Source organism: Diadema antillarum, unplaced genomic scaffold (genome assembly GCF_040938485.1).
Source record: "Diadema antillarum isolate AM-2024a unplaced genomic scaffold, OU_Dant_1.0 seq00000386_RagTag, whole genome shotgun sequence".
Lineage (NCBI taxonomy): Eukaryota > Metazoa > Echinodermata > Echinoidea > Diadematoida > Diadematidae > Diadema > Diadema antillarum.
Genome location: NW_027271384.1, coordinates 1,981,961 through 2,126,139, shown reverse-complemented (window position 1 = coordinate 2,126,139; position 144,179 = coordinate 1,981,961). Strand labels below are relative to the sequence as shown.

Below are 144,179 nucleotides of genomic sequence, written 5' to 3'. Positions count from 1 at the left end.
TTTTGCGGAGAAATAAAGAAGAAGAAGAAGAAGAACAAAGAATCAGTACAGATACAGAAGGTGATCCGAGAGGATTCTCGGATCACCTAATTAGTAGCTTGGAAAATGAATGTGTCAAACTTCACTCAGCTGTAAACTGACAGCAGCAAGTATACACTGGCATATAAATATTTCATTTTGTATAAAAATTTTTATATTATATATAATATATATCACATACTCTAAAATCAGGCGTGGACAAATATATACAGTAGGCTATACATAGATAAATATAAAAGTTAAGACGCAATGTTCATTTGCATATTTAGAATAGACGGATGAAAGACTGCCCTCCTCTTGTCTTACATAAATTTCTCATAAAAACGAAAAAAATGATGAGTTTGATGTGTGTCCTTAGGTTTCTGAGGGAATGAGAAGAATGCAGATTACAGAAAAACTATGCAACCAGGCTGATGACAATTACTAGAAGGAAATGGCCCCCCAAAAAAAAGGCCTTAGAAGTGAAACTGGAGTGCAGATGGGTGTCGCTTGCAGAGAAGGAGTACTGTTTTGTATTGACTTGTCAGTTCGTTGGATATGGTAAACACGACCACATTGGCAATGTTGGTTTCAAATGTGCTCAGACTGCAAACCACCAATGCTAAGTGTATTTGCAAAGCACATCTGACTGTTCATATACCTTTGGTGTTGCCCACCTCCAATATCACCCTTGGTCTCGCCTCTCCTACTGCACAACATCTCCATTTCCACACTCTATATGTGACCCGCCACGTCAAAAGGATCCGAAAGTCGCTGATGGCTGAGCCGAGAAAATCAAGTTTGAAGTCAGATCATCAAAATTGGGCAAAACCATCGACATTCTGTTTCTGACAAAATTTTGTAGTCTAATGTTTCATCTGTCATCTGCCGAAATTTAGAAGGTAAATGATCAAAGGAAAGGGAAGAAATTAGCGTTTTTCTAGGCCATAATTTTCCGAGTTTAAACGGAGCAGAAACATGTCCGAAGATTTGGATTTAGCGCCGCAGATAGACTCTGCCCCTGGCAACGAGGGAGTGATCTTATTGGTGAGTGTGTGGCATCCTGGTTACTGATTGGTTGTGCATAGACCGCTGGCGCTAAGCTTGAATGAACATCACAGAGGTTGCTAGGGACATATCTTCTATTGTCAACAGGTGAAAACTGTCTTACATCCCCTTGATCACGATTGCGTCAGAAGGAAAACTTTGAAGGCGGTTTTCTCAATATGCCGATTTCCTAGACCACTCGACATGCCCCCTTAAAATCATAGATATCTCCGTGCCCGAGTACAACTTTTATGAGTCGTGTTACGTATACAATGAAAGCGGAAGAGTATGGGAATAATGACATATCATTTTCAGAAAGTCGACCTCCCCCAACTTTCCGATCCTTTTGTTGTAGCAGGTCACATGCTATAAACACTTGACCAGATCAGCTGAATAAACAACGCCAGTTCCATGATTCAATTACCAGGCATGCACTTCTTATTCTGCTGTTTGGTTGCACATGGTGTACTCTTATTTCTTCCCTATTATAGGACCGAGGTGATGGAAGGGTAATATGCACTTTTTTCATTGCATCTTACGCAGTGTAGCATTATGACACTAGTGCACTACATCAGTTAGAACTTGAACAGCTTTGAGAACAAGTTTCCTCTTACCTGATCATCACACAATGAAATGCATACAAATTTTTACTAAGACTATCAAAGTGACCGGTAGTATACTTCCCTATCTACCCTATTGTCAAGCAACAAATGTCTCATATTTTTGTTTCGGGAAATTTTACCTTCATGATTGACTTTGATTAGCGTCACTACCACTATCATCAGAACTACCATGCCTCCTTCACAGTAGCTTCATCTAAACTGTTCAAAAAGGAGCCGCTGTACCATGCTTATATCTTTTCGGGCATTGCCAAGTTCAATTCAATCACAAGAACAGTGGTCAAAGAAAGTGAAGACGGAATCAGTGTAACTCACCATAGCCTCACATTATATACTCAGCAAAAAAAGGCTACTATATCAAGGGTTGTTTTGCTTTGCCAGATGGTCTATTCTCAAATGAGGAATATCAAAGACTCCACAGTAGATTAAACATCCTTTTTCCCGGAAGCGATCATTCAGTCCCACACTGGGTTAAATCCTGATCCCGAGGGTGGCATGAAGGGGGTGTCCTGGGTTATTGCACGCTGGCTCCTGGGAATAGCGCCCTCCCCCTCTACAAGGGCAGTATAGATGCCCGGGTCGTCGTCCACCCCAGTCAGAGCCATATTCCGGAGGTTGGGCATCTCGGCGAATGGCAAGTAGTCCTGGCCTGTTGGTAACGCAAAGAATAGACAGTTTGCAATCTTGCATATCAGGGCATTCCATGACAGATGGCAGAAGATGGACAGGGCTATAATACTGGTATACGGTCCCCCTCCCTTATTTTCATGCAACAGTTGTAACAATATGGCATGAAAAAAGTAAATTTTTAGGAGGCAATACAAAACATCACCATGACTTAGGGTATACCTTCTCCCATAGTCAAGGTCAACCATTATCTAGCTATGAAAATTCCACTCAATGTGAGCACTGCACATACATGGCCACATTTCACAAAAAGTTGTCAGCACTGACAAGTTGTCAGTCTCTGACAATCACCAAGGTAACAGTCAGTGATCAGAGCATCTCAGCCAATCAAAACCAAGGATTTTGCTGAAATTGTCAGAGACTGACAACTTGTCAGCGCTGACTAAATTGATAAAACACCCCCCCCCCCGAACATAATGCAAAAAACAAACAAAAAAACAAACAAACAAATCAAATCAAATAATATCACATCTCGTTTCTTACCACAGGGGATGTTTTTCTTCATCCTCTCTGTCTCCGTCTCAAACACAGTCTCGTGGTCCTCCCAGTGTCTGTCACACGCTGCACACAGGAAGTTGGAGTTGAACGCTCCACAGCCGCACCCTACCACAAACAAAATCAAAAGATGGCAGCCATGAAAAGGTGTTATTCCTGATCTTTTCTTGTTCCGCTGGTGTCATGTACCGCATACCTGTGTTGACAAAACTACTGATGCAGCTAAACTTAATTGTTGTTTTTCTTTACTCTCTTTGTCACTAATCTGTTCTTCTTGCTTTCTACAATGTGTACTCTCCTTTATTTCTCATGCAGTTACATCCACAAATACTTCTCCCATTCTCCAGGCGATGCTTGGATAAGATGGCACCCTCATAACTTTTCTCTCACTTTTTCTATGTGCAATCTGTCCAGTGTGCTAGATCGTTCAGTCAAAATGCTAATGATAGTTGTAAAAATATGGTACCAAAAATAAAGAGGTTCATCTATTCAATATTATATATGTCACATATTAATAACAAAGAAAGGAAAACAATACTTCCACAGCAATACTCCTCAAATTTCCTCTATCTCAGTTTCTTGTTGTTGAATTAAGTGGTATAGCAAAAGATACTTAATTCTAAATCACAGGGTGACTGGTGGAATGGAACCCAAAACACATTCGTTCACACCTTCACACTGATTAACAAAGGCCATCTTTGTGAAGAAACTGACATACCTCTTGCCCTGCATCTCCTAAGGCCAGTCACATCGTGCTGCTCGTGGGTGTGTTTACACCTGCACTTGGCCCGCCACGTGGAGGGGTCAAAGTTCCTTCGGCGCTGGAACCAGAATTCTCCAATGTCCTCCGGCCTGCCTGGAATGAATGCGAACGCAGGGCAGCGACAGCCGCTCTGCGCACAAGGAACTTTCACGCTCCGTCCTAATGAAGTAAAGAAACAAAAAACAAAGAAAATACTGCTTCATCACTCACATGTGAGACAACTATTTAATAATGCTTGCCTGCATAATCTGTTGATTCTTCTCTGACCCTAATCTTGACAGAATTCAAGTCTCACCATTCGTGACAGTGTTAAACATGGTACTCTTTAAGAATTCACGTTTTGTCGGTCCACATGGGCTGATGGTTTAATTGGAAAATTCCTGACACAAAGAATTTTGCTTCCCATGAGTTGATATTGAAATCAACAACAAAGATATTATGAATTAATATCCCAATATTGATAACGCTTGCAACACTATGTTTGCTTCACCCAGCAAAGTTTGACAAGGATGATTAGTCATTTATTTTAGATATCACAGCATCCAGTAGCAGGTCGAGAAACCAAACCATCCCAAGCAGTACAACTGTAGCTGTGAAATCATACAAAATCAACAGCAACAACAAATATGTATACTATACTAGGTAATGAGTGGCGGATCCAGAGGGGGGCACAACCAGCGCATTCCCTCTCCTTTATTTTTTGTTAAAAACAAAAGAAATAAAACGGGAAAAAAAAAGGAAATGAAACACGGAAGTGGCACCAGAAATATTAGTTGCCCCCCCACCCCCTTAAAAGAATTCCTGGATCTGCCCCTAATTTACAATTAATAACAATAACTTTTGAGCGTGCTGCATTGTTTATTCACAAAAATGGAAGAGCTGGTGATGCTGTAAATGATATGATACAAATAGAAGTACATTGACATTATAAAAAAAAATTGACATGATGTAATGCATCATCATTGCATTTTGTTAAAAAGTTTATAGTAGTCTAGCCATTCAACAAACCGTAGTTGATGCAAGGTATCTGAATGTATGGAAAGATCCAAATACTCAATTTGCAAAGAGCGTGACTCACCATTGTAAGGTGCATGTTCCTGCAAGAGGTGTCCACAGAAACATCTGGACAGACGCCCCACCCTGATGCAATCCCACGTGAATTCTGGACAGCGCCAACCGATGTACACACCTACACCAGAGAGTGGCCAGAAGAATTATGGTGCATAAGAATAAACCTGTCATGCTTTTGTAGACCAAGCTAACACAGATCAAGACAATTAGACTGTGTTTACTACAACATAATGCAGTACACATCTCTATTGTTTGGCTCTCTCTTAGAGCCATAGTTTAATCTACTGTTGTCCTACCTTTGCTTTTTTTTTTTCAGTGCAAACTATGAGAGTTCAGTGACAGAAGTTATATTTTGTTTTCTTCCTCGCTCCATTTATCAATGCCATTATATTCAATCACTACACAGTCACTCAGAGGCAATCATATCAAACATACCTTATTTTCTGTTACCAAAAAAGTGATGTCTAGCTATGTTCTTGTCAAAAAATGAAATAAAAAATTGAATGGAATTGAATTATGCCTGCTACATTTTGTATCTGTATTTCACTACAAGAGACCAAACTGTGATAAATCAACAGTCGCTCTGCTTTCATCTTTTAATGAATGAGAAAATTACAATTTTTTTCCACCTATTGAAGGTGATGAAAATTAAAATATTCTTACAGCCTAAGCCAACATTGTCTTCCCTTTATTAATGAAGTAAAATACACTGTACAGCTGTACAAATGTGATGTCAAATATATACTGATTACCGACAGTGGATAATTGATTATACAAAGACAAAATGACATGTGATGACTGATGCACACACCTGACTTGATGGCTTCTGTGGCTGCCTGAGTCTCTGGGTCAAAGAGCTTCTTGACTCGGGGCCCAAACTCCTCGCGGTTCATCGCCCTAGCAACATCGATGAGTTCCGCCTTCTTGGCAGGAATGATGGGGCGCAGAGTGTAACCTGGAATGGTGATCAGACAACCAATTTCAATTGAAAGCTTTCAAAGCTGTCTATGCGTGAATTAGTTTCTGCTCAAATTTATTGCATTTTCAGGAAAAAGTACAAACTGTAGGATCCATTTTGCACATATGACACAATATGCTTTCTACAGGCAAAAGAGCAATAACTTCTGCACTGCCCTTTGTACTTATTGGCACTCTTTTACCTTTGTGGGTAACTGTGGAAAACTGTGATGCTCTATTTTGCTCTGTCGTTGCTCTCTGGCTGTAAAACCTCAAATGGATCTGTGCTTGACTATTTGTTTGGATATTCCATTTCACTACTGGTAGATACTACTTTGTAAATAACTTTCTATTCTCTATAATCTGGGCTTTCACTGGCTTGCCCTGAAGGTTCACTGATTTTGGCCCTTACAGAAATTGGAATAATCCATCCCTGCAAATACTACCACCAGTATAGCAGGTAAAATTATCAAATAAGAAAGATGGGTATGAAATACTTGCAGTCATAGTGACAAAGTGTATGAGTATCTGTTTTGATTAGTGATACCAAAACAGTCATGATGAGATATGTACATGTACCTATGCATGTTTCCATTGTATTAACAATTTAGTGCACAGCAATCATTGTTCATTACCAGTCAGTACAGACAATGGAACTATCAATTTCTGTTACTTGTGAAACAACAAACATACATACAAACCAGAGAAATACAATGCAGATGTAAAGTTTGCACAATGTACAGTATGTGACTCTGTTTTTAACAACCCCCCCCCCCCCAATCTAAATACTAGGTCAGACTCATAAATAAGACAGCTCAAAATAAATGATTTGCTACCTTTTGGAAAGTACATGCCATCTTTCTTAACTATTGGCATGGCCTCCTGAGCAGTCTTCAGGGCAGCTAGTGTTCCTGCCGACTTTGGCACCACGGCCTTAGACCCAGCCTTCTGCCTCGGAGATGTCTGCTTTGCTGATTTCTTCTTGGACGCCGGCGGCGTAACTGGGGGGAGCCTTGCTCTGTTGCTACCTTGCAAGCTGCTTGGGGAGATTCTGTCGAAAGTGGTTGGGGATCCAGCCTCAAGATTGAGAGGAGTCACTCTGCCATAGATTTGTGGGGCGGGAGAAGTTCTAGTAAATGGCTGGCCACCATGGGGAACGGCTGATAAATTTCGAGGAGACAGGTGACTACTGCCAGCACTTCGTGGAGAGGTACTGGTACTAGATACACGAGCCCTGTTGGATGATGGCCTCCCCATCAGTGGCTTTGGTTGTGCTCCTGACCCTGGTGCACCTTCATCCATGGTCAGTTCTACATAACAGAGACAATGAAATCCATGGAATTGCAGGTTATCATTACACCTAGAATTTTAGGTTCTAGAATTAGCATACTTCTAACTGGTTAGCCTGGTAGACTAGACCTTGACCTCTTTTAGTTTTGGAAAGACTTTGGAAAAGGTCCACATCAACCACATTTGAAAACTCGCCAATTTTCATCCACTCTCTGTATACACAGTGCCCATATTTACTGGATAGGCGAATTTGACATGCATTAAGGGCCCTCATCTATGATGATCTCCCTCTCAGACTGGAGAAACCCCTCTCTGTTTGGATCTTGTTGGATGAGTAGACATCCCAAACATCTCCTGTGGAGTTTTAACTGGAGTTTCATAATCTATCTCTGAGCTTTCGTCTTGACATACATACAGTACATGTAGATTCTACATACCCAATCGTACAACTGTATAACTTGTACTAGGACTAGGTTCTACTGTTCATTGTATTCTGTAAATCCTGTGACCTCATCTACCTAGCTAGTTAGAGGGTCGGGTCTAGCCTAGCTCTAGGGCTATTCATTCATTTTTTTTTTTTAATCAAAGGACAAGTTCACCTTCATATACATGTGGATTGAGTGAATGCAGCAACATTAGTAGAATACAGCAGTGGAAGTTTGGGGAAAATCAGACAATCCGTTCAAAAGTTATGAATTTTTAAAGTATCTGCGCAATCACTGCTGGATGAGAAGACTACTACTTACTAGTACCGGTAGTACTAGTACATGTAGATCTAGTACTACAGTGTGTGATGTCACATGTGTAATGTACAACAATATAAAGGGAAATAAAAAGAGTATTTCACAAAACTTTACTTTTTGAATGAAGTGCACATTTCTTGGACTTGTTACTGATGTATGTTAAGGATAATATTATTCCCCTTGTCTTCTGAAAGAGAGAAGTCGTGTGCTCTTTTGTTATGCAAGAAAAGTGAAAATAAGTTGAATTTTCTTTATACTTCCTTTATACCGTTGTACACATGTGACATCACAAGGCATAATAGTAGTCTTCTCATCCAGCCTTGACTGAGCAGAAACTTTAAAAATTCATAACTTTTGAACGGATTGTCCGATTTTCCTCAAACTCTCACTGATGTGTTCTAACAGTTAACTAGTTACCGTACTAATATTGTTGCATTCACTCAACACTCTCAACCCACATGACATGTCTGGACTATGGCGATGAGGGTGAACTTGTCCTTTACAGTTTAATTCACAATCACAATGATTCTCTAGAAGCAATGAGATCTGTGCGTGTATACAATTCTGCAACTCTAGCAGTTCTCCTGACTGGAAGAATTCAAGCAAAGAAGAAGATGTTCTTAGCCAAAAATCTGTTTCAGTCCTTGGATTGGCGAGATAGTCGTCGCCAACTTCATTTTAAGTACGTGGGGCTCACATAACTTTTGAACACTGTCTTACGAAACTTTCGACATGTGAATGTGCAATCAAACACCGAAGACGGTCATTTTTACTTACTAATTCACAATCATAATGATTCTCTAGAAGCAATGAGAGCTTTGTGCGTGAACATACCTTGACAATATCATGTAAAAAACAGAAATTCTCATGCATGTTTCAGGTATCTAAGTACGCCATTCTCGTTGCCATAGAGCGCCATCAGCGTTCAATGCTGGACAGGTGCCTTCGCCACAGCGCTACCCTGACGTGAGCTGGCGCTCTCACCAATTTCTTGACTGATTCTATGCACAGCATCGCAGCTCTTTCACACGGGAGTTGAACTTCATGTCAGACTGTAATGCAATATACAAAGGCGGATCCAAGAATTCCGTAAAAAAAAAAAAAGGGGGGGGGGGCATAAAAATATTTCTGGTGCCACTTTCGGGTTTACTCAGCTGACAAGCTAAAACATGTGCTCCCGCACATGTTTTCCCACTGCTGGGTTTCATCGGCCGGAAAGGAAAAAAAAAAAAAAAAAAAAGGCTTCAGAGCAATTTTCTGGTGCGACTATTTTTTTCTTTTTCTTTCTTTTATTCTAAGAGAAATTAAAGGGGTTCCCCCCTCCCCACCCCCCACCCCCCCCCCCCCCAATCCGCCACTGAATAAAGTGTCTCATTGATACATTCGAAACAAATTCTGGTACTAGTACAGTGTATTTCAAAACTAACCGACTGACCGCATAACCACCTGGCCACACTCCCTACTAATTTTTTTTTTTTTCATGAGAAATCAGTTACAGCACTAACCTTAATAGTTTTCTACTAAACTCGTGTTTCCTAATCCTTTTTTTTTCTGACAAAGATAGAGAGAAGGTGACTCCAGGACGATTAAAAGATGTTTCCAAATATGGTGAACATTCATGGGCGTCACCAGGGGGGGTGCGTTGGGTGCGAACGCACCCCCCTTCAGACCCTAAAAAAAAAAAAAAAAAAAAGAAAAAATAAAAAACTTCAGTCTGCGAGCGACCTCAACGCCGGACACTAAATGATTATTATTTTTTATCTATTTATTTTTTTTGTTGAAATTTTGCATCGGGGACAAAAATTTAAAAAAGAAAAAATCGTGGGCAAAAGTAATTCGCACCCCTGGTTCTGGCAGCACTGATTTTATACATAATTATCTACTAGTACAAGTGTATTCTATACAGTGTTGACTATATACATAGATTTTGGACATCCTTCCCATACTTGGTCACTTCGACGCCACCTCGCTGGTCATACCTCCCCCAGTCATGAACTTAAACCGACACCCTTGACTACCAGTGGCGGATCCAGGGGGAGGGGCGCACCGGGCGTCCCGCCCCCTCTTAATTTTCAAAGCGAAAAAGTATAGCTACAAACGGCAGTTTTTGGACTGTAAAATGTCAAAATTTTCAAGCTCGCTCGCTGGCATTTAGTCGTAATGCCATTATCCTGAAGTTGCTGCCAGTAATTGCCGGCAGTTTCACCCGGTGCGCCCCCCCCCCCCCCTTACTGCAAAAAATATAGCTACAAACGGCAGTTTTGGTACTGTAAAATGTCACAATTTTCAAGCTCGCTCGCTCCGCTCGCTCGTATTTAAATTCTCCTAATATTGCTGCCAGTAATTGCCAGCAGTCGCGCCCGGTGCGCCCCCTCAATTTCGAAAGCAAAAAAAGATATAGCATCAAACGGCAGTTTGGGGACTGTAAAATGTCAAAATTTTCAAGCTCGCTCGCATTTAATCTTTCCCCTGATGTTACTGCCAGTAATTGTCTGCAGTTGCGCCCGGTTTGCCCCCCCCCCCCCTTAATTTTCAAAGCAAAAAAAAAAAAATATATAGCTACTAACGGCAGTTTTTCTACTGTAAAATGTCAAAATTTTCAAGCTCGCTCTCTTCGCTCGCTCGCATTGAATCGTTAAGCAATTCACCTGATGTTGCTGCCAGTAATTGCCAGCAGCTGCGCCCGGTGGCATGCGCTCCACCCCCCCCCCCCTTAATTTCCAAAGCAAAAAAATATGGCTAAGAACGGCAGTTTTTGGACTGGAAAATGTGAAATTTTCAGGCTCGCTCGCATTTAATCGTTATGCAATTCACCTGATGTTGCTGCCAGTAATTGCCAGCAGTTCCGCCCGGTGCGCCCCCTCCCTTGATTTCCAAACCGAAAAAAATATGGCTAAGAAGGGCAGTTTTTGGACTGTAAAATGTAAAATTTTCAAGCTCGCTCTCTTCGCTCGCTCGCATTTAATCTTTATGCAATTCCCCTGATGTTACTGCTAGTAATTGTCTGCAGTTGCGCCCGGTGCGCCTCCCCCCTTAATTTCCAAAGCGAAAAAAATATAGCTACAAACGGCAGTTTTTCTACTGTAAAATGTCAAAATTTTCAAGCTCGCTCTCTTCGCTCGCTCGGATTGAATCGTTAAGCAATTCACCTGATGTTGCTGCCAGTAATTGCCAGCAGCTGCGCCCGGTGGCATGCGCTCCACACCCCCCTTAATTTCCAAAGCAAAAAAATATGGCTAAGAACGGCAGTTTTGGGGCTGTAAAATGTAAAATTTTCAAGCTCGCTCGCATTTAATCTTTATGCAATTCCCCTGATGTTACTGCCAGTAATAATCTGCAGTTGCGCCCGGTGCGCCCCCCCCCCCCTTAATTTCCAAAGCAAAAAAAAAATATAGCTACTAACGGCAGTTTTTCTACTGTAAAATGTCAAATTTTCAAGCTCGCTCTCTTCGCTCGCTCGCATTGAATCGTTATGCAATTCACCTGATGTTGCTGCCAGTAATTGCCAGCAGCTGCGCCCGGTGGCATGCGCTCCACCCCCCCCCCCTTAATTTCCAAAGCAAAAAAATATGGCTAAGAACGGCAGTTTTTGGACTGGAAAATGTAAAATTTTCAGGCTCGCTCGCATTTAATCGTTATGAAATTCACCTGATGTTGCTGCCAGTAATTGCCAGCAGTTTCGCCCGGTGCGCCCCTCCCCCTTAATTTCCAAAGCGAAAAAATATAGCTACAAACGGCAGTTTTTCTACTGTAAAATGTCAAAATTTTCAAGCTCGCTCTCTTCGCTCGCTCGCATTTAATCGTTATACAATTCACCTGATGTTGCTTCCAGTAATTGCCAGCAGTTCCGCCCGGTGCGCCCCCCTCCCTTGATTTCCAAAGCGAGAAAATATGGCTAAGAACGGCAGCTTTTGGACTGTAAAATGTAACATTTTCAAGCTCGCTCGCATTTAATCGTTATGCAATTCACCTGATGTTGCTGCCAGTAATTGCCAGCAGTTCCGCCCGGTGCGCCCCTCCCTTTATTTCCAAAGCGAAAAAATATAGCAACAAACGGCTGGGTTTTTTTTTTACTGTAAAATGTCAAAATATTCAAGCTCGCTCGCTCCGCTCGCTCGCATTTAATTGTTATACCTTTCTCCTGATGTTGCTGCCAGTAATTGCCGGCAGTTGCGCGCGGTGCGCCATTCCCCCTTTATTTCCAAAGCGAAAAAATATAGCTCCAGATGGTAGTTTTTTTACTGTAAAAGATGAAATCCTAGCTACGCCGGTGCCCTTTCCCCGCTTGGTTTCCCTCAACAACAGTAAAAGTTTTGGGATTGAGAGCTTCCTATATTCCAAATGTCTGTCCAAAAAATAAAAAAAATAAAAAAATAAATCTCGTTACATTAGGGTCAAAACGCACCCCCCTTGAAAAAAAGCTGGTGACGCCCCTGACATTTTATTTGGGATTCGGGAAGGGGGGGGGGGGTCCAAGGCAGGGAAAGCCTGTGAAAAGCCTGGGGGTTATAGATATTTTGGCAGTCCAGAGCTAGAAGGATGCTTTCAAAGGGAGGGAATAAACATAATCTACGTGTACCCTATGTAACATCATCATTTTTTTTTTTTTGGGGGGGGGGGTTGGGGTGAGGTACATGTACATATTATATTACCTTATAGTCTAGTGTTACACTAGTTGGCTTTAGTGATCATATACCTCTTGTCATGTATACCCAGCTTGCATGGACATGTTTTGGCCGATATACTCCAGATGAGCAACAGCTCCGCAATCCAATTATTGCCATGCCAATCCAGACCAACATGTAGCATTTCCCTTTTCTTATTGTCCTGTGACATGCTTTTGTGTAACATATCTGTATTATAATTGATTTTTGTACTACTGTACTGTATTGTCTGCTTGTCAACTACACAATGATGGTAACTCCTGGGCCCCATTTCATAAAAGGTGTTAGGATGGCAACTCTTGCTGGAATGGCAACTTCAAATATAGCAACAGCCAATTAATCAGGGAGCTGGATTCTTGTCGTTGTCATGACAATATTAACATTCCAGCAAGAGTTGTTATCATATCAACTTTCTATGAAGCGGGCCCTGATCTGTGCTACATCTCTGTGTATGCAGTCTCCATGCCTCTTCTCATGTGTCAATATTGCAACATATGACTAATTTTGTTCAACGTGATAAAACCTAAAATTGGCTTATAAATGCTTCATCCTGCCAGGGAAGGCAGGGAAAATGATTTTTGTTGTTGTTGTTGTTAAATAACTATGGTTCAAGTAAGGCAAGGTTAGGAGAATAATAATAATAAAAGACATTTATATCGCGCAGCTACTACAAGTACTCTACTGCGCATGCCAACAAAATCAAATGACTCTGAAAGATCAAGTCTATGCCATAGACAGAAGTAGTTGCATCACAATGTATTGACATGTTCAGTGTTTCATACATGCACGAACAGTGATCAATTAAAGGAGAGTTAAGCACTGAAGATAGATAGATAGATAGATAGATAGATAGATAGATAGATAGATAGATAGATAGATAGATAGATAGAGATTATTGATAGATAGATATAGATAGATAGATAGTATAGACAGATGGACAGATTGATAAGATAGATAGATAGATATATAGAAATAGATAGATAGATAGATAGATAGATAGATAGTACAGATAGACAGATGGATAGATAGATAGTATAGATAGATAAATAAATAAATAGATAGTAGAGATAAATAGATATATAGCATAGATAGATAAATAGTATAGATAGTATAGATAGATAGATAGATAGATAGATAGATAGATAGATAAATAGACAGACAGATAGATAGATAGATAGATAGATAGACAGATAGATAGATGATAGACAGTATAGATAGATGGATAGAGAGGGAGAGAGGAAGGGAGAGAACGAAGGAGAAACCCACTGCTGGTAGAGGTATTACACTCTGCTGTAGATATCATATTAGATTAGTAGATACTGCAGGATCATTAACCTCTTCTCTACTCATTTCTAAAATCTTCATGGACTTGCCACAACACCCATAAAGTTGCCAGAAGCAACAGGTAAATGAGAATCAGGTCATTGCAGTCTTTGTTATGCGTTGTGGTGTTTTTTATATTATGTGGAACAAAATATTGAAGGAATCACATCGTATACTTCAGTATCATTTTCTGTCATACTTCAGGAAAGGAGCCGAAAAAAACCCCCAAACATCATGGCTCATCACATATGTATACTTGTATTACTGCAAAGGTTTATCACATGTATATCATGCACAAAATTAGCTGTAAGGAAGAAATGTGCTAAAGATCTGGGGCCCGTTGCATAAAAGTTACAATTATGGTAACTTTGCCATCCAATGGTAACTACCATGGAATTCTTGATTTTGATTGGCTGTTGAGTATTGTTGTCATGGTAGTTACCATTGGATGGCAAAGTTACCATAATGATGACTTTTATGCAACAGGCCCCAGATTATTACAATCACCATTACCCATGGCACCACTGGAATAACGCACTGGGCTGTACAACCGAAAATGGAACATAATCTTACCTGCCTTGCCTGCACCAATGTTGATTTGAAGATCTGCACTTTACTGCATGAAACCAAGCATGAATTACAGAATAAATGAAGGATCAGTCTATTTGCATTTAATATGCACGATTACAGTTTTATTTCACTGTCATCTTTTATGCACAAACAAGACATCCATATAATGTGATCGATACATCAACGCACCTCATACATACATCAGGGTGCACCCTCTATTTGGGCTCAAATTCTTTGACCTCAAATATGAGGATACAAATTAACATCTTTTGGATAAATGTATGGTCTCCACAATATAATAACACCTTATACAACATTGCATCCTGTAAAGGCATGGTATAACCAATGATCACACAATTAAAGTTCCGTGGTTGATATACAGGAAAATTTCATAGCTGTCTTACATAATTATCATACATTATTCACAAGGGTACTAGGATTGTTTTTACCTTTTTTGAGGGAATATACCACACAACAGTATTAGGAGGCTGCAATTTGCATTTTGAATTGTTACCATTCATATGTAGTAGTTTTATGACTACTGTGATTCCATGGACATACACTTCCTTTATTCATACACATTCAGTCTATTAGAGCAAGATACAATGAGGGCATCTGTGATCACTTAGGCAAATAAAAAAAAAATAGTACAAAATGAATAATTATGTAAACATGCATGTTCTAACAGACACAAAGCAAAGTTTCTTGAAAGATTTAATCTTCAACGCAACTCTGATAAACTCTCTTGCGACTTGTGAAGATCTTTAAATTGACGTTTACGAACGCTGAGCAATTCCGTTTGCATAGCAGCATTCTGGTAAGGAAGGAAAAGCTTAGTACCAGTTGAAAGATTGCAATTAAGGCAAATGGTACTTTCTAACGTCACAGCTTTCATAATTCTAACTTGTTCTACCTTCTCAACAGAGAAGGAAGAGAAACACAAATAAAGTGTTATCCATGTGATTAATCGATATAATAGGGTTTCATTTACTAGAGCTTCTAGTCTTCTCAATTCGCTACAATATAAAGAAAATAAAAAAGATAAAAACAGTCCCTTCTTGATTATTCGGCTATGGTGGGACCGGTAACCATCCCAAATAGACCTACACGTGTAAGTGCCGTAGCCAGAGTGAGAAACACTCAAGCACGCCACCGTCTATGAAGTTGACTTCATGGTATACGCAAGCAATTTTTAATTTACTATTAACATAATCATTCACATGATATTTTCATGTTTTATCGCTCACACAATGTGGAAATGACATGAAACATGAGTAAATATACCCTTTCTTGGAATTTGCTGACAAGCAAAGACATTTCAAAGCTGGGAGGTCTGTCTCCCACCCTTCTCCCTGATCAGACCACCCATGGGGCTGCATACTTTTTCTTCTAGTAACAGCATTGTGGGTGGTATGGATAATACACCATATCACGGTAACAGACATTTATGATGATAGACACTTGTAAAGTGAATTGCTAGTGTAAGTGTGTTTTTTTTTTCTTTTGTGTGTGTAAAATTTTGCACTGAAAACACACATCCATGTGCAGATAATAGAAAGTCAGGAAAAGTGACGGCCTGTTAAAAGAGGTTAGACTTTTACACAATTATTTCCATTACCACTGTAGAAAACATTAAAATGCAAGCATGCCTAACATGGGTGCCACATCTGTTGACAATGAAAAAAAAAAGAGAGAATGATTCACGGTATGCCACATCTTGATGACAACAGCAAAGTCAGAACAGCCTTCTACATTGGTTTAGACTATATCCTGTACTTACAACTTTATGCAATACAACAATGATTATAGAGAGGTAATACAAGCCCTATTGCACCTTTTCATTTTTCTACCAAAGATTCTGCAGCTGCGTTAACGAGACTGTGGTGGTTGTGGGATATACCTTCCCATTATGTAAACTTGCAACTTCTGCGAATCAACTCACACTGGACTTCATAGTCAAAATTTGTAACCAAAACCATAGAGAAAATTACACCCAAGAGGTGTATGGATCCCTCTGATATAAGCAATTTTGGCATGCCGGCTTGGAATGTTACACTAAACAATGCAAATCGGAAAATCAACGACGACTTTTGTGTTTTCAAGTGCAGTATAAATATCGAGTAATGATTTCACATGGTAACTTATAAATCCTACTATGATAGGAGGGAAGTTCATTTGACCATACCACACTTATGCAGATCTTGACTTTTTGTGGAAATCATCATAAGCAAGAACAGAAGGCAGGTAATAGTTTGGAAAATAAGAGGAACACACAGCATAAATCTTGGCAGATCTCCTCTACTTTCCTTCCCTTCCTTTAATATTACATACTATTTGCAACAATGCTGTAAATGTTTGGGGAAGGGACAGGTTTACAAATCCATAACTAGAGAAGCACTCCCAGAGCGCAGACCTCCGCCAAGCAGCTCATTTCCAACACTGATCTTGTTCTTCCACAGAGATCCGTGATTTCCACTCATACTTATGCATGCTGAAAGTCGACCTATTTCCCAACATAGAAGCCTTTTCCTACGTCATCAACTTCCAGCTGCGTAGCGCACCTCACCCTAGCAGAAACTAGAGCATGCACTTTAGTGCACGTATGAAAATCTAAAAAATGCATAGCTTGAACTCCGAAGTTCATTGACCCTCTATATCTGCCAAAATATCGAAAATCCTTCATAAAATCCACAAAAGTTCCCGGATCACTACCAAAATTTCATCATCTGATACTTGTATCATATTCAACCTTCCCTTTAAGTTTCATCCAAATCCATTCTCTACTTTTTGAGTTATTTTGCACATGGACAAAAAAACAAAACAAAACAGCAATGAAAACATAACCTCCTCCCTTGGCGGAGGTAAAAAATAATTGATGTCTCAAAGACAGCAAGGCAAATGAACCCCACAATGTATTCTGCAAAAGAAAAAAGTGAGTGAAATTATACATCTCTAATATTCTAAATTAAAAACACGTAAATAACTTTCAAAGTACTCCACACATTGCAAATCACAGTTAACCTGCTCTGTCTCAGTGACTGATATAAATAACCTCGCACATTTGTCACCAACTCTATCATGATCATATCACGAGGTCTCAAAGGCAACAAGGCAAAATAAACCAAAGTTTACAAATGATTGTACATCTTGAAGGACACAAGGAACTTGTGCATAAAATTGATTCTACTGTAAGTCACAATAAGACTGTTCTGCTTGGCACTGGGAAACAGTTGTCAATCATTTTCCTCTCTTTAAACAATAGTACCGTACGTATCTGCATTTGATTAATACAAATCTGTATATCTGACTCGAAAAGAAACACACAGATCGAGGGCACTCAAGAAATCACTAATACATCAACATATCACAGATCTGATCTCATTGGAAGTTATATGTTCTGTCTTGCGAGACAGTGGATGAAGATAATTTCTTCAAACATGGTTTGGCATATACATTGTACTTCATCTGCCAAGCTTACCGATAACAATATTTGAAAGCTTTCCAAGCTTGCTTAGTCCTACACAGTAGGATTTTTTTTTTCTGTTCCTACACTAAATCTCTATCTTTACCACTGATGCAATAATCATTACAACATGGCTTAATCTATTAATACCAATGAGAATCATTCATTGGCTTATAAGCATTCTCTTCTGCTTCTTAAGAATATACAGTCTTTGCACACTCCAATAAATTAATGTGTAAATTATTCGTTTTGGTTGGATCACACATTCAGATTACAAGTAATTACTGATCTACATGTATCTCTTGGAGATGATTTACTTTTTTTTTTAATAGCATACATTACGTAAGTTGGTCTCTAAGTACATTTAATCATATTAAAAGAATCTCAGACAAAATGACTCAGACCACCAAACTCTGCAGGAATTACAGAGAAGGCATCTCCATTTTACCACAGATAATTTCTCACACATCAGAGTGACGGAGAGCATTAGCACTTTACACACACACACAATGGGAAAACATTTGTCAGACATCGTACACGATATTGTGGCTGTTTCCATCTGCAGATGCACTGCTGCATTATGCCAGACTGTTGTTGCATTTTAATAGCTACAGCGTGGCTCATACTTGTAGACTGGCTTTGGCAGTCATAAAACTTAAACAAGTTTCTAACTATCTTAGATTAAGGTATCACAGCCAGCCTGCGATACTTTACTGTGAACCAGAATATAGATGTTTCCCTATTTCAGAGCATAACATAGAACAAATTTACTTGCATGGTTGACCAATTGAATATTGACACAACCTCATCCAGATGCAGACAAATGCCAATGTCTTCGCTCCAAATCTGACCATAGCACGCATGAATTTAGGACATGGCTAACTTTGACATTCAAGGCTCCAAAGGAAAAGGACCCCATGGATGGCAGAGGTCTATCAGAAAACATCATGAAACAATACAGGACAACCATGGGACAACAGAAAACATCAAAGGTTCAAGCACTAGACAGCAAGGCACACCAGAGGTCTAGCATCAGACAAGACAAACCTGGGCCCGCTTAAATGAAAAGTTGACAGCAACTCTAGCTGGAATGGCAATTGCCATGGTAACAACAAGAATCCAGCTTCCTGATTCGCTGTTGCTTTTGAAAGTTGCCATTCCAGCAAGAGTTGCCATCCTAACATCTTTTATGAAATGAGGTCCAAATGTCAAGAGACCTCAAAACAAACAAACAAACAAACCAACAAACAAACAAAAAAGCAGAGGTCAAACACTACAGACAACATGAAACAAGAGTGGTCAAGAATTCAAGAACACGTAACAACTTCAGGTAGAACATTTACTTAACCAATAAGCATGCAACAGATGAAAGCTCTGAGTTGTCATGGCTCCTCTTGATTTTTTTTTCTTTACTTTTGAAGATGAACACTCTTCAAAAACGGTGGAATTAACATTAGAGACCGAAGAAGTATCTTATCGGTGGCACGCCCAAATCCTCCCCTTCCTCCTCCTCTTCCTTCTCCAGCTGCTCAAAGCTGGTGGTGAGGTCGACGTACTTTACTCCAGGCTCCACCTTGATTAGATCCACCATCCTGGAAACGTAAAGGGAAGTTGAAAGAAGCGATACATGTCAGGACTGGTTGACTGCTCTCATGCATCACTTATACATGATGAGCGTATGTCAGAGACTATCAGTAGCACATTTCAATTTGGTGCATAGAAAGAACAAAAAACAAAAGGTATAGAGTACTGGATTTTTGACTTACTTCAGAAAGTTTGGAAACATTTGATCTCAAAATTCATGAAATTCTTCCATCAAGATGTTTTTATTGCGACTGATTGACAAACTGTCCTATATTGACGTAAATAAGCACTGATCAACTCGGTGCTTGTTTATATCGATGTACGGCAATTTGTCAATTAGTTGCAATAGAAACATTTGACCTGCTGACAGTTGGTGGAACATTACTGAAAGCCGTTGTGTTTCAATATACAAAATATGATTTAACAAGAATCTATGGCATGCTTCATCTCTAGATATTCATTCACTACATCATCTGAGTATTTGCCATTGATACAGAATGTATTTAGGCAAAAAGGCAATATCAAAAGTGACCTTGATTTTCCACATTAGCAAAGAAGACATTTTACCATGCAATTAAGAATATAGATATGGCATGATTCAATTGCATTTCTCACAGAAAAGAAAACATGCGTAACAGAATTTGAGTAATTTAGAAAATTGTCATATCATTTTTGACAAAACTTCTGGAAAAGTGTTGACAATGAAATGATGGAGACAAGATCTGTGAAAATGTATCTGGTATTTGTTGATCAGATACTGTATATGTATACGCCATATATTCATTAAGTCAAAATTTTCGCGAATCGGGACTTCCCAAAGATTTCGTGGGTGGTTATATTTGCGATCGTGGAGTACAGTACTGAATAGAAAAATGTATGCATGCACATCACATTTATGTCAGGATCAGAGTCAATATTTTTGCATGTTTTTAAATTTGTGAATAGCACCTGACAGTCGCAGCGGACGACTATAATTAACTCCCCCGAAACCCACGAAACGTTTTGAATTTTCAACCGTCACCGAGGCAGTGCGAATCGGGCGTTCTCATTTTCACCAAAATTTCACCTTCTCATATCTCCGCTATACATCGACCAAAATCGCTCAAACTTTCAGTATCAATGCAAAATCATAATTTCTATCTACATACGAAAAATCACGAGAAACGATCAAGGATTTTTAAAGTTATTCAATATTTCATGTTTCTCTGTCTCGGAAAACTACCGTCCGATTATTTCCAGACACATCTGGACGCACCACTTAATATTCATGAAACTTGACATACATATTCATAAGACATGTGCGGACGTAAATGTAGCCCTGTTCGCTTTGCCGAAGACCTATTTTTGAAGTTACAAGTGAAAATAAATGAGGTATCTTGTCAGAAATCTTGGAGCAGCAAACCAGAATAATGACGTCATATTCTAAGAAAAACTGATTTGCGCTTGCGCAATGAATGAACTTTCCCATGCTGCTTCGATCCAGCGAGCTGATTGGTCGATGCATTGCAGCGTACTGTTACTGTGCGATGCGAGGTGGCTGCTGCGGATGCCTAGTAAACTGCACATGCATGCTATGAGAGTGGGACGCGGTGTGTCGATAAGTACAATGTACAGCAGTGTGCTGGGGACCTCGCTATACTGGCTCAAGTCAAAGACAAGCACTTATGTTATCAGAACTGTCCTATTAAAAAGAATATAGCAAAAATTTGAATATATATTCGGCTATGATACCATTTATGCAGTTGCAAATTCTTGACATTGGATTATTTGGACGTAACGCAGATTTTACTGCACTATAGTAAGTAACATTACAACTACGAATTCCCGGTACGAGTTACGATCAGAGTACAGCAGTGCCGTATGGCACTGAAGTACAGGTGACGTTAGAGCGACAAAGATGTGGGTACGTGGGACTGTACCCTGTCTTCCCGTATGCGAATGACTATGAAATTTCGTGCTCGGAACGAAGGTAGAAAGTGCACCACTTTCGATTATTTCCAGACATATCCGGACGCATGACTTCTCGAATGTGATATTTTAGAATTCCGGAAAGAAATACATACTTAGTAACATACTTGAAAGTTTTTTGTTGTTCACGAAGTCAATGTGAAATTTTAGCAACGATTTCTGACAATTATTTTCCGTTTTGAAAGTGAAGTTATGCCCCATTTTGGATTATTTTCTCGTCGTTATTTAAAAAAGTTAACATAATGGTAGGTTAAAATGAGGTTTTTACTTTTCATAACCGTTTGAATTATCAAAAAATATGAATAAATAGTAAAGTTACGGCAGTTTTGCTGCGACACTTTCCTAGCGGTTTTCGTGCGAAACGTGTTCATTCAAGAGGAAAGCGAGGTCAGGTCAAAATGAAAACAGTGAGTTAATTGCACCCGTCCGCTGTGACTGCTGACTTGCAAGATTCTCAAAAATAAAAACCTCGCGATATATTTGGCATATACAGTAGTCAATGTTTACAGTTTCGTAAAGTAGTCTGTTACAAAGAAATGACAACATAGTAGAGTAACTCACTTGTGCTTCAGTCTCTTCGCGTGACCGGGCATTATGGGAAGATAGATTACTTTGGCTCCAATAGCTACCATGGATACATCCAGGTCATACGTTGTCTGAAAGAAAAAAATTGAGATGGTAAAAAGTTATAAAATTTGAAGAGCGCATTTGGCATCACCTTGCAGATCTCTTCAACATATGTTCGAAATCTCCAGTAAATGTATCTTTCTGTCTCAATATGAGGACCATCCAATTGGCTGAAAAATCAGGAATACGGTAAAATTCACGAAAGTCGATAGTACATATGTCGAATAACTGGCTAAGTTGAAGAAAATATTAAGTCCAAATTTACATACCCAGCCTTACACATGTTTCTCCGTGCACACATAAGTCGAATATCACCTCAGTCAATGTGTTTTCCTCAGTCCCGTCAAGATCAACTTTATGATCCGGGTTGCCTGCATACGTTTGTTTGTTTGTTTGTGTAGATTTACTTGTCATCACTCTATGAGAAGCATATCTTCACATAGGGAAGCAAAACTGATATCAAATAATCTGTAAATAGAACATTCCCTATTACCCCTTCACTCCCCACCATCCCCCCCCCCCCAAAAAAAAATCTATTAACAAGGGAACAAAACAAATGTGAAGGGTCATGGGTGTGATTCTAGTACCCTCAATGCACTACAAGAAAATGGGTTAATTGTATATAGGTCCTTTGTTCACACAGATTTTAATGAGGCACAAATTAATCAAGGTTTTAGCATTGTAACATTGCTAAGTTTAAGTAGTGGTATTTATGTCAGATTGGCAGGCACACATGAATCTACAATAACAGCATATACTTTGAATGCAATTTACACTACATGATTTCCACATGGTACTTGATTGAAATCAAGCTTGCCAGTGAGTTTGCCTAAAGTGGATACCACCTCACTAGGATCCTGACTTGACATATGGCGGAGGCAGGGGTGGCGGTGGCACTCACCTTGAAATACTTGTTGAAGTCCTGCAGCTTGAAGTCTGGGGTGCCCTTAACGGTCCATCGGTCCCACTCAGTGTAAGACAGGCCCTCCCTCAGCGTGGTCCGCACGGTCCGGGCCGGCTCAGAGAACATCATGATGGGCAGGGCCAGGTTTAGAAAACAGTTGTGGTAGTCCTCTATGGGCGTTGACCCCTTGATGTACTTGATCATCTCGATGGTTGACTGACAGGTGAGAATAAGACAACAATTCCTGATTTTTCAAGACACGTGTCTACAGAGAACATTTCTTGTATAATCTTCCCCAAAACGCTTTGCCAGGTTCAGACATGCATTCAATAAAATTGGGGCCATTTTAGCGGATCAATATCCATGGAACATGAAATATGACATCCATACACTCTCCTAAATGGAGGGGGGGGGGGTGGGGTGGGAAGCATGAAACCATGATCCTTCACTGCAGTATATTATATCATAAACTATATGTATGGACTAAAATTTTTCTCATTAAGCCTTCCATACAGTACATTTGTAATACTAAACTGCACAAATTGAAGAAACTAAGCTTTATCTTGGGACTTTTCAGAGATATATCGTCACTGGGGTGACAAGACCTCGTATCTCAAAAATGTCACAAAAAAAGTTTTTAGCTTAATGGTCAAATAATGGGTCAAGTGATGTCTTGGCCAAATCCCAACTGTCTTACTCCAAAAATGAAGCCACCATGACATGTCAAAGAGAAGGCTTTCCCATTCACTATAGTGCTTTGGCCGCCATGTTTTTTTGCTCTCCTGAACATTTGACATTTTTGAGATACGAGGTTTTGTCACCCCAGCGACGATATGTTTGCATGACTCCGGCATGACCATTTCAACTCCGATGCTCCTGATCACATTCAATAACACCTGTACGCAAGTAGAATCCTCAGTTAGTAGAATGACAACCCAGGTTTTGACTGACTGTCTTGCACAGGTAATTAAACTATTATGAATATAATTAAATTACATGAATTGCAGAAAAAGAAAGAAAGAAAGAAGAAACGAACTAAAAAAACCCCAAAACAACATATTAGTCCTGTAAAGTGTGTTGTCCAAACATGGACCTGTATGGTCTTGATGAGGGAGGGTCTATGTCATCAATCAAATATACATCTTCATTAGTTTCTTTCTTTATTCATTTACCAGCCCAGCAACAGCAGCAGTTGTTGTGGCAATAGCAGGCACGATCTTGCCTGCTATGAGTTTGGTCCTGAAGCGGTCAGCGTTTTCAATGCTGTACATGTTGGCCCTTAGGTTTGAGGCTGCTGTGATGAAGTCTATGTGGCCGTTGGAGTCGTCATCCTTCTCAAAGTCTGCCGGTGTCACCCTCAAGAAATCTGCGGATGTAGTAACATGAATTTCATGTCATAACTTCATTATAATTGTATATAGTGTCTGTTTTTAATCTCTTTAAATATGTCAGTATCATTAACCAGCCTTGTAATTGGACTTAAATCTCAGACAATGAAGTCATCCCTCAGAAATCTGCAAAAAGAGTACCCGTAAACCAAATATAGATTCATAAGCCTCTTCACAAGAATAGAATTGAAGAAAAAATAAAAATGGTGACCTTTAATTTGTCAAATATTCAGGAGCATCAGCATTGCATTGTAATCTGATTAAAATCTGAGAAAAAGATAAAAGTGAAATATGTGATCAATGTCAAGCAGAAACACAAATTCAACAAGCACATAAAGAGATAATCTAAAATGGAAAAGGTACACTTCGACTATTTTGATATTGTTTTTTGACTGAATTCTGAAGTCACTGTAAAGATATAAGAGGGTTAAAAAAAAATTTCAGTCTAAAGAAACTGAATTTCAAGCATGTATCTCTTGGCCATAATTGCTAGAATCTCATAGAAATGACCCACCTGGGGTGGCCCTTCCAGATTTGACCGCCGCAGTCATCTGACCGGCGGCAGCCTTCATGTCTATAGCATCACCTTTCTCCTCCTCCTTGGCTGCTGCCTTCTCCTCTGACTCATCTGTGACGATTCTCTGTCCAGACAAAGCAAGCACAGCATGATTGCAACATCAGACACAAAACTTGAATCTTTCACCCTTTATTGAGCTTGTCTTATTTTGTGACTAAAACAGCCCATGTATGAGTAGAGCCTGATTTTAATGAATGCGCAAAACTACAAAATATATGCTATTCCAATCAGGTTACAAAAAGCTTGCATACATGATGAGAAGTGCACAGTGTGAAGTACACATTGTGTATTTCATTCTAATATTGTTCATCAAGTTCTTCATGTTATTCATCTTGTTATTCCCACTGGTATGTTGGTGAGGATTATCATCATAATTATCACACTGAGAATATTGAGAAAGTGGTTTTTATTCACCACAAATAACCTCTTTAATGCCCTCTTCAATAAGGAATAAATTCCTTATTGCATTCATCACTATACTCATCACTGCATTCATCATTGTATTTATCACTACATTCATCACTGTATTCACTACTACATTCATCACTGTATTCACTACTACATTCATCACTGTATTCATTCCTACATTCATCATATTCATTACTACATTCATGACTGTATTAATGTATTTATCCTTGCATTCATAGTTGCATTCACAACTATCTTCATAACTGCATTCATGACTACATTCCATCAGTGTATTTATCACTGTATTTATGACTGCATTCATTACAAAATTCATAGTTGTATTCATCACTACATTCATCATTGTATTCATAGCTACAAATGTACTTCGTTGTACAATCATCATTGTATTCATCACAGTATTCATAAATGCATTCATCATTGAGTCATCACTGTATTCCTGACTGCATTCATGACTATATTCTTCAATGTATTCATATGGTCAAGGTGAAGTTTCCTCACATACCTTGGAGGAAGGCACAAAAGTTGGAACAGCAACTCCTGCCAGGATGGACTCAATCGTCTGACTCTCAATATCTGCCTCACTCACTGCAATGTTACCCACTGACGCTAAGAGGCGAGCGCAGCTCACTACGAAGGACATGTGCCTGTTTGAAAAAAAAAAAAAGATGAGAAAAAAAAACCAAGATTTTTTAAATCACTGTCACACTCTTTCGCAACAGGAGCATGCAATTTTAAGATCCCTCTTGGTTTTACAGCTTTTGAGTTTCTTGGTTTTTGGCTTCTATAAAGACCACTCATGTACAAAGTACAACATAAACAATAATCCCTGCAGTATCACTCATTTAGACTTTCTTTATCTCATTTTAATACCTAGTTCCTTCTCCTAAGGTATATAAATCTAAAAATCACAGCAAACCAAATCTGACATCACTTACAATCTTGAGTATTCACACATGGCCGTAAAAACACAAAAACTCACAATTCACACTTGAGGTCAAATTCCTGAGGCGTGGGGGGTCTCTTTGGTGACTGCCAGAACATACCTGCAATATCAAAAAAACAAAAACCAAAAAATGTTTTAATGAACAGAGCACAGACAAACTCTACATATAAGAGTTAAGTCTACGGGGTCTGAAGAATGAGCTAAGACTTGGACGATATCTGACCCACATTATTTGATTAACACACATTTTATGAACTCTCGCCAGGAAACTGATTTCAAGTTGGGCAAAATTGAGGTAGGTGACTTGATATCATGTATAAAAGCTGATTACCGTATAAGGAGCCTTCAAAAACTGGATGGTTGGGTGAAGAGGACGTTAAGCTGACCGTAAAACTAATCTGCGCATACATGAAACCCAACAACTCATCGTCCCCCTGATTTTCAGGACAGAGATCAGCACAATTAGCCTGTTGTCCATCAATTTCATGGAAGCAGTACATTTTACGTTGTCCCACTCAAATTTGCTAGGGTCTTTGAATGTGTGTGAATGAAAACTGATCATACCAACTCAAATTACCCATCACTGAGTATTGTTTTTCAAAATTCATAAAATCTGAATCTAACGTAATGAGATCTACGTCTAGAAGTTTACGGAAATTTGACGATTTCAAATCTTGACTTTGCAATGTCAGATATCATTGCAGTGTCAAATTGCAAGGTTACATGCTGCTAGCAGTTCCACACATTACTTTTTACGTCTCTTTGTCAGGGCTGCCCCAATTGCTCAATCATTAGCAAAGTCATGAATTTACAAGGTCTGTCAATATGGTACACCTTTCTGAATTCATATTTACGCATATCACACACACATTAAAGCTCAACGAAGAACAAACAATGGGATAAAGGTGTTTTTTTTTTCCATGTAATGCATTCACTCTGTATTGTATTTGGACATCATCAAGCAAGTTCTGAAATGCCATCATAAAGCGTCGTAGTTTACCTGACACAGCTTATTTACTCTGTCCTCTACCCTTTTCCTATTTCTACAAAATGATTGAATTAAATATGAAAAAAAATGTTAAGTCAAAAAGAAAAAAAAAATCAAATATCTGGATTGCTTCACCTCCATCGGATGTTTTGGCATCAAGTGGGAAAGCATGGAGAAGTTGTTTGGCCTGAAAAGGGAGAGAAGAATGAGGACATGGAACGAGGCCATTATTAACTAGAAATGTCGCTATGGCGACTGGTATGCCTCCAACATAATGCATAATTCTCCTAATAGGTCTAGATAGTACATGTTGACAATGTGTGATTACATTTTCACAAAATTGGCAAAATATTAAAATGACAAGTTTGTCACAAATGTGTTGAATGTTCACCTTTCTTGACCTACAATGTAGATTTAATTGGATGAATAGGAGAGCATGTATTTGGGATTCAAGGATATTAACTTGACTTTGACCCATTCATACGTTTATGCACTGCGTAATTTTCAAGGTATGGAGAAAAAGTGCAATTTCTGTATTGAATAGTAAATTGTTACCATTTACATCTGGCCTTTGACCCTAAAATTCATAAGATAATCACTGTCAGGCAGAGCATGCATAAATATGTAGTACATTTCCAGATAACTTGAGCCACTTCTGAGATATGGAGGAAAAAATTAGTTCAGCACTTTCACTTGATCTTTGACCTTTTGACCTTTAAGGCAAAAATGAAAGAAAAAACTTTCCAGAGAATCTCTATTAGGTTATACATGCATACACCAAGTGTAAAAAAAAAAAAATCCTGCTGGCATTGCATAAACATGAGGGAAATGGTAAAATTTTGAAGTATTGCCCTTGACCTTTGACCCCTGACCTTTGACCCCATGAACCCTAAATTCTCTAGATAGTCACTGCCAGTCAGTACAAGTATATATACTATGTTCCTGAAGACACCTTGAACAATTTCCAAGGTAAAGAGAAAAAAGGTGAAGTTTTAATATATTTACTTGACTTTTTGACCTTTGACCTTTCACCGCATGACCCAAACATTCACCAGAGAATCTTAATTGGGTAATACATGTATACACTAAGTTTCAAGAAAATATCTTCAGGCATTGCATAGATATGGTGGAAATAGTGAAATTCTATGTATTTGACCTTGACCTTTTGACCTTTGACCTTGAGCATGTGCACCCAAAAGTTGATAGGCACAACTTTACCCCCTAATACACATACATGCCAAGTTTCATTAGGATACCTCAAAAGGTTTTGATAGTTACCCTGTCCACAAAATTCATTACGGACGGATGGAAGGACGGACGGACGGACGGACGGACGGACAGACGACCCGAAAACATAATCCCTCCGGCACCACTTTGTGGCGGAGGCATAATGAAAATAATGCAGCTGAAAGCAACCTATACTCTAAAATAGACATGGAGTAACATTTTGGGAATCCTACAGACTGCAAAGGATGCAACCTTGATTATCATTATGACATCAGAAAAGTCTGTAAACTATCCATACTTTTATACTGGTTCAAATTATAATGGAGTGAATTCACTGGCTTTGCAGGTGAATGAGCACATAGAAAATGTAAGCAGGACACGGTATTTCATAAAATTTTTCATATGCATAATTACCATTTTTTTTGTAAAACCAGCTGAGGATGGGCTGATTCTGCTATAACGCAATACCATGACATTTCCCCAAGACACCTACTCGGCTATACTCAGGAGTTGTCTTCCACCAGCTAAAGAAATATACCACATTTCTTGAGTAGACCAAAGCCATGTCCATACCTACTTTAAACATGTCAACCTGACATTTCATACCTTGCACAACTCCAGAAAGCCTAACATTAAAGCAAAGGATCATGGCTGCTATGCAAAAATGTCTGTACGTTGTCAGATAATATCGCTAGTGAAGTCGGGACTATAGTGTTGACACCACCATCCACACTCACCTTGTGATTGAAGTACTTCTCAAATTTGACCCTGGCGATCCTGACGCAGTCCTCCCACGTGACGGCCCTGTTGTTGAGGTACTTGACTACCGGTAGAGTGTTCTCCAGGACTTCCCCTTCATCCAGTCTCTATTCATGGGGAGCAAAAATGATGCAAAAAGAGAAAATAAATAACCCATTGTCATGAATGTGCCACGCCATATCAACATTCAATCAATAATCAACAAGAACAAGTCCCTGAACGTTTATTTGGGTGATGGTTTCATAGTCTGGCGGTGGCAACAATGTGCAGAGGATTTTTTTGAATCGCGATTACGTTTTACAAAAATTTCCTTGACGGGCATGAACTAGTTGCTTTAACATTCATATGGCTAAAAAAAAAAGAAAAAAAGGAGGGGGAACAGTGTGACAGGTGGAGGAGGAGCTTAAAGGACAAGTTCACCTTCATATAAATGTGGATTGAGTGAATACCGAAATTTAAGTAGGACACATCAGTTAAAGTTTGAGGAAAATTGGACAATCTGTTCAAAAGTTGTGTAGTAATTCTTAAAGTTTCTGTGCAGTCAATACTGGATGAGAAGACTACTACAGTGTATGATATCATATGCGTAGAACAATGTACGGAAAATATGAAGAGAATTCCACAAAATTTCATTTTTTGACAAAAGTATGCATTCCCTTGACTCATTACTGATGTATGTCATGGGTAATATTATTCCATCTACCAATAGAAAGAGGCAAGTCAAGTGCTCTTTTATAGTGCAAGAGAAGTGAAAATATGTTGAATTTTCTTTATATTTTCTTTGCACTGTTCTACGCACATGACATCACAAGCTGTAGTAGACTCCTCATCCAGCAATGACGGCACTGAACTGTCAACAATTCATAACTATCGAACGGATTGTCCACTTTTCCTCAAACTTTTACTGATATGTCCCACTAGAATTGATGCATTCTCTCAATCCTTATGTATAAGAAGGTGGAATTGTCCTGTAATAAGGATGGCTGGAGGAAAAAGGGTGCCCCAAATTGGGAGAGATGACAAGAAGGTATGAGAGCAGTTGCTGTTAGAGGGAGGTAAATATGGCCACCCCGATATTGGGGACAAACCCCAACAAAATTGGATGATAAAGATGACAAGTTTTCCATTTCTTTTGGCTTTTCCACACCTACAAATGCAATAGCAGTACCAATGAAATGCATACTAGGTGTTGCTATGAATTAAAAAAAAAGAGCAAAAGAGAATCAGCTACAGACACTGAATGTCTTTAGTCCCATACCTTGGCAACTGCTGCTGGATTTCCATTGACTTCCCAGTACTTATTGTACATGCTAGGCTTCTGGGCAAACAGGCTTTCAAACTGGAAAAAACGAGGAGAAAAGTAAGTTAGAGGTGTGATTGACAAACTGCCATAAATCGATGTACATTATAGTCAAAGAAATCCATTCATTTGAATAAGTTAGAGGTCCTTGTTTGCATTCTCACATCAATTAGAAGCACTTCTAGAAGTGCTTTCTGATCTGTCTATTCTGTAACAGGTATTTGAAGTCATCTCTATGATGAGAGATGACTGCTTGCTCAAACACCCACTGAGAATTCCACTTCACTGCACCCAGTTCAACCCATTTAAATTCGAAACAGTGCCCTTCAATCCAATCTTTGTTCATCCACATGTTGGAGATTCGAATAGGATACCAGCTTTATTCAAACATACAATCTAAAGCCAGTTGAACACACTCACAAGAGTGAACAATATTGCATTTACAAAATCTATGCTTGATCATGACAATTGCACATGCATCATATAAGCCACCACTTATCCATGGGAAAAATGAAGACTGGTGAGTTTAGACTCTCTCTTAATCTAGGCCCTTGACAGAGAATGCGACAGCAAGAGCATACAGAAGTTGCAATAGCAATGGTTACTAGGGTTCACAATTTAGAAAAGTATGTAACAAATTATGACTCGCTTTCAATTACAGTTCGACCTCGATTATCCGGCCATGTAAGGACCGGCGCTCATCCGGATAAGCAAATTGGCCGGATATTGGAGACACAATGTTAATGTATATAGCTGCCATCCAGGCTGCCGTCCCAGTGCACTGGCAGCTAGGCAGGTATCGTACCCCGCAACGGTGGTGTAATCTATGCTAGCCTGCGCAAAATTGTAGTCCCTTCCTTACAAAAATAAAGTATATCTTTATGTTAGTTCTGTCGGGAATATTGTAGGTAAATCGTGTGAGTTTTGTAGAAATTTTAATTGAGTTTAAAGTCACTGTTTTTTCTCAATTTTCGGATGAACAAAAAAAGTCCTTCACTGCGTGAACGCGTCCGGATAATAGAGATTTCCAGATAAAAGGAGGCCAGATAATCGAGGTCGAACTGTACTTTCAATCTTGATTAGAATTGGTGTTTGAAGAAAAAACACCACTTTGCATAATTCAGAAACAGTATCAGCTCTGCAGACTGAGGTGTGGTAATAACCAGAAAGAGACACGTTACATTGTCTCTGGCTGCTTCATACAGGTGGTTGTTGTACACAGTGTCATTAAACTAATACATTGCAGAAACGTTCTCCCAATGTTGAAAATACAAACAGGGAGATTTTGATAACATCCGGAGCAGCAGTGCACACAGTTTCCATGATTCATGATCGAGCCATGGTCACATAGTTTGTCTACATTTCGATTTCCCCCACTTGATACATTTGAAAGTCACCCATAAAGACAAGAACGGATATTCATTTATCCAAATCTGCCCAAAAAGTAGGCAGTCTACTTTTGTCACAATCAGATATTAACTCACAGACTTTGCTTGACAGATTATCTTTCAGCATTGTACACATCACCAGTGAAAAGTGATGATAATGATTTCACAATGAGGAGTTTATAAGTGACCCCGAAACCTCACCTTGTCCCTCGCCCACTGGATTGTGTGCTCTATCTGAGCAGGGAAGGACTTGAGGGTACAGTACGGCACCGACTGCTCCGGCGGGTCCTGCTTGCTGCCGTACGACTCCGTCAGGTGGGGCACGATGACCTGCACGTGACCTTTGGCCCCAAGGGTGCCCGACTCCATGAGCGGCTTCTGATTTGTGACACATCGACTGTAGAAGATACGGCATAAGTGACAAGATAGAGTTGCCATATTTGTTACACATCAATTCCACACTTGTAAAATTGCTCTTCATATGGACCTCATAATTTAACCCCTCAAAAGGAATAAATAGGAATGGCGAAAGGACTTCTGATGATACCCGGAGATCCATCAAAATACCTTTTGAACGGGCAAGGGGAAAAAATCACAGCATCTAGGGAATTTTGTAATATGTGCCTGAGTAATTTTTCATTAAAAACAAACAGAAAGAGAGCCCTTGTTCAAAAGAATTGTGCCATGTTGGAGGGTGGCACTTCAGGTTCAATGAACTTGTGTGACCTAGCCAGCATACTAGGGGACTGCACTCCACAAACAACACTGAGCCAAGGCAAGGCTAAAGCTACTGAGTGGCATCAAATCAGTCCACAAAGCATGGAGCATACAATGCCAAAAATGTACCGGTACATATTCTATTAAAAGTTTGAAGACAGTCAACTTTGTAAAAAGACTGCCAGAAGAACTTCTGATATCATATGAGCAAGATTAGTCCACAACAAACAAACATGCAAACAAACAAACAAACAAACACACACATCCAGACACCCTACCTGTCCACGTATCTCCTGGCTTCTACATTGTCCAGGGCGTTCACAATGACGTCCATGCTCTCAAAGAAACCATCATTGTAGATGGTGCTCTCCGTCTGGGGACAAACTGGTTTGTTAAAGAGAGACTTACAGTGAAACTTCACTCTGAGCTATGATCAAGTGAACTTTAAGAGTAAAATGAAACAGAGCAGCAGAAATTGAAATCATTCAAAATAACGAGTAATAGAATTCCAGGAGTCTCACATAGTTTCACGCTAACAACAGCAATCACAACCACAAACATGCAAATGAGACGAGATGATGTCATCACTACATTGTATAAGAAAAAAAAATGTTGAATCAAAATGCACACTGATCTTCACAAAATATCTCAATTGCAAATGAAATGACAAAGAATGAGTCAAATGTTCTAAAATATAGAATCATTATAGACTAGTGATAATCTAACAAGTAGGCCTAATCATGACTTCTTGGGAAGGGATGGGAAGGTAGCTGCAAATTACCAATTAAAAACATGATTTCTATTATGTTTTTCACACACTCATTGGAGTTTATTGATGTTATGGTATTATTGCTCAATTTATCTAATTTGCACAATGTGGCTGCAATCAATATTACTCCACAGTATTGTGGCAGTCAATATGAGAGAAGAGCAGCCATCTATTATACCAGAATAGGATGATAATACATGTATCTTGACAGGCTCTGAAATCTTTAATTGCAGAAGTCTGAACATCTCATTCATCTTGTTTATTTTGTATATTAGTATTTCCTGATATTCCTTTGTCATATTCCTCTCTCGTTTAATTAATTGATGTATTGATAGAATCATCACTCTATTTATCTTTCTATTCACCCATCTACCCCTCTTTCTCTTTGTACTTCCATTTTAAAGATCACTGTCATGCAAGTGTTTTATCTTAAATGTGAAGACTTAAATATTTCTTACTTTTATTTTGATGAGCTTCAATCTGCATCCCTGAAAAGCAAGGAAAGGATTGAAACAAAATTGTCATATGAAGTTACAAACCTTTGTTGATGGTGATGTCATAATACTTTGATTCACCTGAAGGAACAATAATTTGGCCATACATCCACATAACACATGTGAATTAGGTGGATTTTATGGTTCTATGGTTTTATAGTAAGCTCTGTGCTTTGAGCTAATCATTGTGCTGGCAATTGATTATCTCTTCAGTATCAAAAGAAGGGATGTGCTACATGGCATCTGACTGCAATGTGCACTCACATCACGCACTGTCCCATCTGTGCATATTAAACTGTGAGGGCAATTTCTTGTTGTGACAGAGCAGTATGGGCTGTGTGACAATTTCATACAGATTAATCATTAGATTAAACAGAATGACATGAAACTGAGACTACGAGCTTTCTTGAAGCCCTAGATACAAAGTCATACATGTAGCCTCAAATTGTTATGACACACAGTTGAGCAATGTGTCAGCGATATAATTGGGTTTGCACATAAGACATCAACAATGCCCTGCATGATATAGCCTGCTCTGTGTTGCTGCATCTCTTACTTTGCATTCTGAATCCATTTTTCCCGTGTATCTAGCAATAATCAGATGTAAGCATGATTTTGAAGCTCTGTACAGGGACCTTGATTACTATGTAGGTCTAGGACCTTTGACTGTAACAATACTCCTATCAACTGTATAATCATACCTGGGTTGATGTCTTTTGTGCTTTGAGCTGCTGTCTCTGATTTAGGTTTCTGCATGAAGGAACACATATAACACTTAGAGATGAAGGAATATCTATGAACATGGTACCAAGCAAGTGAATGATATAGAAAATGAATATACAAACAGCATGTATCGTGTGTAATGTATTTTCTCACATTGATATATTGAAATATTCCAATGCAAACCTTATTTTCACCGTTTATCAATCCAAAAGCAAAGAAATACTGCTTGGTTCCAAGCAAGAAAACATCACTTCTTTACCATTATTGACTATCAAAACCAATGCTAGAATAAGTGATTTAGAATATTGTACACTGTAATGCCTGTGCAGTGACCCTATTAAAAAAAAAAAAAAATCTTATCAAAAGTGATTAATCATAACGTATCTTGCATCATCGGTGAAATGCTCTCACTACAACAGAGGGACTGATAAAAATGTTCACTGCAAACTTTTTTTTATTGCTTCCATCTACTGTTTATTGAGGCTGGTCAAAAGAATGTGAGTATTAAAACATCGCCATGGTTACCACGGCAACGCTGTCACACCTGTATATGATGCGGCCTGAAGAGGAACTGGCGGTTCAGGTTGGACTTCTCAATGATGTCATTGTCAGTGACTATAATCTGTTGGATGAATGGACAAATGACTGCACGTGACTGTCATGAACAGACTTTTGGTGGCAACTGGACTTTGGAAGTCTGATGAATGGTCTTATCAGGGCAAGAAATATGCCACTTGGTATCTAAGGTCACATCTACTGCATTGCAAGCACTAAGATGAAATCATACAGTGGGGTAAAATGAAGTGAAATTCACACACACACACACACAAAAAAAAAACCCCACAACAATATCAATTCTGAAAGTTGGTTTTGTAACCTTAACACATTGACATATTGACTTCTTGACAAGGTGGAAGATATTACCATAACACTACCTTATACCACTGAATATTGATACAGTACTAACAACATTACAGTCTATTGTCAAGGCTTATGCGTTACACTTATGCAGACAATATGAGCTCAAAATGAAAACTGAAGCAGTCAGACCAAGTGTCCGATACGCAGGCCAACAGGCTATAGCTACCAAGAGAGGTAGTAGTCTATCTATTACTGTATTTATCATGAAGATTCAAGGCAGACTACTCAGAAGGAGTTCACTCATCCTTTGACCTTTGACACCAAGTTTTTCGTTTTGATTGCTATTTTGAATTTAATCATATTATCTACACATTGCAGTGAAAACATTGAAGATGTGTCATGAGCACTGAAAATATTTCCCTGAGGTCGAAAAGATATTGTATTTATGTTTTGAGGACAGCTGGACAAATTGTGCAAATTGGAAATAAAATACTTCAAATACCATTTCTTATCGAGGAATAGCACTAAAGAGCAAACAAACAAACAAACCAACAAACAGCAATGCCATCCATTCCTCTCCACTAACCTTTCCACCGTCAACACCAACACCGAGCATGGCAAAGTTCTTCATCATCTCGCACCCGATGGCACCGCATCCAACCATGAAGAGCCGCTGGGATGCGATCTTCCTGCACAGGTTGTCGCCGATGCAGATCCTGAGGGCGTCGTAGCGGTCCCATCTGAACAAGACAACAATGGACATCACACACTTTGCAAGTCAAGGGGGGGGGGGGGGCACAGCCAACTGTCATTATACATTGTACAATATTAAAATGGTAATTCTGAAAGATAATGCATTTCAATACGCATAATCACTGGAAGCTGCTGTTTCCCAGTCCCACACACATTATTCATTGATGTACTGATAACATTGATGCCCAAGTTTGGACATGTTCTTGGTACATTTTGAGTCGCAAAGTCGCAATGTATGTGCACACAAGTTACTGAATTTCCTGCCCCTGATGGGCAAATTACGATGCAAATAAGAAATATGAGACAACAAGCCCAAGTTAATGTTGGTAGATTAATAAACTGGTTAATTCAAGATGGTGTGTGGTGTGACTTACTTGGCCTGGAAGTTTTCTGGACTCTCATTCTCGAGACCTTTCAAGACTTCAGAGGCATCCAGATGTACCTAAAATGAAAAAGGAAGACGACTTTGACTCACAGTGGCACTGACTGTCCCAGCAGTCAAATCATCACAATTATCATCATAGACCAAGATGATAAGCTATTCCCTGAAAGCAAGAAACTTGTACAGATACAATTGTAACGTCATCATGGGGGGGGGGGGGGGGGGGGGGGGGGGGTCCTCACTGTACCTACAGGTGTAATAGTATATTGGGTGACTTGTTAATGTTTTGAGACTGACTGTTTCATAGCTGCAAGTGTCATTATGATGTACATACATCTGTACATGTATAGTACATACATACATGTATATACACACATACATACATACATATGCTCATACATACATACAACGTACAAATTGTAGCCTAGGAAAGAGGAATGAGGGAGCTACACTTTGTTGCAGATATAAGAGGAAAAATATGCAGAGAATGTAATGATGGACAGCAATCTCCGTTTGTTTGTTGTTTGTGTTTTTTTTTAAATGCAGGCATAATGTCGTATTACTCTGAAAGTAAAGAGAATGCTCATGGCCATAAATTTTGACTCTCAGACAGCTAACATCTATACAAGCTCAAAATCGCAGCTATCCAAGCCTTTGGGAGTCAAAAGATAATGCTCGTTCCAAACATCTTTAATGAAGGAGCTTTACAACAACAACGACAAAAAGAAATAAAAAATTGGAGTTTTGGTAAAATTAGACATGTCCATTTCACTGGTGCTACTCACCCACTGGTTCAGCGGGGTGAACTTCCCTGTCAATGCCTTCAACACCTCCTGGGCAACAAAGCCCCCGAGGGCAGCACACAGGGGAGCGAAGCACCCCTCCGCGGAGTCAGCCAGTGCCACCAGCCGCTTGGTGTCTAGGGGGGTGGCAGGGTTGGCCAGCGTGTCGTTTAGTCGTGACGCAATCTTCAGGAAGGCATCTTTGTCCTCACTGTTCCTACTCAGATTGGCACATTTGATTTAAAGTTTGATGTTAGCTCATTACATTCATATATCTATAGATTAAACCTAATTCTGTATTCATATATCTATAAATTAAACCTAATTTTGTATTCATATTGTTACATGTGTTACCTAGGTAATCAAATCATAGTATGGAATGGCACTCTAAAACACCTACAATCTGACAGTCTGACATTTTCATTGCTATAGTTGTATTCAGATCTTTAAATTTATTAGAAAGACATGTAAAAGGGGATGAACATCATACTTTAATTCCTTATAGTATCGCCTTACTTTGAGGGCCCACTTGCATGGAAGTGTAATAAACTCATCAAGTTCTACATACCACTTTCCTGTGTCTTGGTGCTGTATATCTTAACTTCCACAAGAATTTATAAAATTCATTGTTAGTGATTCATAAAGTGGAATAAAAATGTCTAAATTGAGCCTCGTGTTGTTCTTTTATTACTTTTGCTTAGGTAGCAGGATTTTCAAAAGCCCCATGGCTTCTTAATCTATATCTGAGTTTTAGATTGGCAACACATTCAAGAAGCTGAAAGTTCTTGTTCTTGTTTCAAACTGGCACATCTTTCTAAATCTCTTTCTGATTTTGTGTGGACTTAATGAATTTCACCAGTATTACCCATTCCCCCTCCAAATACGATATGTAGTGAAATTCAGAGTAAGTTGCCAATTGTTATGACAAAGTAATAATTTCTTCAGCTACATTTCCAGGTCTTGATTGGTTAGCAAAAGCCTACTGTACTTAAATTTGGTTCAACTGCGCATACACGAGAGGCAAGAGATGTACTACACTTGGTGTGGTCTTGATGATGATGCTACAAAAATGGCTGCCAAGGAAAATTTAAGTTTAAAGTATGCATCACTCTCAAAATGCTTGGACTCACTGTGACGTTTTATATACATGGTGCAGACCTCCCAATTTTCCAACTGAAAAATACAATGTAGGAATGATTTGGCTCAAAAGTAGAAAAGAAAGAGCAGTTCCCACAGGAATGTGTAGTAAAATTATCCAGAAAAATAGGAAACTCCTGTTGAAACGAGCCAGGAATGGTCAACATTCAGATTCTTTCCTCCAAATTCAGAATGGTTGGGCGGTCTGCATGGTGAGTTTTGCTGTCATGGGGCTTGAAATGTTACAAGTTACAGTCAATGCTCCTTGAAATTAATGTTTCTTGAAAGCATGTTACACACTCTGGATGAATCAGTCTGTATGTTCCCTCCCCTGCCATTTTACATATTTCCGCTTGTGATACTCACCTGACTCGAGGTAATCTCCCATTCTCTTCCCTGAACTGATGCAGGGTGTACATGGCTAGGTGAGACAGCATGGTATCCTTGGCAAAGTCCACCAAAATAACTGAAGGGTTGGTCAGCTGTTCTTGTAGCGATTGCTAAATTACAGCAAAAGACAGAAAGAGAAAGAGAGAGAGAAAAAAAAACCCACCACATTTATGCCAAATTTAATGCATGAACTATACAGGGGGAAAATATATGTTGTTGCAACATATTTGAGGAATAACTGGAATTGCTTATGGAATTGAATCGAAATGATTGTGTGCTGTAAATGGGAAAATTTAATCATTTCTTTGTGCTCTGTAGAGAAACATGATTTCTCACATTTTTTTTTTATTTTCACTGTTGACAAAGCACAGCTGAATATCAGTGAATGAAATATAGCCACTAAACATTTCCCATTCTTATCTTTCTACTTCAAGCAAACCACAAAAGATCAACACAAATGTCAAGTATTTCATGTTCATCATATCAAAATGCAATATTTGTTATAATTCTGCGAAACAGATGAAATTCAGCCATGTCTTTTGAAATCCTGAACATACGGTGAGAGATATGAACTACACTGAGATTAAATTGAATTAGAAGCACAGGCTAAATTGTTGAAAATTTTTGATACAGTAGTCAGAAACGAAAAAAAAAAAAAACACATTGCACTGTACTTCTGATATCTCACATACGTTTGAACGACAAGTGTACGAGTACAATACAGCCAGTTGACTAGCCGTGTGGTTTGAAGTTCATCAAAGCAGCAAGGGTCAATGGGATTACTCACAAACTTGACCTTGAAAGGGACCTTCAGCTCAATGGCAATGCCTCCCGTCTCATAGGGCGAAAAGTCACCACCGCTGGTGTCTCCGATGCTGAACTTGTACGGAGATATGACTGTCACGGCAACCAATGGCAAGGGGGGGCAAGGGAGAGAATGCAGGTGGAAGATGAATTCTCATTCTGACTTCGGTAATAACATAGTCGTCACAGGGTACCTGAGGTCTCAATGTCTTCTAATGTGAATCACAAGATATGACCCGCATCAACATGAACGGTTATTGATGATGACTAAACAAATCAATACACTTATTGTCATAATGATAATACAAATCGAATCTTGTGCGATCTTCTTTCACAGTCTCTCAATCTCTATCTCTATCTCTCTCCTACACTTCCTTTCTACTTCATATCTATCTACCTGTATCTCTATCCACTTATAGCTCAAATTTAGACATTCATTGAGTGGGCCCACAACTCTGTGGAAGATCCAGGATTTCTTTCAAGTTGTGTTGCCACTAATGAAACTGAGTGTTTGTATCATTCTCACCATGCATCTTTTGGTGGTTCCACAAGTAAATGATGATGGAGATGCAGCATTTCATTATCAAAGGCAGAATGGGACCACAGCTTAAGCATCACACCTTTACAACTTCAGTCTTCAAGGTCTGCCAGGCAATTGGCATGGCACATTTCCACCATAATTTTTTAGTAAAATTCAATGAGCTTGATTCGGTACTGCAGGCTCCACAAGCCCTCATCTCTCAGATAACATTGTACAGTTCACTGACCTTTGACCTCTTGCTGAGAGCCATTCAAGACAGTCATGCCCTTGACCTCCTTGAAGGTCACAAAGTCACCGGACTCCAGACCGTGGTACTGCTGGTCCAAGCAGGTCACAACCCCCGGGTTACCCTAAATAGCAGTAAGAAGTAGCAGCAGAAGTAAAAGTTGAAAAGGGCACCTGTAGCTACTCAAGAGCATGGACAATGTCTGTAATGACCCTGTGGTTATTTGCAGCATAAACATTTCCCTAGGAATTACTGGGAATCTGTTACAGAAATTAATACTATCTGCAATGCAGCAACAGTGTCTTCCTCTATTTACCTTTCATCTTCTCTACTTGTCACGGATGTCACCCCTTTTAGCCACATTACTCAAAGAATGCATGCAGTAATGCGTAGCCTCGATATCGAGATTCACAAAATAAAATGCAGCATTGATACCAAGATGCCACTCCAGCTATTTGCAGCCATTTTCTCTTTTTCTTCCTCTACATTTCCTCCAAATCAGATACTGGAATTGGGATGTGGCATATACATGGGTGCGACCTTACACCAGCAAAAACAGTATATGCATAATACACCCTTTATATCACCTCTCAGTTGCATTTTGCTGCATACATTCCTCAATTGGATTCCACGTTTGATGAAAAAACACAAAACAAAAAACAGTTTTCTATACATACATGTATCATTCGCATTGCAGTCTTATTCTTACTCCGGTATTTGTTGTCTTGTTTTCTCTCTCACAGCTCCATAAAAATTTGACTCCAAGACAGAGAAAAGTATTATCTTTACTCCAATGCTATTAACTTTTGTTTCCCATTAACAACTGTTGATATCTTACACTACACAAGCCTCTAGGTATGGATAAGGCGTTTGCATAGCAGCTTCAGTTTTTCAGTTTCTTTATGTTCTTTTTTTTCTTTCAGCACACATGAAACTACAATGACATTTTTATGAGGTAAGAATACACAATGTAGCCACACTCTGTTCCTCCTAGACCAGCTGAAACCGGTCGTGACCCCTGCTAACCTTAGTGATGTCTGCGACAAATGTCTGCGTCGGCTCCTCCCCGTTACGGTCCTGAACACTGAACTCGTCGCCGAAATCGCAAAAGCAGTAGCTGAACAACCCATACACATCTGCAGCAATGAACTGGCAACAATGGAAGATACAGAAGATAATTGGTTACAAAAAAAAAATATACAATACACTTTGATGCAAATACATGTAACATCTACACTCACTTACAGACAAACTGACAGAGACACAGAACACAATCCCAATTACTTGCTGAAATAACAGACATAGATAGGCAAAGTAAGTCATGCACATTTTCAATTGCACAAAGTAAGAATTTCAAAGTAAAAGCTTACTCAATCTATTCCAACATGGTTGTGAAAATAACTAATTTTTAAATCATACATTGAGTTCATCTTGCCAACAGTCAATTTACAATATTTTGTATTGTTGCCACTTGTCTGGCAAATTTCATTGGCATCCGGTACTTTTGGAGGTGAAAGCTGATGACAAATGTAAAACAGCTTGTACTTTCATTTAAACCATGTTATCACACAGAATATATTCAGCTTGCATAATGGAAGGACTGTCTATGAACAGTCACTGAAACCTGAACTTTCTACAACCTGAAAAGTTGCCCTATGACTATGATTTTTTTTTAGTGATGTACCAGAGCCTGTATCACTTTTATCTTCAGAAGTATGATTTTTCAATTTCTGATAATGATAGGAATAGGATAGGATATGATAGGAATTTCAACTGTGTACACATTTATGTTTGCAAAATCAGTCAAAATTGCCTTTTGATGATGCTTTTGCCTGCAAAGAATCTACAAGTTTCATCAGATCTTACGGCAGGAATGAAGCTTTCCCAATAGCCGAAATGGCTGGCATTCATCACAAGTCTGATGAAGCTCGTTGATCCTTAGCATGCAAAAATTTTATCAAGATATGATTTTCAATTGATTGCATAAAAATGAGCTTTTATATAGTGCACACAGTGTGCAGTACCTTGATTTGGGGAGACTGTGAGCGGCAGAAGGCGTTAACTCTCAGCTGGACGCTGAGGGGGGCGTCTGTGAGAAGGACACACTGGAACTGCTGCAAGAAGGCCAGGTCCGAGTCGATGGTGAGGGGTTCAAGGCTGCGTTTGATGCTGACATACGGGTTCAGCTCCGCCAGTCGTCCGATGCAAGCCTCGGCTCTATTGTGACGTTAGAAAAGAAACGGCAAGCAAATGGATTTACCATGACACAATTCTGAAACACTGTAGCCTGAAAACCATGCATCACATGAAATTCATGAAGACTGATAATTACGACACATGAAATCTTAACTGGTCAATGTGCATTGAAGCGCTTTTCTGAGTGTGTAACAATGACCATTTTCCTTATTTTACAGACATCTGTTCATAGTCCCAATTTAGCTTGTCCAAAATGTTCATTCCTAGACCATGGCAGATTTCATATAATATGTTATTACAAATTCTTCAAAAATGAACAAGAGAAATACAACTCAGTGTACAAAATGAACAATCCATGTACCTGGTTTTGCCTGCTTTGACATCCTCCTCCCTTAGGAAAAACTGAGTTCCAAGATCTCTCACGGTGCACGTCTTATTGTCATGTATAGTCAGAGACTGAGAGAAAAGACATAATGACAGTCAAAACAGATGAATAGAACAGATGTCCAACAACACATTTTATCCCTTCAAAATAGTACTCACACACACAACATATTTTATTGTACGCATAAATTCTTTGTTGAAGGATAAAGTGTGATGACAGACAAGATGTCTGAATAAGCAATGATTGAATGTCACTGAAAGGTATGTTATGTCATGTCTTTTTAATAGACACATGGGCACAAGAAGGGCTTTAGAATCTAACATCTAAAAATACTTCTCTACTTCCTTATAACGTGTAAACAGGATTTATTTAAGATGGTGTTAATACATAATGACAATTGTATTTGTGAAGCTCATCAGGAAAGGCAGGGAAGTGAAAATGAAAAAGAACCGGTTGAACGTAAGGATACTTACCTTGATACCTGCCAGAACAATATTTTTGGCTGAAAATAACAAAGGTTAAAAATCCATATATTACAACATAATAATGATTTTCACACTTTCACAGCCATGATAATACTTAACTGTGTATGATGAAATTCTGGTCTAATTTTTGAATGACATTGATTGACTACATGAAAAAAAAGAAGAAATAGCTGTCAGATTCCTCTTAAATCATGCACATATTACTTTTTTTTTTAAATGACCGTAGCATGATACGAATGCACTGCTCTTTTTTCTGTCTCATGACATACATGTAGTCTTTCATGGTCAACAACATCAGTATATGGGATCTATGGTTTGGGAAGTGAAAAATATACACCAAATTGAGCAATTGAAAGCAGATTAGAAAGAAATTCTGTGAGAAACACTACAGAGGAGTAATCAAAAGTCTTTTTTTTTTCTAATTGGATAAAATAGTAAGAAATCACTGTAAAATTATGTTTATTGCATGGAGAAAAATGGGGCAACTGACTGCACTGTTCTGTGCACAAGTACATACCGATTTCTACTCCTATTCCACCTAGTCCACTCAGGAAAACATTAGAGTGGGCCATTTGCTTCATGGCGCTGTCACCAAGTACATAGCGCTGACGACTGTGGAACACGACAAAAAGCAAAACTGTCAGGAAATTCTGGAAAACCTGCACGAGCGTCATTCAAAAGACCAACCAGCAAGAACCCTCCTTCTTTTCTTTCCGTTAAAGGATCAATGTATTTTAGAATCATAAGTGAAGTAATAACATTTGATTATTTCTTAGGGTTTCAAGAAATCAGCATAAAATCAGGACCGACTGTTATCAGGACTGACTAGTTATTGTTAAGCGAGAATATTTTACCCATTTGATCTGTCTTGGCAGAATGCTGATCTAACCTTTCAAAATGAATAAAGCATAAATAAGAAAGATATTCCAAATTTTTCAATCTTGGATTCGTATTTGCAAGGTGATAATCACTGGTCTGCAACAGATACCTGTAAAGACTATCATCAATGTCGGTGTTTTCAGCAGTCGTTGCCATCTTGCAAAGTTTGGATGGTGAGTCTTTGTCTGGATGGGGATGATGAGGCTTCTCCGTCAGTGCAGGAATTATTTTCTGAGAAAACTGGAAGGAGAAACACACAATGAGAACAAGATTCATTGAAGAATATTATCCCCAACACTTATTGTAAGTGTTAATGATAACCCATGAAGGAAACAAAGAACAAGTAGGCAAAAAGTACGAATAATACAAAATATTGAAAAATTTAGACAAGAGGAAACCCACAAAAAAATTATTGATAGGAAGAAGCTACAACCGCTACCGCAAGACTTGGCCGAGGAAAGGGGAAAACAATTTAGCTTTTCAAAAGACATCATAGAAAAGGCCATTGTGATCGATTCACTCAGATCAAAGGATTAACCCTTACTGCATGCGCTGAACGTATTCGTACTGGGCCGATTGCTTGTGTACAGAGCAGCATTTCAAGCAATCAAGATCTTCTGACACTTGTATTAAAGGTACTGTTTACCTTTGGGAACAGTGATTTTAAAAATGTTTGAGTTATCACATTTGATGCATATGTGTAAGTCAGTTGTATCACAAAACATCCTACCATATAAATTTTTTGCAATAAAGCCTAAATCATAAGGAGATATCACTATTTGTTTCATTAAACCATAACTGTAGATGGTTTAGCAGGCCTTGAAATAGGATTTTGGAGGGGCAAGGCCATTTAGAAAAGGGCACTTTTTCCAAGAGGCCAGCCATTAAAGGGCACTTAGGTCAGTCAGAGGGGCACCAAGGCCACATTGGAAAGGGCATGTTGGGTGTTTATACGTGATGTGAATGCCCCATAGAGCTGTATGCTATCGATCGTGCTGCTACACTCCAGCAGCGCACGCATGCATAAGATCTCTCCTCAGCAGACGACGTTAGGCAGTAGGCCATACGCAATACGATGTAGGTTCTGTAATACAGTACGTTCTCAACGCATACGCCGCGCTCACTTTGGAGCACTTCCAGCGCCATTTTGCTTTGAGCATGCGGGCATGAATGCAGAGCGAGAGAGATGGCAATGCTCGCAGCCGTCCAACAGGCCTGGCATTTTTTAGCATGGCTTGCGACCACTTGCTCCGGCCCGCCGCTGCCTAGCTAGTAACTCTATGGCCGCTGCGCTGCAAAGGCAGTCGGGACGGTAAAAGTCGGTCAGGCGTACAATTGAAAATGTACGTACATGTCGTCTCGTATCTCAGAAAGATACTTTGAGTTTGAATCAGATATATTGGGACGCGAGTGAACTGAAGGTATGATATTTGAGATCAGGAAAGTTGTTCAAGTTTATTAAAGTGTAGACTTTGAGAAAGGGCATATTATACGTCATAAATAATAACTTTCATTCTAAAAGGGCACCACGGCCACAAGAAAAAGGGCACATTTTTTTTGGCCGTAACTTTGATCAAGGAAAAAAAAGGCATTGCGGCCAACGAGAGGGGCACCGACGGCCATGGCCGTCGGTGGCCGTCGGTTAATTCGAGGCCTGGTTTAGTCATGAGACAAGTTTATTACGGTATAGCTTTTGTTCACAGTTTGTATATTTAAAAACACTTAACATCGATTATACCGATTAACTTTTGTACACTGGTTGTTTCTATCCCTAACTCACATTTTAGAACTATTTTAAAGCACTAAAGCTGGATTTTTGTTTCATCTGCAAATGATAAATTATGCCTTAAAAGTGTTAAAACTTAACTTCTATTTGACCTTGGAGACTCAGATGCAATTAGACTAGATTTATATTTTTATAGCTTTTTTATATGCATAGCATTGCAGAAGGACCTTGATATGTTGCACTCATGGACGACAAAGTAGCAAATGAAGTTCAACACCAGCAAGTGCCATCTCATGTGAGTCTCCCATCGTCTAAACATCATCAGTCAAATGTATCACCTTGGTGAAGAACAAGATGTTTTAGACTCTTAGATTCTGTCAAGAAATACCCATACCTAGGCCTTACTCTCACATTCAAACTCTTCTGGAAAACACACATTTCTAATGTCACCCTGAAAGCCAATCGAATGTTAGGACTCATCAACAGAAACCTGGGAGGGGTGTTTCATAAAGCTGTTTTTAAAGTTACGAACGACTTAAGAACGACTGGTGATCAGTTCTGATGTGCTATACTTATCAGAATTTCAATAATTCAGAACAAGAGCTGATCGCCAATTGTTCTTAAGTCGTTCGTAACTTTAAGAACAGACCCCCATGTGCTGCCACCCAAACCTCAATGAAAAGGCATACATCTCCCTCGTCAGGCCCCACCTGGAATACTGCTCACCTGTCTGGAACCCCCATCATGCAACTACCATCAACCAGGTGGAAGCAATCCAGAGGAGTGCTGCCAGGTTTGTGCAGAATGTATACCAGCGCACAGAGCGTATCACAGCTATGCTGCAGAAAATGCAGGGGGCCACACTACAATCCAGGAGGGAAGCTGCCATCAAGAAAATGATGTACAAAATCACCAATAATCTCATTGAGCTCATTGCCATCAACAAAGACACCCATCTGAAACCAATGACTGACACCAGATTGCCGAATTACCATTTATACCAATGTCAATTTCATTGCCATCAACAAAGACACCTATCTGAAACCAATGACGGACACCAGATTGCGGAATTACTATCCTTCCAAGTAGTGCTCTACCAACCTTTGACAACTCACTCACTCCACATCATAACCAGAACTTCATTCAGAATCAGAAGAAGAATTGGACTTCGTGGTTTGCCGAGTAAATTTACCGACGTAGAAATGGTTTTCTAGATGTAGATGTAGATATAGCCACCACAGGGTTCATTTGTATACCCTAACTCATTGAACTGTACTCTCTCGTCTATAACGCCAGATTGTAGGCAGTATTTACATGGCTATGCTATGCCAATATACTATCAATATGCTAATTGCTACGCATATGGCTATGCGTATTTAAAACCTACGAGCGGGCTGACGGGTAAAGCCAACAAAATCATCAACGTGTGGGACTGTTATCGACGCAAAGGGCGTCTACCAACTATTTTTCGAGCATTAGCTGAGATCGAATAAAGGATTTCCCTCAGTTTTTGTTTTCTTTCTCGACTGATGAGAAATAATGAACACTCATAAACACGACATAGAGTAGGCTAAATACGCAGTCTAATAATCTGTAAAAAATATAAGCGGGAATTTTCCCTCGCTAGGCACTCACTTTACCAGAAAAAGTCCTCCACGGCGTCGCTGAGTGGATGGCTGTGTGAGCAGATGTCGGCTTGCCAGACGCCAGGGTGTGTGCTGCGCTGCTGCTGTGCTGGTTCAACCTGTGTTGGCGGTGGGCTCGGCCATGGGTGTAGGTCGAGGTGGCACACATGTCATGGGGCGAGGGCAAGGGCGATCGTGGGGCGAAGGTCGAATACTGGTAGTATGTGAGGTTCCGCTCTAGCGAGGAATATTGAGTTGGTCTAATTCCTAAATCACTGATCTCGATGTTTTGCAAGAATTGTTGTTGTTGTTGTTGTTGTTGTTGTTGTTGTTGTTGTTGTTGTTGTTGTTGTTGTTGTTGTTGTTGTTTTTATAAGATCTCCACACATCTTTCCCTTTCTTCTCTCCTAACTGTCAATTTTTTTTTTTTTTTGGGGGGTGGGGGTGGGGAGGGGGAGCAAGGAGTTAAGACTTAGGTGGGTGTTGATGTGGCACACTCTTACTCTTGTTGTTGTTGTTGCTGTCGTCGTCGCCGTCGTCGTCGTTGTTGGTGATGGTGGTGGTGGTGGGGATGGTGTGTGTGTGCGTTCCAGCTATGATGCGTGGACTGTCTGATTACAATGGTGGACATCATCTAGGTCTGGATCTGGTGCTGGTGAGATACTGCACAAACTCCACATCAGGGATTATAAACGTGCAGGCGTGGTCGAGTGAGCGGAGTGTTTATATTTTGTAATGTGCGTCTTCTACATTGTGTTAAAATTCTTTATTCTTTTATTGCATTCCGCTTTGGTCTGTCCAAATCTTAAAATCTTTGAAAGTTCAATCTTTTATCAAAATAGAATTTACTTCCCTTTAATATGTATTATATGATCTATATGGCACAACCTTTTTTTCTATGTGTCAGTGATCAATCAACTATGACTTCAGAATGACGCCACTTTCTAAAATCAAAATATTGTTAATAATTGAATTTCTTAGTATATATGTCATTTGGCGGTGAAATTTGGTATATGTTATGCATATGTCATATTGAGATCTATGTACCATTAAACAGAATTTCTAACTGCTCCAAATAGGCCAGCTACAAATCATTTTGCATGATGGTTTCAAACCATTTTGAGCATTTCAGAATCATACGCGAGTACACGCGTTGGGGCCTAGCGTACGTCCGCGCGCTCGTCATTTTGCACCAATATGCACGCCCATAAAGCATTCTTTTTTCATGGAATTGGTTTCTTATATCATTGAGTTATGTTCACCAAATTTCAAGCCTACTCTAGTATTCGGCATGATATGACGTCATGGGGGACTGTCAAAGTTGAAATTCCGTGCTTGCGACAATGGCGATAGGAACCCTTCAGTGGAGACGTGCCAAAAAAAAAAAAAAGAACAGAAAAAAAAGATGTGAATACGGATTTTTTTTATTGTTATTATTTTGGATAGCTGCAACGGTATATTGTTTGCAAGGGCAAGCACAGCTACGAATATATTGCTAAATGGTTTTTGATTTAGAAATTATATACTTCCACTTTTTTTGTTAGTAATTTGCCGTACTATTTTCATTCCAAGTTTGTTAGGCCTAATACAATGTTAACATGAAATATGCGTCTCCATTGTTACCTTCTGTTAATTTTTATTTCCAAGTACGGAAATGTTACTAAAGGAACAATTTTTATTACTTTGTACACGTGAAAACCAAATTGGATCGGTGTTTTTGGTATTGTTTTATGATGGAAGTGAATAAACATTATTGGGAAAAAAAAAACAATTGTCATCATTGTCAATGTAGTCTTATGATGTAGACTAACGTCTAGACGAGTCTGCCAAGTGCCAATGTATTCAAATTCTATGTATAGACTGTATACGAATTATTACGTGGGGTAACTTTTTATAAGTAACCAAATAGCTTGCCCGCGCTTGCTTGAAGTAATAATGCTGTATAAATACAGTTGCACAGTTTTTAATGCTGAATTTTGCAGTGATGATAAGAAAAAAAAAGAATGTTGAAGGGGGAAAAAAAGGTTAGGATGGACGATGACCCCCCTAGCTCCCCGTGTTTTATATATATATATATATATATATATATATATATATATATATATATATATATTCTGCAAGAAAGCTGATGAGTTGCAGAGATGATTTGAGGGGTCATTGAGATTGGAAAAGCAACTAAATTCCTGAATGAAATAAAGCCTGTGAAATTTAAACAATCACGTGACGTCATCAAGTCTCAAGTTCAGATAAGAAGTATCCTTATTTTCGTCTAGATTTCAATATGTTGTAGCCTATTCAACTCACTTTCGAAGCATTATTACGGCTTTTCAATTTGATTACGTCATCACCGTGAAAAGTCGATTGAAGTTATAGTCCCGTAAAATTAAATGCGATTTTTTTTTTTTGTATTTTCTCTGTGGTAGCCCATTTTTATGCCATTTGACATAAGTTTATTGCTTGAGCAGGAGCTTTGAAGAAAACCTGAAGGATTTCTCCCGTACCACATATAAATATTACCACCAAGTTTCATACATGATTTCACCATTTTCTCTGAAGTACAGCTTTAAACTGTTTAAAATCAAGAACCCCTTATTTGGTCTCTCCATATCCAAACTTTATATGTGGAAAAGCGGCTTGGAGCTTGGCACTTCAAAACAAAAGAGAAATGCTAGGCATTCAATTGCCATGCTATGAAACCTACGCATAAATTTGTAAAAATCGCGAAGAGATTCTACTCCTCTAAACTTCTCCCTTGTGGGACAAAGAAGATCACAACCGTCTTATTCCGTTTTAACCCATGTTCAATGCCGCCACCAAAGGCGATGGAAAAGGGGGGGGGGGGCGCAGAGGGAGAACTTGCCACCACCCCACCAAAAGAATTTGGAGAGGGGCAAAACGAGTCATTTGCCCTCCCCACCCATTGTGCCCCCTGAAAAGTAAAAATTAAGCAATTATTTAAAGACCAAAATGAACAATAAAAGTAATTTTCTTGTCCAAAAATTGTTAATTTCATAACTGAAGAAATACAGCACTCGCTCTGCTCGTACTTAGTAAAATGAATAGATTTCATCAGTTATGATCACAGTCCTTCGCAGTGAATTTTTACTACGTTTAATTCCCTAGAAATTCGTTTTCTAATGCTCTCTAAACCCGACTTTTATGCTCCAGTTTTTTTTTGGTTTTTTTTTAAAGTCCCTACCGTGGGAGGGGGTATCCCCTCCTACATCCTCCCCCGCTCGGTCGCTTCGCTCCCTGGCCGAACATCTCACACTGTCACATAATATGCCCTCATCGAGATTTGCTCCCCAAAGCTAAAAGAAATTCGTTTTTAAATGTTCTATAAACGCAACTTTTATACTCTTATTTTTACAAAAAGTCCCCATACCGTGGGAGAGGGGTATCCCTCTCCCACACCCTCCCCCACTCGGTCGCTTCGCTCCCTCGCCGAGGCCCATCTGCACTGTCACATAAATGTGCCCCCGTAACTTATAATCATAGCCCTTCGCAGTGATTTTTTTTACTATGTTTAATTCCCTAGAAATTTGTTTTTAAATGCTCTATAAACGCGACTTTTATACTCTGTTTTTCCAAAAAGTCCCTACCGTGTGTGTGTGTGGGGGGGGGGGGGGGATTCCCCACCCTCCCGAGGATCTCACACTGTCACATAAATGTGCCCCTGTCGACATATTCCTCCCCCAAAGCTAAAAGAAATTTGTTTTTAAATGCTCTATAAATGCGACTTTTATACTCTATTTTTTTTAAAGTCCCTATACCCCTTGGAGGGGGTATCCCCCTCCCACACTTTCCCTCCGCTCTTTCGCTTCACACTGTTTCATAAAATGTACCCCCGTCCAGATTTTGCCCCCCCCCCCAAAAAAAAAAAAAAAAAAAAAGTGTTCCGGCACTCGTAAATTTTGGAAGTATGTGCCAAACCTGATCTGCCTCACAGATTATAGACAATGACCCATGTCTCATTATTATAATGACCAGCCACTCCAGCCACGGAAGATGTGTCTTTATGATGGTAAAACAACATTTTGTGGAGAGCTCCTTTGTGGGACATTGTACATATACATGTATCTAATTATAATGTTTGATTTATGGTCTGATTTTATGTCAGTGTTGTCTGGGGCGAATTATTGTTTAATAGGGTCAGAATTTTCTCTTCTTTTCTTTTTCTATTAACAGCAACTACCTTTCTCCATCTACAAAAATGTGGGCGATGTACATACATACACAGGGGTGCACGAATAGAAATTTCGCAACGATCAACGAAGTTTAAAGATCAAAGTTTCTCAACTTGACACGTCCGGGCACCAATCTGACATAATTTGTAAATAACTTTAATAATATAATTGAAGTTGAAGATTATACCACATCAATTATATTTGTCGGAATTGAGCGGAAAGTGATAAAATCGGCTTACCAGGATGGTGCAGTTTCAAACATTTTCATGATACACAGCTCAGTGATTTACACTTTCGCAGATATATCTGGACGGGATTTCATTGTGTTTTATATATTTTATCATTAGAATTTCATTTTATTTACGAGCAAAATATAACCGATGCTATGGTAGAATTCAAAACAGCGAATTTTCAGATTGCCTATAGAAAGATGGCGGCTTCCTCAACACAAACAGCCGACAAAGGCACCTGTGGATTCTTTTGCGCATCCATACAAAACTGACAGCTGTTTGAATAATTATATCAATTTGGAACTTCAGCTCTTAAACCTTATCGAAAGTACCTACGTCTATTAAATGCATTGCAATTGCAGGAATCTGATCAGTAACGAAACAGAATTTTACGGAAACATGATTAATGTTTTAATGGCAAATGTCCCTGCCACACTTTGCCGTATAAGGCAAACGCACGCGAAAAGAATGTCCATTTTTGGCATCGATTGATATCCGCTAAAATGCGTTTCTTTGGATGGACGCTTATCTTGCCGTGTTTCCGTCAGAGCGGCCAGAAAACTTTGTACAAAGTTTTTTCCTCGCCAAAAACGGACAGCGCGATCTGACCCTTGTCTGACCCTTGTTTTCTTCTATGTGTAAAGTGAGGTATCATAGGAAAGGTGTTATTTTGCCCTAAGTAAGGATGGACTCACTTTGAAGTGTTTCAAATGGCACTTACCAGGTTTGCAATCAAAATATTTAAAGGGACTGTACAGTACTGGTTGAGGTGGGGATTCATGTTTTGAACATTCCTAAGGGAGATAATGAGAAACCTCTTATGAAATATGAAAGAGCATGTAATTTCAAGAAGGATTCAACATTTATTTGATGAAAATTGGTTTTCAAATGGGCGAGATATCCAAAAAAGTGATACATTGTAATAGTAAAAGGCGACAGGCCATGCCTTTTATTAGGATTTCTTTGTTTCACCTTGTTTTTGGATATCTCAGCCATTTCCAAACCGATTTTCATCAAATAAACTTTTGATACCCCTTAGAATTGCATGCTCTTTGACATCTCATAGAGTGGTTTCTGAATATCTCGCAAAACATTAAAAGCTAAATCCTCACCTCAACCAGAACTGTACATACCCTTTAAACGCTCTCTGATAATTAAATGTTGTCTTCATGTTAATTGTCACAACTGTTGTAGGTAATTTTATGTACTTGCAACCAGGCTCTTCTGACATAAAAACCCTTTGAATACAATGAAGCACACAAAAACATTTAATATATTTGTACGTTTGCTGTTTTTATTGTGATCCCAAAAATTTGTTGCATAAGATCTTTGTAATCTAAAATCAATAACATTTCTCTTCATCTTTTCATCTATTATTGATTTGCTGCTGCACTTACAGTAAGACAAGAACATAAAGAACAATATACAACACTATCAAATTTTATGGAAATAGCTTTGACAGAGAAAGACAGCTTAGTACAAAGACTTAGTGAAGGCTGCAAACAATAGAAATACAAATTGTATAAATATGAATTATTAGTACATGCACTTTCTTGTTGTACAAGTTGAAAGTAAAATTACAGTGACATCAAAATTTGCCATGCTTCATGTCTGTGCGATTGCTGAGCAACGCCAAAGAGTAAGACTGAATCACCACTCCAGCACTTTAACGAAAGACAAACAATGTGGAATACACACAATAGGAAACTATACAAAGAACTATGGTTGTATTTGTGTGACCAGCACGAATTTACTATGCATCTGCAGATTATTGCAATCTACCTCTTCACAAATATAGCATCTATCTTTATCCACTCTCATGGAATGTAATCTATCTTTATCCACTGTCACTGAATGTAATATATCCCCTCATCCACACATCCACGTCTTCACTCTTTCTTTGCATAAAAGTTTTGTTTTTCTTTGGATTCCATCTAATGATGAGGAAGATGAAAAGATTACAACAGGTAGTACTTGAATTGTAAATGAAGTACTGATATGAAATGAAAGCCCATGTCATCTTTCTGTTATCACAGAGATTTGTGGCAGTTGTGCATATCCTACACTGTTCAATAATCTTGTGACACATGCCATAAATATACTCTTAATACTCTCACACTGAAAGACTGAGAAGATAAAGTCAATAATTTCTGGTTGAAAGGCACAATATATATATATATATATATATATATATATATATATATTTGATAAAAGTCAATTTCTTTGGCATCTTATCTGGAATAATCTTTGCTTTTATGTAGAAGTGTTCAATAGTTACCTGCAGGATCTTTGATACACATGTCAACTCACACATGTAATTTTTGCATGTGGATCACAGGTCCAAGTACAGTCCGGAGATGTCATCTGGATACCATCCTGAGTCATGACAGCCATAAATGTATACAACAGCCCTGAACTTGCAATGTATGCAGCATTTATATAACTGCAATAACTATTCTGAAGTGCTGATTGATATATATATCACAAAGTATTTCCATCAATATATGATCCTATATCATTTGTCTACTCTAAAAACATGAACATATTTCATTAAAAAATAAGTCAGTCACGCTTAAAACATTATAACAATGAAATATATGGTACATCAAATCAAAACATGCTTTATGTTGTGTATATGAGCGTTTCATTGTATTTCTAATTATTTGTTTGTTGGAAGTGAAATAAATCAACTTGAACAACAACTATTTGGCAGGTAGGCCTACATGGAGCAAGACCAAATGTTCAATTCTTTATCCCTGAATAATGATTCTCCTCTCCCTTCTCCTTCTCCTCCTCCTTTTTTTCTTTCTTCTTCTTTCCTTATACAGATGTATTTCCAAGCCATCCTTTGCAAGGCAGTAAAATGATTATCAATTATTGGAATATGATATTCCTCACTAACAATCAGTGTTGATATCAATATCAGTGCAAGCAAATTTACATAAAATGCACAATCAATATCCACATTATTTTCCCTGATAGGATCAATTTCTTCCTCCAGTAGCATCAAATGATTGGGGGTCTTAGTCATATCATAAAGAACAATTAAAACATATTCACATATCTTTTACTTCCCTATAAAAGTGGGAGAAAGAGAGAGAGAAAAAAACCACTTCTCTTAAAACTGCTTATCAAGTGAATCTACATGTCACTAATTAATGTAAATTCACTGTCATAATGTCATAACTTGCAATATTTCCTACGCTTTCATATCTGTTTAATATACCTACAGGACAGATTGAACACAACAATGATACCAAGTTCTACACAAACATATTACCAGAATTAATGATGACAAGAAACAATATCACCAATGATATACTTGAATGTTTGCAACATGGCAGTTATAATAACCCTAAAAAGAGCAACAGCTTAACCCATTGAGGACAGGCTGATTTTGCTACAACACGCATTTCCCACTGAAACCTGCCCGAGTATACTCGGGACTCATCTTCAATGGGTTTAAGGGCTACATTTTCATGTTACAGGTAAACACATGAATTTTTTTTCAACATTACCATTAAAGAATTTATGCAACAGCCCTTTATTTAATACTTGCTGTCATTCGTGCCCATCTTAGAAGAAATATAAGCAGAGAGGTTATAAAACATACCTCTACACACCAAAGTTAATGTCACATGATATGATAAAAAAAAGTTTATGTCAATAATCTATACATCTTGAAATGATATTGAGAAAAGGATAATAAAGCAAAAGTGATTTTGATACACAAATATTGAAATGGTTGCAATAATTACAATAAATATGATACTTAAGTATATTGACGCTAAAATAAAATCATTTAATTGTCATGACAAACTCACAGAATATGAAAATATAAGCCTCTCTTTGTGAGTTCAAATGTTATGCATATTATTAAAAATTTCAGTGCTCACCAAAAATTCTTCGATTTCAACATACAAATCATGTAATTCTTTCCTGCTGAAGTGCCATTGACTCATTGACTTCATCACATACAACCCTGCTAAAAATATACCATACATGCTCAAATTGAAAGCACATCTACTTATCTACATTAAAAAAGAACCCACAATCATTACAATTACAATGTCCTTACATTTTTTTTTACATATCCGCTTCCACATACTCATCATGAGGAGAAAAAAAAAATCATCACCATATTCATTGATAGAAACTTTCTACAAAATTCAAACAAGCTTGAGCTTTTACACTTGTTGAAGTCAGAAACCACCTTCCTATCCACCTTCCTGTATAATAAAGAAAACTATCTAGATTTAACCATGCCTTCCCCTATTGATAAGTTGTGGAGTCGAAAGCAAACCTCATTTTTAATCTCATCCTTTTTGCAGCACTGAGTGAGCTTTCTTAGACATCCTCCAATTTTAGCATAATACTTGTGTTTTCCTATTTCTTCTACGGGGATACAGTCCCATTCTAAACTGCTATTGCATAATGACTATGATTCAAAATGTCCTCGCAAACTCATCAAACGGTGACCTCGTCAAGCTAAAATGAGCCTTCATCCGTTTACAATCCCACAATGCCTAGCAAATCAGGGCTACTTCCTACACCGGGTGAAAGAAAAAATTGATTTATTTGTTGATTCCAAGCAGACAGGGTGAAATATATTTCAGTGTTTGATTTATGAGTCACCCTGCAAATAAAATCTCTTGAGACCACAAACCTGTAGAACCGCAATCTGAACATCCTGCTACGCCACTGTGCAGACAAGGTAAAACTAGAAATGTCGCTATGGCGACTGGTATGCCTCCGCCATACTGCATGATTCTCCTAATAGGTCTATAGTACATGTGGACAATGTGTGATTACATTTTCACAAAATTGGCAAAATATTAAAATAACATGTTTGTCACAAATCTATTGAATGTTTACCTTCCTTAACCTATGTTTAATTGGATGAATAGGAGATCATGTATTTGGGGATTTAAGAACTTTAACTTGACTTTGACCATTTCATAAGTTTATGCACTGAGTAATTTTGAAGGTATGGAGAAAAAGCGCAATTTCTGTATTGAACAGTAAATTGTTATCATTTTCATCTGGCCTTTGATTTATAAGAGAAGCACTGTCAGGCAGAACATACATAAATTCAGCATGTACTAAGTTTCAAGATAACTTGAGCCACTTCCGAGATATGGAGAAAAAAGTAAGTTCAGCACTTTCACTTGATCTTTGACCTTTTGACCTTTGACCTTCTTGGCAAAAAAAAAAATCCCAGAGAATCTCTATTGGGTTAGACATGCATACATCAAGTTTAAAAAAAAATATCCTGCTGACATTGCAAATATAAGGAAAATAGTAAGATTTTGAAGTATTGCCCTTGACCTTCGACCCCTGACCTTTGACCCCATGAACCCTAAATTCCCTAGATAACCACTGCCAGTCAGTAGACCAGCATATACACTATGTTCCATGAAGATACCTTGAACAAGTTCCAAGATACAGAGAAAAAAGTGAAATTTTAACATTTTACTTGACCTTTTGACCTTTGACCTTTTGACCTCATGACCCCAAACTTTCACCAGAGAATCTTAATTAGGTAGTACATGTATACACTAAGTTTCAAGAAAATATCTTCAGGCATTGCATAGATATGGGGGAAATAGTAATATTTTAAGCATTTGACCTTGACCTTTTGACCTTTGACCTTGAGCATGTGCACCCAAAAGTTGATAGGCACAACTTCACCCCCTAATACACATACATGCCAAGTTTCATTAGGATACCTCAAAAGGTTTTGGTAGTTACCCTGTCCACAAAATTCATTACGGACGGACGGAAGGACGGACGGACGGACGGAAGGACGGACGGACGGACGGACAACCCGAAAACATAATGCCTCCGGCACCACTTCGTGGCGGAGGCATAAAAAAATGAAAAAGAAAATGCTACTGAAATTTTATTTGGTACATGATTTCACATTTTGGCATCACATTGTGAGAAGATGATATTGAATACAGACAAATGCCAGGTGTAATACAAAATGCCAATGATTACTACTCACACTAACATTAACAATTTACTATCATCATGCCTCTATTCACTGTGTAGCAATTTACATATAGCATATCCATACTTTCTAAATGTCAAAACCTGATTTTTTTAATCAATGAATACTGTACATCCTTGAAAAAGGAAGACTTGGTCACCTCTCACTCTCAACAAGGTGTTCCATCATCAAATTTCAAACACAATTACCGCAGTCTTCATTTTAAAATCTCTTCTAAAATACCAACACGCAAGTAATATCACAATGCATGATGTCAATTTCAATGTGAGTCTAAAATTTCTTTTCAACATAGAGGAGAGTAAATGAATAGAGAACCTCGCAAATGCTCAGCAAATATGAACAGGAATAATTTTCTACAAAATGAACAGACTGCAGCATCGAATTACATATCCCTAATAGATTGTGATGCTTTATACCTTGAGAGGGCAGGCTCATGAAAGACAGGATTCATTACAATGACTGATAATATAATACAGGAGTCTGCATATGTCTACTTTGTATGTTCAGTTTTCCACAGAGAGTATAACATAATTCAACTTCTATGTTCCTGATTTCTTACTATTCAAAAGATCTCCTTTCATTTACACTACATTTGACAATACACATATATTCCTGTTTAACAATTTGCAAAGAAGTATTTCCTCATATCTATGCCATAACTTGTTAATGTTTTGAAAACAAAACTGATTTCATGATTACTGTCATATTTCAGACCTCACCTTCAGAACTATAAAACTTTATCTTCCATTCTTTTATTTTCATTAAAAAAAATATATATATCACTTGTGTGCCATTACATGTGTAGTCACATGGTCTCGAACATTCAACTTCAATATAAGCTCAGGTCCTATGGGAAAAAGGTGCATTTCAAACTGCACCACATTGAGAAGAGTACAGTCTGGTGTGATGGACTCTAATTAGAACTGAGTTGAGGTGGGGCGACTGGGTGAGCGCTGGCGTATTGCCGACCGGCGAGTGAAGGTGCTACCACTGGTGTGCTTCAAGGGCTATATCCAGAAGGAAGAAAGTACAAAGACAACTTGAATTAATCATTCATTTGCATAAAGACAACTTGAATTAATCATTCATTTGCATAAAGACAACTTGAATTAATCATTCATTTGCATAAGAGAGCGTAAAAATGGAAGTAAATTGTTTAATTGAGTTTTACCCTTTTTCCCTCATGCACATGATTTTTTGTTCAAACATGAAATAAACAAATCTTATGAAAATATGATATGACAAAAAAATGTTAACATCTAGACATTTCATTCAAGTAAAGACATAAATACTCTCTCATTACACTTTTCATAATGTCTTCTGATTATCAGATGGATAATGTCTTTAATAACTTCAATCTAAAAATAACCATCATTACATGTATCTGCACATTAAATTGTGCAGCCTACTCCTGTATATTTCTTTGCTGTTGCTTTAACCATCAGCTGAAAGATCACCTTTTCTCATTGACTTAACAAATAAAAGAGCGGATCCAGGAATTCCGTAAAGGGGAGGCACCTTTACACGCCCCCCATTTTTTCTTTTTATTTCTTTTGTTTGAACACACACACACAAAAAGAGGGGGTGCGAGCCCGGTGCACCCCCCACTGGATCCGCCATTGCAATATCACTTGTAAATTTACTGGCACTTTCTTGCAATATACAAGTCAAAAGCATGTATAATGATTACAAACATTTAGGATGAAAATCAATAAGACACTCATAGCTTGGTAAATAAAGGTCAACCATCCAGATGCGCCCAGTAATATAGGGATCAACTTACAATGTGATGCCTAGTGAGATGTTTGACATATTCAGTGTATGTTTTGATATGATCAAAGACAGAAATAAACAATGCAGAAATGAGGCATTTCACACCAAAATCCTTCAGACTTAACTTGCGAGAAGAAAGTGAATCCAATATGAAGATTTTTTGAATGCATGTGATGCATCAATGTATGTTTGAAGCAGCATGAATGGTGTTGAAGCATCGTCGCGTAATTTGAACAGTGTCACATGGACAAAAATTTCCAATATGAGCTAAAATAAAATTGAAGCCCTGACATAAGCATGCTGAAAACATAATACCAAGCACAGTAACAAATGCTATTACAAATGTGTGTGTGTGTGTGTTTTTTTAAATGCTTTAGTTTATGGCAATGCAATATCATCTTTCACCAAAATCCCAACATAAGATCATGTCTGGGTCTAATAAAGTGGCTAGAATGCTTTAAAATAGAAGGACAATTGATACAATAGACCTATAGTTCATAAGCAATACAACACAGACAAAATAATAAGCTGACAAACATATGAAAAATCAGTATAAAAGATAAACATGTCAGGATAATTGTGTTGTAAGATAAACATGTCAGGATAATAATTGTATTCTGCATGCCACTTACTGTAAAAACATGAAGACGATATAGCATTTGGTTTGTAGATTCACAGATTTTGCTTTATAGATAATTACAGATATGAGAAATACATACAAGAAACAATGTAATCAGAATGATGCCACACATGGACAATATTTACAAACTTGTTTTTTTGTGTGTTTTTTTTTTTCCAGACACGTTGGAGAAAAGTCTTATATGGAAACAATGTATGTGTAGCCTCATGGCACATTGGGGATGTGTCAGGAACTTCTGGGGAGGTTGCAGACATGATGAGATGGAAAAAGACTTATATCTGTTGCATGCAGGAGACAAGATGGAGGGGACACAGTGTATGATGACTTGGTAGTAGAGGTCAGGTGTAAGTGCCACTCGCAAGGCAAAGTTGATGGTATTGCTGGAGAAGACATCTAACCTCTTACTGTGATGCCCAAGCCATTGATAGCTTTAACTTGCCAGGCTTTTTCATCAGCATTTTATTATCCCACCAAGCTAGACGTCAGTTTGCATGCCCAATCTGGCACAGGAACAGCAGTCATTAGGGTAGGTTATCCCTATTCAGTGACAACGTTTCCAGATATCTGTGCCAAATGGTGTGACATAAAGGGTTACCAAGGTAACCAGGAAGGCTTGGGCTCCTCAAAGGTGGCCAGAGTGGACAAAATCAGTTAAAAAAAAAGAAAAAAAAAAACCTGACTGACGAATTGCCCTACATCAACATAAATAAGTACGGAATTCATCAGTGTTTTAGTACTAGCTATGACAAAAGAAATCATGGACATACATACACTTACGCGAGCAATATTTGAACCTATGACCTCCTTAACCACTAGAACACTGAGCTTCCACCCGACAGCCACTGCTGGTTCTAACCCTTTTGGCATGCAGCAGGTACTGTGTGATTATTAAAATTCAGGGAATTCTTTACGTCGATGTAAGACAATTTATCATACAGTTGCAATAAAAATGACTTGATGGAAGAATTTCATGAATTTGAATAATTATGCAGTACCTGCCGCATGCTACAAGGATTAGAACCAGCAGTGGCTGTTGGGCAGAAGCTCGGTGGTCAAGTGGATAAGACACCTGTCCAGAGATCAGAAGGATATAGGTTCGAATCCTGCTTGAATATGTATGGCCAGGAGTTCTTTTGTCATGGCTACTCACAAGCTCATCATGAAAAACTTTCGTCATGTGATTTGGGAAATCCCAGGAAGCCAAGAGAAGAATGGCAATGGAGGAGGTAACAGAAGAGAATCAACTTAATCATGCTCCATAAGATCATGAAGCAAATGGCACATATGCAACCCTGGGCGTGATCAGCCTAACATGTGTGAAAGGTGAGACGGGTAACATTAATTGCTAAGGAACGATGCCTCAATCAGAGGAGTGTGGAGAAGCTACAGCCAAGGTCATAGCCGAGTCATGACTCTGCCTATTTAGGCAAAGGAGGGTCCTAGATGTTTTATCTCAAAAGGTAAAAGCTGCTGGTGCTCTTTAAATATTCCAACCAGGACATGGCAGCTGGTTCCTCAGGCATGCTTTCTGGACTACTACAGGGACCTAGGGAGCTAGCATGGTGTAGGATGGATGACAAGTCTTGGCATTGCATTGACATTCTAGATGAACAAGTTTGCATCTCATCAGAATGGACTGACGGAATGTGTGGTGGTTCTATTCTATATTACGGGAAAAGGAGACCCACTAACTTGTGGATCCTACCGTGCCATTAAGCTACTGGAGCATGGCATGAGGGTCTATGAGAGAGGGAGTTCTTGAGAAGAGGATCGGGGAGATAGAATGCAGTTTGGCTTCAAGCCAGGAAAGGAATTTTACTGTCAATGCCACAATGACGTGTCAGATGCAAGAAAAGTTTCTGGCAGAGAAGGGGCAGCTACACTGCTGACCTAATGAACATGCTGGTAAAGAATAAGCTCATATGGGTCTTCATAAAAATTTCATTCACATCCCTGCATAGGATTACATGCTTGCATGCTTTATTGAATACCAAATGTGTCTTACTCTAAAGAAACAGTTGTTCTGCTTTCAGCTAAAGCCACGGCATCTCACTTCTCACTCGATGCTTGTAGCACCTGCAGACAAGACGTACAATACAAGAAGACATCTGCTAGAGGACCACAACATTCAATTCAATGTGGTGTCGGTGATGCAATAAATAGCTGGTAGTGTTTTACATGAGGGTGAATATGTGTACACTTGTGTATGATAGCCCAAGACCCACATGCATGCTTGGATAAGACAAAGAGGTGCAATGCAGTCATATGAAGTGATGGATATATAGCCACTGTACATGAAAGCATTCAGAAAAAAAAAAAAACAGGCAAAAAAGACCAGTTTCCAAATGAGATGATGAAATTATGTGATAATATGTACCACCGTGAGGTTTTGTATGCGAATGATGTTATTTGACATTTACTATATGAATTCTTAAAAACCTTTGAATGAAATAAGCATGGGCCTTCAAAACAAATCTGGTTGGCAAATAAAGAGGGGCAAAGATGTGGAAGCTGATGCTGGTTTTACAATATTATAATATTCAGTCTTTATAAGTGCACTTCTGTTTACAGGCATCCTTCACAGATACATTTCTATAACATTTTAAGGTCTATTTGTAGGTGGCTAATTTGATAATAAGGAATGAAGGGATTTTATTTTTACACATTGTTTCCCACCATGTTTTAATACATACTGACATTCTTTAGATATCAAATCATGATTTAGTCCAGTTTCTATAAGGTTCCTCACTACTGAGTATGGTTCATAGGTACACATTTTTGTATGATACCAATTAAGACTACCTTTATTACTTTTGAATCTTCAAGCTGAACTTCCCAAAAAAGAGAAAAGAAATATGCTTGTTTGGCTGCACATCTGCTTTTCATGATTTTGGGACATGTATAGGAAGCTGTTGGGGTTCAGTGGAATTTGGCCACAGACTCTCAGATTTGGGCTTCTCAGTTCAAATCTCATTGAAGCAGCAGTAGTGCACTTCATCCTTAACAGGCTAATCCAACACGGGAGACTTGTCTTGTGGTTGATGGCTTGAGAGAATTGGATAACTTCCTGCATGACCATGTACACACTAAAAATTGAAACTCAAACTCAAACTCAAACCAATATCAAAATGAAAATGTCCCCCTGAAAGTATGTTGTTAAAGTTTACATTGATATAGTTTGGAAGTTAATTTTTATCTATCAAAAACAAATGATGGACAATAGAATTGTGGCCATATTTGATGCAGGTTAATGAAAATTTTCCCCTGAGAGTAAGTTGTTAAAGTTTACATTGATATAGTTTGGAAGTGAATTCTTATCTATCAATAACAAAAGAGGGACAATAGAATTGTGGCCATACAGATGCAGGTTACAAAGTTTACATTGATATAGTTTGGAAGTGAATTTGTATCTATCAAAAGCAAATGATGGACAATAGAATTGTGGCCATATAGATGCAGGTTAAACATCAAGAATGATATTCTCCAGGGAAACAAAATGTGTGTGTGAAACAATGATATTACTGAACACACGTTAAGCTGTTATGTCCCCTATAGTCATAATATGAAATAGTTTGATTAGCTGTCTGTGTGCAACAGAACCTGTGTACTATGTTATTTCATCGAAGCCCACCTTCAATTCATAATTTTGTTCACATGAACTGCTTCTTCCCAATATAAGAATGAATAAACATAAATATGTAAATATATAATATGACCCATCACCATAAGTTGCCCTGATAAAGTCACAGATAAGTTAGTACAAGTACATATGATATGCGGTGAACAAACTCGCACATTTAAAATATAAATCATGTATACAGGATGAACGGCAGACATTATTTCTGTATTATGAGGTAGCATGGCTGAATGATAGATAACTTACAACTCTGTTATTACTCTTCTCTATGTTTGTGTAGCACAAGATATTGCACGCATGATGGCATGTGAAAATTATTGACATGTGCTTGCATGTGTTTGTGTGTGTGTATGTGACTGGATGTGTTTGTGCACAATATCATACATGGTACAGTGTACATGCCTGGATGGATTTCATCATCTCTGAATTTTAACTTTAGGACTTAAATTTGTGTCTGTTGATTCCTTCACTGGAAAAACAAATTTAAATGAAATATAAACAAATGCAGTGAAAAGGTATGTTTGGGTGGGTATGTTTCTGCATTCTATGGAGGATCAACAACACTGGCATTCAAAAGAAGTCTTTCATCATGCTCTGCTTTGACAAAGTATGCATGCTGTAGTTGGGACCTTACAGTAATTATTAAAAAAAAAACGATATTGAAAGCAATTTACAAAACCATATTTACACTTGTTTAGTACTACTGATTGAGTTTGCAAAGCATAGGGTCATTCACAAGAACAGCATTCTTGCATGGAGACACCATCAAATAATACTTCATTATATAGTATACAAATATACTACCATATGTCTTGAGAGTTTCTTGTTAAAGCTATGGGCAGAGGTGACTCCAAAAAAACTATTCACTGAGGGCCACAGCCCAGAAGTGAATAGTTCTTTTGGAGGCACCAGGACCTATAGTTTTAACAAGATTGAAACTCAAAATTAGGCAGAGTATATTTGCTTCATATTTTGAATACAAAATTTTAAAAAAGAAGGGGGAAATGGGGGGAAATGTAAAGTGAGAAGTCGTATGGTGGATGCGATGTTGTGAAGGGATCCTACATTGAAGCATGTAGCAGCGCACGATGTCAGAACAACTTTGTGATGTTTTTTTAAAAATATTACATTTTACAAGAGCAACAGCGCGCAGCAATGCGCAATGTCAGAATTGCTTTTTATGATGTCACAATTGTTTTGTTAGAAATTGATACATTTCACAGAGTAACGGTACGAGCAGTGCGCAATGTCAAAATTGCTTTGTGGCGTCACAATTTTGTTAGAATTTGTTACAGTTCACAGATCTAGTGGCAGTACGGCACAGTGCGTGATGTCAGAATTGCTTTGTGATGCCACAATTGTTTCGTTAAAAAATGTTACATTTTCATAGAGTGACGGTACAAAGCTGCGCACAATTTCAGAATTGCTTTGTGACATCATTCTGCAAATTGTATACTATTTGCAAAATGTCGTCATAGAAGTGACATCATTTTGCAAATAATCCTTTACGGAGTGTCAAACTTGCCAACTTTCTGACATAGCTGAAAATACCTATAATCACGTGAAGCTCTTCCAACCAATCACTAGAGGATACATTTTTGATCAAAATGTGATAACAAATAGCATATCCTCTGTCATGCATTATTCCAGGCTACAAACACTCTGAATGATTACATCCTCACCTTATTCTATTTCATCCTGGCCTCGGGCCCTAAATGCTGATATAAAACTTTATTATTTCTACTTTTTCTACTAATGATAGATTTATCGTTCAAACAATCACATAGTTCATTCTGGATCATGATATGTTTTTTTTTGCAGTATTTCATCAGTTCTTACAGAAAGTAGTGGAAAGTAGTATACATTCACCAATGGGGTGTGAAATTAAAGTATGATGATGAATTATTAGAAAGGTAACTTCCATGATAGTTGGCTATAAAAGGGTAGCAACTTTTATGTGACAGAAAGTGGACATAAATAATAATGAAGTCATAAACATTAAGATGAAATAGGGATGCAGTAAAAAAAAAAAAATGCCTCTGGCACCCTTCGGGCAGAGACATAAAAAGCTGCTGAAATTGCTTATCCAATAAATAGTGGCGAGCCAATGGAGTAAATGGAGCCAAAAGGGGCGTGAGATTTCGATCTGAGCAGAATCTACATCAGAGGCAAACAAATATTTTTGCCTCTGATGAAGATTCTGCCAGGATTGAAAGCTCAGTCTCATCTTGATTCCAGATATACATGTTGTAATATGAGTTGACAAGAAGGTCACATTAAAAGTAAAACATGCAACAGACCAATGAAAGATTATTTCAACATCAAGTATGACAAAATTAGGAATATAGAGTGCATGATGTAAATTTCATCTCAAAACAGACAAATTTGACCATGTATTTCAAACGAAGTTTTGTCATAATCATCATCAACATTATAAGCAATTAAACACAGGTCTAATCATGAATGAACACTTTTTGTAATTGCCATAAATTTGCATGTTCTTATTATTTTGGTGTGTAAATATCCACAAATACCAGACAATGCCAACATATCACACTATTTACATGATGCAGACAGAACAAATATACATAAATAAAACTGTACAACAGGATAGAAAAAACAAGAAAATCAAAGTATCACTGCAATGATGAAATATTCGAGTATGTAAAATATACAGGAGGAAAAAAAAATAAAAGGTAGTTTTTGGTATGTCTCATGTTTACTAACATAATTATGATTGAACCGAGTTTGGAAATTTGGGGAAAAGAAATCATGTTTTGTATTTCCCAGCATAAAAGCAAAATAGCATGTTGTGGCATGTCTGCTTGTTCACATCTCATTCACATTTGCATGCAAATAGTGCAATCTTAATGGTCAGTTATCTTAAGGCATTTTTTAAGCTGTAACACATGATGCCTTGTTGTTGGACTGTCTGTAAACAACTAAACCACCACAAACAAAAACATACATCACAGACACTGCATATGCATGGCACAATGTTCACACATGCAGAGACAGATTCACACACAAATACATGATTCTTGCATGGTCATACACACACCCACATACAGGCAAACAAACACACACTCAGTTGGGGTTAAGGTCCAATTCCACACAATATTCAAGTTGGCTTTAGAAATAAAATTAAAAAAAATCATAATCAAACAGAATGGCAGGGGTTCCATGTAAGGAGGACCTTGAATAAGGGAGTTATGAAATGTGGAAGTTTCACATGTTTTTCCAAAGGAGTGATTAGTATGAACCACATATGTGACCGTGCATCACAAAACCAACAAAAAGGCACATGACCCGATTTCATGTGAGGACTCAAAATAGATGAAACGGGACAACCCAATCAATCTTTGGTTTTCATATTTTCTGAAAGAGAAATTCTTCTACATAATGCTTAAGTTTGGTATCATAAACAAATGGAAAATTGTGTTTTTGTAAAACATGTTTTTCTTTTTTTCTTTTTTAGAATACAGTGCTAGGGTATGTCTGAGAGATCTCAATCTTTTCATTTCTTAAAGAAAACCTATACAAACTCTTCAGTTTGAACTCTTATAGTTTTTGAAAAGGTAATGCTATTGCATTTAGAGTTGGCAGTAGTCATGAATAGAATGTGCTCAATGAGTGTGCCATATTGCAGCATAATCGGATGATCTTTTCATTGTGGTTGCTCCAGAATTTTATATAATTTTTTGTTTGTTCTGTTTTTTGTCCCATTCATTGCACCAAGCACACACTGGGCAAGATTACGCACTTGGATAGACCCTACACTTCAAAGCCTCCTTTCTCAGTAACACTTTTTCAGAGGGTGTACTTTCTCTCTGCTATTTAGGGAAGTTCCTTTAAATCTATTTGTATTCAGTTACCCATGTATATGCCATTTTAAAGCTTAAAGTCTGCTCTTTCATAATCTGCCCAAAGCGAAATCCATATTTGGTGACTTTTTCTTCGTTTTGTGATACAGGGTCACAAATGCAAATAGAGTGAGGTTGTGATGTCACAGTCCCTGACAATTATACAAATCTGCAAAAACTTTTGGCTTTTAACACGAGATTAAACCAAACTTGTATTCTTCATATGGAAATCTTGTCGCATAATGCAGTACAGTAACATAGCAATGATGACATTTTAAGGGAAAGAATTGTAGATACTTTAAAGTACCAATGAAAAACATATTTTGGCAGATACAAAGGCAAGAGCTGTGAGTAGATATTGACCTCAGCTAATTTGCATATCATGTGGTTGTAACCAAAATCACTATTTGGTGATCAATGTGTGAAACTTTAACATTCTCTAACTTTTTGACTTTCTGACTGAAGTCCACTTTCTTGGTCCTAGAACATCTCCCATTTATCCAGCCCTGTAGGTACAAATCTGCTCTATTCATTATGGTCATTTTGGGCAGTGTGGAGTTGAACTTACCGCCGTGAATCATGTCATGTTTGTGTGGGTTTTTTTTTTACCTGAGGAGGAGGCGGGGGAAAGTCGTCACCCTGAATGCTGAGATATGACCCTCTGTCGCCCCCTTTCCGGTTTGACGTTGTGGAAGGAGAGTGTGATGGACCACGGGGCCCAGAGGTCAGCCTGCGCTGGAACGACGGGGACTTGGGCCTAGTACTGCCCTGGGCCTCCCGGGCGGCATCTGGCACGAGGTATGGGTCAAACGTTGGCGACGGGACACCACGAGACTGATCAAGTGATAGGGAATGGAGAATATGAATGAGAGATGATATATAAATGAATACAAAAATGCCATTCCTAGCCTTCAGAGGAAATGCCTAATAAATTGTAGTTTGTGGGAATTTTGATATCAAAATCATCTGACAGTCCAAATATAACTCCTACAACATTCCAATAGGTTTATACGTGCATCCCTCTATGTCTCATTTTCAAGCACACCCATGCAGATAAACACATCAATATTTTGCATCCCAGTAAATCTCTCCTTCATTGGATGAAAGATACTAACTGGAGGGCACAGATATTATGCACTCTGAAGTCTACTTTGGAATAGCCTTGAAGCTTCAGAACAACAGTGACACATTCAAAAATGCCGTTGAAACCTTTAGGGGAATCAAATACATCCCCTTTAGAAAAAAAAAAAATCCCCTCATGATACCTATATTCATATTCCCTTATATGTTTCTCCTGAATTCAGTTTTATATATGAATTATATATTTGTTGCAAAACATACAGTGATACACCTTGGCTTTCACAACCAATATACACATTTAAAAATTGGTAAATGACAGTTACAACACTGAAACAACCTTTGACCAACATCAGTAGCTAGTATTTGGCATTCTTGTCATGGACAAAACCATGACAGGGTCACATCCCCCACACAAGCAATGGATCTTTCCCTGGAACACATCACTCAATATGACTCTTGGGACATTCCATTTTCACACCAGGGGGTGCCATGTCAGACTACTCACAGGCATGGATGATGTTGAGCTTCTGCTGTCCTCCCTCTCAATCAGGTCTCCGTAGTCGCATTCACCTTCCTCCTGCAAGTAGCGTGAAAAAAAAAGTTTAAAAATCCATCTTTTTTCATTTGACAACACTATTCATGTTAAAAGATTACAAACAGGGAGTCATTGGTACTACAAACAACACAAAGACATTTATACCTAGAAAAGCACTCTGAGAGTGCAGATACCTCCGCCAAGCAGCTACTTTCCAATGATGATCTTGCTCTTCCATAGAGATCAGCGATTTCCACCCATACATATGCATCCTGGAAAATCATCCGATTTCCCAATATAGAAGCCTTTGCTACGTCATAAACCCTCAGCTGCGTGGCGCGCCTTGCCCTAGCAGAAACTAGAGCACGCACTTTGGTGCACGTATGAAAACCTACAAAATACACAGCTTGAACTCCCAAGTTCTTTGACCCTTCATGCCAAAATATCGAAAATCCTTCATAAAATCCATAAAAATTTCCGGATCACTACCAAAATTTAATCATCTGTTCCTTGTGTCATTTTCAACCTTTCCTGCAAGTTTCATCCAAATCTGTGCACAACTTTTTTAGTTATTTTGCACACGGACAAACAAACAAACAAACTAACTAACTTACTAACAAACAAACCAACGGTAACAAAAACATAACCTCCTCCCTTGGCGGAGGTGAAAATCCATAATTATATACCAGATCCTGTCAGGTTGCACCACAGCTTATGTCCCTATATGAAGCATATTTAAATTCACTTCTTCAAAGGGTAAAACTACACACTCCCTTTTCTACGGCTATGAAAGAACTTCACTCTGTCCAAATTCTTGTATTGAAACAGAGTTAACATTCTCTCTTGGCATAAAGTTGAATGCCTATGTTGAATTACTACCGTACACTATATATGGTAGATTTTGCACTGCTTTTAGTTTCACGAGTTTCATGGGTCAAATGATTGTAAAGATTTAACAACTTGCACAAGTACAATGTAGGGCCAATTGCCTCCCTTTAATAACACAAATGCCCTGTACATTGTCTCCAAGATGAGAAATCACCAATTTTTTTCCTAAAGGAAATTATCTCTTATTTCATCAATGTCGTTCTACATATCGTGAGTTCAACCACTCACAAAATCATCGTAAAAGGCCTGATTTGCGAAATGTTGTAAAATATTGAAACATTGAAAATAAATGGCATATACAGTATATGCTTCTTTCATTGTCATCACATATAACACAGCTTTCTGTTCAGAAATGCAGGGAAGCCTATAAAGCTGAAAAATGCCTTGGGATTAACCTGCTTCCTACTACTGCTTAATTTCTACTTCTTCTCCTGTGAAAACACTCATCTTACCTGTCCACATGGCTCGATGAGGATGTCTCCAAATGGTGAGATGGGATTCTAGATAAATAAACAAAAGCGAGAAGGGTGAGACTTTTTTTTCGATACACTACATAGATTGGCATTGATATTTCACACAGTTATAAGCACTACCCTCCACTCTGTACATGCACTGCTCAAAGTCATTGGAATAAATACAAATATCAAGTCATCTCTTCTCATTCTCAGGTTCGCAATGAAAACACAGCAGAGATATATTTGAATACAACACATATTTATTGACGTTTCAACACCATATGTACACTAATATTGAATGAACTTTGCAGGTATGCATTGTATTCGAAGAGAAAAAGGAAAGGAAATAATCCTGATTGGCAAGAAAATAAGAATGCTTCATATTTCTTTGCATATTACTCTCACCCCTGATCTTTTTTTCTCTCTCTCTTTCTCAACCTCACCCCAACCTCGAATACATCCTTTAGTTCATCCGTGTCTTTTTGTCAACTCTATCCACGAGATTATCTAACTTCCTTTCCATTCTATCTTTCTCTTTCTCTCTCTTTTCTACATATATAGTTAACCTTTCTTTCATCTATCTTTCTTCTCCCTTTCTTTCTTCTGTCTCTTTTTCTTTCATTTTTCCATCCTTGATTTTACATCCTATCATTCCTTCATCTTATCTCCTATCATCCTTCCTTTCATCCATCTCTGTCTCCAGCCATACCTTGGATGTCGAGTGGAAGCGGATGAGTTCATTCAGGCTCTTGTGCACTTGAGGCTCTCCAACCACTACATACTTTCCATTGTGGAGCTGGTCTATCATGAAATGCTTGCATCGGTCTTTGCCTCTGTCAAATCAAATCAAATCAATGGTTTTGTTTGGTCAATACAGTGGTCAATACAGTAAGCATTAGAAGAAAATAGGCTTCCCTTTCTCTCAAGATATTGAGAATGGTAAGAATGTGGTAACAAAAAGATGAAAATGATCATGGTAAAAGTAATATTACATTTCCAACACAAGATATGAATTAGCAAGTTTTTGATACCTGACATATTGGATGCACTTGATTTCCCTTCATCAAGCATAACTCAACTTTATTGCCCCCCCCCCCCCCCCCCATGATAATCTCTGTGTTTACCTCATGATCGAGAAACTGTAATGAACACTGTTTTAATGTGGAAATACATGGATTGGCATAAAATACAGGCAGTCTGAACTGGCACTTTTTCTAAGATTTCACATCATTACGGGATTGTATATAAATACATACATGTATATATATATATATATATATATATATATATATATATATATATATATACACAACCATGACAAAGAATTATTAAATGGCTGATTTGTTGAAAAATAGAACACACATATGATACATCACGTTTGGCTGAAGCGTATATTTTTATAGCAAACAACACTAAGCTTTGCCTAGTAGAAAACAAAGGGGTTTCATTCACTTCCTTTACCTCAGTGACAGGGAGTAGCCAAAGCGACTTTCACTGACTCGGATCAGGTATGAGCCAACAGGTTTGGTCCTGAGCAAATCTTCTGCTTGCCTGTTGAAAAGAGAAAAATAAACAAACTACAAGGTACATTGTCGTACCAAAAAGCAAACTCTACACTCCTGAAATTAGCTAATATACAGATTTTAATCTTTGAATACAATTTGAAATGAATGTCACCATTTTTTTTTACTATACTGAACACGTCTTTGCAAAGGAGAATGTGCAAATTATAATGATACATGAATATCTAAAATTATTTGATATCACAATTATGAAGCTTTAATTTCTACAGAACAAACAGTAGTTGCAAATATATGATTCCTTAATTCTTTGCAACATTCTTCTATGTTCTTCAAAAGTGAGAAAGAAGGAAAAACAACCTACAAGCTTTGCTGCAGGTTCATAAGACATATTTCAAAACCTGTTCATAAGATTAAGTAACAAAAGTACTTGTGTGCATTTCAATTAGAATTCATTTTCCACATTATGTACAGTTGCAAAAACTCTCAGTTTTGTAATGAAATATTAAAATTATCTTTGAAATTACTTCATATTCAATTTTCAGCATGACAAAAATCATTTTACAGTGTAATTTGTAAACAGAGAAAAATGCAGAGTAAAGATGGCCATAGGAATGCAGACCCTAGTATACCCTAACACTTGTAAAAACTTAAAATATTTGAACAATGTGGTGGATAACCATGGGACATCAAGTTAGAATATATACATCTTGAAGAAAAATCAACAATACAGTGTATGTGTACTTGAAAAAAGAAAAGGCTTCCTACAATTTCTTTTAGATTTTCTTTTCTTATTAAGCCTACAATCCATACAACACATTTCAACTCACTTCTTCCACATTATAAGTCTAGTGTATAAGCTGTTATTTTCGTGAGGGTTTAATCTTCGCGAATTTTGCGAATCATAGTTGGATTGCGAATTTAACAACACGCGAAAATATTGCCATGCGCTAGGGTAATAATGCATTTACATTAGCGTTGGCATCAATTCGCAAAAAACAACATCTTCCGAAAATGTCTGTGACCTCATCATTCGCGAAAATATCTGTATGGGAAAATAACAGCTTATGCAGTATCTCATCTACAAATAAAGAAAAAGAAAATCTTGGACTGAAATGCTAAGCCTGGATTAAAGACTATTTAACTCCTCTACTGACCTTCGAGTGATGATGCCATGGAACCAGGGGTAGAAGGCTCCGCCGTCCTTCCTCAGCTTGGTGGACTGCGTCTGTTTGAACCACATGACCGAGGCGGAGCGAGACCCTGGCTTCCCAAATTTGGCGTTCTTTGTACGGATGAACTCATCGTCGAGCACATCATCTTCGTCGTCGTCATCATCGTCATCATCATCGTCATCATCTTCTTCCTAAGATTAGGACAGTAGGGTAACAAGCATTGGGAGGAAAGAAACAGTTCTCAGTGTGCCACGGCAAGTCAAAAATTGCTAATATGAGACTGAGGGGACATGAAATTCATGGAGAAGTTAAGCATGTTATTTCGCAGCAGCAAGGTGTCTTCACAAATTTTTCTAGTCTGTGAATTGTGACAACATAACAACCATATCCACAAAATGGCACAATTTTTACTCCTTTTTTTAAAAATGAAATCCCACACTGCCATAGCAATGTGATTGAAATACTTCATGAGATTAGCAGTAGGTTATCCAACAGCATTCTGCCCTACTTTTTTTTTATTTCATTGGATTTCTTTCTATTACTATGTGACAAAGGGATGGAATGCAGAAAATGTTCTGAAAATGTTTCTGTTCAGAAGATGACACAAAAATAGCAGATTTGGGAGCAATTCTTTCAATTCTAGCAGATTACTATACCTTAGGCTCTTCCTTTGCTGGTTCTGGCTCCTTGATTTCGGGAGGAGCGCTGGCATCAAAGGTCACAACCCCTGTGGCATTGTGGAGCTTCTCCACAAACTCTGAAAAAAAAAAACAAGTGGTGTAGACGGTTATGACTGGTTTTATATCCCTTCCAAATTATTTCTTGTCCTCTGATTGGTAGAGGGCATCAAAAGTGACAAAACATAGACCTATTTCTACCATGAAAATCCTAGGTCCCACAATTTCCCTAGGGAAATAGTAAAATAAAATATCCCTCTGCCATGGCGATATTTGCTACGTGCATGCACACCACTCTCATCACAAGCGCGTATTCACAGTATGGATTTCCACCAAACTAGGCGTCGATGCTTTGTGAGAAGACTGTAAACAGTAGTGCACAATTGATGCATACACTTTTATGAGTAATTTTGTGCATGGAAAAAAAAGATAGCTCCAGATCAATCATCAACCACCCACTTAACTTTTGCTGTTGCTCTTAAAATTTATCGAGAGTGATAAAAGCAAATATACTAGGCTGTTGTTCGAGGCTCTGGTTATGCTTTGTGCCTAGGGTGACTTCACTAGCACTATTTTCTTTGGGGCAGAGTACTTTTGAATTCACCTCTTGCACATAGTTTCAACCAGAAGCTCTCGGGCCTGGCATATTTGTATACTACCCATCAGTTACATCAACAGCTGGAGGATGGAGAGAGAACCAGGAGAAGCTCAAAGAGGATAAGCAGGTGAGGAGGAGGAGGGAAAAGGAAAAGAAGAAAAGGGAAAAGAGGAATTGGAAACAAAGAAGGGGAGGAGAAAAGGCAAAAGAAGAGGTGAGGAAGAAAAGACGGGGGAGGAAGATTAGGAAGGACAGACACGAAGAGACACAGGACCGGGAGGAAGAAAGACAGAAGGATGGGGGAAGCAAAGGAAATGAAAAAGAGGAGGAGGTGGAAAGGTTGGAGAAAGAGAGGATGGAGGGTAGTAAGAGGAGGAGAAGGAGGAGGAGGAAGGAGGAAAGATGAGGGAAGGGGAAGAGAAGAGAAAGATAAAAGGGAACAGAGTGAAGACGAATGGGCAAAGAAAGAGGTGGAGGAATAACATGAGTTGGAGAATGAAGAAAAAGAAGAGGAGGAGGAAAAAGAGGGAGATTGGCAAGGATGAGAAGATAGTGGAGTAAAGGTGGGGATACAAGATCTGGAGAAACAGGAAAAGAGGAGGGGGAGAGAGGAAGAGAAAAAGAGATGGAGGTGGAAAGGGCAGAGGAAGAGGAGATGGAGGAGGAAAGGAGGAAAGAAGAGGAAGAACAGGGAAAGAGAGGAGAGAGATATAAAAGGGAACGGAGGATAGAAAAGGAGGGAAGGAAGGATGAAGAGGAGGAGGAAGAGAAGAAGCAAGATTGGGGTAGACAAAGAGGTAGAGAAGGAGAGGAAGAGATGCAGGACCAAAAGGAAGGGAAGAAAGGGGAGCAAAGGGAAAGAAAAAGAAGATGAATGGGAAAAGGAAAAGGAAAGAAGGATGAAAGGGATCAAGGCAAAGACAAAGGAGCAAAGAAGAGGAAAAGGAGGAGGAGCAAGAGGAGGAGAAGGAGAGGAGGAAAATGAAGAGGAAGCAGAGAAGCATGAGTAGAAGGAGCTGATGAGGAAACTGAGAAAGAGACACAGAAAAATGATTTTACCGTGGGGGATCATCTTGTCCTTCTGCAGAATCGACAGTATGTTCTTCTCATGCTTGATGCTGAGAGAGGCTACCTGAGCCAGGAAAGCTTCAGCATCGGCCTTCTGTTTGACGGCTTGCTCCCTCAGTTTGCGGAACCTCCTCCTGGCCAGGAAGCCACGTACCACTTTAGTAAATTACACACACAAGAAAGATCATCTCACATCACTATCTGTACAGTTATCACACATTCAGAGACTCCAACCCCAAGCACCTTCTGATCTGGAGATTCTCCCGCCTGAAACCCCTGGCAAACTGGAGACTCAAACTTGATGTGCGCAAAGGGCACATCACAATCGCGAAGTTCCTTGCGGCCAGGGTCCTGGGCCCGCTTAAGGGCCCTGGAAGCTCTACAGTTCTAGATGCTCTCTCGTGCTATTTTTCATTATACGATGAAACTTAGTAAAAAATCATTTCAAGTGGGAGACACAGAGCCAGGGCGGGAGAAATTAAATCTCAAGTGGGAGAATGGGAAATTTTGTAAAAATGGGCTTTCGGCAGGAGATCTCCCGTGCAGGAGATCTCCCGTCGAAAGCGGGAGAGTTGGAGTCTCTGCACATTGTTAAAACATTTGCATTTAATCATATATGCACCATAAATTTGGTGAAATCCCAAGGAAATTAAATGTCTGACATTATGTATTTGCTTTCAGTGTCAGTAAGATTATTCTTTTTTTTTTCTCAAAAGGTGCTTTGTTACAATCCTATCATTGCACTGTTGTCGACTCCAAAAACATTGCTACCATAATACCTCGAATCGATGAAAATTACATAAGAAGTGGAAAAACTGCAGTTGAGGATCAGATGAGATATATATACATGTATATCATTATCACTTAAGCACTTGCATAAGGTTCAAACATCACAAATAACAAAATCAAAGGAAACGCAATCCACTGTACAACACAAGAGGGCTCTCTCATTTCTTCCCCTTTCCCTCTGTGAAGAAGTGTTTATATCACTAGGCAGGTATTGGTACTTACACCGGGTGAGGTGCACGGCGGATTGACCCATTTGTCTCATCTTCTCCTCCAGTTGGTCCTGGTGGTAGTACTTCAAGAAAACCTTGGTCTTCCTGTGAGACACAAAGGCCAAAATAGAGGAAAAGTTTGAAATATGAGCCTCAATTTGAATATAATGATTGCAAAGCCTAGCATTTCTAACAGGGTAAAAGAAAAGAAACAGAAAGACATGTGTGCAATGGAGGCTCAAGAAATAAGAGCATGAATTGAGAAAAACAGCAATATGATAATCTAGTATGAAAATGCATTTTTCATCATGGCACAATAATGGTAAATGACCTATGAAACCATTTTTATGTACAACAGAATAATGTTAATGAAATGTCATTCTTGTTTTTCAAATGAACCAACAAAAGCCTTGGAAGAAATTTTTCAGAAGTTATTTCATAGCATATACAAAATCTACTTCACACATCTTGAAGAACAGTCACAGCGCTAAAGTCTTGGAGCACTATTCAATGTGTCAAGAGAGCAATATATTGGTATATGATATGCCACAAGCTAGACTGATAGCATTCATTGTTCATATACAGATGACATTGTGAGGACAATGAGAATGGGAGATGTATACATGGGGGTTCTATACACCTCCCCTCCCCCCAAACTTCAGCCACTGAACCCAGTTCCACTTACCCCACCCGCCAATCCTTGATTCCAACTGTCTCAAGGATCTTGGTGCAGCCTCGCTTGTCCATGGCCAGTTTAGGGCTCAGGGCAAGGACCTTGTACCTGGGGGAGGTGATAAAAAGGGTCCACAGAGGTGTCATGCATGCACCCCTCAATTCAATCTACTAGTAATATCATGCATGATCATAAATCATCTTTTTCACCATGCCATGAAATGAGTGAATTTATTATGCAGATTTTTGTTCAAATACTTCACATACTTCAACTTCATGTATGATTTCCATGAAAAAATACAGATATAAAATGAAATCAAATTGATAATTAAAAATCAAAATCAAATTCTCATTATCCTCTCCAACCTCAAAATCATAACCATCACTAATATCTTTTCTCTAATCAGTAATATCATTTTAATTGTTATCTCCACCATCAAGTTTACTACTAAAATCTTCCTTTCTATTTTTCCATCATTACCATAAACACTATGTAATACAGACTTGTATAACTAACTTGTATATATACCAACATGTCTCCATTTCGTTCGTATCATCTTCGTTTTCATCATGTTCATCATCCTCGTCATAGTCATCATCATCACCACCATCACCATCATCATCATCCTCATCATAATCATCATCATCATCATCATCCTCGTCATAGTCATCATCATCATCATCACCATCACCATCACCATCATCCTTGTCATAATCATCATCATCACCATCATAATCATAATCATCATCATCATCATCATCATCGTCACCATCATAATCATAATCATCATCATCATCATCACCTTAGTCATTACTGTTGAAATGACCAGCAGCATCATCACTGCTATCAAGGGTAATTCATTCCCTCTGGAGCCCAGGTCTTGGCGTCATCTTTTGTACAATATGCACATGATACCACTGTCAAATTAAAAACCTTCCGTGAAAATAATCAGGCACTTTTACCTTCTCACAAAGTCAGCAAAGAGAGGCCGAATGGCATATCCCAACCTCCTGATTTTTGTTGTCTCCAGCATACCAGTGTAACGTAGCTGTGTGGGGGGAATCAAAGGGAATTTTCAACGTATAAAGTGAACATAACAGAGTCAGAGGAATATGTTTACGAGCAATGTCGGCTCTGACCATATCACAGGAGTGATAAAGTTTTAGTGTTTCTTGCTTGATATTTTTAAACATACATGATCACAACTTCAGAAAGATAAAACATTTTTAAAATAACTACAACATGTTTTTTTCACACCACTTTATTATGCCCTCATCTTTTCATTTCCAAGAATTCCATGACTCCTCTAAAGAATGTATGCAGCTGGACCTAGTAACTGAAAAGGAAAAGTTTGGAATCATAAAACTTTATAATATGAGGGCTGCTGTACTAGTTACTGTGTAAAGGAAGTTTGGAGTTGTAAGATTTGATATGATTGTTTGTGTCCATGTTTTAAATCCATCAATCTGATTCAGAACAAGAATTAGGGTGGTGTGAAATGTATTGTGTATCACTGGCAGTATACATTTTGGTATGACAAACAAAACAGCAATATGAGAAAAATTACATGTCTAAATACAAGAAAAGTATCACTGCAATATGATGAACACCTGTATACATACTGGTCAGTGGTTAGTAATAATGCAATCGCCTGACTAATGTAGCGAGGTTTGAAATCGTTATACATGCACTGCGAGCAGTGGCAACACATCAGTTAATATATTTAACTCTTTATGTGCCAAGTTTGCACGTCCGACTCAGTCGACGGCGTGCCAACTTCGCATATTCCGCTCAAACGCACAAACCCGCCCAAACTGATCGATAAATTGCCAAATGCCACAGAACAATGAAAGCGTTTCACACGATTCCGTTCCTCTCGTCTATAGCTTGCATTCTATGTGGTGTTATTCTAAGTTTCTGTCACTGCTGTGTGTACAAAAGTCGTACATTTACAGTAATGTATCTACCAGGCATTTGAAAGAAAAGCAATTATAGATTTGTCATAGAATTTACATCAATGCAAAGCTTGGCATTTTCTCTACAACTTTGCTAACAATGTCTACAATTTAACATAAATTTATAATTATTATATTGATTTTAAAAACAGATTTTTTTTCTCTACGTATGACTACGCTGGTGTCTCAGAATAATGTGGCACACAGCGGTTTCCACCATGGCACATAAAGAGTTAAAGAATCCGATTGTCTTCTGACCGGATTAGAAAGAAAAATATGAGTATATCTGCAGACCATATACGTTATTATATCCCTCATGTAAAGCTTCTTGCCATAGGATTGTACAGAGCACGAACATGGTGTAGTTTTACTAGCTAGCTACGAGCAGCTGGATGCGGTGCAATTGGTTACTAGCCAGCGTGATATAGTACTTTTGGGAATCCACGATTTGCACCCATCGTGATCGTGTGATCGATATCTACATTTCTCACTTAACAATGTACGCAGTGCGCGTAGTAGCGATACTTTTAAGCGACAGTCCTGTGGCTTGTAGCTAGCTAGCTAGCGCTAAGAGAGCGCGCGGTGTGATGTGCGACAGCATTACAGAAATCTGTGTGGTGCGATGGCGTGGCCGGTCGGTGTGTAACGTGTGGACGTGTGATACGTGATCAATGCATTCAGCTCAATTGACAAAGTGACTGCTTCCAGTAACGGAAGAATGATCGCAGGAGGACACCATATCAGGTACGAATTAGGAATAAACTAAAACCGATTTTGAAGATGATCTGGGTAACGAAGCCGCTTTAGGCCTACTTCTAACGTAGTCCTGGACCTCGATCTTTCGGAGTTTTGCACGCTGTAGTGTAGCTCGTGTGTAGGAATCAACAACAGCGCAGCGGTGTCGTTCGCTACGCGCTGCACGCACTGCTGCTGCACTGCTACAGCCTAACGTTAGATTTATCTTTCACGAAACCTGCACACTTTTCCAAAAGGGAACCGTCATTACTCTAGTAAAATGCTCGAGAGGGATATAAAACAAATATCGACTGCTTTCTTTCGGGCCATGGTAAAACTATTTGACCTCGGTGATGTCTCAACAGTGCCATGTCCCTCGACTTCGTCTCGGGACATAGCACTGTTGAGACATCACCTCGGTGCAAATAGTTTTACCATCTCCCTCTGCAGCAGTCGATATTTGTATACTATAACATATATTGCCTTGTCTATCAATGTGTTACAATACTAGACAGTCCCTTAGGAGATATATTTTCCCTTTGAGGCAATATTTGTCCTCAAAGCTGCACGCTTTAGGAAAATAAAATCTCTAAAGGAAAATACAACTCTCGTTGGGATGTCAAGTGTAATATTACACCCATAAAAAGCAATATCTTTATATCACACATCACTGAAACAACAATGATAAAGACATAGAAACAACTTTTTGTTACATCAACAGTACAAATCCACGAATGGTAACATCAGTTATCAGAACATCATAAGAATTGCTATCAATCAAGCTGATGCTAGATCGTTAATTGACACATTTGTTTTGACTCACTTGTTTCATGCAGATAGCACAATTTGAATTCAATCCTACTTTTTTTAACAGCTTTATACACCTGTATTTACCCATTTGTATCAGAGACTCTGGTACCATGTACAACCATGGAGTTCAGACTCTTCAAAATGGAAACATAGTTCGTCAGTTTCTTTAAACAGTAGGGAACTTTAGATCTGCAACACAGACGTTAAAGGGATCGTATAGTTTTGGTTGAGACCTTATTTCAGGTTTCTAACATTTTTTGGTGAGATAATGAGAAACCTCTCATGAAATGTGAAAGAGCACGTACAACAATAATTCTATGAGAAATTCAACGTTTATTTGATGAAAATTGGTTTTGAAATGGCTGAAATATTAAAAAAGAGCCATTCTTATAGAGTGTGGGACCCACACTTCATTACGCTTGCTTTGTTTTACTTTGTTTTTGGATGTTTCAGTCATTCCAAACCCGATTTTCATCAAATAAACTTTGAATTCCTCTTAAAATGGTATGCTCTGTACTATATCATAAGTGTTTTCTTGGTATCTCGCAAAAAAGTTAAAAGCCCAATTCTCATCTCCACCAATACTGTACCATCCTTTTAAGAGGGAAAAAAAACCTGTTCTGTACATGTGCAAGACCGGTTTAATATCAAAATCAATCTTGCGTCGTCTCGAGTTTTCACATTCAACGAAACCATCATCTTAACTGTCTGCATTACATATCTAAAACTTGCTACTGTCTCACATCAACAGATTGAGAACAATACACAATACACAGAGGAAAGGGCATTATCCGATACTATTCGCAGTATGAAACTTATTCCTGAAAGGGAGCCCACTGCCTTTTTCATAGCATGAAACTTACAGGAATTGCTTACCATGAAAAAATTACACGTATACTACATGCACTGGATTGCACAAACAAAGACTTTCGCATGCATTTTACTTTAGTGAATTGCTACTCCCCCTCGCAAAATTCATGGAAGTTTCATGCATACGAAATTGTTTTTTTTTTATGTTACAGTACACTATACTGACCTGTGCCGTGACATACTTGTCTTCAAAGACCCTGGCAGACTTGGCTGTGTTTGGCTTGACACAGCGCACAAAGTGTGGGTTGGACAGGTTCAGCAGTTCCATCAACACACTCAGAGAATTCTGTCAATTGTAAGAATCAAATAGCTTTCAGATGAATATTTTGTTTTTCACATGAATAAATAAATATTAGTGGGAAATGAGCAAAGAAAAAGGGATTTCATAGGGATAAACAAGTAAATAAAAATAATAAAAATGATGATGATTGCCATAATGATGATAATAATAATAATAATAATAATAATAATAATGAGCATAATAGTAGCAATAATGATAATAATAATAACAATAATAATAATCAGTTATATATCGATTCATATGGACATTCCTAAGTGCATTGATACAGAACAGTAAAATTGAATTAAGCTACAAAATACATTGTATAATTGCAAACATTGGGATATACATAAAGCAAATAAAAAGAAAACATATTACAATCAAATGAATATATCAGTTTTGAGCATTGATTTGAGCATTTGATAAAAAGGTCCTCTAGCACAAAATTTTGTAATTGATTGCACAAGGATGCCAACATCAATTCAATAATCAAAACAAGAAGGTTCCAAAAAGCAATCAGGGAGATACCTGTGTCTATAGCATACTTCTCAACATGCAAAATTGACTCCCAAGATAGGGAGGTTTTCATATCATTTGTTATCAGTACATGAAGAGACATATTAAAGTTTGTAGGGAGCCTCCTGTGCCTGTGAATAGGGAGACACAGGCAGCTCTGTTGTAATTGGGTTCAATAAAACCATGGATCACTCGCACATTCACACTGTCTTAATTAAAAAATATGAAATATGCACATAATACCATTAAAGGGGAGTTTACCCCAAATGTGGGTTCAGTAAATCACATATTTTTCATTAGTTGAATTCGCATACACGTTTGGGACAAATTTTCCAAAAAGCATTTCACATCATGAGACAATTCACCATGCAAAGGCAGTCCCTGAGAACATGCAACACATTGTGTACTTACATTTGTGCATGTAGCATGTGAGAAGTATAATGTATACGATGGGTTAGCACCCACTGCAGTCTATGTGATATATTACATACTTCTTGAACATAACATTTCCTGAATCTGTACTACAAGAGACAATTTCACAAGTCACTAAGAACCATGGCAATGGAATGGCTTACAACATATTTTCCCTTTTCAGGAAGTTAAGTTACAGATTTCACACCTTGGAGATAATGAAACATTGCATATGTGTTACGGGAGGCCACATTTTGGCATGTTTTCACTTTTAGTACATGTGAGCATGAGCTGACTTGTGAAATTTGGCAAAAAATAAAACAATCGAGAAACATATGGCATGAATGTGGCATATACAGCGTGTCAATATACAAATGATGCACAGGACAGAGTGGATCGGTGAGAATTGGATGCGCCAGTTTAGTTTTGGAACTATAACCCACGAGCGCTTTTAGACTGTTCCAAAGTTAAACGAGAGCATCCAATTCTCACTGATCCACGAAATAGGGCTGTGCATCATATGTGTTATAAAATGGGCTCGTAAATTCATGAAATACAACCATTTTCCCCATCATGCGTCCAGTACATCTACAACACTGTACAAGACTTTGAGACATGCGTTCGGATTTTACCGGACACATGGCTCGGTGTGGATCAGTAAAAATCAATGCATGACAATTGACCAATCAGACTGCAGAGATTCTAAAGCCCATTTTACAATACGCACTGTGTTTGTCGCTATATGCGTGTCTGGAAGTGGAGATGTAACGGCAGTGTTGATTCTTACCTTAAACTGAGCCCCCACTGTGACTTTCTTCACTGTGTTCTTTGCTCCTCCTCCTCTCTGCAAAATAATAAGAAATCGGCAAGCGATGGTACACATTATAAAATGGGTTCAAGAATGTAGCCAATTGGAAGCGCTGAAATGAGTCACGTGTGCGTGCATTAATTTCTTACTAATATGCACGGCCTGACGTCACAATGTTTACACTAGCAGTGCGCATTCAGTCAGTTGTTACAAGTGCGTCGCGCACTACTATACGCGCTGTCAATCCTGTAAACAATTTCTAGTTCGGGCTGCCGGCTTGTGCATAACATGTGGCGTATGTATACTCTTATACGTACAGTACTTATATGTGCGGGATTTCCGAGCGTGACGCAGTAAATGTTTGGGACGAACATCTTTGGACATCTTGACTCTTGAGTGAGTGCTACATGTAGCTGACTGGTATTACCCCACAAAGGTAAGTGAAAAATGCTGTTAGTTTTCGACCCATTTTATAAAACAAATGATGCACAGGATTATTTCGTGGCGTTACACACTCTATCCTGTGCATCATTTGTATATTAATGCTGCACACAGAATACTGAATGCTATTACACGCTCTTCATGTACATCTAAGGTGGTGCAGAAAATCTGCAGCAACAATCATTTTGAAAAGTGGACTTGCGTTCATCTGAGAGTGTCAAACAAATCATCGGCAAATGCTATGACGAATGATAGTGATCACCTACACAAGATGTACAGATTTGCCAAGGAATAAAAATGGACAGTGGCATTGCAGTTAGTAACTCTTTCATTTAAAAAAAAAAGAATTTTCCTAATATCAGCACTCAACTTATTGGTCCTAGTGCAATATTGCTTTACAGAGATTGCATGAAGGCAGCAACACTGGTATCCACTGCTACATGTAGAAAACTCTGGCCCAAAAGTGAACAGATGTCATTCGTATTGAATTGAATTGAATTGAATTGAGTTGAATAGAATGGAATGGAATGGAATGGTATACAAATCATGAATGTTTATGAGTGCAATGGACAGAATATTTCATGAGGTGAAAGATGAAATGATCCATTCAACGAGGCGCAGCCGAGTTGAATGGATCAAAAATTTCATCTTTCACCGAATGAAATATTCTGTCCATTGCACGAATGAAAAACATTTATTATTTGTTTTATATAACGCCTGGAAGAGATCCTTGTCCTTTCATATTTTATTAAATTAGAAACAAGAGAGAATCTGAGATCGCGAGAGTGCTCACTGGGCGCTTTACGCTATGTATGATGCACGCTGTCGCATACATACCCTGCAAAACGCAAGTGTATACGCGTAGTATGCCGGGCTCTCAGTGAGTGTGCAATGGAGCAAATCGTATGGATCCAAAATTGCACGGATGATGACGTCATCGTGAAATGGGCCGAATAATCAATGTCAAACAACCAATCAAATGACAAGGATCTCTCCAAGCGTTATATAAAATGGAATGGAATGGAATGGAATGGAATGGAATAGAATAGAAAAGAAAAAAAAAAGAATAGAATAGAATAGAATAGAATAGAACAGAATAGAGATATGTATAAAATAGCACTGCCATGGTAAATCTGTATAGCACTGGGGCAAATACGACACTGGTAACCACTGCTAGAAAACTCTGCCCCAACAAGTGAACAGATGTCACTAGTATGTTTCTTAAACTATATTGTCTTGAGTTACATCTCTGCTCTTTTTCATTTGTCTATGTCTTTGATCTTTACCTTCTTCAGCGATTTTCTGGACCTCTTCTTACTGAGCCTGTTTTGCAAGGCTAGGGTGCCCGTCCTGGTGATGGTGCCTGTAAGAATACAGAACAGCAAAATTTGTCATACAGTCACATGAGTATCAAATTACTGATTTCATATTCACGTACAGCTGTAGGAGGTTAATTGCAAGAAACATCTAATTTTCTTGAGGAATATAAGCCATATCATGAAAAATACTTACTGCCAGAAGGCATGCACATCTAATTATCTTTTATACATAGAATTGCTACCAGCACTTGCAAATGCAACCAAAATTGCTATGAAAACCTTTTTTTTCTTTCTTTCTTTCTTTTGTGCCAGCCAAGCTTCATTTCCATTTACAGTAAACTCAAATGTACAGTGGTGGCATACAACCGAACTATCCTCTTGTATCTTGTAAGACTATGTAGTTTACTTCTTTCTGTAACATTTGAAACCATCTATTTAGAGGGAAAAAAATATAACAATGCAGAAGATACCATTTGAATAGCTCATTCAACACAAGACACACCAGCATGAAATTGTTACTGAGAAGCAGATGAAGACAAAAACAACAACAACAAAAATTATGGATGGTCAAATCTGACCCTCATCCATCTATCTGTCGCTTTGTGCCATCATCTATAAAGCCACCTGTCATTCGGTCCTATCATCCCACCACCAGCCGACGCTGCACTCACCCCTGAAGATGCGGGCTAGAAGGTCGAGGCTGCTGTTCTGCAACATGGTCGTCACGCCGCTGGGCAGTGTGTCGCGATTCTTCTCCAGAAAGCCTGACGCATCGTACGACACCTGATCAAAATCGGACCCACGAGGGAAAAGTAGGGAATGTAGTGAATCGTATAGTGTAGTCAATAATACTAGAATATGATAAACAGACAAATACATGCATGTTATATGATTGTGTATCCAACTCAGAAACTGTCACACTTCATCATTCACATTTTACAAACTACAAAACTTCAAGTGGCAAACAGAATAATTGAAGATGATTACAGCATTCTTGCCTTTCGTATCCCAGCAAAATGCATGATAGTCTGTTTTGTTGGGGAAAAAAATTGGGAGCTTTATGCAAAACTGTAAAATAAACAGACAATGCCCAGTGACTGGTGTCAGGACAAGCCTCAATAATGTGAAGAAATTGGCAGAAGAAAGGACGGCAAAATTTAATCAACACTGTAACAACATCATATATCTGATAGCAGACAGCATACAGTCATAGTACATCCTCTGAAGTCAATGTTTCAAGGGTAAAATAACCCCATAAAAATCTTTTCAGTTTACAGTTAAAGATACCACTAAGTACAACATACACATACTATGAAAATGCAAGAAAGAGCACTTTAAGAGCTCTTTAGTGAAATGAGCACAAAATAAAGTTTTATATGTTACTCATAAAACAGTTATAGTACACTTTAAAACTACATTCACGCCACAATATATGCACTGGTATTGCACACATTAAAAGGCAGTAAATTTTATCTTCACATACGCATTCAAAATGGGCTGGTTAAAAAGTCCTTCAGAATTACATTTGTGATAGGTTTATCATTAGAAGAGAGAAGATAATTCAGTCTGCCATCCTACAGTGCATACCTCCCCCCTAAACCCCCCCCCCCCTCAAACATACTGTGGAAGCAAAATAGTGGTAGTTTCAGATTTCTACAACCAACAAAAATAGTACAGAAAGAACAAACAGTGGTTGGAAGTTGAACTTGACTGATTATCAGAGTCCTGCTTAGTACATTCATTACCTCTGCCGAGGAGTTTGTGTTTCAGTCGGGGTTGGTTTCTTTGTTAGTCCGTTTGTAAAATAAAAAGTTGCTAAAAAGTCGTAAAATCAAAAAGTTGTGGACGGATTTGAATGAACTTGCAGAAAAAGTTGATAATGGTACAAGGAACAGATGATCAAATTTTCATAGTGATCCGGGAATATATACAAATTTTTGAAGGATCTTTTGGCAAATAGGGTCGATGAACTCGGGAGTTCGAGCTATGCGTACCTGAGATTTGCATAAGCCCACTAAAGCGCTTGCTCTGCTAAAGGCACTGCATAGCAGGATGACGAGGTAATCACAAGGCTTCTATATCATTAAAAAATTGGGCGACTTTCAGCATGCATGTATGAGTGGAAATACACTGCTTGGTGGAGGTCTGCGCTCTCTGCGTGTTTTTTCTAATTATCCAATGACACTTCATCAATAAGACATCAATGAGTTCTAATTGAGAGAGAAAAACAAGCATGATCTGCATGACCACATAGATTTGCAACATGCAAGTGGGCTGGCTGGACTACTTTGTCAGATTGGCAAACCGCACTTCACAAGCAGGAGTGTACATGTAACAACAGGGCTCTTGTTTGTGCTTGTGTGTTTGTTTGTTTTTTCTCTCATGAAACTTAAGTTTTATGTCTCAATCAAACAAGATGTTTGTCTTCAAATGGAGGAAATTTCATGATAACATACAAGATGATAAATCATGACACATTTTTCACATCATATAAATAAATTGCTTATTTTCAGTAAATTGCTTAAAGGTGCAGAGTCCCGTTAGTGTAGAGGGCGCTGTTGATGATACTGCCGATCACCGTTAGCATTGATACGGAGATTGACGAAGCTGAGCTGCCATCAAGAGTAAAGCGCATAGGTGTTGCTAGGTAACGTTGCCTTCGTTGTCTTCTTTGCGCATCACGCAGTCTGTAGTAATGCCAGGGTGCGTGCATATGTGCTTCTTATTAAGACATCACAAAAGAAGTTTGCTAAAGCTGTCATCCCCCTCACCCAAATCATGAGCCGAACTGTGATCGGACCACTGACTACAGTGGATCAGACTTCTTCGGACTCGGGGAAATGGGTCATAGCGTAAGCGCTACAGAGGAGTCGATAGCGTAGGTCTCCATAGGAAACTTGCACCGTGCGCCCGCGTACGCGTTCGACTGAAACCACCGGGACCATGTGCTTTAAAATATCAAATTTGTATTTGTATCATGTTGGAATGTCAATGTATAACTTAAATATCTGCAACCTGCTCACCATATTTTCTTCAATTTCTGTAAAAAACAGCATTATTCACACACACACTGTAACTTACAACACAGAATGGACCATACTTTTCCCCCTTGTTCTTGTTAGTAGGTTCTTCATATTATATGTTATTCATATTTCCTCACACATTTATTTCTTTTTTTAAATCTCAAATTGACTATTTTGTGTTGTATTTCACTCCTGAAATCAAATGCAGTGTAAAATTGTATAAAACTTCGCATATACGGAAAAAATGGGAAAAAAAAATAAGACTGGGCGGTTGTCCACTAGGTCTCAAAACCCAAATCTATCATTTTCCAAAGCAGGTGGTATGCCACCATTTGACCTGCCACCTCCATCAAATCCAAATTCTCTTGGAGGATAGATATCTCCTCCTTTGAAACTCGAAATCCACAACACATCATCACCACCAAATGCCATTTGGTGGAGGATCCTGGAGAAATCTCAGGCTACCAGCAACCTTGTGTTTAACCCACAATAAATGACCAACACCCAATCCCATCAAACCTTTGTCAGGGCTATGAACTTCATAAATGCATTCAATTCATCACAAATATTCCTTTTCACGACTGGATTATATTCTGCTACCTGTATATCTTAAGGAGAAAATTTGAGGTGGATTCCGGTACTTAACCCTGTAACCAATGAAAATTTATGGATTTAATGAGTAATATCAAATTTCTTTCAAAAGTACCCTTTTATATAAAAAGAAAATAAACTGTATGCATAACTATTTCTTCTCATTATGTCTGAGACAGCAATTAAAAATATGAGAATGTCAAAACCATAAAATCATATGAAAACTGGCACAGAAAAAGTACGGGAAAAGTGGCAGACTGATATCAGTGACTACTTTTCTTTATCAGCCCTTTTGGTTTCAAAATATATTATCTAATACCGGTACAAAAATAAAACTACTAAACAAGCACTCAGACAGCGCAGACCTCCGCCAAGCAGTTCATTTCCACCCATACGCACAATGCTGAAAATCACCCAATTTCTGAATATAGAGGCCTTTTATTTACGTTATCAGCTTCCAGCTACATGACATCTCTACCTAGCAGAGCACACGCTTTAGTGCGCCTATGCAAACCTAAAATACGTATAACTTGAACTCCCAAGTTTATTAACCCTACATGTATCTGCCAAAAGATCAAAGATCCTCAAAAAATTCATCAAAACTCCCAGATCATTACCACAAATTTAATCAACTATTCCTTGAGTCATCATCAACTTTTCCAGCAAGTTTCATCAAAATCTATTTCTATCTGTTTGAATTATTTTGCACACAGATGAAACACCAATGAAAATATAACCTCCTGCCTTGGTGGCGGTAAAAATTTATATTTTTCTCAAAAGTGCATAGCTCCACCTGCCCTTTATTTGGTAACAAAGGGGAAATAAAAGCCTCTTTCAGTTTCTTTCTCTTGCTGAAATGCCAGGACAACCCTTGGTTGCAGCAGGATATGGTGGCCAACCTTTTTGAGGGAAATGCCACATGATGAGCCCAAAAGGGATTATTGTTTCTCAGCAACACCCCTACAAAAGGTGCAATCATTTCCCAACCAGCGGTTTCTGTCTTACTAACAATCTCCTTGGAACCTTCTTCCAAACTGATTATATCAGGGTTTTATTTCACTTTGTAACAGCTTTTGTATGTCTGTGTTTGTTTGTTTTTGTTTTTGTTTGTTTGTTCATTCGTTTGTCCTTTACTTTGGCGGCTTCTACCACAGTATGAGAGGGTGATCCTCAGGAGCCAGGTACTAGTTCCTCCTTGAACACATTCATGAAGTGAACTGAATTTACAAGTACTTCAGATATTAAGTTTCCACTTGGTCTTTTTCAATATCAAACACATAACCATGTCAAAAACATATGACACATAACATAAAGACATAATATACAGTAAGAACATAAAGGGTATAGGCAATTAAATGTATTGGCTGTATAGTTACTGTGACTGCCAATAAAAAGGTTACGAAGTAAGGAAGACTCAACAGAATTATCAGGGGATAGAAACACATGCACATCTCTTTGTCAAGAGTCTGCAGAACACACTTGCTCTCTGCTGAATTTTGCATACAGTGTATGCGTGTTAATGTTAGTGTTTGTGTGTGTGTGCATGGAAAGCTAGGGGGAGGTCGATCGACATGCGCGAGGGAGGAAAAAGAGGGTGAAGGGGATTGGATAGACGTACAGATGACAGGGTTAGAAGGTGCAGCTGTGGAGAGCTGCTGGGGGAGTAGGCTTGTTTGGTCTACACATTATGATTCCACTCTGTTTCGCTATTCAATTGTATTTTAATTTCAAGTGAAATCAATCTGACAAATGAGATGTTAGGTGTTTATATTATCAAGTTATAATTTCTACTTCTGTGAGAAAAAAAAATGTACACAGGAAGGATATAATGACTTTTGTTACTAGTGTCCAAATTATGTTACTTTGTATATCAGCACCAGTTTATGATATTGCCTTTGTATTACTTGAATGGTAATGAATAAATGCCATTGAAAAAAAAAAATAAGTGTGTGTGCATGTGTGTATGTGCATTAAACTTAATGATCAATTTAATTGTGGCTAGCATGTACATGTGACTTCGTATGCCCAGAACATCATGAGCACATGACTTCATGTACACACATCCATATAGCATGGTGTGATTAAAAGTTTGTGTGTGTGTGTGTGTGTGTGTGTGTGTGCGTGAGTGTGTAAGTACACAAATCAACATAACTCACCCGTCCGGCGTAGTGGTCGATGCTGAACATGTTGCTGGTGGAGATCTTGGCCTTGATGTAGTGGTGGTTCCGGGCAAAATTCTTGTTCATCTTCTCCACCAGTGAGTGGTCACTGCCCTGTCCGGTGGGAAGAATTTTCACAGAGGCTATATTTGGCTTTCAATTTTTGTGTATTACAAGAGGAAACATACAGATTTTAGCATTACAAGTGCATAGACACAAACATCCACAAATGTGTGCACACATGCAAGCACAGACAAACACACATGCACATAGACACAGACACAGACACATTCACATGTATAGACACAGACACACACATACACCGAACACTCACTATTCAACAACCATTCAAACCATAAAATCTGAGCTGCTTCATGGAGACAGCTCTGTCAAACCTGATTTTCAACAGGTAATAATAGTGAAAAGCTTCTTCATGTTTATGTTATCGACTTTGGAGAGAAATATCGAGAGATGAAATAATTTATATATGGATATATATATTTTTCCCCTCCAATCAATGACAGCTACTGTATTTTCGTCTATTTTGCAGTACATATAACCGTGTGTGTGTTTCCTTTTTTTTACCTCCGCCAAGGGAGGAGGTTATGTTTTCATTACCGTTGGTTTGCTGGTTAGTTTGTTTGTTTGTTTGTCTGTGTGCAAAATAACTCAAAAAGTAGTTAACGGATTTGGATGAAACTTACAGGAAAGGTTGAAAATGACACAAGTAACAAATGATTAAATTCTTTTAGTGATCCGAGAATTTTTTTTTGGAATTTACGAAGGATTTTTGATATTTTGACAGGTAGGGTCAATGAACTTGGGAGTTCAAGCTGCGCATTTTTTAGGATTTCAAATGCGCACTAAAGTGCATGCTCTAGTTTCTGCTAGGGCGAGGTGCGCCACTCAGCTGAGGGTTTATGACGTAACAAAGGCTTCTATATTGGAAAATCAGGCCATTTTTCAGCACGTATACCTATGGGTGGAAATCACTGATCTCTATGGAAGAGCCCAAAGAGCTTTTCCCCAGTGGTGGAGAGGAAAAAATCTCTTTGGGAAGAGCAAGATCATTGGTGGAAAGTAGCTGCTTAGCGGAGGTCTGCACTCTCAGAGTGCTTTTCTAGTTTTGTTTTATTTTGGGGTTTTTTGGTAAAAATTAATATCTATGCCTGTGTGTGTGCGTGTGTGTGTGTGTGTGAGGGAGTGTATAGTACACGCACGTGTGTGTTAGCTATTCGTGTTTGGGTGATACAAGTGAACTGATTCATCAGCGTAGATACCGTCTACTTACAGTATTCATTTATTATGAGCTCTTTCTTGAAACATGACTATTATTTTTGTTACTGAATAATATTACCGTAATGATTAAAATTTGTATAAACTCCTTTGTGGAGATATTTATTATGAGCTACCTTGCGGAGACTTCCAATGAGCTCCCTCATGTAGACTTCATGAGCTCCCTTGCAAGATTTTTAATATAAGCTCCCTCGTGGAGACATTTATTATGAGCTTCCTTGTGGAGACATTACATTGTTTATCTACTAATGATGTTTGATTTCCTTAAGATCTATTATGGTCTGATTTTATGTCCATATTGTCTGGGGCAAATTATATGTTGAATAGGGTCCCATTTTCTCTCTCTTCTTTTCTTTAAAACAACAACAGTTAAAAGTCAAACCAGAGGAATAATAACAGTTTCTTTGCAATTAGATTTGAATCAAAAAAATTACAGGGTTTTGAGATGACCGTTATTTGGGTTAAAGAAAGTCTCTTACAAAAACACACACACAAAAAAAATTTTGTGTGGCACAGAAAATATCTCAAAATCAATGAATTATTCAGCAATCCTAAGACTTAAATATACTGTACCACACATTGATTTGTCAATGGGTGAATGGATAATTTGACCTTCCTCACTGAATGAGATATGGAAAACATATAACATTATTGGGTATTAAACACAAATGGTCTTGGTGATTCTGTACCAGAAATTTTAAAAAAAGACAAAAAATATTGCTTTATTGCTCCTTTTGATGTGCATGTTTATTGCTGGTATGGCAAGTGAACTTTTTTTGCATTTAAAAATTGAATTATTGACATAAAAAATACCCTAACCTCTTATGTTACAATGCACTTTTTCGGGGGGTGAGCATGAAATGAAACAAAAAGCTACACATCTTTTTTTTCTTTTCTTTTTTAATGGTTGGCTGCGTGCACTTGGAAGTCTGTGACGCAGCAAAAACTACCTTCACTGAAACTAGAAAAGCCTCGTATAAATTTAATCTACCAAATGCTAAAAAATAGGAAGAAACAGCTAAGCACATGCAAGATCAAGGCTACTGTATGTGAAAAAGATCTGTTTTGTGTGTAGGGTTTTTTTTTTCATCAGTACACGTAATAGTAGTATCAGTCGGTCAATGTCAAATCCCAGGTCTTCACACTGCTGATTTGGGTGAAATCTTGTCTGCAACTGAGTGTGAAAAGTTTCTAATATTTCTTATATTTGGTATATGTAAACTTATTGTAAAGCTCTCCAGTCTTCCTGAATTCTTAGAGCTTTTTGAAAATATATAGAGACTTCAAGAAGAAAATCACTTAATCAAATTTTCAGTTGCATACATATGCTAATAGACAAAAATTTGCAGTACAAACTGCAGTAAAAGAACGCGACATATGACTATGTCACTGATGATATGACATTGTAATTAGTGATGATACATTTGCAATTTACTGTAAGTATTTGTTAGATATCAGTGAAATATGAGCAAGTGCATTACAATAATCTTTCTTTTTTTAGGGGGGTAGGGATACTTCAAGTATGTCTGAGTGATGTGCTTCTCACTTCAGTTTGCTAGAATGGATTCTCACACAGGCGACAGTATGCAATCAATTCCACTTTTGTCTCATGAATAGACATGTCATGAACATCTCCCCACTTCCATCACATTTGCTGGTATCAAATGTGCTTGTTTGTTTGTTTGTTTGTTTGTTTCATGATTGGATATTTGAGGGGAGTTCTCAACAAAGCATCACAGATGGTCATTCTAATCATGTGCGCATATGTTAGAAAAGATGGTAGTCGCCAGAAGCAGTTCAGTGGGGGGAGTTCTACAGGGTTTTTTTTTTCCCTCATTTGCAGCTCACACTTGGGCTACAGGGTGAAGCCAAGACTCCACTCTTGTACATTCATTCTTACCAGAAAATAATGTTTCAATATCAAATCTTTGGCCTCCGACCTCCCTAAGGTGGAAAGCCAAAGGTTCTTTAAAAAATCAAGATAGATTTCATTTTGGGGGTTTTTCTGAATATTTTGTCTCTCGCATGCAAGAAAAATGGGAAATTATCAATAGAAATTTCATGTCTACTTTTCATTTTCTACCAGTTTAACACTTAATATTTGATGTATATGTAGCAGTACAATAGAAGAGATTCAAGACTAGAGATCCCATCTCATACTACTAGCAAATTTCCATTCTTTTTTTTCAGCAATTATAGATGAGAGGCCTGCAATATTTTCGCCTTTTTGTGAGCTCAGGGATTTCAAATGTATTTTTCACAGATTTTTCCAAAGTCTTCTGAATTCACTAGAAATCTATAGTAGCTACATGTATTCCCCCTCCATTATAAAGAAATTTCCAGTTTTAATATCCTGTGCAAAGGTCTGAATTACCAGGTACCCATCTCTATCAAATATAACACCTTATGAAAGGAATCTCATATTCAGGGTTGCGAAAGGAGCACACAAACTTTAGAGACTGTTGAAACTTCATACGTATTTTGGTGGGAATTACCTTGCCTACATGTACACTGGTATGTTCTGTCTCTGTTACTGCTGATCAAGTTTCTGAGTATTCTTGATGGGGTTTTAATGACAGTTACGATAGTCATATTACGCGAAACTATGTGTAGTTTCACTACTCTGTATGTTGCTTCACATTGTCTGGGTGGTGAGACCGCAACATTCTTAAGAAGTTAGCAGCGAAACTTTGTGCGAAACTTCCTACATGAACATGGAAAGTTTCATGCAAAACTATGCATAGCTTTGTGTAGAGTGACCGCGCGCAAATGAAACTTCAAGAAGTTTGTAACATGACAATAGATTCATTCGTGGCGTTTACGCTGACTGTGCATTCTTTTGTTTGTAGTTGCATTTTTTTTTTCCTGTCAGAGACCAAAACTATCGGTAGTTTTGTATTACTGACACTACACATACCAGTTTTGTTGGTACGTAGTGTGACAGCGTGCCAAAACTTCTGGAAGTTATCGGGAAGTAACCTATTCATACACGTAGTTTCGCGTATTGTGACTAGTGATACAGAATAAGATGATGAAAATTTTTCTAAAGCATCTCTAACCTTTGGAAACATTGTCTCCTCATCCACCAGAGCAAGGATTCCAATGGGCTTGGTAAGGAACAGGTTCTGGAGTACAAAAAAAATTGGGTAATAACTAGATATATCGCTACGGCGACTGATATGCCTCCGCCATAATGCATGGTTCTCCTAATAGGTCTATAGTACAATGTCTTGACAATGTGTGATGACAGTTTCACACAATTGGCAAAATATTAAAATGACAGGTTTGACACAAATGTGCTGAATGTTCACTATCCTAGAACTAGGTTCAATTGGATGAATGATTAAAATGTCAGAGTGCAGGTATTTGGGGAACTGATGATTTTTACTTGACTTTTGACCCTTTTATAAGTTTATGCATTGAGTAATTTTCAAGGTATTGAGAAAAAGTATAATTTCAGTATCAAATGGGAAAATAGCATTATCTAAACCTGGCCTTTGACCTCTGACCTCACAGTTCCAAAGAGAATCACTGTTAGGTTGAACATGCATAAATATGTAAGTTTCATGATTATACCTTGAGTTACTTTTGAGATATGGAGGAAAAAGTGCAATTCAGCACTTTCACTTGACCTTTGACCTTTTGACCTTTGACCTTTTGGCAAGAAACTTCCCACAGAATATATATTGGGTAATACATGCATACATCAAGTTTAAAAAAAAAACCAAAAACCTTCAGGCATTACATAAATATAAGGACAGTAGTGATATTTTGAGGAGTTGACCTTGACCTTTGACCCCCTGACCTTTGAGCCATGACCCCCAACTTCCCTAGATAATCACTGCCCATTGGAACAAGCATATATACTAAGTTCCATGACGATACCTTGAACCATTTGCAAGATATGGAGAAAAACATGAATTTTCAACCTTTTTTTCACAAAATGACCTGTGACCTTTGACCTTTGACCCCATGACCCTAAAATCCAAACAAAGTATCATCCCCCCAGGATATACCCTCATACCAAGTTTGATGTAAAATCACCACACAGTTCTTGAGATATCGACAAAAACAAAATGGGACGGACGTACGTACAGTACGTACGTACGGACGGACGGACGGACGGACGACCCGAAAAAATAATGCCTCCAGCCACTTCGTTGGCGGAAGCATAAAAAAAAAAAGTCACCACAGATCATAACACCTCACCACTCACTGACAACCACATCTACAGCATTAGTGTATGTGCTAATATCAATTTTTATAATCAGATAAGATACTTTGTTAGAAAAATGATAACAGTTTTCAAAAATCTAAACATCCATCAAAGTTTGTTCCAGTAATGTTACTAAATCAGCCTTGTTCAGGTCAAAGTGAATCTGTTGCTCAAAGAAGGCAGCAGGGTGTACAAGGATCAACTGAGTATTAACTTTGTTTCTCAAAATAAATGCTACAACTGTACTTTTTGGGAACTGAAATATGTTATTTCAATCAAAGATCTTCACCAAAAACATTATTTTCTACCCGAATATGAACCTGAAATGTCCTGCCTTTAACAAGAAATTCTGTCGAGATAGATATGACAATTATGGAATGTAAACCAACCAAGAGGGGCTCATTGTTGACAAAGGGAATGTTGGACCAGTCAATGCCTTCATTCATGTACTCAGCCTGCTCTAGGAGGAAGATGTGCTGGAAGAAAGGAAAATAAAAGAAGCAAAGAATAGCTGCCATCTTATTTTATCATTGCTAACAGCATCAAAAAGAATACTTATGGATGTAGACTACCAAGTGTCATTGGCACCACAAAGATGCATGATTTATGACTTACTAGTACACAGACATTCTCTACATAGAAATTCCAACATCTCATTCTGCAGTGACAGGTGAACCACCAAACATGCACTTGAATTAAACATGAAATTGGAAAAAAAAAAAAAGCATTGCTCTGAATGATAGGGCAATTAACTTAAAACCTATCGTACAATGTATGTGTCTGTGAAATATGTTGATGTCGTATGCCCATACTGTATTTGATCCCTGAACTTCTTTCAAGCATAACAAACAGCTTTCAAGTCAGGAACGACCATCAATGAACTAAAAATCAACAGCTACATTGTATCTGAGGACAACATCATTGTATGTTGGTCAAAAATACACACGGCAAATCTCTTCTGAATTTTGTATGTTCAAAGCAGGATCAGGCCACATTTGAATCGGCTCATCTGTTTATTTTCTTCTGTGAACAAAGAAAAAAAAATTCACTGGCACGGAATGCCTTTATGGTGACAATAGCCAACATGTCTAATGCTATGGTATCTGCAAAGCAAAAAAACAAAAACTCATTTCAAATAAAGTGAATTTGGCTCACTTGGTTGAAGAAGTACTGAAGCTGCTCATTGGCCAGATTGATACAGGCCTGTTCAAAGCTGTTAGTCTGGAGATGTTCAAAGCCAAAAATATCCAGGATACCTGCAAACGATGGAATACAATTATAGGAAAAGTTATCTAGTTCTCCAGAAAACAGTTCCTACACACATGAGAGACATATAACATGTACCTATGCATACACACAAATGCCCACACACACACACACACACACACACACACACACACACACACACACGCACATACAGACACACACACACACACACACACACACACACACACACACACACACACACACACACAGACACACACACACAAACACAGACACACGATGACTGTGCAGCAATGGCCAAGATAATATACATTTGTATTTGATAACATAGGCAACAACAACAAACATACCACATACATCATACCAACCATCAGTAAAACCTTGTATGCTTCACTCCTGAAACTCCCCCCCCCCCCCCAAAAAAAGGGAATAATATCAAGAGAAGCAGAAGATACAGACATTTTCCTTCATTCAGTTTTCCTTTCCTCTCTTTTTTAATTTCCGCTGAACACTTCAGATTGCTAATTGCTCACATTCATAATTCTCAGTACAGAGACAGGGCTTCAGGCATCTATCTATGCATTTTGTAGGAAGTACATGTAAGATACAAACATTTCCCTTTGTTCTATTTTCTTTTCTTTTCTTTTTCTTTTTTTCAATGTGCACTGGACACTGCAGATTGCTAAATTGTTCACATTCAAAATTCCCAGTTAAAGGTCCTGTTTACCTTTGGGAACAGTGATTTAAAAAAATTTCAAGATATGACATTTAATGCATATGTGCAGGTCTGTTGTATCACAAAACATCCTATCATATAAAATTTTCACGATAAAGCCTAAAATATAAGAGATATCTGTATTTTTCTCAATAAACCGTCACTGTAGATGGTTTAATCTGGAAACATCTTTATTATAACTATTGTTTACATTTTGTACATCTAACAATACTTAACATCGATTTTATCGATTCAAATTTTTACAGTGGTTGTTTCTATCCCTAACTCACATTTCAGAACTATCTTAAAGCACTAATGCTGGGTTTCTGTTTCATCTGCAAATGGTAAATTATGCCTTTAAGAGACAGGGCTTCAGGCCTCTAGGAAGTTTATAAGACCGGACACACATGTACAATGCATGGCTTCTCACGCTGCATAAGCGAGGCCACTGAATCAAACTAGGCACTAAATGACAGAAACACTAGAAATGACTTCATCATTACCATTATGCACATACATACTTAAACACAAACAGACACACACACACGCACATACACAAACCCAAGCACATGGTAACACATAAACACAATATAGAAACATACACACACATATATGCATGAAACACAACCATCACAATTATTTATCATCTGTAATCATTTATTTTGATTGTGCTGCTTATGATTGCAAACACATATGTAGATACAGCGTGAGATTATCAAAAATGTCAGCATGAAACCGTCCTGAGTTGCACTGGTCTGATCTTTTTACCGAGTATGTCATTTTGATAAACATATTTATAATCATTACTAAATTACATCAATTATAGAAAGAATTAATGTGCTTGCCAATATTTCTAGATTTACCACATCATAGAGCACTGACATGTACACTACACACATAAAAGCTGGCTATGAACTAAGAAACATCATTTCTGAAAATATCTTTGGGTGCAAAAGAAAAAAAAAAGATAAATAGATATAAGCTGAATTCATGCTGCATCCACAAAGAATCTTAGTCTTCAAAAGACCAATTTTCTCATCATAACCTGATTTAGCTATTTATGTCTTCTTCTCTTTTTATTCCACATTTCTGGCTTTTACAAGTGGTGCAGATTTTACAGGTAAATTCATGAGAAGAGAAATGATGTGTTACACTGCAAATGGGAAATAAAAAGCATTAACCAAACAAAGTGAAAGCAAAAGAGCAAAACAAAACTACAATAACCTAAAGGTTATCAAAACTTAACTATATAAAGCTGTTTGCACAAAATCATTAGCAACAATACAAAAGTTCAAGTAAATATAATAGCGAATGTCTATTTTGAAAAAATATTGACTTGTGACCTTTTACAACCAAAACTGAGGAGTTTCCTGCCAGAAAGTTCACTGACACGGTGATATCTCCAGCTATCAAAACATATCATGCCAAACATACAAAGTTTAATATCTCTAGTACGCAATACTGGTCATTCAACGTAACTCTATATTAGGAAGTTGTCTATGTTTGCGCTCATAAACTTTCATTCCTGAGTTCCTCTATTTCACTATGTTCTGCAATAATAAAATAAAAAGTAATCTATGTAGGCTAATCTCGCTCTGCTCTATAAATTGATACTGATTTTCTACGTTTAACTGTGTTCAATTATATAAAAGTTCTGTATGTATCAAAAACATTTTTTCTTCTGTCAAATGTATTACATAACGCATGAATACAAAGAGAGAAAAACAAACAGACATACAGGCAGACAAGACATGGAGAGGGACAGAGAGATACAATGTGGACACAAAGAGACAAAAACAAAAACTTCTCACACAGACTGACAAGAAAGACAAAGAGACAAAACAAAAATGGAAGTAGATAGAAAGAGACACATGGAATGAGACAAAGAGAAAAAGAGAGATATATATGTATGTATGTGTTTTATATATATATATATATATATATATATATATATATATATATATATATATATACACTCAGCAAAAATAGTAAGTTCCCCCCTAACATTTTTGGATATATCTCAAAAAGTATTTTACGGATGTTCATAATTCGAACGGGAATGGATAGGGAATTTCATTACTCATAACATGAATGGCATATCATTGCCACCAGATATCATTATTGGTGTAAAAAATCGCATTTTATGTCAAAATGCATGGGAAAAAAGTTGCACTTTAGGCCATAGGAAGCATATTGTTTACATTTCCTATGTAAGTTATCAAATGATCTTTTTAAATTGTGTAATTCTCAGGAATTTCTTCAGGTACAATGTGCTTCCCTATTAAACAGATGTTATGCATATTTTTTTAACAATAGGCCTTCTCAATATGAAAATATTGGTAGAAGCCATGTGATTTGTAATTCCAATTTAGGTTGATCACATTAATGTGCCTGTGGGCATTTTGCATCATGCCCTCAAGTTATAGATCAGTTTGCTGAGGGAAATGGCATCGAACGTATGGAGTGACCTGCAAGATCCCCTGACTGTAATCCAGTAGAGAATCTTTGGGATATCATTAAGTGGAAAGCGAGCAAGAAGTTGAAAGATGACACTTCACTGCAAGAATTTCAGCGCATCTTGCAGAGAGCATGGGCCAACATTGAGCAGCGCCAAGTACAAACTTTACTTAACAGTACGAGGAGGAGATGGCGGCTGGTCATTGCGGGTGGTGGACATATCAATTTTCAAATACTTCACTATATGCTCATGAAAAGAAAGAGATATAGAAATATGCAATAACCCATGCTTAAATGTTCAGAATCATGAGTGATTGTTTGATTATTTGTGTAAAAGTCATTGCGAATCACTAAAGTGCAACTTTTGTTTCCATGCATTTTGACATAAAATGCATTTTTTTCACACCAATAATGATATTTGGTGGCAATGATTTGCCTCTCATGTTATGAGTAATAAAATTCGATGTTATGAGTAATAAAATTCTATATCCATTTCCGTTTGAATTATGAAAATCAGTTGAATACTTTTTGAGATATATCCACAAATGCTAGGGGGGAACTTACTTTTTTTGCTGAGTGTATATATATATATATATATATATATATATATATATATATATATATATATATACAGTATGTCCCCCAAAAAATTGCAATCAAATTTTTGCATTGATAACACCCAATATGATTAAACTGTCTAAATGCTACTTCGGGGTCTTAAAATATAACATCTTAGCTCTATTTTGCAGAAAACCCCATTCAATTTGGTTAAGCGGTCACAGAGAAATGTGGACTGTTGTAAAGCATGTCATGAGTCTGATTCTTCCAAGTTTAACACTTCGATGCTTTTGTGTGTGAATACAATAAACAAAACTATAGAGGGAAGAGATTCTTGACATCCTGTACAAAATTCCTCATTTCCCTTTAACCACTGAAGCAAATTGAATGGGGTTTTCTGTAAGATGTGGGCAATGAGTTATAGTTTCATACCCTGAATTTGTATAATGGATTGATTCACTATTTGTAAAGATATCATTGCGGAGGGTCCCGTTGTAATTTTTTTTTTGACATACAGTATATATGTGTGTATATATATATATATATATATATATATATATATATATATATATATCTTATATATATTCCTAGAAAGTGCTGCTCACCGATCTCTGTTGATTGGCTGGATTCCAGCTGTTCCTCGGGGGCTAGAAGTTGGTTGATTTTGTTGACGATCCAGCTGAAGAGCCGACCATACAGCGTCTTTGTCATGGCGTCACGTGCATCTGTGGCACAAAGTCACCTTGTGGTAAAACTTTTTCATCACATCAGTACCATAAATATATCTCTCGTACATTTGATTCAATACTAATGAATAGATATATCAATTATCAGCCAGACATCCACTGCCATCATCTCTGATTAACAAATACATCTTGTATCTGCCGAAAGATTTTAAAACATTTAACAATTTCTTTCTTACGCTTTGTTTTCAGCTTCACCTGACCTTCTGCTATTGGTCAATAAGACAGCCACTGTTAATAAGTATAACTGCCAAGGCTGCAAAAAAAGAATATCAGCCATGTTCTAAACCCATGTATGTTGAAAAGATATGTATTGTACTAGCCGCATACTCATTTCATTTAAAACCAAAGAGATCTGACTTAATAGGCAGGACCCTGCTTGAACAAACCGTTAGAATAACATGAAGCATATAGAGTGGATATTTGCAGCAAGGTAAATAAATGAAAAGATAAAGAGTTCATTAAATATATTGCCAGGTAATAAATGAAGAAATAAATAAATAGAAAGATAAAAAGAAGAACAAACAAATTTATATATTAATACATGTGCATACATCTTGCAACTTGGAACAATTCTCAAAAAGGCTAGTCTGGAAAAAAAATGCCCATAATGCACCAGGTATGAAACATTGCACAACTGTTGGGAGTCAAAAAAATACTTTGGACTCATTAAAAAGAGGCATTAATATACAAACTTATGTATTATAAAACTTATATCTTGCATGGCATTTAGCACGAATAAAATACATCATTAAAGACTGTCTTTTGCTTCTTTATTGCATATTTTTCATGTTTTTCATCATTAAATTTTAAGATGGAAATCTTAGCAACATGACTGCCTCACCCGAGCAGAAACTAGAGCATGCACTCTAGTGCAAGTACATGCAAACTTAAAAAATGTGCTGCTTGAACTCCAAAGTTCACTGACCCTACCTGCCAAAATATCGAAAATCCTTCATAAAATCTATAACATTTCCCAGATCGCTACCAAAATTTGATCATCTGTTCCATGTGTCATTCTCAACATTTCCTGTAAGTTTCATCCAAATCCGTTTACAACTTTTTGAGTTATTTTGCACATGGACAAACAAACCAACAAACAAACGCTGCTGATAAACATAACCTCCTCCCTTGGCAGGGGTAATAAAGAAAAACATTTAAGCTTGTTAGCACTAATAAAATACATCATTAAAGACTGTCTTTTGCTTCTTTATTGCATATTTTTCATGTTTTTCATCATTAAAGCTTAAGATGGAAATCTTAGCAACATGACTGCCTCACCCTACCAGAAACTAGAGCATGCACTCTAGTGCAAGTACATGCAAACTTTAAAAAATGCGTTGCTTGAACTCCAAAGTTCACTGACCCTACCTGCCAAAATATCGAAAATCCTTCATAAAATCCATGAAATTTCACAGATCGCTACCAAAATTTAATCATCTGTTCCATGTGTCATTCCCAACCTTTCCTGTAAGTTTCATCCAAATCCGTTCCCAACTTTTTGAGTTATTTCGCACGTGGACAAACAAACCAACAAACAAGTGCTGCTGATAAACATAACCCCCTCCCTTGGCAGAGGTAATAAAGCAAAATATTTAAGCTTGTTACCCCCCCCCCCCCCCCCCCCCCCCCAGGTAAGCCCTGCTCTGTGAGCATGTGATGGCAAACAGGTAGGCCAAAACTGACAGCCCTGATTCTTTCAACGACACTCTGCTCTCTCTCTCTTACCGATGGCCTGGGCTTTTGTGTAGTTCCTCTGAAACCTCTCCCCATGAGCAATGCTGGTTGTGTACGTCAGCTGCGCAATCAGGTCCTCCTTAGCGATCTCAAGCAGATCCTGGAAACAAATATCACCAAATATTCCATTCGAATACTGTACACATAGATATCTTTGCGCGAGTAATTTTTTGTGCTCAGCCAGGCAAGATGAACTTAGCATGTCCTTGATTGCATGGAATCAAAATATGATGACGATGATGATAACAATAATAATGATGATGATGATGATGATGATGATAATGATAATAATGATAAGAAAAGTAATAATATAAACATAGAAAAATAATAGCAGTAATAATAATATAACGATAGTAATGATCATAATCATAATCATACTAATGATGATAACAATTAAAAGTGATATAGTGCATAACACAAAAAATAGATAGTATTACTTACAGCTGTACAAAAAACAAAAAATCTGTGTTCTTTTATCTATACTGTGCTAGTTTCATGTTATCGTGAAAATTTCCACTTTTACAGTATTCATTACTGAACAATCCCTCTGACTTTGGTATGAAAATACATTTCATTAGTATATTTCCAAGCATATACAGTATGCTGCTTCAGCTTCTTCATGCTGATAAAAGAGCGTGTTTAATACTGAAAAATGAACATGCATATACAGCAAATTGGTGCACATAGAAAACACAAGTTCTTTTAGGTGCACAAACAAAAATCATGCCTTCACACATGCAGAGCTTAGATTATTCAGTCTACCAACAACCAATATTATCAACCACAAATGAATAATTTTTGCAATAACCAGTCCTGTATGAGATTAAATGAAACTTAATTTAAAAATCATTTTAAGTCATAACCAAAATAAAGGCAAGTCCAATGTCTTTGCTTACTTTTCCTATCTCCACAGATTATCCATTATTCTGGTTGATAAGACCATCTACTCTCACAATATTTTTTGAGATGGAGATTAGCGGAATCAAAGAATTGAGGCAGTAAACAAACACTTTAATGATTTGATACACTCTGAGAGATTCTATGGCTTTAATAAAGTTAACTGTAGGTTCAACACACCCTAAGTGACTGATAAAAAAGAACTGATGGCATCAATGGTCCCAGAAAACATTTGTGCATGTTTAGGAATAAACAAACACAAAAACAAACAAACAAACAAACAAACAAACAAACAAACAAACAAACGAATAAGTCATCCTTAAGTGAAAGATATCCCAACACATAAACAACTGTCACAACAGCGCAATGATAAAATCAAAATACTAGTACTGGAATGCCCATACAGAATGTACTAATCACATCTTAGATTATGCTTTAACATGCATTTCCCATAGACATTTGCCCAAGTACAAGTTGTATATTCAAGACTAGTCTTGAACGGGTTAAACTAAACACTTAGAACAATTCCTCCAGCGACAACATGAAAAAACAAAAACAAAAAACCCTTGATATGTACAATTTATACATTATTAGTTTTAATCTTAATCTTCCAAAACACAATAATTAAACCAACTCAATCCTTCAAACTTCAAACTATTCCCTTTGTCTGAAACAGTGAACTAGATTTGTGATGATAAGTTTGTATAATCAGGGAAAGCAGAGTCAGTCATGAATTTGCAGGTAAGTACATGCACATGCCTAGTTTGCATGCTATTACTCCAAATGAAACTTCAGTCAGGTTTTTTTTTTTTTTTTTTTTTTTTTAAATGCAGTACTTAGCATTCATGTCAGGAGAAAATGCTGAGTAAAATACAATCTTTTCAGGGACATTCAGTCACTAAACGTGTATGTACGCAAGACTGCAAACCTTTAAACATTAAATTCAGGGAAATTCCACAAAGCAGTCAGGCAGATGCTTGCGTATCACATGCATCTCAATGGGAATAATTAATCCCAAATCAAGGACAATCAGATATTTTCTCATCCAGACATAAATAGATTTTGTTTGTTTTTTTCTTTCTACACACTAAAGCTAATGACATGCCATGCATTGTATGGAAATGTGATTAAGAAATGGTGTGTAGCATAATAAGGTGCAGTACCTGCATAACACACAAAAGCTGTGCTTTGCATCAAGTCAGCTTTATGGTGATGCTTCAAAAATAGATATTGCAGGAAATGTAATTTATGATTTTATGTATTTTATCTTTTAGTGCACATGCACAAACTAAAAAAAAAAAGGAGTTGGTATTAGGCATGCTACTAAAGCAATTTACTGCTACTGTAGTGTTGTCATTGCTTGGAGCCTACATTGTAAGTGTGCAACCCCCAAATCCCCCTAAAAATGGTCCAACCCCCTTTCAAACATGTGATAGCTCCTTGTAACTTCAGTTTAAAATCTCTAAAATGTGCTCCTTCAAAAGGGTGAACATGTGGTCTAAATTTTTCGGCAAAAGTATAAGTGCACAGTAGGCAGCACACACCACTCAATGATCATAATATGGCAATGGTTGTCAAACACCTGTCCTTGCCTCATTTGAGCTAAATCTGAGAATAAATAAGACAGTACTATGTACAGCAGAAAATTTAGCATCGTGAAAACACAAACAATGTACCGCTATATATAATCTTTATTGCATGTGGATGTCATTGATTTTGCCCTAATTCGTGTCATATATATCTACACCAAAATACAAGTCAACAAAAAAAAAGTGCAAGGATGAAGAATCTTTTTTCTTATTTGTCTGTTTCTTGGGGTCAAACCCCCCCCCCTCCCCCCCGAAACTGTATACAGATAGACAGGGAAGAACTACAAGGTCAATTAATTTGGACTTGAGTTTAAGGAGCATTTGGAACTAGACCAACAGACCAGAGTACCAGCACAAATTGGGGGATGGAGAAGAGAAAGCAGAGAGCAGACTGGATGTGGCATGCTTGGATGTGCACAAAACATGGCTTTGGCATTGAAGGGAGTGGTGATCAAGTTTGCAGTGGTCCTTATCATGTCAAGGCCATCTATAGGGGACAGGGCATTATGTTTCATCCTGGTCTAACCCTCAAGATTTTACAGTGCTCTGAACAAGTCTCAAGGACACACTACTCAGAGATTGTTTATCACTCTGATTTATTCATTTATTTTTTACATTTATGGGCTGTTGTTTGTTTTTCCTGTCCCAGTAAACCATGGAAAACATCCTTGATGACTACTGTTTTCATTTTTGCAATAATGTATTCTTTTAAAGAACCCTGCATGGCCTGCTCAAGCCTACAACAATTAGGACAACCACTTACTTATATACGGTGCATTCTCGTTATAACAAACATGGTTATAACGAAATTCCTGTTACAACTGAACAAAAATCCAGGTCACAAAATTATCGGCTCTACATTTTTTTATTGTTTATTTGTATGGTTATAACAAAATTTCTATACAACGAAAGGAAAAAGTCAGTCCTGAGGACTACGTTATAACGGGAGTCCACTGCACTAGTACTGCTAAGACGGAATCAAACCTAGCTTTCACACGAACCGAGTGTGCTTACTTTGAAAAAACGAATGTAGCGATGCATCACTAGAGTCATGCTTAAAATTCAGCATTCTTGTCGTGTGAATGCAAACTAGAATCACAGAGGGTGCTTCATCTCGTTTCAAATGACGGTCCGGAGGTGGTCTGTCATCACGGTTCGTCAAAATTAAGCAGCGAGATGACTGTGCATGTGATCGTAATTGACCTCCAGTTGCACTTGAGTTGGAGCTTACGGTGACCTTTCAACTACTTCTACAGAAAGACAGCGCTCCTCATAGGCTCACGCTGCAGTCAAAGTGCATGCTAGTTACAGCTCAAGAGTTTGATGGGAACTTGGAGAGAAGCCAAACCTCCCCTCCTCGCTCTGAAATTCAAAACAGCAGAATTTGCGAAGCCTTCCACAGTCATGTGAATGAACGATGATATGAATCACAATTGAAATCGTGTTTGTCATTCAGCGTTCTCTCTGTACATATGAAAGCAAGGATCTATAGAGATACAACTTGAACCTCAGATGCCCGTGAGCAATCTCTGGTCAGCTTAAATCGTCAAAGGCAACTTAGTTCAAGTTGACTTTGCACCCACTGGTCTTTGAGGAATTGCCTGGGATCACAGCCACAAAGAATGACGCTTCCTTCTGTTGCTCACACAGAGTATGATCTGATGTGCATGTGATATGAGTTTTGAAATAGGCAAAAGAGTGGCCCAATTCACACCAGAGCATAATGCAGTATCACTCCTACTTTAGAACAGGGCAGTGTAGACATAAGAATACAACGTATCAATCCCCATTCGATTTCAAAAAGACTTTGCATGATAGAAAAAAGATTGCAATACTCTGCCATATTCTATTCTTTACAGGTGATTATTTACAAAAACTTGATTGGAGCACACAAAAAAACTTTGGATGGAGGTCTTCTACTAGTTATTCACAAAATAAATAGCTCCAAATAAAAAGAAAATGCAATAAGTCTTCTCATTTTCCAAAATATATGTATGCAGAAATACAGCAAAACATACTTGTAACCACATGCACTGAAAGCAACAAACAAGCAAAGAAATTGTTAGGCATTCTTTTTTTTTTTTAATACAGAAAAAAAAAGACATATCTGAGCAAGTTGTACCAGAATGTTCTTCGGGTCATCACTGACGACCCACCTGAAAATGACAAGATTCAGGGAAAACACTTCAAATGGTCATTAATCAGCCACATCTGCTGTTCAGGAGAAAAACTTTCTTGACCACATAGTAATGTATCACTTTAACATGAACACATTAGGATTGGTCTGCACACACGGCTTAGAAGGACTACCACTCTCTGTAGATGCGCTGACATCACATTTCTGATTTAAATACCAAGTTTGTACTGCTAGCAGCTTTCAGAGCCTCCTCGAGGAGGTTCAAAAGCCCACTCTGAGAAAGCAGCCTCTCGTCTTTTTAATATACTGCTCGCCAAAGCAGACCCTAGCAGGCCCTAGCGGGCCCAACTGGCTCCTTCCCTCTGATACATGGCGCGGGCTTTTGCATGAAAGTGTGCAAGTTGAAAGGCTTTCTTCAGCCGGGATTGGTCGAGACGGCTGGGTTGTTTATGTAAGCAGGTAATGACCTTCAGCAATTACCTCCGGGTCGGCTAAAAAGCAGCTTCTTGAACTCCCTAGCGTTTATACTGCATCAAAGGCTGCTATAGCAGCCTCTGAAATCAGCCCCATAGGTGGTTTCAGAACCTGACCTGATCGGATCTCCTTTTCTGAATTCTGTCTGTTTATACTGAGCTGAAAGGCTGCTCGAGGCTGCTACAGGAGGCTTCAGAACCCCCTTTTTCCTTAGTATAAACGGGGTAAAAGAGTTAGACCCTCAGGAGTTCTTATTGAGAGCGAGCTGTACGATACACAAAACACTCCACGTCACCAGTCAAGGGCTCTTTTGAAATAGAACCTGGCGTTGTCAAGGAAGAAGACAAACTTTCAGGATATGCGCAAGAGACACCCTGGTGTTTGTTACATGTCTTCTCTAGAAATGGGCAAAATTGGACTTGATGTTGATATACATGTATCAAGAGGTATCAGTATCAATAGCCCAGTAGTATTAATGGGAGCTTCACCTTGCCTATTACTACAGCAGTTGACGGAGAGGAAAGTTTTCTGACCCCAGGTAAGATCTGTTGCACAAATTACTGCACAAATTGTGAGGTTTAAAAAGTCCACAGCCTACAGTGTTGGGGCTTGGATGTGATCTGAGGTATTTCCTTCACAATTTTCTATAATCAAGGTAATGAAGATGACAATGATAATGATTATTTTGACAAAGTGCAACTGACACTTTAAAAACAGTATTAGATGATAATAATAAGAACAATCATAACATGCTTATCAAAAAGTAGGAAGTGTTGGTCTCAATATGAACTTTTAGATAATATTCAGAAAGTATTTTCTCATTCATTGTGTCTGGTGACTGTAACAGGCTTTCATCAGAATCAAACATTGACACAGTTATGGTAATTCTACTAATTTAACACATTTAACAACATGTGACCACTGCAGAAAAATAATGCCTTGAACAGGTCTTCCTCGCACCATTCGAACAGACAAGATGTACACCATGAAACTTAGCAAGAACTTTTTTTTTTCATAGTCTTTACCAGTTATCTCTCCTTTTATCTGTGTCTGTCACACACACACACACACACACACACACACACACACACGCACAAATACACATACACACTACACACACAGACACACACGCAGAGGAAGTATGGACCACATGTGCAGAAAGTGACTTCTGATAACATGACCAGCACATTTGTGGGTTTTTTCCACCACGAACACATATAAAAATCACAAATGTCGCTATGGCGCGGTATGCCTCTGCCATAATGCATGATTCTCCTAATAGGTCTAGATAGCACATGTGGACAATGTGTGATTACATTTTCACAAAATTGGCAAAATACTAAAATGACAAGTTTGTCACAAATGTGTTAAATGTCCACCTTCCCTGACCTAGGTTTAATTGGATGAATAGGAGAGCAAGTATTTGGGGATTTAAGGACTTTAACTTGACTTTGACCCATTCATGCATAAGAGCATTGAGTAATTTTCAAGGTATGGAGAAAAAGTGCAATTTCTGTATTGAATAGTAATTTGTTGTACAAACCATTTTCATCTGGCCTTTGACCCTAAACTCATAAGATAATCACTGTCAGGCAGAACATGCATAAATATGTAGTAAGTTTCAAGATAACTTGAGCCACTTCCGAGACATGGAGGAAAAAGTTAGTTCAGCACTTTCACTTGATCTTTGACCTTTTGACCTTTGAGGCAAAAAAAGAAAAAAGAAAAAGAAAAAGAAAAACTTTCCAGAGAATTTCTATTAGGTTACACATGCATACACGAAGTGTAAAAAAAAAATTAATCCTGCTGGCATTGCATAAACATGAGGGAAATAGTAAAATTTTGAAGTGTTACACTGGACCTTTGACCCCTGACCTTTGACCCCATGAATCCTACATTCTCTAGATAATCACTGCCAGTCAGTACATGTATATGCTATGTTCCATGAAGATACCTTGAACAATTTCCAAGGTATGGAGAAAAAAATGAAGTTTTAATATTTTCACTTGACCTTTTGACCTTTGACCTCATGACCCAAACTTTCACCAGAGAATCTTAATTGGGTAATACACATACACACTAAGTTTCAAGAAAATATATTCAGGCATTTCATAGATATGGTGGAAAAAGTGAAATTTTATGTATTTGACCTTGACCTTTTGACCTTTGACCTTGAGCATGTGCACCCAAAAGTTGACAGGCACAACTTCACCCCCCAATACATATACATGCCAAGTTTCATTAGGATACCTCAACAGGTTTTGATAGTTAGCTTGTCCACAAAATTCATTACGGACGGACGGACGGACGGAAGGACGGACGGACGGACAACCCGAAAACATTATGCCTCCGGCACCACTTCGTGGCGGAGGCATAAAAATGCAAACATTAAACTAGATATATCGCTACGGCTACTGATATGCCTCCGCCATAATGCATGGTTCTCCTAATAGGTCTATAGTACAATGTCTTGACAAAGTGTGATGACAGTTTCACACAATTGGCAAAATATCAAAACGACAGGTTTGACACAAATGTGCTGAATGTTCACTTTCCTAGAACTAGGTTCAATTGGATGAATGATTAAAATGTCAGAGTGCAGGTATTTGGGGAACTGATGATTTTTACTTGACTTTTGACCCTTTTATAAGTTTATGCATTGAGTAATTTTCAAGGTATTGAGAAAAAGTATAATTTCAGTATCAAATGGGAAAATAGCATTATCTAAACCTTGCCTTTGACCTTTGACCTCACAGTTCCTAAGAGAATCACTGTCAGGTTGAACATGCATAAATATGTAAGTTTCATGATGATACCTGGAGTTACTTTCGAGATATGGAGGAAAAAGTGCAATTTAGCACTTTCGCTTGACCTTTTACCTTTTGACCTTTGACCTTTTGGCAAGAAACTTCCCCAAAAATATATATTGGATAATACATGCCATACATCAAGTTTAAAAAAAAAAAACCTTCAGGCATATTGCATTTTAAGGAAAGTAGTGATATTTTGAGGAGTTGACCTTGACCTTTGACCCCCTGACCTTTGACCCATGACCCCCAACTTCCCTAGATAATCACTGCCCATCGGTACAAGCATATATACTAAGTTCCATGAAGATACCTCGAACCATTTGCGAGATATGGAGAAAAACATGAAATTTCAATTTTTTTTTTCACAAAATAATCTGTGACCTTTGACCTTTGACCCTGTGACCCTTAAATCCACACAAAGTATTATCCCCCAAGGATATACCCTCATACCAAGTTTGATGTAAAACCACCACACGGTTCTTGAGATATCGACAAAAACAAAACGGGACGGACGGACGTACGGACGTACGGACGTACGGACGGACGGACGGACGGACGGACGGACGGACGACCCGAAAACATAATGCCTCCGGCCACTTCGTTGCGGAGGCATAAAAACCCAAACAAACAAAAACCATCACAAGATATACCATGTATCTTTGGATTGTAGGTGTTAGGTATATGGACATATAAAACCCAATATGTCCTGAATAGGCAGAAGTGGTTGATTCGTGATTGATTTATTGATTGATCGATTGATTGATTGATCTCTGAAAATACAAGGAGAGAATACAATTGAAGAAAGTAGATTGTTCTGACTTGATGTATGCTATGTCATCCCTACTGCTATTTGGAATCAGAAGCCAACAATATGGCGGGAGCAGTTTTGAAAGATACAGTTTTGGTGATGATGCGATGCTACTTTCTCGATGTATACCGGCTGATTGTGTTGATGAGGGAATAAAAAGGTCACTTGCACAACAAATTACAGATAATACTATATTAAACAGTGGAAATGTTTCAGAGAATCTTGACTGTTTATAAATTCATGGATGAGAGCATTTGTGTACAAAATTTGGTATCACCTACTTTATTTGGGTTTGCCACACCTTCACCATAATTTATGAACAATTTCTACACCATGAATCTTTCCACTTTAAAATACCACATCTTGCAGATTTTTTTTCTTCTTCTTCAATACACTGGAACAACATGCACTGTTAGTTACAATAATCATCTTTTACATTCCTCTATTCATGGGTTATCACTTGAATTATGTACTGCCTCTGCTATACACTATTACAGTATGTTTTGAATCTACACAAAAAGTGCTGATTTCAATCTTTGATCATCTCCTTGGCCATGAGCAGATCACGGTTACCTGTGAGCATACTTCACTCGGTCAACAAACTTTTTTTTCTCTTAATTTACATATAAATTTTATCTCAGATTTGAATAATCTTGTGTGTGTGTGTGTGTGTGTGTGTGTGTGTGTGTGTGTGTATGTGTGTGTGTGTGTGCTTTCTCTTCCCTCAAAGTATCAAATGTCTCATTCTAAGTCTGATTATTTTCATCTTAGTTCAGTTTCGGTCGATCGGTTCAGCTTTAATTTGCCACTCGTCACAAGTGCCATAAGATGGATATAAGAGGGCAAACCAGTCACGCAAAATTTGAGAGTGTACATCATTTAATTTTAAGGACACCAAAATGACTGTTTAGGAATTACTCCTGGCTTGACTTTCATGATATCAATTTGAACAACTGAGTGAAATTGGTTTCATTCCTATTGTCTCATGCTGACAGCCACATCTAAAGTGCTTTCTATCATCCATGTCAGGTTCCGAGAGGGGACATATCCAATGGAGTGAATTGTCCATACTGTTGGTATTAACAAGCAAACCATGCGAACATTAATAAGCAATAGTGGTGACTGCAATTCTTTCTTTTTTAAAAGTAAAAACATAGTTCTGGTAAGGTTTTGAGAACCCGTCTGGCATCATTTCATATTTACTTGCAATATATCGAAAGAGTCTACCAAGAAACTTTCCTGGCGGATGCAATTTGCTGGGATAATTAGTTGTTTTAGAGCATTTTGAGATCAAAAGTGTAGTCGGAATACCGACTTTTATTCCAGAAGGATCCAGACTAACTCGGTCTCAGGGAAAACTCAGCCCTATTTCAGACAACCCTACACGCAGTTTGTGATCGCCATATTCTATACATAGGCACTTAATAAGCCCACATTAATTTGCATGCGCGTCTAAGAGGATCTTTGATGCGCGCATTGTATCAACTCAGCCCATAACTGCGACAAGCCAGAACGAGAAGCGTTCCCATAGTATAACAATGTATAATCCAGAGGGACAACTAGGCCCCACCATCAAAACGAGGCCGAGTTGTCCCCGAGACTTTCATTGACTTGGAGTGAATGCTGTACAAATACAACATTCTAAATGTAAACTGCAGAGTTTTCAATCTTCTTTTTTTCTTTCACCTGACTTGCATGGTTGTATTATTACACATGAAACATGAGTACAGGTAACTCTTAATGTGTAATACTATCATCCCTTTCTAAAGAAAACACGCTATTTTGAGATTGTGAAAACTTTCATATTTTTCAAGACATTTTTTAAGTTGCACTGGGCAACGAATCATATATTTTCTCTGCCTGACTGCTTTCAAGAAAACAGATAAACCAAGTCTCATCTCCATAAGTGTATTTTTTGTCACATTTCAAAAAAACCCAAAAAAAACAAGCAATCACCCCTCCTTTTAGACATACTGTATACGCTATATATTTCGCGGGGGGTTTATTTTCGCGAATTTCGCAAGTCGGGAGCTATTCGCGAAATTAACAACACGCGAAAATATTACCTTCCAAAATGAATCCCTTGCCTTGGTGATACGAACATTTCAGTACTAGTATACCATGTCACGGCTTACCGAACAGACCATACTGGCTAAGTTTGTTTACGCACGTCCACGTCTACTTACGAATACTGTAGAGAGCCAATCCATTATCGCAAGGGGACCACTCGTCAGAAATCTAGCGCGATGGACGTAACCACTTCAAAAATGTTGAATTCTAACTAACTAGTTCGCAGAGTTTGGCAAGTCTTTTTCATGCAGTGTATAACTAGTGTCATTCTTATTTGCTAGTAAGCTGAAAATTCACACTTTCTTTGCCACTTCATATTTTCTCTGGTCCCCCAATCGCGAATTTAACCACTCGCGAAAATGTGTGACAGCGACAATGTGCGAAAATTTATGTACGCGAAAATTATAGCGTATACAGTATTAGACTGAATAACAGCTGAAGCTACCCTATGCACCAATTTAATTCAGAGAGCAAGCAGAGAAGATCACCACCTTTAAAGATCCTTATTAACCTTTTTTCTTTCTCTCTGGTCGATGACGTTCGAGATTCCTAACAGGGCGTATGCACATCGCATCATTTTACACTCTTAATAATGGGCTTGCAAATTTTACAGGGGGGAATCAAATCACTTCCTACTCTGTGAAACAGACATTAGCTGCTTGAGAAACAATGATACCAAACTTAACAAATCACAGCGAAAATGAAAATACACCGGGCCTTGGAGAGTTTTGATAGCTTATCAAAATATTTGCTCTAGATATACCAGGAACAAAAACTTTACATGCAGTAGAAACATAATAATCCGGATGTTTAGGTTCAGAATACTTCAGCTTCCTTATCATATTACACTGTTCCTCGCTTCACAAGTAGAATTTGATTTTACCCCATTTCTTGAGCCACATATCACTTTATCTACCTCTAAAAATCTCAAGCAAAGCATGCACGTCATGAATACAATTATAAAATCTATTCAAATTTTGTGTCTACACACTGTATGACTGTTGGTAAATCAGTAGACATTTGTAATAATTTTACATAATCCCATATTCAGTACATTTACTTTTCAATACATGAACCTTTGAAACAACATTCAGTGTGATCATTTATAGGAGGTCAGTAACCCACTGGCAAACTGGCAAAACAGAAGAAAAACTCGCAACCATGGTCTTTACAGCTTCACTGGAGATTCCACAACATGTTTAATTGCTATGTTCATTTCTCCTTTTTGTTATTGTAAATGAAACTTTCTTTTTTTTATTGGTGCTCACAGCCTGAATGTGAAATCATTGGTTTACTGTTTCATTATTCTTCTGCACTGAAATCACAAAGTGCCCACTGATTAATTTTAGTACTGGTACATGTTTCCCTGCTTCTGGATTGAAGCACATGTAACTCTGCTTGAAATATTAATCTCACTCATCTCAGCAACTTTTTTTTTCAAATGTTTTTTGCAATTGTTGAACAAGTGTCTGTCAAAGACAAAACTTATTCTACATTATCACATGATGGAGGGGGGGGGGGGGGTGGGAAGGACAAAAACTATTGTTCACTTATCAAATTCTGAAGGAAATTCATACCAAAAGGAACATGATTATGATATTTTGGGGAAACAGACAGAAGGAAAAAAAACAAATAAACTCACTTTTACCTCCTCTCGTACAAAAACATCACTGTGAATACTTGTCATCAACAATACATATTATGATTTCTCACATCTTTTAAATGATGAATGAGAATCTACAATTTGCTGAAAGAAATTGCAGTTGAAGAAGGCAAACTTTATGATGATCTCGAGGAAAATCTCTCTCTCTCTTTTTTTTTTCTCTCGGCCAAAGGTTGGGCTTTGAGACTTTCACCTCCCATTGTCTACACTTACCCCGACTCTTGCTGCAGCTGCTTCATTGCTGACGAATGCGGCATCGTCGTCGTTGGCATCGATCTTGAGCTGCCCCAGGGCTAGCACACCGGCTAGGATGTGGAACATATCTTCTTTCTCCTACAGCACAGAGAGACATGTTTAACCACTGCTGTATCCTTAATTTTCGAAAGAAACATCACATTCGAAAAACATACCAAATTGCATTTCAGCCTTTCATGCAAAAATGCCTTTGCGTTCATGAAAACATGTATATGCAAACATACAACACCAACTTTAAACACACTGCACATAGATTTGAGTTCAAAGTATTTATTACCATAAACAAACAAGAACATATTACCAGGAATGCTGGCTGCTTAAATTCTTTCCATATCTCATCTTGGGGAAAAAACATGAAAGAAGAAGAAACAAATAGGTTGAAAATTGAGAACAGTATCTGATATCCCTACTGTAGGCAATACTTTCATGGTGCCATAAGAAGAGGAATTTGTCAACATTAATATCATTAAAAGTGTGTATGATGATATTATGGAAGGACGTGGTAATATTTCACATCATGGCACCTTTACAGTGTACATAAGCACAAGGCTCAGAGAGAGAGAGAAAAAAAAAAAATCTGTTAGTAAATCTTTTAGTATTGTTTTGGACTCCCGATTTTTATTCCCTCTTTAAATGAAACTTTGATTACCTCTTCCAGGAATCCAACTAGGTCCATGGCATTCATGAGCTCCTCAAAATATTTTTTCATTCCTGAAGGGTTGTTCTTGAGACAAGATGGGCCATTCCTCAGGTAACTGCAAATAATAACAATGATGACGGTGATGGTGGTGGTTGTGGTGGGATGATGGTAGTAAGGATGATGATGATGATGATCATGGTGGTGGTGGTCGTCGTGAGGATGACAATGGTGGTGGTCGAGAGGATGAGATGATGATGGTAGCGGTGGTGGTAAGAATGATGTTTGTGATGGTGGTGAGGATAATGATGATGTTGATGGTGATGGTGGTGATGATGATAATGATGGTTGTGGTGTTGTAGATGATGATGATGATGGTGGTGGTGGTAGTAGTGGTGGACATGATGATGATGATGATGGTAGTGGAGGTGGTAGTGAGGACGATGATTATGATGGTGAGGGTGAGGATGATAATGATGATGGGGTGGTGAGAAGGATGATGATGATGATGACAGTGGTGGTGGTGGTGGTGAGAAAGAAGGATAAAAAGGGTGAGAGAGTATTAGAGCAGATGAAACGAGAGAATCAGAGTGAGGGAACCAGTGAGATAGAGAGTGAAATAGACAGGGAGAGATTATAACGGGAGAGACAGTCAGAGTTTTATAAGGGAAAATGTAACACAGTACGAAAGAAAGTGAGGTACATGTACATACAATGTATAATCCTCTTTTGCTTTTTGTGCTGGTACTGTCAAACAATATTCTCTAACTTTTATGTTTTCTACAAAACACCCATGTATAACAACTCATATTTTAAAGGCATAATTTACCATTTGCAGATGAAACACAAACCCAGCATTAGTGCTTTAAAATAGTTCTAAAATGTAAGTTAGGAATAGAAACAACCACTGTAAAAATTTTAATCAGTAAGATCAATGTTAAGTATTGTTAAATATACAAAATGTGAACAATAGTTATAATAAAAATGTTTCCAGACTAGTTTACAGTTATGGTTTATCGAGAAAAATACAGATATCTCCTTATATTTTACGCTTTATCGCAAAAATTTTATATGATAGGATTTTTTTGTGGTACAACAAACCTACACACATGCATTAAATGTCATATCTTGAAAAATTTTTAAATCACGGTTCCCAAAGGTAAACAGGACCTTTAAAGGGATATGATAGTTCTGGTTGAGATAGGTTTTAACTTTTTGCAAGATAATTAGAAACCACTTATATGAAATATTAAAAAGCATACCATTCCAGGAATTAGTTTATTTGATGAAAACTGATTTGAAATTGCTGAGATATCCAAAAACAAAGTGGTCCTAATAAAAGCTGGGACCCATCTGTCATATTAGAATCCCTTTGTTTTACCTTGTTTTTCTAATATCTCACCCATTTCAAAACTGATTTTCATCAAATAAACTTTGAAGTCCTCTTAGAGTTGTACACTCTTAAACATTGCATATATATGTAGTTTCTCATTATCTTACAAAAAGTTAAAACCTGAATACTCATTTCAACCAGAACTATACCATCCCTTTAATCATTGTGGTGTAAACCACTTAACAAGAGACAATAATAACCTTCAGATACCATCTTGCATTACTTTTGTAAATGTACTGCAATGCATACATACACATCCATCAATCACAAATACTTAAAACAAAGCGAAAATAACATGCACTGCGATTGATAATTGGAGACAATTATCCTGAATGACTCCTGGAACACAGTGTCATACAGCCTACCAGCAACACATCCCCTTTTCATAGACTTTGATAGCATTTCATCAAATAAATCATACACCTTCACTCTGCAGTAAATATTGCTGACAATATGGTCTTATGGATGTATGCATCTATCTCACTTTTAAATAGAAACATTCAAAAGTGTTTATCTTAACTGATGTTACATCATTAAACCACAAAGCATAACTGCAGAACATTCCAGGGTTGCACGTGTCATGCTTTTCATGAGTGCAATACGATCACATAGATCATACTTCCGCATGATACATTGTAGATCTACAAGTATCATCCTCTGTCAATAAATTAAATCAGCAAGCTGTGATGAAATATCAACTTTGCTTTGAAGTGAAGTGGCACGTACGCACATCAAATCCGAATGTTGTCGTATACGCATATTTGGCCAATGTTTTTAATGATTAGAAACCAAAAACAGAACTGAAACCATAGAACATGTATATGTGCTGCTGTTACAACTTGCTGTTTTTTCTTGGGTTTCCAAGTCTGGTATTTTCTACTTTGTAGTAGTCCTACTAAATGATCATCCTCCAACATAAATGTTTCTTTTCCCTACATCTATAAAGTCACTTTGATTTTATTATGAATGCTCACTGACAAAGTATGGACAGTCATAAACTGTGAATTATTCCTTGTAAAGGGATGCCAACCTCGGCACAAAAAATAGACATTCCAATGGACAGTATTATTCTTAAAAGGCAGAAAGCATATTTTGGTTCAAAGATTGGAAAATTGCACATATCAAGTATCAAAATCAAATTTCAGAAAAGAGCATTATGCGCTGCACATCAACCTCAAAAACACATTCTCTTATCTTTGATGACAAAAAAGGAAGAAAATATATTCAATATCATAAAATAAAAGAATCTATATTTATGAGTTTTCTTCAATTTGTCTTCCATTTGTGAAAATAACATTTGTAAGATTGCAAATGGTGATCAATATTTTCACAAAGAAGTTGGAAAAAAAAGATTCCCATCTTCATCCCTCAGGGAAATAATCTCTGACGTTCAAAATGTTGTTTACAAAGACACTATTTGAAAGCCCTGCTTGCATTTATACACTCTATGTGCACATTGTATGTGTACATGTGTATATGATCTACATCTTTACTTATATACAGCTGCGTATCTATATCTTTATCTTTTATCTTAAATCAGAGAAACTTGAATTAAACTATTACCACAATTTACAGGCAGATTTCAAACTTTCATGAATTTCCAATGTATGGGTAAATTATGTGAATCAGTCCGCTGTCTAGAATTACAATCTTCACAAATTTGCACGTTTTCGCCAATTTTGCGAGAGCCAAGTTTTGCGATATTAAAATACAGTGGACTCCCGTTATAACAAAGTCCTCGGGATCGGCAATTTCCTTTTGTTATATCGAAATTTCGTCATAACTCAATGAATAAACAATACAAAACATAGAGTTGATAATTTTGCGGCCCTAAATTTTACTTTGTTGTAACCAGAATTTCGTTATAATAAGCGTGTTCATTATAACGGGAGTGCACTGTACACGCTAAAGAGATCTTGTCTACACTACCGTATATGCACTGAATATTTCGCGAGGCAACTCGCCAAAATTTCACGCTGCAAACAAGGCCGTCAGCTCCCATTTGCGAAACTTTCATGCCGCAAAAATATTGTGTTTTACAGTACACTCACAGGTATTCGGAGGCATTCTGGAGCTGCAGTTTCTGCCTCATCTCATCGCTGAGCCCGGCCAGCATGTAGTAGAAAATGTGGAAGTTCTCCTCCCCAGGGTTCTGGAAGACGACCCTGGACTTCTCCAGCAGGTACTCCGAGATCTTGGCTCCCATCACTGATGGGGGCAGAGACAAGAGTCATGCACAACATGTTTAACCCTGTCACTACCACTTTTAAATCTGCCTGCATGCAATGTCATTGGTACATTGAGATGCTGGGCTGAAAAGGGTTATGGGACAAATTTGTCTTTCATAAGAAAAGCCTTTCTGACTATGAGAAATGACATGAAGGTCAAGGAAATGCATTCTCAAAGTGATAAAATACAGCAGGACTTGCTGAAAGATGAATAATGAAGGGGAATAAAAATATTGGGTTCATTTGAATTTCAGTAATGTGGCTATTTCTGGGGAACATCACATATACACATTAGTATGTGTATTGATCACGTGACTGGAGTACATTCCTCACATACAATGTATACTGTAGTATTGCTCATTAGCTTTGCACACAGTAAGAGAATCTCAATGAACTGTTGGTTCTTGCAATATGCACTATAAAGTGAGGTGGTGTACCACATCTATTCAGCTGGTTGTAAATAAATTGTCTTGAATCTATAAGAAGAATTTGTCTCCTTCTAGCGCAGATGTATCCATGATTATATCTTGAGCAGATGGTGGGGTGGAGAATATCATTAGAAAATAATGTGATACAAGTGATGTTCCATAAATAACAAGTGAAGGAATAGCTTTTTGCCAGCATCGTCACACGACAACTGCGACTCTTTCAGGGGTTTTTGACAACTGAAATTCTAAAATTCTTTTAAAGTAAGTGAAGGGATAGAAACTGCATCAATCTTAAATACCTGTAAAGTGTATTACCCCTCCCCCCCAAAAAAAAAAAAAAAAAAAAAACTTAAGGAGTTTATAATTATGACATATAAAGGTCTTTGTTTGTTTACAATTTTTTTTTTTTCAAGAGATTTCTGAAAGACCCTACACGTATATACCTACAAGTCATTCAATCCTGCAACACACTGTGGTTTGAAATTACCTGAGCCATCTTGGAATTTCAGCTGAATGTACTTCCCAAATCGACTTGAGTTGTCATTCATCACCGTCTGGGCATTACCAAAGGCCTCTAGAAGGGGATTCACCTAAGAAACAGGTAAAACACACGTGTAAACACAAACACAACACACATACACACACAAAAAAAAAAACACACACACAAACAAAACAAAATGACACTCAAGTGGGGTATGAAATATATAGGTTATCTCTCAAGCTAACTCGCATTTAATAACCCAATGAAACCCTCAGAAAAATTCACTGCAAAAATTATCAAAATTCTTCCTTACCTAAACTGGCAGCAGTAAATTTGACTGTGAATCCAAAATTTGACTATAGAAAATTTAATTTCAACTAGAAACATGAACTTTATAAAGAGCAAAGGTCAAACAATGGCAAATATCACAATGACACATAGCGTCATTGAATTAATCCACCAGTTATTTTGTTGTTGGATCACTTCTTTCAAGCAATCACCCCATCTATTTACAATCAGTGATAGAAGGCACATTTAAATTCTTTAGTGTCTCTTCAAAACATGCTCTGCTGCTTTGCTACTTGAAAATCTACCACGCTACCAGGATATCCAAACAGAGCAGCCATGGGAAAATCAGAAAGATGGCTGAGCAAAGCTACTCACCTGTAGAATCTGCTGCTCCAGTTGGGACTTTCCCTTGCACAGCTCAATCAGCTGTTTGATGATGAGTTTGGTGCTCTCTGTCTTACCAGCTCCACTTTCACCACTGCAGAATGACATCAACAACAATCAGTAATATCTATGATAATTGATAATGATAATGATTAATAATAATAATAATAATAATAATAATAATGATAATATTAATAATAATAATAATAATGATAATAATAATTTCATTATTATTATTATTATTATTATTACTACTACTACTACTACTACTATTACAATTACTATTACTATTATTATCATCATCATCATCATCATCACCATCATCATTACAACTGAGGCAGTGATAATCTCACCTCTAGAACCACCAATACTTCAAGTTCAACTACTAGTACTTTTAATGATGTTAATAATGGTAACAATGATATCTAGTAACATTAATAATGGTACCAACTAGAAATATCACTTAAGGTGATTAATACCCCCGCCCCGTGACGACAGTCTTACCCAAGGAATGATCTTTCCTTGATCTTCTGCCATTTAAATGCCGTTACCATGGCAACGCAGCTTCCGACACGTCCGAAAAATATGTCTTGCACATCTTCCCACCAAGACTATTGTGTGTGCCACATTTCATAAGCTTTTGTCAAAAACTGAGGAAGTAGTTCAATCCACAAGATCTTTCCTTGATCTTCCGCCATTAATATGCCGTTACCAAGGCAACGCAGCTTCCGACACGTCCAAAAAATATGTCTTGCACATCTTCCCACCGAGACCAATGTGTGTGCCACATTTCATGAGCTTCAGTCGAATACAGAGGAAGTAGTTCAATCCGCAAGATCTTTCCTTGATCTTCTGCCATTTATATGCCGTTACCATGGCAACGCAGCTTCCGACACGTCCGAGAAATATGTCTTCCACATCTTCCCACCAAGATCAAGGTGTGTGCCACATTTCATAAGCTTTGGTCAAAAAACTGAGGAAGTAGTTAAATCCGCAAGATCTTTCCTTGATCTTCTGCCATTAATATGCTGTTACCATGGCAACGTACTTTCGGGTACTGTCAAAAAATGCGTCTTGCACATCTACAACCAAAGGCACACATCTGTACCAAGTTTCATGGAAATTGGGCAAAAACTGAGGAAGTAGTTTGCAACACAAAATTTTCCATCATTTTGGCTCATAATATGTGAGCTGTTACCATGGCAACATACTTTTTGTCACTGTCAAGAAATGTGTCATGCTGACCTATATCCTAAGACAAACATTCAATATGAATTCCATGAGAATTGGAAGAACACTGATGAAGCAGTTTTGCCATGAAGCATTTTGCCCTATATTTTACCAATAACATGCCGTTACCATGGCAACGCACTTTTTGCCACTGCGGAAATATGTGTCTTGCACATTAACATATTCAGATGAACATCTGTACCTAATTTCATAAAAATTGATCAAAAACTGTGGGAGGAGTTCGCGACGCAAGATTTGTACCCATTTTTGCCCATAATATGCCGTTACCATGGCAACGTACTTTTGGGTACTGTAAAAAAATACGTCTTGCACATCTACAACCCAAGGCACACATCTGTGCCAAGTTTTATGGGAATCGGTTGAAAACTGAGGAAGTAGTTCGCGACGCAAGATTTGCAACGGACCGACCGCCCGACCGTCCGCTGATTCCTATATACCCCCTTCAAACTTCGTTTGGCGGGGGTATAATGATATCTAGTAACATTGATAATTTAGTAACGATAATGATGATACACTGTATATAATTGTATTATATATTTTCCAAGAACAATATTTCAGAAGTTGGGGCTACTCTAGTAATTAAATATAATTTCATGAGTGGTAAGATTCATGATTGAGAACCCCAGTGATGGAATGAGAAATACATAACAACCCTTTTCCAGAAGGAAAGTTAACAATTTTCCCCCTGAGAGATGATAATAAATTGCATCTGTGTCACAAGTGGTAGAAAATGTATATTTGGCTTGTTGATGATTTTGTGACTTACTTTTACACTGTAAGTTCACGATACAAAGCCACTCTAAAACATGGCACATAATATGGATAATGATAATACAACTGAATAAAGACTATGATGACAATAAATATCAACAAACACTTCCCTGATTATACCATTACTTCTACTAATAACAAAAACAGTGACAAGAAGAAAAACAAAAGGAGACAAAGAAGGAAAGGCAGAAGGAAAGAAAGAACAAAAAATTACATACAGGAATTACTTTCACATGTTCAACTATTTTAGTGCAACCTTTAGAAAAAGGAGCAAGATATCTTTAATCACAATATGCCCAAGTCCCTTTCACGCCTATTCACCGAAAGACACAGTCTGAAATGCAGGACAATACCTCAATCTATGTCAATATTGTTCTATAACAAAATGTACACACATACAATCCAATTTTGAAGCACAGTGCAATAGTACCGGTAACCAAAGTGTCAAATTCCCAAAGACAAAACAAATGCACAATGAGGTGTACAGAGATAGAGCTTCCATATCCACACTCTTGACCCGTGTATTTCACTTTATTGTTGCTATTTGATTGTTTTCAAAGTGGTATTGAAGAGAAAATTACAGTTTACAGTAATGGCTATCTTGAATCATACCGGTTAGATGTTGTTCACACTTGAAGACATTGAAAATCATATAAATCATTCTCAAAATGCATTTAGAATATCTAGCAATCAAAGAGAATCAAGACATACAGTACTTTATCTCAGATCAATACAAAAGGTATGCTTGCTATTCAAGCATCTTTTATACCTCCATCAAAATAAATGAAAGGCATTGAGGATTACTGAAAGGCTTGCGCAAAATAGATTGTTATGTTGTGATATTACGACTTATGAAAACGATAAAACCTGCATGCATGTGCACCCCAAAATGTGATACTATGATTTGCAGGGTGGCCAGCCTCTGTATACATATCAAGAAATATAATACAAATCTGTACTGATGCATTGTTATTTTTTTTTTCTATTAAAGTCAAAATCACATTTTGGTTTAAATACAAACATGGGAAACTGTACATACTATGACAACCAAGCCAAATCAAATTTCAGAATAAAGATACATGCCATTACAAATGCATATTTTCCTAATTTTGATGAAGAAAATATACATATCATATAAAGCAAGAATATACCAGTTGACAGCTCTCTATTTGCTATTTAGGCAAGTCCATGTTTCTATTAAAGCAATGTCCCTTGCTCATGTCAGAATCGTTATCAAACTACTGGGTCTATCAAAATCATAAGTGAGGATTACTGTGTGACAGTGCACAATGACAGTTCTTTCATTAGACTACAATTGAGTTTGCTTCGATTAAAAACTTGTAGTCACTTGAATCAATACTCATCACGAGCATAAAATGTTCATTGAAGGTTCTTGTAGACCTACAATTACAGAGACTCCAACTCTCCCGTTTTCGACGGGAGATCTCCCGCCGAAAACCCATTTTTGCAAAATCTCCCGTTCTCCCGTTTGAGATTTAATTTCTCCCGCCCTGGCTCTTTGTCTCCCGTTGGAAAGGATTTCTTACATATTTCTATCGTATGTTGAAAAAATAAGCCTTAGATAGCACCAGAGAGCATCTAGAACCATGGGAATTTCGCACTTCGCACACATCAACTTTGAGTCTCCCGTTTGCTAGGGGTTTCAGGCGGGAGAATCTCCAGATCAGAAGGTACTTTGGGTTGGAGTCTCTGCAATTATACTGTACGCACTGTATCTACAGTATACCAAATTTATACCATTTGAAGGATGTTGAATTTTCATCTGCAATGCTTTAACTGAAAGGTATGCAACTGCTTTGAGAAACTAAGCCACTTTAACAATGCATACAAATACACAGTCATAGCAAACCGAACTAATCAACAGAAACATCAAATGCAACATGGTAGGCACTATTCAGAAGTAACACTTCATTACAGACCCGGTAGCATGGGCATTCATGGGAGGTCCACTTCATTCACTGCCCATTGGGGTACACTCAAAAACCCTGAATAGCACTAGTCAGAGAATGTGTGCATCGAAGCCTACACTCATTGGCAATGATCAACTCCAGTGGAGGTTCTTCTGTTGTGTGTGTACTTTACAGAGATCAGTGATAAAGTTGACCTGTATGCAATTCGTTTTTAATACAGTTGAACCTCTCTTATCCAGCCTCCCTTTATCCGGATCTCTCTACTATACGGACGCAATTTCGCCGTGATTTTTTTTTTTATAATTACGGGAGGAAAGGGGATTCCCAACTCCTTGAGAACTCCTAGTCCTACACAAACACGCATGAATGACATACATGTATTACTTCCAACATGATTACATACATTACATCAAATTTCCGTCCAAATTGCTTACCTTCAGACATTTTAACATCCCCAAACATCCCCAAAAGTAACAATGAAAAGGTTGCAGTATACACATTACTACATGTGGTACTACAATGGGCTACATCAGTACATGTGTATGTATATGTACATGTATAAAGTATTGAGTCTCCCGTATCCGGCGAAATCCCTTATCCGGATGAGCCCCAGTCCCGACTTGTTCGGATACGAGAGGTTCAACTGTAGTATTTTTACTGGGATTCTCAAATATATACGAGCTGGGGCAGCCCCTCCACTCCACAGTACTGTAAGACTGGAAATATTGTCCATTTCGTGCGACTGGAAATATTGTCCATTTCGTGCGACCAGGAGCTAGCGCAACAATTAAAACACTTGAATATTTTCGCTTGTCATGTGGTGCAGTAATTATTGTCCTGATTCCACAGAATGAAAACACATGAAATTCATCTAACCCAGCCGAATGTGAAAAATTACTCACATGAAAATATCTGTTTTGACAGTACATATGCACTCCCGCTATGAAAAGAAGTTCTTGCGACTGACAGTTCTCTTTTGTTAGCCGAACAGTAAACTCTGTTGATTATAATCTTTTGGCCTGAATTCTTGCCGGTACTTCGTTACAACAGGCATGTTGTTATATCCGTGTTCATTTTAACGGGAGTGCACTGTGTCCTCACTCAGGCTACTAGGTCTTTAAACCTTGATGGAAAGAGGGATTCACTGCTTTACCAGTGAATTTAAAGTCTATAATAACATTCCTTTTAAAACAACCTATCACTGATAATCAAAACAAACTTAAAACTATGCTGGGTCTGCCAAAGGTTGGCTTGATTTATATGCTGTTTAACTACCACACATACCTATGTATACGTACTGACACTAACATGAACATGTAAATGTGTTTGGTAAATATTATGTTGTGTTTCTTCCACTGTGATGACTTTCCTGTGCAAGGTTCATTACAACAAATTTGAGACTGTTATCAACATTCGTTCAATGTTTTCTTTGTTTCCAGGTTTAGTCTTACTTCCTAGAATGCTTGAAGGTTCCTGCTTAGAAGTGTTCTGAGTAGTGTAATAGAATTAGTATCATCATCACCACCTTTCAGCACATTGCTGCAAAAAGAGGAACTTTCAGTACTGTACTTCTACAAGGAGTACAATCAGGTCTCATTTCCTATAAACTTAATATCAATACTCCACTTACAATACAAAGCAACATTCAGTTTCTGAAGCCTCCTTGTGCAGCCTCGAATAGTCTTTTTATCCAGTATATAATGTTATAAAATGGGTTCAAGAATGTAGCCAATTGGAAGCGCTGAAATGAGTCACATGTGCGTGCATTATTTTCTTACTAACATGCACAGCCGTGCAAAAAAGCGTAAAGTCACGGACGTCACAATGTTTACACTAGCAGTGCACACTCAATCAGTTGTTACAAGTGCGTCGCGCGCTACTATACGTGCTGTCAATCCTGTAAACAGCTTCTAGTTCTGGCTGCCAGCCGGCCTTTCTTGTGCATAACATGTGGCGTATACCGCGTACGTATATACTCTTATACGTACAGTACTTATACACTGTATGTGCGGGATTTCCGAGTGCGATGTGCATAAATGTTTGGGACGAACATCTTCGGACATCTTGACTTTTGAGCAAGTGCTACATGTAGCTGACTGGTATTGACCCATAAAGGTACATGAAAAATGCTGTTAGTATTCGACCCATTTTATAAATCAAATAATACACAGGTTTGAGTTCGTGACGTTAGTGGAGATGCAGCTCACTCTCGGGTATTTACAATGTAGTGCAACATGCACTCGGCTTCGCCTCGTGCATGTGTCACAATTGTAAATACCCTCGAGTGCGCTACATCTCCACTAACGCACTCTCACCTGTGTATTATTTGTATATTAAAGCACACAGCATATGACAAATATAACCTTACCGATCAGGTTCTGAAATCCTCTACAGGGGGTGGTTTTTCAAAATTGTCAAAAGGCTTGGCTGAAGCATAATGCTACAGGTTTTGAGAAGCGGCTCGTTTTGCCGACCCAGAAGTTTGTCACTGCAGGTTATTACCCGCCAACAAAAACAGACAAGTTGACATGACATACCAACACTGATAAGCTCTGCACAACATGCACATTTTTGTGTGCACCACAGAATTTTTGCTTTGTCGCACAAACATGGTATTCAAAGTGTGCGCCATTTATCAGAGGGGAATTCAGACACTTTGAGAACGGAGCCAGTCAGGGCCTACTTGGGCAAAATTTGAGCAGGTGGCCAGAGCAGTACAAAAACTGACAAGTGATCCGTTTTTGGAAAGGGCTTTCAAAACGGTTCAAGAAGGTTTAAAGGTTTATCTAAACTGTTATTCTTGGGTACACAAGTGTAGAGCATATTCTTAAGGGTTAGCATTTTAAGACTCTGTGGTGTGTTACTGTAAGATTTTATACATCATGTTGGGAGACATTCTTCAACAATGCAAAATTTGGGATGTTTGCATAGGGGATATAAAACCTTGCTGCACAATTTGTAGCACAAACTATCATCCTGTCACCATTTCATTGACACCTCCAAAAACCCCCTTATACTATGGGCGGGTATCACAGCCTCCTTGAGGGTGTTTATACTGCTCAGGCTGGTTTTGACCAAGCAGGCCCAACTGGCTTTGTTCCCATGGTAACCCAGTTCCCCTTCAATACACAGCACAGGCTTTTGAATTTCTCACATTACTGCAAATGTGATTGAGCATGAAAGTGTGCAAGTTGTGCAGCATTTATCAACGACAATTGGTCACAACGGTTGGTCACAATGGCTGGTCACAACTGCTGGTTTGTTCACATTAGCTGGTGATGTCCTTCTGTGATAATTTCTGGGTCAGCAAAAATGTGGCTCCTTGAACCCCCTAGCATTTATACTGCAGCCGAGGCTCTTTGAGACTACTATGGCAGGTTCTGAAACCATCCCCTGTAGGTGGTTTCATAACCTGACCTGATCGGATCTCCCTTTCTGAATTCTGTCTGTCTACACATATACTGAGCTGAAAGGCTGCTCAACACTGTTACATGCATGAGGTGATAGCATAATCAGGGTCTAAACTTCACTGCTATTCTGGAAAGAGAGTAAATGGACCTCGTTAAATTCATTAAATTTGCACGGCATGAGCAGGAAATTTACAAACATTTGCTAATTCAAGTGGGAAAGGCATTTAATCTCGTAAAATTGGTTTCCATTCTAAAAATCAGACATTTTGCAAGCAAGTGGCTATTAAAAGTGGGAGAAATAAACAATGGCACAAAATAACACGGAACTCAAATGATAGAAAGATCTTCACTCAACCTCACAAAACACTAAAAATGAAAGTAAAAAAACACATTTAATAAACATACTGTACACAAAACCATCCCACAGATACATGGTATCTAACACTTGAAGGGGTAAAGGGAAACTTCACTCCATGCTCAAGTTGACCTTAAAGATGTAGTGAAATCAAAGACAAAATTAGAGTCCTGTTATCTAACCATAGTTTGGTGTTTCAAGAAACATTCATATTGCACACAATCACACAAAATATGCACATGCGGTGGAGATGAGGTGGTGATGCTGCTACCACCTCACAACTCTTATACTGATTTCTCCATTAAAAACACACCAATAAACAAAAGAGAGAAATTTTGCAGCTCATCTTTTTTTTAAATGACGTTCAAACAATAACTAACTCCAAGAAAAGGTCATCAAAAATATAGATAAATAAATACAACTCTATCACTTGATCCAATCAAAAAAGTGCAATCACAGTTGAGACTTACAAGCTATACAGGGAAGCCAAAGAAAAACAAAGGAAAAACATCATTATCTTACCTACATGTATTTTGTAAATGTTACTGTGATGATCATCATTGTTGTGTGAAAAATACGAGGTTTGTACAGCTTACAGCTGTCTCACTTTTTGTTAAATGCTTAAAAAAGAAATGTCACTGTTCTGGGTGTTTGACTTTTACTCTGAATTGCAAACTCATTGGGAATATGGAATAGAGTTTGTTGTAAAACTCTCCCATCTACCAAACTTACAGCAAAATAGTCCTCACCTGATGACAATACACTGGTTCTTCTTTCCGCCAACGGCACTCCCAGATCGCATGAACTGATATGCACTGTCTGACACAGCAAAGATGTGTGGGGGGTTGTCGGTGCGCTTGGCATGCTTGTATTTATCCACATACTGAGGAGTTGGTTGCAAAAGAAATCATATTTGAGATCAAAACACTGGCAGAGTTAGCACCATTCTCCAAATGCCACAAGTACAGCCAATTTCAACAAATTAATTAAAACAGATATGAAATGATTGCCTTGCAGAAAGTAAGTTAAAAAAATCAACATAAAATAATTTGCTTGCAGTTCAAATGTAAGTGAATTGCAAGTTTCAGTCAACTAACTGTACATATAAGAAAAATGAATATGAAAATACTGTTGAAAAGTTTCATGAAGGCCAGTATACATATCCACACAACTTCAAAGAATAATTTGATACCATCACAAATATACCAATTCAATTCATAGAAACATTTCCATATGACTTCCCTCCCCCTAAAAATAAACAGATTTAGTAAAACAAATTCAGTTCACATGTATGATGTATATAAAACCAAAAGAAATTGGAAGGTTAACTTCAAAAAATTATACTGTATGAGAAATATTTTAATTCTCATTGACCTCTGGTAGGCACATATTAAAATCACTTTTGTTGGCACCGACATTGCTGTCACTGTGCTTTAACTGCATCCCCATCTCGATGGTCTTCCTGCCCCCCCCCCCAAAAAAAAAGGAACAAAAGTATGGTCTACACTTGTACGCACCTCAGGTAAATGTATAATGGTAAATCAAAAGGATAACTGGCAAGTAGAGCCAGGCTCAAAAGAGTCAGACTTACCTCCTTGCCATAAATGCCAAGGTCCCTGAAAGGGTTGATGGCAACCAAGATATCACCTACATAGGACTGAAAAGACATATCAATACCTGGATATTCAATATGTCTTTTTATAAATGAATTCATCATGTGAATTAGTAAAGATCAGAGTGGTCAATAGACAACAACAAAATGTTATATCCAAATCTTTAGCTAAATCAAATTTGATGCCTTGTAAATACAAGGTGCCCATAATAAGACCACCTGCTAGAGGTAAAAACCTATGCTTTCACGCACAGTTGAACCTTGGCAAGGCAGGTCAAACCTTGGACGGTGCAGGGGTGCCAATATTACAATTTATCATTGACCATAGACTTTCAACTCAACTTCCTTGTCAAGTGTCAGGAATGGAAAATCTCTGCCACTGGCACTGATATTGATACCATACAAAATACATCGTAGTTACCTGGTATACTCTTTGGGTTTTGAGACTTAATTAGAGCAAAATGTTTTTCCTTCATTTTATTTTACTCTCAGTCTAGGTACAGGTACACCTGTACATCGATCAAAAGACATGTTTATACTGACAGTGCTTTTAAAAGTATGATTTATTGCAGTCTGGTGACAGACTAACACAATTTGAGTGACACAAAATTTCTTACAAGTTACAGTCATAATTTCTATACAATGCTTGTAAAATAGTTTAAACACTTGTAGAACACAAGTAAAATTGTTATGTTGGGTAAAGTAAGCCGTGATTTAACCATATACCATCCAAACTTTGGCTGCCTGGTACATGTATGTAGAAACCTATTAATGCATTTTCACATGATTGAATTTTGGCACAGGAGGTCAAACTTTGGTGTGTGTGTTTTTTATTTTTTTTTATTTTAGGGCCTACTGTTCATTAATTTACAAGCTTACATGCATGGGTCTGCTATAATATACACTTATAATTTAGGAGTAGGAGACCGTCACCTTGTCCTTGACATTAAACCATGAAACTAGTTGTAGTGCAGGGTATATTTAATAGCAACGTGCTGACAAAGAGCTAGCTTTCCCTACATGTAGTCCAGATAGACTAAAGAAAAGTAAAGGAATTTTTTTTCTCATTTACCCTTATTTTCTGCCGTAAATTGTGGCGCTATAAAAAGAATGAAGCGCGAGTTCGTGTGCGATACGGTTTATAACCACCTGTCAATGGCATGCGCATGTCATATAAAACAAACACCAACTACAACAAATGGGACTGGGGAATCCGGCGCGTAATACTTACGTAGATCTGATCGGAATCGTATCGATGCTTCAGTTCTGCCAGAAGAACCTCTTCATCCAGATATGGCAGACTTGCTAGATCATGCGTCTGCCCAAGTGGAGCTCGAGCCATCTTGGTAGATTTCCCTCCTACTTTAAATTATGAGTGAAAACCACTGTTTCTGTAGATTCCTGACACCTGTCTGCGCCCAGTAACCCTTAATGTTTTGCTAGTAAGGATCGGATCCAATCGCGAATGCTGCTGATGGGGGGCCGGTATCGGTAGGGTGCGGTGGTGCGCCACTTACCACACAAAAGTTTGACGCCACTGTTGTCGCTACACAGCAGAGCATGGAATCACCGGTTCGGTGCATGGGCGTTACCGTCCTCAAAAGGAGTCACTGTTTACATTGTGTACAGACTTGGTCTTACTTGGTGTTTATTTTTAGCAATATTGCAGATCATCATCTTGTGACACAATCTATTGACTTAACGAAATCGACTCATTCTCTTGAACCCAAATGTGTTTTGCCAAAAGTTGCACATGTACTCGGAATGGGGAGGATGTGAGGGGGGGGGGGGGGGGGGGGGGGCTGATACGCTTGGACGAAAGGACAGGTGTTTTTTTTTAACCTTGCAAGACACCTCAGTGGAGAAAAGATCACAAAGGATCACAATACAATATGCTACATGTATATGTCAATCATGCACGTAGCGGTCGAGTCAGTCCTTCCTATAGTTAGTCGCTGTCTCTTCTGACTCTAATCAAATTAATCACCTTGCAAGTCTGCTTTAGGACCCTAAACAAACAAATTTTCACTTTAGCCGTTGATACAGAAAATAGATTGGGCCAAATTATTTTTCCATCGACTCATTGTAGAGCTGTGATGACCTTGTGAAGAAGCTTTATATACATTTCCTAGATACCTGTGTATATTTTGATAATATAGTCACAAGAGTCGTGAGGTGATGTTATCATTTTCACCTTACCTAATTTGCATTTCGTCGGGTGCCCGTGCATTGGCCGCTAACGCAATACAATTTATATTGCGTTAGCGGCCAATGCACGGGCACCCGACGATTTGAAATTGCAAACGTTACAACTGCTACCATGAACGCACACAAAATATAAAGATTCGCTAAAACTATACACATTTTCTATAATCATGTCTGATCTTCATGAAAATTTCACAGTTCTGTTTGTTTGATTTTGCTCTTTCCATGGAACAGTCAACTCGGACTCACGGAGTGAACTTCCACTTTACTCTGTTTAGCTTATCTCGTGCAAGCATGTGGATTCTCATCCGCGCATACGGTCAGGTATTTACCCCGACATTGTAATGAGGATTCTTTAAATATTGAATATATAAATTCGGTTAACATCCTCTATGCAAATATAGCCTGTATTTTATTCTTTACGCTTTTGTTTCATGATCTTCTCTGTACCCATAAACGATAATTAGCTTTAACCTTTGATGGTAAAGGTAATAGTATGAGCAGTACCGAGTAGGCCTATATAGAAAGAAACACACGACGTTTTTCCTTAACACCCTAACCCATTAAAAATGGCAGCACGTTCGAGTCGTCCATAATACATCGTCCCTATAGATACGGATTTTATTCATCATTAAATAATGATACTTATGCATGAGTGTACAATTTTGTACACAAAGTAGCTTGACATATGCCTTGTGAGGGAATTATAAATTTCATTAATCATATATGTACGCGGGAGTGGTTTTTTTTTTTAATCATTCATAAGTTATACAAATTGCCTTTCACGAAAAGTGCACGCCGCGTTTTGCTTTTTTTTTGGGGGGGGGATGGGGCTCTCAAATTTATTTCAACGAAATTTATAGTGAAGGAAGTAATATCATAAAACTATGAGGAAAGTGCAGTAGGCAATAAACTCACTTATCACGTTAACTTCACTTTTGCTGTTTTCTTTTACTTCTTAAAACTTGAAATCCCACATTATGCAGAATTTATACTTTGTTTACGAATGAAATGGAAAGGTGCCCTTCCTTTTCATACTTTGGGTGCTGATCGAGAATGCGATGATCATCTACTTTTCCCCCTTCAAAATGCAATGCAGTTCGAACAGCAAGGACATGTGTCAAGAATAATGAATGTGTATAATCTGATCAGAAATTGCTAATGCACTGTTTGACCATAAATGTATCATGTTGAAGAATAACATACATGGAAACATGCATACAGGGCAATCAGTGATGGTTTCAGGATTGCAATATTATTGGTGATGTATACATTGTAAAAGGGTATTTGGTTGTATCGTGTGAGGTATATCGAGGCTACATCATCTTATCATTCGATTCAATTCGATTCAAACTTTATTTTCATTTTTTTTCTCAACAGAATGTACAAAGATATATGCAAAATCTAGACGAACCTGCTATTCCTATCAAAAGCAAACTATGAAACAAAACAAAAAATAGCCAAACAAACATAATAATGTCACTCTGGGAGTTATGGATACAGGATTCTGGATAGCTCCCCCTTCTTCATCATTGGGGTGAGCGATTTGTCTATGTGCGTCATCAAGAGATGGTATTTTAAGAGTATTGAAGTACACATTTTCCTTTAAAAAACGAAAAACAAAAAGCTTAAATCATCTTGCTTGTTACACCGCTTTTTAAAACAAGAAGAAATCATCGTCCTTTTATGTAATCATTTTCCCGTGTATAATAATGAGATTACTCCTACACTAATAAACCTTTCCTTGCCCTCCAAAGGCCTTCTGCCTTTTATCTTGCTATTGTAAAAAAAAAATTAAAAGTCACATCCAGCATCAATATTGAAATCTTACTTGCAACGAGGTTAGAGAGATAAAGTTCCAACTTGCTGCAATTATTCAAACAGCTGTCAGTTTTCAATGGATGCACAAAAGAATTTCACGGATGCATTTTTGTCATTGATGATGGGATTCGATGCCGTCTCCTTTCTGAGAATGGACCTGTGAAGATTCATTTTGAATACCAATGTCGGCTATATTTTGCTTAAATTAATGAAATTTCACATAATGGTAATTCATAGAAAGCGTAATAATTAGGGCCTAAATCCCGTTAAGAAAATATGAATATTGTGTACAAAAATGTAAATCTCAGCTGCATTGCCAATGTTTGAAACTGTATCCTCACTGGAAAGCCGATTTCATACTTTCCCGATTACTTCCGACAAACGAAACAAATATGGCACAGTCTTCAAGTATATTTCTCCATTCATTCTTATGTCAATGTAGAGTAAAAACGTGTAAAGTTGAGTCATTTTGATTTTAGCTTTGTTTTTTTTTTTGCGCAATTTCTATTCGCGCATCCCCGTTTGTGCACCATAATGTATAATAATGCTCTTTACAGAAAGGGACGATGGAAAGTAGCTAATTACCATCATAAAGACATGAATATTTATCTTCCTTATAAAGAGTGGCTGGTCAGTCATGACACATGCAGTTTCGCACATACTTCAAATATGTGTTTGAGTGGCGGCATAATATGTGTTCAAAGGGGCATTCCAGACAATTTTCATAATTTCACATCATGTTGTACATAAATCGACAGCACCATGTTTGGATTAGTAAGTGTATTGCGGAACTTGAGCTGCGAAACCAACGCTCCGAAGAATCTTAAACAAATTACACTGGAAAATGTTGATGACATAATCACAGCGGCTCACATACATTTCAGGAAGTTTAATGTATAGTAGTGTAATTCTTAACGAATTCCCCTGTGTAGAATCTATGTATACCTTAATTCTTATTTTGTTCTGCTTCCTTGAGCTCCAGCTCATACATTCTTATGGTGAGGCTGCCATGTCATCATCCTTGTTCATTGTTTGTAAATTTTGAAAACATTCTTATGACTAATCCCAAATACTCAGCATAACCAATTTATATCATTGCTCAAAGTAATGTAAAAGTTTGAAATCATCTGGAGGTCTCCTTTAAATGAAATAAAACCGCTGTGACTCCTTGAACTTTCTTGGTTATGTACCTCGATTTTATAACACTGTAACTTGTGACTACGTCACCCTAACTTGGGGCTTCCAAAGTAAGCAGAAAAGATATGATTTAATGGCTTATGCAAGGAACCCCGTGCATTGCTATATGCCAGTTCTTATTACATGTAACATGTCAAGAATTGCTGGACAAAATTGACCCCCCCCCCCCCCACACGCACACACACCATCGTGGTTGAAATGATTATGATAGACGAAAAAAATGCTCCCAAATTTGCAGGTCTCTTCATTCATATTCGATCTATCCTCATATTCCTCTCATTGAATAATATGAATAATCATGATCGTGGTTATGAAATTGACTGTCATGATTCTCACTATTCAAACCCCGCGCACAGCTAGCCGGTTCTAAAAGAAATTCGTTTGCGATATTGTATTCTACTAACAATGTACTGGAATCTACAGTCTGATACACTGTACAGAACAACAGTTCGAAATTGCCCCACGTATACACTTACACGCAAATAAGCGCCGAATTAATTAGTGTTTTTTATAGTAGAGCCCTCTTTGAAAATTATTAGCATACATACTCAGGCAAGATTCGAACCTCTGACCTGACCAGACAGCCAGGTTCGAATAGTGCTGCTCATGATTTTTATCGTGGCTCATGGTACTTCTAAACACAAGGGTATTTATTTACGTCGATGTAGGGCAATTGATCAGTTAGTTGCAATAAAAAAAAGCAACTTAATGCAAGAATTCAATTCGTTTGATTTTTTTTTTTTGGTCCATTACCATTATTTCATACATGCATTACCATTTTCGTGCAGCTTATTGTATCACGGGGAAGACAAAGACTTATAGAGGTACATTGTATAGCGTAACCTCTATACCTTTTACGATGTTGAGATGAATTCAAAACAGCTAAATCCTAATCTGAGTGATAGATTAAAACCACAAAACGGAAACTGATTGGGAATATCAATATCTAAACATGCTTTAGGCAGGTGTTTAACTGAAAAATAATTCGCTGTCATCTGTCATGCATGACAGTCATAACCCGTAAGAGTGGCGGATCCAGAGGGGGCGCAACCGGCGCACGCCCCCTTTAATTTTCGTTAAAACAAAGAAAATAAAAAGAAAAAAACTGAAATGAAACCCGGAAGTGGCACCAGAAATATTAGTCACGCCCCCCCCCCTCCCCCCTTTACAGAATTCCTGGATCCGCCCCTGGTATTGGCTTCCAACTTGTAAGATCGCCATTATGTATTTCGATACGGTGACACGACATCATTTAAAAAAGTTAAAAGAAGTTGACTGTGAATAGAAATAACTACGTTTACATATGAGTTGCTACGCACGAATGTCTAAAAAAAAAAATATCCAAAATGGTCTTTCTCAATACGCCATTGTTGACGATTTTCCCTAGTTTCTCTTTCAAGTACATGTACATTGCAATTTCTGGGTTTTATTTCACGAACATTGGTGTGCGATATTCACTATACTACAATTGAGTGCTGTGAGTAATCTGATATTTATTAAATATGGCGTCTGTCAATCTGAATTCCTTATGATTTCATTTCTTGAAAATGTTCTTTTGCTGTCATTTTCCAACTATCGTAAGAATCAAGCATACATTCAAAACGTCATTTGGGGTATTGTGACACCCTAGTTATATATCGTTGACGCAATTTGTTATGATTTGCGCTATTCAGGGTGCAAAATCAATTTGTTGTGCCGCAAGGCGCCACCAAGGGTCCATTTATGAGGTGTTTGGACGCGGATATACTTGTGGCACTTATCTCCGAGAGTCACTCCTGCATGGAGTTTTTATGCACGCACTTGCGTGTTAATGACGTATCGAAGGTACTCCTGGGGGGCGTTTCATCAACGAGTTCGTCGGAGGTTTCACCGACAAATTTGCTATCAGCCAATCAGACGCAAGGATTTACACAGACAACTGTTAAAAGCTAATGAAATCCTTGGTCTGATTGGCTGATAGCAAATTTGTCGGTGAAATCTCCGACGAACTCGTTGATGAAACGCCCCCCTGATGACTGTGTGCGGGGACTTAAAGGAGACTTCCGGATGATTTTCAGACTTTTGCATTTGAATACATATAAATTGGTTATACTGTAAACTCGATACAGAGTTTCATAAATACAGCAGCTTCACATACTCTTGTGCACGATTGGGGGTGTTCAAGGGAGCAGAACAAAAGAAAAAAATTAGTCAAATGACAACCACAATGGGCTATCATCTTAGTGTGTATGCTATTATGAAACACACACACACACACACACTCACACACAAAGAATGATCTTCCTGATAAGCTTGTATAATACACTTCCTGATTAATAAATGTCAGGATTATACTTCGGCTGCAAAGTAAACTTTCCTGGAAGAAGAAAATGATACAACAAAGATGATGAGGAGACCGTCTGTGCACGTGTGTGTGCCTGTGTCTCTGTGTGCATCTGTCTGTTAGTCCCGGCTGTTATTAAAGCTGCTGCACTACATTATACATGTACATTAATATACCTCTTTTGTATCCTTTTAGAGTCACTGCAGAGTAGCGAGGAGCATGCTATAATAATTTATATTATGAGGAAGTAAAGCTCTCCTGATGCATGCAGGAACAATAGTACAGTAGTCTGTCTAGACTTCCAGCATGCATTTTAATCTACCTTATCATGATCTTAGAACTTTGGGCACATCCAGGAAGATGACAAAGATGTGAATCACAATACATTGTACTCCACATGCATACACACACACACACACACACACACACACACACACACACATACTTTTTTTTTGTTTTATGATATTCTTTATTTGACTTTCATTCAATATCAAATCCATTTTGACAATGATATTAATTTTAACAACAAAAACACACACACACATACATATATATTTGTTTTGTAAATTTTGTAAATTAGAGATGCATTCATCATACGAAATACTAACATATTACAATGCACCGATTTTTCCTTCCTTTCTTATATCTCACAATATGTATATACAGTATATATATATATAATATATATATATATATATATATATATATATATATATATATGTATACAATGTATATATATATATAGATGTCAAGAGTAAAAACAGACGTATAAAAACACCGCAGAAGCCAAAAAAATTGGACTGGCACTTCAGTCAAAGACCTTTATAAAAGTAAGTCTGAACATAAAGAAATAGATGCAAGAAACTAAGAAGACACATAATATCATGCGTCCAGCTAGCTTTTTGTTATCATTACACATATTTGTATCTTGGCAACTTATGCGTCTTCTTAGTTTCTTGCATCTACATTGTATTTCTCTATGTTCAGACTTACTTTGATAGAGGTCTTTGACCGAAACGTCAATCCAATTTTTTTGGCTCTTGCGGTGTTTTTATACGACTGTTTTTACTCTTGATATCTATTTATCACACACCGATGCAGAACTTTTATAGTGTATTTTGATTACTACATGTATATACACTGTATATATATTGACTGTATATATATATATATATATATATATATATATATATATATATATATATTGAACAGAACTCCAGATCATACTTTCAATACAACAAAATAAGCTGTTAAAATAAACTGTTGGTATTGACAGCACGAGCTTGAGTTCTGTTCTGTTTGATATTATTGTAACCAACACACGGACTATCTACTCAATAAATGAATGAATGAATGTATATACATGTATATATATATATATATATATATATATATATACATATACATTGTGTGTGTGTGTGTGTGTGTGTGTGTGTGTGTGTGTGTGTGTAAATAAACATATACATGCATTTAATTACAAAGCCTGCTACTATTTCAATGCAGTTTGTCAGAAATCGTTTTTAAGGTTCAGATGCAGACCATCCTGCAAGCATATAATTAATTAATTAAAAATAATTCGCTGTCATCTGTCATGCATGACAGTCATAACCCGTAAGAGTGGCGGATCCAGAGGGGGGGGGGGGGGCGCAACCGGCGCACGCCCCCCTTTAATTTTCGTTAAAACAAAGAAAATAAAAAGAAAAAAAAACTGAAATGAAACCCGGAAGTGGCACCAGAAATATTAGTCACGCCCCCCCCCCCTCCCCCCTTTACAGAATTCCTGGATCCGCCCCTGGTATTGGCTTCCAACTTGTAAGATCGCCATCATGTATTTCGATACGGTGACACGACATCATTTTTGCTCCTGCGACAATTTATTGCTCTGGTCTTTTTCCAAGTACTCAGGGTTAGAATTAAGGTTGTATGATAAGGTTTTAGATTTAGTTTGATGTGAGGGTTAAGATAAGGCTTAGGGTTATGTTTTGTAGCTAGATTTCATGTTTGGCTTAGCGTGTGTAGATATTTCATGGGAGCAATAATAATGGAACTGTTTGATACCTACGGGTAACAAAATGTTATAGCTAACGAAAGATTTACTCAACGAGCACGGAACCCGCATCCATTAATATCATTTCAAGGAGTAAGCGTCCTTTATCACAGGATGTGTAAAATCAATGTTTTAGAGAATATTACGAAGGGTCATTTAATGGTAATAGATATAGGGTAAGCGATATCGTGTTACAGATCAAACCCGTTGAACTTGACTTTATTTTCTCTCTTGTCATTTTCTCAGTACATGTATTATGTACAATTCGACATTGCTCTTAAATTTAATAACTGTCCTTTACTTTTTAACCATTTTATGTATTTTCCATTAAAAGAAAAAGGTTATATCACAAAAATTCCTTTATAGCTGAGGTCAGCGCAAAAATATCTTTTATGAATATAAAATTCTGGGATAATAAAAAAAGAGATACCGTTTCTGCATTTTGAATGATTTTTGTATCTCTGGCACTCAATACGCTGGCAGGAAAAGAAAAGCAGGTATAGTTAGCATTAAAGACAGTACACGCCTGTGTGTCTAATGTGTTATGTGCGTATATACATTTACGATTTCAAGTCCAATTTCATTTAATTGTGCGCGAAAAGGTGTGTCATGTTCAAGGAATTGCGCTTCATTATTGCGGTTACGATACACATTAGGCCTTTTGACATCAGCCCGATGTTTCGAAATAGCGCACTATTTTCTGACTTGGTAAGTTAAAAAATATCTCGAGCTTGGATTTTTATCGGGCTGATGTAAAAACGCCTATTGTTATTGACTTGTGACTGGTCAAGAAATTAGCCAGTAGGATCATTCATGAGATGATTTTGTTGTAGTTGTTGTTGTTCACTTGACACTGAATTGAAGGCCACATTTATTGAGTATTCATATTTTCTTTGAATTGTAACGTCCCCGTCACTTTTTGGAGGGTTGGAATTTCATGACATGGCATTTTTTTTTTTCATTTGCGAGACCTGGGGCCTGTTGCATAAAAGTTACTATTGTGGTAACTTTGCCATCCAATGGTAACTACCATGGCAACAATACTCAACAGCCAATCAAAATCAAGAATTCCATGGAAGTTTCCATTGGATGGCAAAGTTACCGTAATAGTAACTTTTATGGAACGGGCCCCTTAACCTGGTCTTTTCTATTGCGGTTACGATACACATTGCTATTGACTTAAGAACGACTGGTCAAGAAACTAGCCAGTATAGGATCATTCATGAGTTGCACACAATACCTGAAAGCAGTTATTCGCTCATCGACGGAGTTTGTCCGCAGCAGTTTTTCGCTCGACATGAGTGACTTTCCGATTCCATAAATTCTTGAGGATTTCACCCGACACTTTAAGGGTATTAACCAATACAGTTGTTGAATCTGTCCGTTTGTATATAACTACAAGATATTAATGGAGGCAACAAAAGTCAAGCAATGCGCCTGATCTACTCTCTTTATTGCAACAACGTGTAAAGTACATGGAAGTCTATTGAGTCCACCACAATAGGCATAATTATTGTTTCTGATATTATGGCGGATGGACGGAAAATGAGGTCGGGGAAGGTGGTAGGTAATGAGTGGATGTGATGGGGGTAGTTTAAGAGTCAGCATAGGGCAGAGCATGTGAGGTATACAGGTCTCTAATCCCAAGTTAAAAGAAGTTGACTGTGAATAGAAATAACTACGTTTACATATGAGTTGCTTATACGCACGAATGTCTTAAAAAAATAATCTAAAATGGTCTGTCTCAATACGCCATTGTTGACGATTTCCCCTATATCAATGGTGTTTCTCTTTCAAAAAGTACATGTACACTGCAATTTCTGGGTTCTATTTCACAAACACTGGTGTGCGATATTCACTATACTACAATTGAGTGTTGTGAGTAATCTGATTCTAATTAAACATGGCATCTGTCAATCTGAATTCTTTATGATTTCATGTCTTGAAAATGTTCTTTTGCTGTCATTTTCCAACTATCGTAAGAATCAAACATACATTCAAAACGTCATTTGGGGTATTGTGACACCGTAGGTATATATCGTTGACGCAATTTGTTATGATTTACGCTATTCAGGGTGCAAAATCAATTTGTTGTGCCGCAAGGCGCCACCAAGGGTCCATTTATGAGGTGTTTGGACGCGGATATACTTGTGGCACTTATCTCCGAGAGTC

The 144,179-nt window shown here is 37.9% G+C and overlaps 3 protein-coding genes across 3 annotated transcripts; all 3 read right to left on the bottom strand.

Moving 5' to 3' along the window:
* Positions 1 to 1,865: 1,865 nt before the first annotated feature.
* LOC139731841 (uncharacterized) lies at positions 1,866 to 6,960 on the bottom strand. The gene is made up of 6 exons (XM_071642716.1): positions 6,495 to 6,960; positions 5,513 to 5,656; positions 4,709 to 4,819; positions 3,586 to 3,789; positions 2,856 to 2,975; positions 1,866 to 2,334 (listed from the first exon to the last, which is right to left on the bottom strand). Exons 1-6 carry the CDS (start codon positions 6,958 to 6,960, stop codon positions 2,141 to 2,143), a joined length of 1,239 nt encoding a protein of 412 aa, XP_071498817.1. The 3' UTR covers positions 1,866 to 2,140.
* An 11,934-nt stretch (positions 6,961 to 18,894) lies between these two features.
* LOC139731891 (ubiquitin-like modifier-activating enzyme 6) lies at positions 18,895 to 44,473 on the bottom strand. The gene is made up of 27 exons (XM_071642767.1): positions 44,427 to 44,473; positions 43,956 to 44,050; positions 43,427 to 43,455; positions 42,930 to 43,024; positions 42,397 to 42,589; positions 41,399 to 41,521; positions 40,373 to 40,496; positions 39,589 to 39,698; positions 38,778 to 38,911; positions 37,278 to 37,491; positions 36,485 to 36,552; positions 35,944 to 36,097; positions 35,041 to 35,118; positions 34,475 to 34,523; positions 33,738 to 33,767; positions 32,789 to 32,894; positions 31,995 to 32,190; positions 30,364 to 30,444; positions 29,084 to 29,212; positions 27,255 to 27,306; positions 26,168 to 26,231; positions 25,691 to 25,832; positions 24,697 to 24,823; positions 23,967 to 24,160; positions 22,792 to 23,010; positions 21,825 to 21,919; positions 18,895 to 19,303 (listed from the first exon to the last, which is right to left on the bottom strand). Exons 1-27 carry the CDS (start codon positions 44,471 to 44,473, stop codon positions 19,165 to 19,167), a joined length of 3,087 nt encoding a protein of 1,028 aa, XP_071498868.1. The 3' UTR covers positions 18,895 to 19,164.
* Positions 44,474 to 67,117: 22,644 nt separating this feature from the next.
* Positions 67,118 to 133,846, bottom strand: LOC139731840 (myosin-IIIb-like). The gene is made up of 30 exons (XM_071642715.1): positions 133,646 to 133,846; positions 132,394 to 132,459; positions 131,552 to 131,685; positions 123,076 to 123,178; positions 122,419 to 122,521; positions 121,327 to 121,483; positions 117,895 to 118,000; positions 117,204 to 117,323; positions 104,534 to 104,642; positions 102,668 to 102,787; positions 98,264 to 98,364; positions 97,498 to 97,584; positions 95,952 to 96,017; positions 91,594 to 91,710; positions 86,495 to 86,606; positions 85,791 to 85,867; positions 84,043 to 84,099; positions 82,215 to 82,334; positions 78,641 to 78,726; positions 77,691 to 77,786; positions 77,019 to 77,110; positions 75,999 to 76,163; positions 74,321 to 74,421; positions 73,647 to 73,855; positions 72,431 to 72,520; positions 71,679 to 71,802; positions 70,967 to 71,014; positions 69,597 to 69,668; positions 68,621 to 68,845; positions 67,118 to 67,126 (listed from the first exon to the last, which is right to left on the bottom strand). Exons 1-30 carry the CDS (start codon positions 133,754 to 133,756, stop codon positions 67,118 to 67,120), a joined length of 3,183 nt encoding a protein of 1,060 aa, XP_071498816.1. The 5' UTR covers positions 133,757 to 133,846.
* Positions 133,847 to 144,179: the final 10,333 nt, after the last annotated feature.

Bases quoted from the DNA above. Each gene is read 5' to 3' on its own strand.
- LOC139731840 (XM_071642715.1), bottom strand. From the start codon at position 133,756: ATGGCTCGAGCTCCACTTGGGCAGACGCATGATCTAGCAAGTCTGCCA. The intron at 78,727-82,214 runs GTCAGTATAGTG...CCCCCCACACAG, and splicing joins ACAAGTATGTCACGGCACAG to CTACGTTACACTGGTATGCT. The intron at 68,846-69,596 runs GTGAGTAGTCTG...TCACTTGATCAG, and splicing joins GCTCAACATCATCCATGCCT to TCTCGTGGTGTCCCGTCGCC.
- LOC139731841 (XM_071642716.1), bottom strand. From the start codon at position 6,960: ATGGATGAAGGTGCACCAGGGTCAGGAGCACAACCAAAGCCACTGATG. The intron at 5,657-6,494 runs GTAGCAAATCAT...TCACCATTCCAG, and splicing joins TGGCATGTACTTTCCAAAAG to GTTACACTCTGCGCCCCATC. The intron at 2,335-2,855 runs GTAAGAAACGAG...CGTTACCAACAG, and splicing joins GAAGAAAAACATCCCCTGTG to GCCAGGACTACTTGCCATTC.
- LOC139731891 (XM_071642767.1), bottom strand. From the start codon at position 44,473: ATGGCAACGACTGCTGAAAACACCGACATTGATGATAGTCTTTACAG. The intron at 34,524-35,040 runs GTGTGACAGCGT...TCCTTCATGCAG, and splicing joins TCAGGCCGCATCATATACAG to AAACCTAAATCAGAGACAGC. The intron at 32,191-32,788 runs GTAGGGTGTCTG...TATCTTCTACAG, and splicing joins GCCAGGAGATACGTGGACAG to TCGATGTGTCACAAATCAGA.